A 118,818-nucleotide genomic window follows, 5' to 3' on the forward strand; every position below is an offset into this window, starting at 1 on the left:
CGCCCGCCCGTCCTCCCCGGTACCTCCTGAGCTGGAAAACTCCAATTGGCTTTGACAGAGGGGAGAGGCCACAGAGAAACCAGAGTTCAATGCAAGCTGCCAGCAGGGGAGACCCCCAGGGTGCCCCAAGAGAGGGGGGGTCAGTTCAGGGTTCCTGTGGCTGCACTGAGGAACAGGCACAGGATGAGGATGGGGCCTGTGGCTCACACAGGGGACACAGAGGGACACGAGGATGGGGAGCCCCGAGCTGCCTGATGGCTCCAAGGAGGTTCCAGCACACATTCCTAGAAAGCTGCACCCTGTTACCTTCCAGGCCAGGGAAGAAGCCTCAGGAACACAATTCCCCTCTCCAAACCCGCTGGAGATCCCTCCTTGGACGCCACGCTCACTCCCGCAGGGCACTCTGCAGCTCTGCTGTCAGCAGCAGGAGATGCAGGAGGGAAGCACAGCAGTCACTTCAGCTTAGTGCAGCCTCGTGCTTTGCTCACGCTCCAGTGTCCTCCTGGGGAGTGCTGGAGACCCGGGAGCAGCAGCTCTGCTGCGCATTTTCCTGCTGGATCGGGGCCTGAGCAGCGCGTGCCCGTTTCACAGAGGCGCCACCACGGAGCTGCCCTCAGGAACAGAGCACAGCGTGTCCTGTTGAATTCCCAGAGGCTGCTCTGCCCCGTTAGCCAGGGGACAAACGAGTGCCCTCCTGGCCCGTGAAGGAAGAGGGGATGTTCATTATCCAGTCGTGCAGCACGGCTCCCAGTGTGCTCTGCCTCCTGCCATGCTCTGGGTGCATCGTGCACAAAGCCCTCACATTATGTGCAGCTCACAGACACTGCTGCCCACGACAGCTCCTCTGGAGCCCTTCCAAAACGCGGTGTCAGATGATGAACTCAAGTGCCAGGGGACCCAGAGTAAAGACAGCAATCATGGCAGCGTGTGCTCCTCATGCCAAATCCACTCACAGCATCCACTGAAAAGTATTTTTCTGGGGAATGTAAATGTAGTCTCTCCCTTAAGTTTAAAAATCAGAATGCTCCCAGCACCAAGATCTCCTCTTGCCACCACTGGAGTGAATTTTTGTTCCTGCCTTCTCCTTCTGACAGGTCCATGTCAATTTTATATTCAGGTCAGTCTCTCATTTAGTACTAAGGTACATTTCCCTTCCTCCCTCTCAGCTGCCCCATCTAAAATCTGAATTGTTTTCACTACTGGAGAACGTATTCAAAAACATCAAAATGACAAACAATCTGTACAATAACAGAGTCACAGAGTAAACTAAACATGATGGATTAGCCTCATCTGGCAAAGCCTTGCATACAGAACCAAAGGAAAGAACACTTAGCACCAAAATCTTTCTCCCATTAAGGGGCAGATTTAATCATTGATTAAAAGTTAATCATGAGTCCATAAAAATTTTGGCTGGGAAGATGGAATCTTAATGCAGGTGACTGCTTTTCAGTAAATATTTGAAGGCCTGGATGTGCTCAGGCCCCAGCCTGATGGAGGAGCAGGGAGGTTACAGCAGGATGTCACTGACAGCTCCCAGCCAGGCTCCATCCCCCTGCCCTAACCCCATCCTCCCATCCCAACAATTTCCAGGAGCTGATGTGCATTTCCTGAAGCGATTCAGGGGCGTGCAGGTCCCCCAGCAGCACAGATCCGTGGGCACCCCAGAGCCATTCCCCCGCCCAGCCCTCGCAGTCACTCATCACCCGCCCGCCAGCAGCTCTGCAGTGCTGGAGCCGTGTGCTGGCTGTAAGTGGCAGTTCAGAAACCAGTCTAGCATCAAATTTAGTTGTTGTGGAACAAGTGCTTTCGCTGCTAGACTTGGGGAGAGAAGAGCAAATGACTGCAAATTGCAGAGCACTCCCGAATTCCGGCGTGCCCTGAGCTCGGGAGAGCCGGGTCAGAGCGAGCTCTGAGGCAGCACTGAGGCAAGCAGCTCTGCAGCACTGATCACAGCTCAGACTCCTGTGCTCTGCACTCTACCAGCAGAACAAATACATTTTTAGTCAATTAACTGTATCCCCTACAGCTAAAACAGGCTCCAGGTCAGGTCCAAATTCTGTTTGCGTGAATCCACCGGAGGCTACTGAAGCAAAAAACCCACTGCATGCACCATTTGTGGGATTTACACTACAGTACCCCTTTCACAGGTTCAGTAAATAAATGCATGAGGAGTGTGGAGCAAAGGAAAATTCCAGCAAGGCTGGAGCCAGCCAGTGCTTCAAGCTGTAGAGAAATTCTCTCTTGCAGAGGTATTTCTACCCCAGAGAAAGAATTACAATCACAGCACAACTGACTGGTTTGAGATCATAATTCCACTGCACCACAGTAAATATTTTACAGAGAACTGCTTTCCTTACCCCCAGCAGCCAGAGCAAGCCTGTTGGAAGTCCCTGGGTTTCCATCTGCCCAGCACACGGGATCAGACGCTCCCCACGTGCCCCAGAGAGGAGATGGGCACGGGAGGAGCATTTCCAGCTGGGCTGAGCGTGGCGCTCCTCACGTACAGAACCAGGGACGGATCTCACGGCTGGCCTGGAGCCTGCTCAGCCCCACATCACAGCACTGAAAGGCATTTGCTCCAAATGGACAGACAGAAAGTTGCACAGTGCAGGCAAAGGGACAGGGCTGACATCTTTTTCCTGCTGGCTGTAGAAAGGAGATGGTCAGAAATGACCAGTGATGGGATTCACAGCCCAGCTCAGCATGAGAGCTGCTCTGAGCTCTGCTTTTAGCAAACTGGTGATCACAGCCCAACCCAGGGCACCTGTGAGCTCCAGGAGAGCACCCAAACCCACACAGATGTACCAGAGGCAACCAGCACCAGGGCTGAGAGCTCTTCTGGAAGGGGTCAGGGCTGTGGCAAAAAAAAAAATAATTCAGGAGAACCTGCAGCATTACCCCAGCCCTGCCCCAAATATGGGCAGTTTTCTCACTGCAGTCATAAGAGTCAAAACCACACAAAGGGAGCTCAGCAACCACCACCAAGGGGCTTTCAGCAGAGGCTGAGCTCCTGATAACATTCCTGTCTCTTGCTAATTACCTTTTAGTGATAAACTGTCAAGATATCTGTGTTCCAAAGACTGATCCACCTGCTGATGTGCAGAGTGATGCAGGATAACTGTGTGAGCTGGTGCCTCCTTCCCCCAGGGGATGATTTTTGAGAGCAAATACATCTTTACAGCTGTGTTGGAAGAGGACAGGGGAGAGCCAGGTGAGGCAGGGAGAGGTGGAGATGGAAGGAAAAGCCAGGATGAAGAGAACTGCACAGTGAAACAAACAGGCTTTGGTATCATTAATCCAGAGGAAATGAACGCAGGTGTCAGACCCAAGGGGACAATCCCTGCCTGGATGTGACACATTCCCTCATTTGAAAGGGACAAAAGGCACTGCCAGGTTCAGGCACGATGCATTCCCACACCTCAGGCATGGAAATGTGCCTTTTGCACCCAAAAAAAGAGAAGAAAAATGAATAAACCTCTCCCTCTGTTCACATTTTTCTCACATCCCATGACTGAGCTGGAAGTATTTCATGCTGAACTTTCTGCTCTGCCTGGCTCCAGTGGTTGTCTTTAAGCACTGGTTGGTATAAAAATACTTGAAAGCAATGCTCCTCCCTGTCTCCCCCTGCTCCCCCACCTGTGAGACCCAGGAGTGCAGCAAGGAGCAGCCTGTTTGGCTCCATCCATCATCAGCAAAACTGTCAGCTCAGCTCCAGCAGCAAAATCTTTATTACTGGTTATGATGCAGAAGGCAGGAACCACACGGTCTGATTTCCTCAGATCTGAGGCTGAGTTTGCAGAGGCAGCAGTTAGAGGGGAAATAATTTTGACTTTTCCCTGAGCCAATTTGATCTGGAAATTGTTGAGAGCAAATAAATATGGAATCCCACCGTGGAATTTCTGCAGTCACTCTCCAGCTACAACCACTTCTCTTTTTTTTTTACCTGAGCATCAGTGATTTGTATTTGGCACATGTAAAAAATCAGCTAATCCCCAAAGCCATGCCTGACTGATCAATTACACAACTAATACCTTTTCCAGAGGTCATCTTAAGAGATGAATAATCCCTTCCAAAATTTCCCAACCTGCAGCATGGGGACATTTGTTATTTGGCTTCCTGCAGCTTTCCTGGAAAGGTCAGAGTGCCCCAGCCCTGGGCTGCCCACAGGAACACACAGCAGTGAGTCCCAGACTGTTCTCCAGGTGACCAACGACCTTTAGCAGCAAAAGCTGTGCAATACAGCTGCTCTCTTTTTTCATTTCCAAGAAAACAACTGTTAACTGACCCTGGGCTTGTTTGTAGAGGTGAAGGTACCTGCACACACACGTCAGCCCAGCAGATCCAGCCCAGCCTCACACTCTTTCCTCACTCTGCAAACAGCCCCAGTGCTCCTCACGCCCCAAAGGCTTTCCCAAACAGCAATAAAATGGGAGAGGCCACGGGGCTTTGCACTCTAAACTCTGGTTTTTAAGCAGGGAAGGTCTTGCAGGGCTACAGGAAAGCCATGGCACTGCCTCTGCTTTGGCTGCTCAGAGGTGGTGGGAAGGAATGGACACCAGCTCAGGATTCCTGGCTGGAATTCCTCACACTGGAGGGTCCTGGGGAAAACAGAAAGTTCCAGGCTCTAGGCTGGGCATCACCTCTGGGCATCTTTGGTCATGCACCAGTTTTTCCTCCTGGCTTTCATCTGGCAGGCAGGAGGGGGAAAAACATCCACAAATCCCATCCACACCCATCTTCCCCGTTACAGAGGTGCTGACCTGGGAGGATGGCCTGAGGGAAGGCAGAGAAAAGAACAGAACTCCCAGTGCAAGGACAGCTGGGGACTCTTTCTAGCAAGTTACAGGACTGAAAGTCCTGGAGGAAGGAGGGAAAAGCAACTCAGAGCAGCCAGCACAGCCACCACCTGCCCTGCTGGCATCTCACATCATGTGAGCAATATTTGCTAATCCAAAGGCTGTATCACCACTTCTTCCTTGCAATTCTTTTTTTGCTCCATCTGTTTCTTTTTATGCAGCATTTGTCTTCTAACCTTCCCAGTTTGTTCTCCTCTTGTCTTTTTGATTAACAAAAAGAGACACACCTTATCTCTTCCCCAGGCTGCACCACCCTCCCTTGTTTTGCATGTTCAGCCTCATATCTCAGCACCATATTTGTTTCTCACTCTCTGAATAAATAGAAGCGTAGGCACTTTTAAGAAATAAGGGCTCTGTTTGAAGAGTAATTAGCTGTCAGCATAAAACTAATATTTATGGATTCTCATCCTTGAAAACTCTAACTCTGCTACCCAGCACTGATTATGGCTGTTAGAAACAGATGGGGCTGAATCCATACAGCTTGAAATAATGCTATATTTAAAAAATAATTAACTCCAAATGAAGGGCTGAATGCCACTCGCTTCCCCTAAATTTGATTTTTCAATTTGATTTGTTTGCAGGGAGTGGAAGCTGGGTTGTTCCCGGGCGTGCTGTGCTCCCTGGCACACCTTGGAGGTGGGAATCTGCAGAGAGCCGGGCACTGGAACATTCCAAACACCCTGCAGCAGGAGAGGATGGCTGCATCCCTCCTGGGACCATCAAGGAACCCAGCACCCCTGGGTGTGCTGTGCCTGGCAGAGGAATTGGAATTCCACCAGCGGTGCAGCCTTTGTTTTAGTGCCTGACAAAGACAGCGGGAGGGCAGCTTTCAAAACTGTTTTCCAGATGCAGGTTGGAGAGGATGAAAGCCCTCGGTTTGTTATTCCCTGACTTGATTCTCTCTTCAATCCAGCGTCGTCGCTGGACGCCTGCACCTCTGCGAGAGCCACAGACCCAGGAAATTTACACTCTGCTTAATTAAACCTGTGCTTTTTAGTTATTGGCACCTCTTCCCAGAGCAGAATTCCCTCCAAGTCGGTTATCCATCAGGGCGAGGGATCCGACAGCCACGATGGAATCCCACACAAACCCGCTTAACTGGGTCACAGCTTGCTCCACGTATGTGTGCCAGGCTGGAGCACGAGCTGGAGGCACGGGGCCAAAGCCTCCCCTCGCCCTGGCGGCCCCCCCAGCTCCCAGGGGTGACAATTCCAGCGCCAGCCCCACAGGGACCTGCAGGGACAGAGCCTCCTGCTCCTCCCCGGGTCCTGCATCCCGTCCCTCCATCCCCCTGCACCAGCCAAGTCCTGTCATCTCCTGGTTTTTGTGCAAATCTGACCCCCAGGGATGGAGACTCTTGCACAAGCAAAGACATCTCCCACCAAGCAAGTTTCTTCCCCCCATAACCCTTTTTTCCCTGAATAACCAAACGGAAATTTACATTTCGTTCATTTCAGTGACACCGGGTGAATGGAGGGTGACAGGGACACTCCCCCAGAAAGGGACACTCCAATTCCTGCCACCCTGCTTGGGAAAAGGAGGGAGCAAAGGACCTTGTGTGTGAAATGGGGGTGAGGCCGGGAAAGTGAGGGGTGGGAGCAAGGAGGGGGGACATGGCTGTGAGGGGAGGTGACAGCTGACTGAGGGGGGACATGGCTGTGAGGGGAGGTGACAGCTGACTGAGGGGGGACCCAAACATGAGGGCTGAGGTGGACATGGCCCCGAAAACTGAGGGTGGTCATGGCTGTGAGAGGGGACAAGGGTTGCTGAGGGCAACGTGGCTGTGAGGGGGGCAAGGACTGAGTGAGGGGGAGATGCGGCCACTGATGGCAGGTGAGGACTGAGGGGACACACACCTGAGGGGAGGGGATGTCTGATGGGGACATGGCTGAGGGACACACACCTGAGGGGAGCTGGGATCTGAGGGGACATGGCTGAGGGACACCTGAGGGGAGGTGAGGTCTGAGGGGACGCACACCTGAGGGCAGCCGATGCTGTGAGGAGGTGAACCAAGGTGAAGGCCGCCTGAGGGGGCTGTGAGCACTGAGGTGAGGCTGCCTGAGGGGGCTATGGAGGGACTGAGGCAGCCCCGAGCAGGGACTCGGCCGGGAGCGCTGCCTGCGCTCCTCACCCACCTCTTTGATCTTCATCCTGCGGGCGCGGGTCTCGGGGTCCTCTCCGCTCCGCCCGCCCCGCACCGGGTGCCGGAGGCTCCGGCGGAACCGCTCGTAGTCGAAGCGGAACGGGGCCCGCGTCTCCCGGGCCGGGGGCGCGGCGCTGGCGGGCTGGGCTCGGCTCTCGCCGCCCTGCACCTGCTGCCGGGAGCCGGGCGCGGTGCGGGCCGGCGGCCCGGCCATGCGGGCGGCCGTGCGGAGCTTCTCCCGCAGGCGGCGCGGGGCCGCGGGGCTGGCGTGGCGGGGCTCGGCGGCGGCGGGGGGGCTGCGGGGCAGGTCGGTGTCGCGGGTGGAGGAGGAGGAGGCTGAGGACGAGGAGGCGGAGGATGAAGAGGAGGCGGAGGCGGTGGCCCGGCGGGGTAGGAAGAGGCGCTTGAAGCGGGAGGAATCGGGCAGGAGGAACAGGGCCCCGAAGCAGAGCGTGAGCAGGCCCGAGAGGAAGAGCAGGAACAGGAACTTCTGCGGCAGCCGCAGCCCCAGCGCCGCCGGCCAGCCCGGCATGCCCGGCAGCTTCCGCAGCACCACCATGGGGCACCGGATCGCGGCCGCCGGGCGGGACCCGCCGCCACGCCGGGGGCTGCCGCTGGCTCCTGCGGCCAAACGCTCAGCGGGGCCCGCCCTGGGCACCACCGGCCGCCTTCACTGGGGACCGCACGTGGGTGGCTCCGGGCCGGGCGGAGCGGCGGTTCAGCGTCCCCCCTGCCGGCATGAAGGCGGCGGCGAGCGCATCCCGCCGGGGCCGGGCGCTGCGGGGCTGGGCTGGGCTGGGCTGCTCCCGGTGCGGGCTCCCGGCCGGACGGTGCTCCGGGGCTGGCTCAGGCAGCGGCGCCGGGGCGGTGCGAGCCCGTCTCTCTAGGCGGCGGTGGGTTCATGCTGCAGCATTTCTGCGGGGCGGGGGGAGACAAGAGCGCAGTCACTCAGCACCGCCGAGGATGCGGCCGGCGAGACGAGCCTTTGTCCCCGGCCGGTCCCCCACCCTCCAGCGGCACTAGTTCGGTTCCCTCTCTCCGGACTTGGCATCAACTCTCCGGTCTGCGAGCAGCTCTGAGCTCTGCACCATCTCCCATCCAGCGCCGGGATGCCGGGCTGTGCTGGCGGGGCAGCCCGGGGGACAAGGGTGAGAACCCTGCGGGGAACGAGGTGCTCTGGGACACCCCAGGAGGGGCAGGGTGCCCTGGGACAGCGCACACAGACAGGGACGGGGCTGCTCCGCTCCTCTGCCAGGAGCTGCCTTCGCCCGCGCCGGGCTGGGGACGATGGGGCTGCAAATCAGCCATGCGGAAAGCTCGGCTCAGGCTGAGCTTCTCCAGGCAAAAAATAGTAATAAAGAAAATTAAATCTACGGGTTTTGTTTTGCCTAATAGATCCCGGTAAATTTCTCCCAAATCTCTGCCTGCTAGTTATCCATATCCCCCCACAAATCCTCTCCTTGCGGAAGAGCCAGAGCTCAACTTTCAGACCCCGCAAGCCGGCAGGACACGGCTTAAACCCCTACGTGCGATGCCCAAATCGCCCCTTCTCCTGCGGGCAGGGACAGCGCTGCCCCCGAGCGCCGTCACACCCGCTGGGGCGGACGCTCTCGCATCCCCAGCGCTGTTTACTCACCCCTCGGACAAATCCAAGCCTCTCTGGCTCCTACAGCAAGCAAAATCTTCTCAGTCCTGCCCGCTCATCCCAAAAGCGACAGCCCCTCGTTGCTGCCAGCGCTCACGGGTGTCCGCTCAAGTAGGAGAGGGAAGATGCTGCGCTCTCCAGGGGACAGCTCCTCTCCCTGCCCATGCGAGCGCGCACGAGGGAAGCGCCTCACTGCACCGAGCCCCTGGCCAGGCTGGGGTTTTGGCCGCTCCCGTGCCGGGCGCGGGGACCAGCGGGGCAGCGCTGCCCGGTGCCCGCCCGGAGCCCCGCCCGCGCCGCCGCTCACTGCGACAGCGCCCGGCCCCGCCCCCGCCGCGCCCCCTCCCGCCAACGGTCACTCCGCCGCCGCGCCAGCCAATCAGCGAGCAAGGCTCTGCCCGCCCTCGCGCGCTATTGGCTGGTTCTCCACTCCTGCCATCGCCCGTTGGCTGCTGCCCGCGACAGGGAAGCCGTGGGCCCCGCCCCCTTGTTTACCACAGTCGCCCGGCTCGAGCTCGGCGAGGGTTGGCCGCGCCCCTTTCCTCCAGCCACCGCCTCCCATTGGCTGCGAGGAACGCCCCGTCCGCGCTGCGATTGGCGGAGGGGGGGGCGCCGCTACTTTAAAAAGGGGCTGCGGGCACGCGGCGACTCCAGAGGCTGTGAGGGTTCGGCTGCATTGGGTGACGCTACTGTCACCAATTCCAATCCTCACGCACTGTAAGGGCTCTGAGAGACCGATTTACCCACAGATCCCCCACGAGGGGCTCCCTACCCTGCGGGTGCCACTGGGCACTGGGGGCACTGCCTCACTGCCTGGCACGAGGAGAGGAGCAGGAGTTTTGGAGAGGGGCTGGAGGTGCCTTGGGAACCCCTTTTCTGGTTTATATGAGCCCATGTTCAAGTGCCATGAAACGCTTCTTAATCCCAAATTGTTAAATCCGCACCTTAACCTTCAATTTCTCACCAGGTAAATTGAGTGACCCTGTGAGCTAATACTATACCAGAGGGGAAGATGGTAAATCAGAGTTTCAGCTCATAAATGTTACAAAAAACACCCTCAAACCTGCAGAATTAGCAATGAAAGGGAGAAAAGGGCATCATCTGCAGCCAGAGGCATCTGGAACCCCTCAGGAATAACTGGATGGGGGAAGGGGGCAGGATGAGGCTCCCGGGAAAGGATAAATGCAGCCACCAGAGAACGGCTGTGACTAAACTTGGAAGAGCTAAAAGGGAACATTTTGTAGGCTGGAAAGGAGCTGGAGCTGTGAGGAAAGGAAAGAAATCATCTGCTGTTTGTGTGTGCAGTGTGTGCCTCCTGCACAATAACCAGCACCGCAGGGGACAGATACCTGAGCTGATTGCTGCAAGGCCCACATCTCTGAGAGTCAGAGCCACACTAATATTGTCATTTTCCCATGAAAACAGCTTTAAGGGGCATAAAGCAGGCGGCACAACGGGACTGTGGAGCTGCCCTTGACCTCAGGCCAGCCATCCTCCCACTTCACCTTCCCGACAGCTCCACAGCTGCTGCAGATTCAGTCCAAATAAACCCAAACAATCGTGATGCTTTCAGCTCCAGTGGCTGGCCGGCGGACCTTGAAGGTGGCCACCCTCTGAAAAGGATTTGCATCTTGATGGTTTGGGTTTCAAATCGCTTCCCCCCCCCCCCCCCCCCCCCCTTCGGTTGGAGGCAGGGCCTGCTGAGGCGTGAAGCAGCTGTGGGCACCTCAGCCCACAGGGCACCACAGCCCACAGGGCACCACAGCCACCATGGTCACCACGGCCTACAGGGCATCATGGCCATCACGGCCCACAGGGCACCATGGCCCACAGGGCACCACGGCCACCACGGCCCACAGGGCACCATGACCCACAGGGCACCACGGCCACCATGGCCCACAGGGCACCTGGTCACCACGGCCCACAGAGCAGCATGGCCCACAGGGCACCATGGCCACCATGGTCACCACAGCCCACAGGGCACCATGGCCCACAGCCCATGGCCACCACGACCCACAGGGCACCATGGCCCACAGGGCACCACGGCCACCATGGTCACCACAGCCCACAGCCACCGCGGCCACCATGGTCACCACAGCCCACAGGGCACCATGATCACCACAGCCCACAGGGCACCACGGCCACCACAGGGCCCACATGGCCACCATGGCCCACAGGGCACCACGGCCACCACAACCCACAGGGTACCATGGCCACCACAGGGCCCACATAGCCACCATGGCCCAGAGCCGGCCATCCTCCCTGCTGGCCCCCAGGTGAGGCAGAGCCAGGTGGGAGCATGCAGGCCCCAGCCCAGCAGCAGGAGCTCTGTTCCCAGCAGCTGCAGCTGAGGCACAAATGGGGCTGTGGATGTCAGAGGCGCTCCAGGGAGATGGCTCCTTGTTCTGTCAGCCGAGCTTGTTCCCCGGCAGGGAGGGAGGGAGGGAGGGGATCCCTTCCTGTCACGGCTGGCAGCCCCAGCAGGGTTTGTTGTCACTGCCTGCACTTTGTAGTAGCTATCAGCAGAGATTCTGTGTCTGCTCTACACGCTGGGGCTGCCCTGTTCTGGGGACGTGTTCAGATCCCTTTGCACCACAGGGGAGCAAGGCTGCCTTGTTGGGTTGGTTTCCTTTTCCCCCCCCTTTCCTTCCTTTCATTCCCTTCCTTCCTCTGCCTTCTCCTTTCCCCTCTCCGCATTTGTCCCTCTCCATCCCTGGCTGTTGGGTTGGTTTCCTTTTTCCTTTTTCCTTCCTTCCTTCCTTCCTTCCTGGCTCTGCCCCTGAGCCTCTCTCCCTCTGCCTGCTCCATCCTTTCAGGGCTGTGATGCCCAAAGATCCCCAGCTGAGAGCCAGAGAGGCTTTCTGGATCCACGTTCCAGCCCTGGATTCACCCCACAGCCAGAACCAGAAATGTTTTCTGCTCTGAGAGAGGAATAAACACCGAGGATCTCTAAAACATAGTCTGGAGGCTCAAGGGCAATAATTGGGCCAAACTCCTTTGCCCTGGGTGTTATCTATCACTCTGTAGTTTGCTTCCTCACAGAAAGGTGGATATTAAATTCTATTTTTCTTATGCCCATTAAAAAAAAAAAAAAGTAATTTTCTTTAAATTATTTCTTCCAGAGCTGCTAAAAAATCAGGAATCATAATGCAGCAGGACCCCCATTTCCCCAGTAATTACACTCTGCCTCCTAACTCCTTCAGCAGCAATTTCTCAATTTATTTGGCTTCTGTCTGGAATTGCAGTCACGGGCAGAGCTGGGCTCTGTCTTATTATTGCACAGACAAAATTGTTTTTAAAATGTAATTAAACATTTACCTTGAAGACAATGCTTTGTCTTCTTTAAGAAGCATAATATCTTAATTTAACCTAATCTGGAGAACCTTCCAATTCCAAGCTTTTACCTTGAAGACAATGTTATGCCAAACACAAAAAAGCAAAACAAAAAGATTTCCTAATTTAACCTAATTAAAAGATAAGCCTCCAACTTTTCCAGAGCTGCTGCCTGGAATGAGGAGCGAGGCGTAGCCCTTTGCTTTGCTCACAACTGGCTGCTTTATCCTCCCTCTGCTTTGCTCTCTGCTGTTGATTTTTATTTATTATCCTCCTTGATGCCCCCAAATCCTCTTAGGAAGCAGAGCTGTCCAACCTTTCCCATCCTGGGGCCTTCCCTAAGAAGATCAAGGGACCACCACGGGAACAGAGGAGCTTTGCTTTGAGGGGTTGGTTTGGGGTTGTTGTTTTCAATAATGATGAGACAAAACACAGCCTCTCTGCTGGGTGAGGCTTCCCCAGGGAGAGGAGATTTAGGGAAGGTGAAGGATTATTTCTGTTCAGTCTGAGCTGAGCTGTGGGGAGCCCATGGAGCGATGCTCTCTGGCTGGTGCTGGTCCCCGGGGGCTGCCTGAGGTACAAAATGCCAAAATCCATCCATGCTCAGAGAAATGGAAGTGGCAGCTGGCTCACAGGGCTGTCCCTGTCCTGAGCAGGGCCAAACCTTCCTTTGGAGCTGCTGCCAGGGGCTGAGAGGAGCCTGGGCAGCATCTGCCAACCTGGCAAGGAGGAGCAGCCCCATCCCTCCCTCCCTCAGGGAGCCAAGCTGCACCAAGGGAAATACAGGCTGGACATTGGGAAAAAGGTTTTTATAGAAAGGGTGCTAAAGAACTGGAATGTTCTGCCCAGGAGGTGGTGGAGTCACCATCCCTGGCTGGGTTTATAAAAGGACTGGATGAGGCACTGGGGGCCAGGGTCATCATCTGCCTGCTTTGCTTTTCACTCCACATTCCTAGATACAAGATATTAATTATCTGAATTAAGAGTCACACTTCGGGATGCACAGGAGCCTTGCTGAGAATTCCAACAGCTCTGTGCAGGCAGGAGAGAGACATTTGCACGATGTAAACCCCAGCACCTCAGCCAGACTCGTGTTCCATCCCAGAGGAGGGGAAAAAACCCCATTCATATCTGAGATAAGAACCCAATCTGAGTCCCTCACCCCAGAATTGTGTAGGAACAAGCTCTCACAAGAGGAGGAATCTTGCTTAATTATGGTAAAGGTCTACATCTCAGCAATCTTCCCTCCTGTGTGCCAGGGAAAATATCAAAGACGCTGAAAAACAGCACAAAAGCAGAAACACAACATAAGGTGCATGGAGGAGAGAGCAGCAACATTCCCGGTTTATTACTTCCCTGTAACACCAGGTGACTGATGGAGCAGGCTGCAGCTTTTTTTTTTTTTCCCTGTTTTTCCATCAAAATCTGCATCATCAGAACTCCTGTGCTCCATTTTGCCCTGCTGGAATAAGGAGAGGGCCAGAGGAGTGCTGTGAATGTGGAGCACCAGCCCGTTTTAGACAGCTTCAGAAAGAAGATCCCAAGTGGGAAAGGTCTAAGAATAATTCTCAGCCAAAGACTTCACCTGGCAGAAAACGCAGCTCAGGCAAACCAGACCCAAAGATAAATCAGGGGGGAACTTGGTGAAAGCAAAACAGGCCCAGCTTTTCCCTGAGTGCCCAAACCCCCTTCAGCTGCTTCTGCTGAGCTGCAGCAGCTCCCTGGCCAGCCCTGAGACAAGGAGAGGGCTCTCTGCAGCCCAAAAGAACTTTGCAGTTCAAACTTCACCTTGAGGGTGAAGTCCGTGTGTCCCAACCTGAGGAACAGGTCACCCCAAGCTGCCTGGGATGAATCACTGTCTGCTCTATATTTAAACCCAGCCTGCGGAGGCCACCACCGAGCTGCTGTCACTGTGCCAGTCTGGTGCTCCTGGTGGCATCCTCAGGCAAAACACGTCCTGTGACACAGCCAGAGCCTGGAGGGGCCTCAGCACGGCTCTGAGAGCTCACCCTGCACGTTTCCAGTGCTCCCAGTAGCTGGTGATGGCCCTGAACTGGTGGCACTGTGCCAGCACAGCCCCTGCTGCTGCTGCTGGGAGAGGGGGGTTTGATCCTCTAGGTCCCTTCAGAAATGTCCTTTCAATTTTTCCTGGGTCAGGAGGAAATGAAATAGTTTTCATTTCATTGGTGTCAATGAAATGTTTTCCCTTCCTGGTGTCTCTGTGTGGCCCCAGCTCCGTCTCCTCATTCCCTGAGATCCTTTGGAATGACAAATCTCCCACAGACCCACTCAGATTTCATCTTTCCTTCTCCTCCTTGAAAACTGCACACAGGGCTATGCCTAATCCACATGAAAAAAAAACCAAAAATATCTTCTCCACAGGGCTATGCCTAATCCACACAAAAAACCCAAAAATATCTTCCTTGGAGCCTCAGCCAGGCTGAGCAGACCCTGCCCAGGGCAGTGCCTGTGCCCAGCCCGTGTTTGGTGAGCCCTGAGCACGTTTGAGAGCTGAGAGTGGCCTCGAAGGGCCCTGGTGGCTGCGGTGACACCCGAGCCGTGCGGGGACAGGCAGAGCAGATGCTGAGAGCGGCTCCCCCTGGTTCTGATTCTCACCACAGCCAGGAGCTCCTCTCCAGATATTTCGCTGTGTTATCACTCCTGCACCTCCCTGATAAAGCTCGAGCTCATCGGGGCAGGCAGCTTTAAACCAGCATTGAGAGGAGCCTTTTTCGGGCAGGAGGCACGGGCAGGTCGGGATGCTCAGCCCGGGCATTTCCCAGCTCCACGCCGGGCTCCGAGCGGGGTCAATCACTCGGAAGAGACACATTCGGTGCCATTGCACTGCGGCTGGCACTGCCAGCGCGGCAGCAGCGGTGCCAGTCCGAGGGCAGGGACTCACCTGCATCGCTGCGGGCCCCGGCGAGGGCACCGCGGGTAGGGTGGTGGCACGGCCGAGGTGACTGGGGACACACACGCAGCACCCTGGCGATGGTGAGGCCGCTCCCCACCCTGGCACAGAGCACAGCCTCTGCCCAGAGCATCCATCAGCGCTCGGAGCGTGCCCAGGGCTGCCCGGACTCAGAGGCCTCGCTCCGCTCCCGGCAGATGAAAAGCAGCGCTCCGAGGGCAGGGCAGCGGCGGTGATGCCCAGCCGAGCCTCTCCTGCCGGGGCTGGGAATGGCTCCGGGCTCCTGCCCGTGAATTACCGCACCAGGAGCGCTCCCACCTCTCCCACCGCATTCCGCAGCCGTGAGTCAGCCCAGCTCGAAATATCACCGGGACCACAGAGGAGCAGGTGACCCAGATTCTGCCAGACCTTCCCCAATTTAATCTTGATATACACCCCCAGCTGCCGGCTGGGTCACCGCGTTTAAGCAGCGTGAAAAAACAAAGTCCAGCCTCTGACATCTCCTGAAAGCAAAGCTCCTGCCCGCCCAGCACTGGCTCTTGCCACACAAAATCACATTTGGCCAAGCCACTGACCCCTAAACTCTCATTAGAACTCATTTGATGGATCTCAGGATCCATCAGAACCTCAAACATAAACATCAATGATCAAATCTGGCCCCACTCAAGAAGCAAATCCCCAGCAGAGCAGCACAGCCCCATCCCACAGCCACACCACGGGAGACAAATCCTCTCCAGAACCTGCAGCCCCGGCTCTGGGGTTTATTTGGCGCCTCTGAGGGGTGGGATTTGGGTGGATTTGGGGACGCTGTGGGCAGGGAGACCTGAGCTGATGTGGAGCAGCTGGGAGGGAGCTGAGCCAGTGCCAGCCCCAGCTCTGTAGGGCAGGGCTGGGAGTGATCCCTGCTCAGCAAAAATCCCTGACTCCAGCTGGACCTGAGCTCAAATAAAGCCCTGCCAGAGTCAGCTGGATCATCCTCTGGCTCATGCAGCAACCACGAAATTACAGGTTCCTGTTCCAGGCCCTGGATGAGCAGGTGATTTCACAGGAGCTGAGACTCCCAAAGCTGAGCTGGATCTGCAGGTCCAGCAGATTTTTTGCATCATTCTCATCCCTCTTCCACCACCCACCTTCTGTGCTCTGTTTTTAACTCACACCTGAAGCCAAGTTGGTCTGAGAGGTGCTGACAGGAGATGCACCTGGCTCCTGCCACTGCTCCCTGCTGTCACCCTGATCACCCCAAAAGCTGCAGCCCCTCCTTTCCATGGACGTGGAGCCTCCTCCAGCCCCCCTTACAAACAAACCCAATACCCAAGGAATTCTGACACCTTTTCCTGCTTTTTTAACATTTTCCTTTGGGCTGGCCAAGCCACAGCCACTTCTCTGCACACCAGCTCTTGTTCTAGACAGGTTAAATGATTTAAAATATTTCATGGATCTCCAGGCTGCCTCACTGCCCTGCAGTTTGCAGGTTCTCTGCAGACAGAGCTGCAGGAATTGCAGACATGCAGGACACGATGGGCTGGCAGTGCTCCACAGGGAACCAGGGGACAGCAAAGGCAAATCCCTGCAGCTCCTGGGCAGGATGGGATCTGCCTGGGCTCAGGACCCTGCTCCTGCACACAGGACCCCGATTAAAGCCCTGCTCTCCCCTGAGCTGTCCAGGGACACTGCAGGCACTGCTCCCTGTCACCATCTCCCTTGCAATAATACATGAGCTTACAGGAAGCCTCTCAGCTGCAGCTTTTTATATCTGAACTCTTTCTGGCTGAGCAATCTCAACCTACTATTGATCCACATGACGCATTTGATTCCTATAATTGAGATTGGAATGGAAAAAACCACATTTCTGTTCCTCCCAGCGAGTTTGTTTCTCACGTGTGACAGCTCAGAGCGTGCAGCACTCGAGTTTTGCTGTGATTAAAGTGAAGGAATCTTTTAAAAGTGGAAATCTGTGACTGCTCCAGCCCAAAATTCAGCGATGGTGGGAGCAAAATACCTGGGTGTTCTCTCCCCCGTCACCTTTCAAATGTCAAGCAGCTGCTGGAGTTGTTTTCTGGGTGTTATGGAATGGTTTGGGTGGGAAGGGACCTTAAAAATCGTCCCATTCCCAGGCCTGGGTGGGCAGGGACACCTCCCACCGCCCCAGGGTGCTCCAGCCTGGCCTGGGGCACTGCCAGGGATCCAGGGGCAAGGGATTTCTCCCTAAGATTTCATCTAATCCCACTGTCTTTGAGCTTTCACCCGTTCCCCTTTGTCCTGTCAGGCAGGAATTTGGAAAGAATAAAATAGAAATAAACCCCTGTCCAGCTGAGAATCAAACAAGAATGTTCCTGATCTTTATTGTATTTGCAGGGTGCCCCAATGAAGGGAGGAATGGCTGATTTATTATTTTAAGATACTATATTATATTAAAGAATACTAAACTAAACTATACTAAAGAATACAGAAAGGATAATTACAAAAGGCTAAAAAGATAATAATGAAAACTTGTGACTCTTTCCAGAGCCCTGACACAGCTTGGCCCCAATTGGCCAAAGAGTGCAAACAACTCACATGAAACCAATGGAGCAATCACCTGTGGGGAAACAATCTCCAAACACATTCCAAAGGAGCCAGACACAGGAGAAGCAAATCAGATAATTATTGTTTTCCTTTTAAAACACATTCCAAAGGAGCAAAACACAGGAGAAGCAAATGAGATAATTATTGTTTTCCTTTTTCTCTGAGGCTTCTCAGCTTCCCAGGAGAAAAATCCTGGGCAAAGGGATTTTTCCAGAAAATGTGAATGTGACAATCTCCCCTTGCTGGTTTCTCCTGGTCCAGGAGAATTTCCAGCAGCTGAAGGGGACAGAAATCCCCCAGTTCCCCCTGACTCAGAGGAGAAATCTCTGACTCAAGAGCAAGCCTGGAGCCCCTCCTGTCTGGGCAGCAAAGTGAGCTGACACTGATCCCTTTGGATCTCTCTGTAGGTATTGCACTGATGGAGAAGGTGCTGTGTATTCTCTTGTTTATTTGCAAAAAAGGAAAGGTTTAAAAAAAACCTCTATTAAAATGCTGCACCTCTGGGAGCGCCTGTGAAAGGAGTGAGATGTGACTCCAGCAGGGAAGTGATCAGCCTGCAATAATTTAGATGTTCCTGTTGCTATGGATACTTTCTTTAAGTGAAGCATACCATTATAATTTAAATTTCCAGTAACTCACCAAAAAAAAAAAAAGCACATTAAAAGTAATAAAAAATGCCAGAGACGCAACTGTTTTATTCCTTGCTGTCAGTTTTCCTGGTGCTGTGACAGCCCTGGAGAAGTGAGAAAATTGGCACTTGGGAGCAGATTTCAGTCTTTACTCATTTACTGCATTAATTACACCTGGGCTTGGTGGCTGTGATCGAGGCAGGGGATGGGACACTGGGATGGGACACTGGGATGGGACACTGGGAGTGAGGGTGTGACACTGGGAGTGACACTGGGAACTGGGATGGGATACTGGGAGAGGGAATGGGACACTGGGATTGGGGATGGGACACTGGGATTGACACTGGGATTGGGGATGTGACCCTGGGAGCAGGGCTGTCACACTGGGATGTCACCCCAGGATGTGCCACCTCTCAGCAGTGAATTCAGCAGTGAATTCCTCCTGCCCTCCCTTGCAGGAGAAGGGAAAGGATGCTGCAGGTTCCTTAGCTGGCAGCTAAAAGCAGGGAATGGATGCTGGGAGCTCCCAAAGTGGCGGCTATGAAAAGGTGACATCAGAGCTGAGGGCTCAGTGTGTTCCTCAGCAGGGCCATCAGTTCTGCATGAGGGCTCAGCACTGGGACAGCTCAGCCTGGAACAGGCAGATCCAGCTGCAAAATCAACTTCTGGTTATTTCTGGTTATTCTGTTTATTTCTGTTAGCACCAGAAATTAAAACTCTGTTCGCTTCCTGAGGTGGCTCTGCAGAACACCCCAGAGGGAGCAGGTCAGTGTGCCAGCACCCCAAAGGGATTGATGGGATTTATTTCACTCTCCAGGTGCTTCCCCCCAGGGTGGAGCACACAGGGCTCTGCTGGGCTCTCTTTAGCCACAATCAACTGCACAAACTCAGCTGAAGGAAAAGAGAAAAGCACTTTGTGACTCAGGGACTGCCACGGAGGAGATTTGGGGGTTGATGTTGCTCCTCGTGTGCAGGTGAGCCTGAGGCTTCCACCTCCCTTCCTCACAGCCTCACCTGGAGGCCAAAGCAGCCACACAGGGACAGGCCCTGTGTCCCTCTGTGCCACCTCTGTGTCCCCGTGTGTCACCTCCAGCCCCTGGGAGCAGAGTCCAGCTGAGCCCCCCTGGAATCACCCCAGGACCTGGAATCACCCCAGGACCTTTCTGATCCCGTCCTGCCACGCACCAGGGCCAGGCAGAACCCAGAGACACAAAAGCTGCCACAGGAACCACAGGGGAGATAAATAAAGGCACCCAGCACAGAGCCTCCAAAAAATGGCAGTTTTTATTCCCCTCAGTGCAGAATATTCTTTACAGCATCAGGTTTTCTTAAAAAACAAACAAAACAAACAAAACACTCTGGACACACATAGATAGTGTTGTGAACGTCAGGATCTGCTGCTCTGGGAAAGGACAGGGCAATCCTCACCCTCCATCCTGGGTTCCTGGGAGAGCAGGATGAGTTCCTCACACATCCCAGGCTCCTGGGAGAGCAGGGTGTGCTCCTCACACATGCCAGGAGAGCAGGATGAGTTCCTCACACATCCCAGGAGAGCAGGATGAGCTCCTCACCCTCCATCCCAGGTTCCTGGGGAGAGCAGCTCTCCCTGGGGCCAGGGCACAGCCCTGCCAGGACATGGAACTGCACCCTGAACAACCCACAGAGCACAGGTTCCATCAGAGAGACCCCCAACACCTTCTCACGCTCACACCTGGGGGGAAAAACATCTCCAATCTAAGGCAGAGTCACTCAGCTGCTTCCTGATGAACTCTTCCAGCTGACTGAGAGGGTTTTGCTTCCTTTCTGTGAGCAGTTCTGAGGGAGTTCTAAGGAGCTATCTGGGCAATGAATTAGTGCTTCAAACCCAAGTTACAAATCTATAAAACAGATTAGTACACTTCACATAAGGCCACAAACACTGTGAGGTGTCAGTGAGGCTACTGAGGATGGTTAAACCCAATCTTTAGTGAGCACAAGTTGTACCTCCATGGCTGATTTCAGTCCCAGGGGTAGATGGAGCTTCCTGAGCCCCCTGGGAGCTGTCAGGGAGAGGGGTGGGAGCACCACTGGGCACCAGGTATTGCTGCTGCCTGGCCCCATCCCATCCACTGGGCTGTGGGGCAGGAGCCAGTCCTGGCCAGGCAAACCTGCAGGAACGTGGATCTGAGCTCCTGCTGCTCCTCCCGAGCTGCCCTTCCCAGCAGAATTCAGCAGAACAAACCTTTCCTCCCTGCTGGTTTTGCTTTTAAAGCCAACTTTGGGACCTGGAGTCCCACCAGAGGTGATGAGGGTCAGCCTAGAGCAGAGCTGCAGCGCTGCCAGGGTGGCTCTTTTTGGGTGAAAAGCTTCTGAGGAGAGCTCCAGGCACTGCTCACCCTGGCAATCCGCAGCACTGCTTTCAGTCCAAGCGTTAAAGTGCAAAACTTCTTTGAGTTACAAAAGTCTTTGGGTTAAAAAGGAGCTGGGACCCGCTGGGGCGATGCCCAGACACTGGCACAAAGCAGCAGCTCTGCTCCCTCTGTGGCTCCACGCTGTCAGCAGCTGCTGCAAATCCTCCCTGGCCAGGCAGTGCTGTGCTGTCCCAGGCTGGATCAGTGACACCCAGAGCTGTGTCTGCGCCCACAGAGGGGCTGTGGTGCTGCCTGCAGGAGGAGCAGCCCCTGCAGATGCTCTCCACACCTCCCAGGAGCGTTTGTAAACTGTGAATAAATCTGTCCAAGAGCATCCTGTGGTTTGGGTAAAAAAGCAAGGTACAAAAATCCACGTCAGGCTTCTGAAGCTTTGGTCTGAGCTGGGCTGCGGCACCCTGGGAGGGTTCCCTGCCCACAGCGGGACCCAGGAGGGGCTCAGAGAGGGTTTCTGTGCCCTCAGAACATGAAGAGATCGTCCTGCTCAGCTGGGCTGGGCTCCAGCTGGCTCCAGTGCAGGGGGGACAGAGCCTCTGCAGCCTCCTGAGCCGACAGCCCCGTGTCCAGCTCCTGGGGATTGGTCCTGGACTGCGCCAGCCTGGGGCACAGACACACAGGGAAACAGAGAAACACTGAGAAAAGTACACACAGAGAGATGCACAGAGCAAAAGAAACACAGAGTGATGTGCAGAGGAAAATAAATACAGAGTGATGCACAGAGGAAAATAAATACAGAGTAATACAGAGAGGAAAATAAATACAGAGTGATACAGAGAGTAATGCACAGAGCAAAATAAATATAGAGTAATACAGAGAATAATGCACAGAGGAAAATAAATACAGAGTAATACAGAGAATAATGCACAGAGAAAAACAGAGGAAAGCACAGAGTAAAATAAACACAGAGTAATGCAGAGAGTAAAATAAATACAGCCTGGAAAAGCCTCAGCAAGGGGGAGCAGACCCAGGAACTGCTTGGGGAATGAAATTCCCCATCACACACAGCCTCACTCCCTCCATCCTGAAAAGGCTGTCAAAATATTTGGCCTCTCATGCAGCCCTAAAGCCTCCCCTTCAATCACCAGCTGAGGCACCGGGGGCAGGTCAGATCAGAGCCTGGTGAGATTCAGGAGCATCGTTAACATTATTAACAAACAGCCATTATTAACCAACAGCCATTATTAACCAACAGCCATTATTAACCAACAGCCATGGCCCTGGGGCTGCTCCCCTGCTGAACTCCAGGGAGGGCTGAGAGTTTGAGATTTACCTCGAGGGAGGGATGAGAGTTTGAGAATTACCTTGAGAACGCCTCGTCCAGGCCATCATCCATCTCCTTTGTGAAGGGATCAAAAGAGAGACAAGTAGTTGCTAAGAGAACTGCACAGAAGTGCATTTAGAGACCTGGCTCTGCACTCAGACAAAGAAATATCTCTGCCTGTTGGATCCTGAGTGCCTCAGCCACCTCCTCTGCAATCTGCCTCCTCTGCAGGGCAAAGGGGAACCCCGGGCTTTGGCCCTTCCTGCACCCCAAAGGGGCTGATCCTGCCCCAGCTCCATCCAGGAGAGCAGCAGGGATGGAAATCACCCCCAAAGGGGCTGAGCCCGCCCCAGCTCCACCCAGAACAGCAGCAGGGATGGAAATCACCCCCAAATCACCCCCAAAGGGGCTGATCCTGCCCCAGCTCCATCCAGGACAGCAGCAGGGATGGAAATCGCCCCCAAATCACCCCCAAAGGGGCTGAGCCCGCCCCAGCTCCATCCAGGAGAGCAGCAGGGATGGAAATCACCCCCAAATCACCCCCAAAGGGGCTGATCCTGCCCCAGCTCCATCCAGGAGAGCAGCAGGGATGGAAATCACCCCCAAATCACCCCCAAAGGGGCTGAGCCTGCCCCAGCTCCACCCAGGAGAGCAGCAGGGATGGAAATCACCCCCAGATCACCCCCAAATCCCTCCCCTGACCCTCCCAGCCCTGCAGGTCCTGCTGCCAGGAGGGACCCGACGCTCTGAGCTGTGGCCCCTCCCGGAGCAGCCCAGGCCCCCCAGAGCTCCCAGTTTGGCCCAGTTTGGCCCTGGGGCCCCCTGGCTGTCCCTTACCCACTCCAGGTTGTTGTTGACCGAGGGGCTGGGCCCAAAGCTGCTGTTGTCCAGCGCTGAGGGCTCGGTGCCGCTGCCCAGGGGGGACCTGCCCGGCTCCTCCAGGTCCAGCAGGTTCCCCAGGGCTGCTGCTGAGGGCAGAGCAGGGGGAATGAGGGGAGAGGAGCAGAGCAACAGAGGCACAGCCAAACCCCCTGCAGGAGTCACCTCCCTGCACCAAACCCCGGCAGGATGGACCCAGGTCTGAGCTCTGAGGGGCTGCACCCACCCCACCGGGGTCACAGGCATCGTTTATGGAAAACCCTTTCCTCAGGATTGCTCCTCCTGAGAGGCCTCAGGAACAAAATGTACCCAATGGTTATCTGCTGCTGTGGAATGCAAGAGGTGCATCTGGGATTGGGCTCGTGTGGTTGTTTCTAATTAATGGCCAATCACAGCCCAGCTGGCTCGGACTCTCTGAGCCACAAGCTTTTGTTATTCATTCTTTCCTATTCTATTCTTAGCCAGCCTTCTGATGAAATCCTTTCTTCTATTCTTTCAGTATAGTTTTAATATAATATATATCATAAAATAATAAATCAGCCTTCTGAAACATGGAGTCAGATCCTCTTCTCTTCCCTCATCCTCAGACCCCTGTGAACACGGTCACACTGGGGCTGTGGTTCAGCTCCTGAGGAGCTTTGGGAAGGCTCCTGGGTGCCCAGTGATGCTCAGGGTGAGCCCCAGGCCAGAGCAGCATCCTCAGCTCAGCCCAGACCATCCCACAGAGCTGCACCAGGGTTTTATGGGCTGAGCCCTGCCCTGGGTGCAGCTCAGAGCCTGCCCTGGGCTGGGGCAGGAGCACCCAGGGAGGTGCTGAGCTCATCCCCACAGCCCTGGCAGCCCCAGGTGCCACCCTTGGCAGAGGAGATTCTGCAGCCCTGGAATTCCTGCAACCACTGAAACCCCTGAAATAAATGAAATTCCTGAGATCAATCCCTGAAACCTGCAGCCCTCCCAGGCACGGGCAGGAGGTGCCAGCCTGGCAGGGAGTTTAAGCCCAGCCCAGTTTAAGGCTGTTTTTTCCACTGTGCCAAATCCTCTTATCTCATGGCCAGCATGGGGAGGGATGAGCCTCCTGTCCCACTTCTGCCTGCCCTGCACTGCACTGGGAGGGGGACATCCCCATCCCTCAGGGACACCCCTGTGCTGCTCAGGGACAGTCCCCATCCCTCAGGGACAATCCCATTCCCTGCTCAGGGACAGTCCCCATCCCTCAGGGACAATCCCATTCTCTGTCCAGTGACAATCCCCCCTCCTCAGGGACACCCCTGTGCTGTTCAGGGACACCCCCCACCCATCAGGGACATCCCTGCTCTGTTCAGGGACAGTCCTCATCCCTCGGGGACAATCCCATTCCCTGTTCAGGGACAATTCCCCACCCCTCAGGGACATTCCCCAGCCCAGGCTCTGCTCTGTGCCTCACTCACCTGTGCCAGGGTGGGCAGGAGCTCCTGAGCCGGGGCTGCTCGTCCCTTCTGCTGCCAGGATGGACCTTTCCCTCTTCTCCTTCTCTGCACAACAGGAGGAGAGGCCATCACTGCCTGCAGGGAGCAGGGACAGGGGGGACAGCGGGGCCAGGGCCACCCTGCTGCTCCTGCCAGCCCAGGGAAGGGGACAGCACCAACCCCAGGGGCTCTGAGGCACCCAGGCCCTGCAGGGCAGGAGTGGCACTGGGATATTTTCACATTCCTGCCAGGATTTCTTCTCCTGGGAAGCCTCAGCTGCTCCACGTTTTGCTCCTCTGGAATGTGATCTGGAGAACTGTTCACCCAGCATGGGAATTGCTCTTAATTAATGGCCAACCCCAGACAGCTGGGTGTCTGTCATGGCATTTTATCATCATTCTTTTCCAGCCTTCTGATGTCTCCTTTCTCTTTCTTTAGCATAGTTTTAACACAGCATTTTCTTTTAATATAATATATATCACAAAATGATAAATCAGCCTTCTGAAACATGGAGTCAAATTCTCATCTCTTCCCTTGCTGGGGTTGCCTGCAAGTTCCACCCAGGAGCACAGCCCAGACCTGCCTGGGTTTACAGCAAGGAAAGCTGGAAATGTGGGAGGCAGGGGAGGGAACAGCCTGGGCTGAGCAGGGCAGGGACACAAACTCCAACTCACCTTCCTTTGCTGCCTGCCAGAACTCAAAGGCCAGCCTGAAAGCCTGGGCCACGGTCAGGGTGACAGCCTGGGCCTGGGGACAGACAGCAGGACAGGCTGAGACCTCTGAGAGCACTGAGATCAATCACTGCAATTACTGAGATCAATGGCATCACTGAGATCAAACACTGAAACCTCTGAAATTACTGAAATCAATGAGATCAATCACTGATACCCCCGAAATAAATGAAATTACTGAGATCAATGGCATCACTGAGATCAATCACTGAAATTATTGAGATCTTGGAAATTACCGAAATCAATGAGATCAATGAAATTACTGAGATCAATCACTGAAACCTCTGAAATCACTGAAACCACTGAGACCCCTGAGATCAATCACTGATACCCCTGAAATAAATGAAATTACTGAAATCAATTACATCACTGAGATCAATCCCTGAGATCTCTGAAATCAATCACTGAAATAACTGAGATCACTGAAATTACTGAAATCAATGACATCACTGAGATCAATCCCTGAGCTCTCTGAAATCATTGAAACCACTGGCAGCCCCCAGGGACATGGGGGGGACACAAACAGGGCACAGCACCCCCAAAACCAGGCAGGGGGGACAGGGGGACCCCCAAAACCGGGCAGGGGGGACAGGGGGACCCCCAGAGGCAGCAGTGCCAGTTAAGGAGGGCTCATTGGGACGTTGGAGTTATTTACATCCTTGATGGGAGTGCAAATGCTTTATGGCAAAAAAAAAACCCTTAAATATGGTAATTAAGTATGAAACTCCTCACAGCTGTTTACAATTTAAGCTGTCACATCTGAATCAAGTTTAATAGGCCCAGCTACTGTTGAGAATTACCCAGGAACTAAAAATATGGGCTAATTACATGGCTGTGCCTGGGGGCTGTGGTGCAGCCAGAGCCCCTGCCCTGGCTCCAGGCTGGGAGCAGGGATCACCTCAGCAGCAGGATGTTCCTGCACCTTACAGAGCAGGAAAAAGGAAATTATTCCCAGTTTTTTTCGCCAAAAAAGGCTCTGGACAACTTTATTTGGAGGGGGATGCACTGAGCTGATGCAGCACTGAGATAATTCTTTTAGCAGCAGGAAGATTTAAATTTTAATTTGCAGAGCAAGGCTTATCTTGGCCGTGCCAGGATGGGAGTGCAGGAGGGACAACTTGTAGCTGCCATTATTGCCCCCAGGGGAAAGAAAGGAGCTGGGAGAGGCAGGGAATGTGAACAGAGCTCCAGGCACAGCAGGGAGGCTGCTGAGGATGGCCAGGAATGGCTGGGAATGGCACCAGGGGGGATCTGGGACACCCTGTCCCCATGCAGAGGCACCAGGGAGGGATGGCTGGGGGCAGAGGGGTCTGAGCTGCCCTTGCCCTGCCCTAAAGGCCCTCGGGTTTAGGGGAGGGGGCTCAGGGCTCCACCAGACACCCCAGGGCTCCCCTTGCCCCTCTCCTCCCTCGGGTCACCGGGTCCCTTCCCCTCCTGGAGCACTGAAACAGCAGGGAAAGGTCCAGGAGGGCTCTGAGCCCATCCCAGAGCCAGGCCTGTGCTCTGAGCCCCTCCCCAGCCCAGGTCAGGCTCTCCTGATGTCACAGACACATTTATGGAAAACCCTTTCCTGTGGATTGCTCCTCCTGAGAAGCTGAGAGGCCTCAGGAACAAAATGTAACCAATGGTTATCTGCTGCTGTGGGATGCAACAGGTGCATCTGGGATTGGGCTCATGTGGTTGTTTCTAATCAATGGCCAATCACAGCCCAGATGTCCAGACTGTCTCAGTCAGTCACAAACCTTTGTTATCATTATTTCTTTTGCTATTCTTAGCCAGCCTTCTGATGAAATCCTTCCTTCTATTCTTTTAGTATAGTTTTAATGTAATATATATGATAAAATAATAAATCAGCCTTCTGAACCATGGAGTCAGATCCTCCTCTCTTCCCTCATCCTCAGACCCCATGGACACGGCCCCAGCTGCAAAGATGTCCCTGAATGTGTGCAGGGAGCCCCAGCAGGGTCCCCTGGGCTCCCCCTGCCCCAATGCCCCTGCCCAGGGCCTCAGGGGCTGCAGCAGCACCGGGAGGCGCCCTCAGGGCAGGCTCAGCTCCTCACAGCCCCAGCCCGTCCCAGCTGGGATCAGCTCTGGGCAGTGCTGAGCCTTCCTCCCAGCCCTCCTCCTCCTGCTGCTGTCCCTGCCCTCACTGACCATCTTCCTCTTGGGGCACAGGAAGGCGTGGCACTCCAGGCTCTCGCTCTGCTGGCTCTGGGCGATGTAGGCAAACACTTTGTCATGGGCCTTGTCTGCTGTGCAGTACGAGATCCTGGAACACACCAACAGCCCGGGGTGGGCGCTGGGGCAGCCTCCAGAACCCCCTGGGGCTGCCACAGGAGCTGCCCAGCACGGGGTGGGCAGGGGGAGAAGCCAGGGTGGGGGCGTGGGTGAGACCCATGGGCTCCACAGGGAGAGGGCGGAGAAGAGAAGGGAGGAAAGAGAAGGGAACAGAAGGGAGGAAAGAGAAGGGAACAGAAGGGAGGAAAGAGAAGGGAACAGAAGGGAGGAAAGAGAAGGGAACAGAAGGGAGGAAAGAGAAGGGAACAGAAGGGAGGAAAGAGAAGGGAACAGAAGGGAGGAAAGAGAAGGGAACAGAAGGGAGGAAAGAGAAGGGAACAGAAGGGAGGAAAGAGAAGGGAACAGAAGGGAGGAAAGAGAAGGGAACAGAAGGGAGGAAAGAGAAGGGAACAGAAGGGAGGAAAGAGAAGGGAACAGGAGGGAGGAAAGAGAAGGGAACAGGAGGGAGGAAAGAGAAGGGAACAGGAGGGAGGAAAGAGAAGGGAACAGGAGGGAGGAAAGAGAAGGGAACAGGAGGGAGGAAAGAGAAGGGAACAGGAGGGAGGAAAGAGAAGGGAACAGGAGGGAGAAAAGAGAAGGGAACAGGAGGGAGAAAAGAGAAGGGAACAGGAGGGAGAAAAGAGAAGGGAACAGGAGGGAGAAAAGAGAAGGGAACAGGAGGGAGAAAAGAGAAGGGAACAGGAGGGAGGAAAGAGAAGGGAACAGGAGGGAGGAAAGACAGAAAAGAAGAGAAGAGGAAATGTCTTTTCCACACTGTGGGACAGGACAGGCTAGAGAAGGGGAAGCTTCCAGCAGAGCAGCTCCTCACAGTGCTCTGCCTCAGAAGGTTTTCCCTGGAGGGTGAGGAAGGAGAAAGGAGCTGAGCTCAGCCTGGGGTTTCACCCTGAGGCAGGGGCAGGAGGTGATGCAGGGTGCCCAGATCATCCCAGGCTGGGGTTTGCAGGTGCTCAGGATGCTCCCCGAGCTCAGGGGATGTGGGAGGAAGGCTCAGCTCCTCCCTGAGCCTCCCCACAGCTGTGCCCCAGGCAGGGGTGCTGAGCAGCAGCCCTGGGGCCCAGCAGAGCCCCTGCACCCACCTGTAAATGGAGATGTTCTCGATGAGCTCGCTGGTCCTGCTGTCCCTGAGCACAATCCCCCGCGGTGACACCTTCAGGGTCACCTTCTGCAGCTTCTTCCCGCTTGCCTTGGCCTTGGGGAGGGACAGAGGGAGGGGAAGGCCCAGGCTTGAACCCCGGCACCTCCAAAGGTGTGGGAGCAGCTGGGGATGCACTCTGCTCTCACAGTGTGCTCAACCCTTCCCTTCCCTTCCCTGTCAGCGGGCAGGAACACAGGAACACACCTCACCAGGCAGCACAGGCACTGCCAGCCATTATTAACATGTTACATGTCCCCAGGGCCACCAGCACGGCCACAGGAGCTGGCAGCAGGACAGGCCTGGCACGCCTGGGCTCCCGGGTGCTGCCAAACCCCGCTCCAGTGGCAAATGGACACGACATCAGCTTCCAACCAGACTTTGGCAGCCACTTTCCCTCCTTTACTGGCCTGGTGCTCTCAGCCTGCAGCTCACACCCAGCTGGAGCCAGGCTGGAATCCTCAGCCCCATTCCCTGGGGGATTCTGAGTCCCTTGGGTGCCTCAAAGCCCTGCCCAGAGCAGTCCTGCCCCAGCCCTGGCCTTTATTTAAGGGCTCCTCTCCCCCCATCCATCAGTGAAGGGCTCTGCAATTCCCTCCTGCCCTGGTCCAGCTCAGGAGAGGATCCAGCACTGCCCACCCCACTGAGCTTTATGGCTCTGCCTCAGTCACTTTTATAGGGGTTTAAAGAAGCCTTAATTTCACCCAGAGCCTGGTGAGCTGGGAGGCTCCGAGCTGGAGAGGGCTGGGAATTGGGGGATTCAGGAATTCCACCCCTCTGAGGTCCCCGTGGGACAGAGGCTGTGTTGGCTGGGACCTGTCCTGCTCCCTTCCCCTCTCTGCCCTCCAAATCCTGGAAGGAAAGCCCAGAGCAGCCCTGGCCACACTCCAAACCCTGCCCCAGCCCCGGGGCAGGCTGCCTGCAGCAGGTCAGAGCCTCCTCACACAGCCCAGCTTATCACAGCAGCCAGAGCTCAGCACGCTCCAGCCTGGCCCAGAGAGCCCCATCCCACAGCCTGGGCTGGTCCCAGGGGCTCCCAGAGCCTGGAACTGTCTGCAGTGCCCCCCACACCCCTGGAGGGGCTGCAGCTGCAACCCCAGCCCCACGAGCTGCAAATCCCAATTTCCCTGGAGCTGCAAATCCCAACTTCCCTGGAGCTGCAATTCTGACCCCATGAGCAGCAAATCCCAATCCTCCTGGAGCTGCAAATCCCAATTTCCCATGAGCTGCAATCCCAATTTCCCTGGAGTTGAAATCCTGACCCCCCTGGAGTTGCAATCCCAGCCCCATGGAGCTGCAAATCCCAATTTCCCCCAGCTGCAGCTCTGAAACTCCTCCCTGTGGGACCCCCCCCAAGGGCCAGCAGGGCCACCTGGTGACCCTTGGGGACACCTGGGGACACTCACGGTGGCCACGATCCTTTTGACAGCGGCTGCAGAGAGCTCCTCTCCCTTGGGCTGCTCCACCAGGGTCATGCCCAGGTACTTGAGGCTGAAGAGCATCCCCTCCAGCAGCGTCTCCCTCGTGTCTGTCCAGTTCTCAGGCAGCTCTGGGGACACACGGGAGGCTCTGGAGTCACAAACTCACAGGAGCAGCACTTCAGCCACCAGGTGCTCACCTGGGAGCCTCCCCTGCAGCTCTCCAAGGCACCAAAACAAACCCCAAAACGTTTCCCCACGAGCCACAACAAACCCCAAAATGTTTTCCACACCAAACCCTTCAGGAGCCCCCAGTTTACCTGGGAGCCACTTCGTGCCCTGACCCTGCAAAGCTTCACCTGCACAAGGAGGCTAAAATGGGATTTGCTGCTAATCCCGGGCAGCTGCTGGGAGCCAGGTGAGGGGAACGATCCCCCCCAGGCCTGAGGAGCCCCCCAGGAGCAGAGGGCTCTGCTCTCCCCTTGGAAACCAGCACTGAACGGTTCCCCAAAGTGCTGGGGGGGAAAGGAGGGTTCGAAATACAGGGACAGGTGTGGGGCCAAGGTGAAAATCAGGTGGGGGTTCCTAAACCTGAAATTCCACCCCGGAGCCAGCTGGGACGGGCAGCTCGAGGGCTTTGCCCCCACGGTGTCCCCAGGCCAGCCCGTTCGTGTTCCCCCGCTCCCGCTGTAACCCGGGCCGGGTCGGTCCCACGGGATCAGCGACAGCCGCGGGTTCGGTGCGGCCGGGGGGTGCGGGGTGGCCCCTCCGGGCCCGGTGCCCCCCCCGGCAGGGCCCGCTCGCCACGGGGCCATCGATCGGTGAGCGGGACGAGGTCACAGCGCGCCCGGCGGGCTCCGGCCCTTGGCCCGCGCTGGGGGACACGGGGATACAGGGACATGGAGACACAGGGACAGGGGGACACGGGGACAGGGGGACACGGGGACAGGGGACACGGGGATAGGGGGACACGGGGACAGGGGGACACGCGCACCCCCAGCCAGCCCCGCCGCCGCCGCCGGGGAAGGGGCGCAAGGAGCGCGGGGCGGAGCGAACAGCGCGGCGGAAAGTGGGGCTGAAAGTGAGAAAAGAGCGACGAGAAAGCGAAAGAGGAGGCAGAGAGAGAGCAGGGGGCTGGGGGAAGAGAGGGGACGGGGACAGAGCGGAGAGAGGGGAAGGGGCAAGGACCGGAGCAGCGGAGCGGGGCCCGGCCGGGACCCGGGGCAGGGAGCGGGACCCGGGGCAGGGAGCGGGGCCCGGAGCGGGGTGCGGGATGCGGGGCCCGGGCGAGATGCGGGGCAGGGAGCGGGGCCCGGGGCAGGAGCGGGGTGCGGGATGCGGGACCCGGAGCAGGGCTCGGGGCAGGGAGCGGGACCCGGAGCGGAGCGCGGGATGCGGGGCCCGGGACAGGAGAGCGGGGCCCGGGGCAGGGTGCGGGGCAGGGAGCGGGAGCCGGGCGGGATGCGGGGAGCGGGGCCCGAGGCAGGGATCGGGGCCCGGGGCAGGGAGCGGGGCTCGGCTCTCACTCTTGTGCCGCCCGCCGGCCCAGGACGGTTTGTGCACGCTGGGGCTCCTCAGCAGGGCCCGGCCCGCGGACTTGAGCGCGTCCATCCCGGCCCGGCCCCGCCGCAAACTTTTCCTGCGGCGCCAGCGCTGACCGCGTCCGGGGGCGGGGCTATGCAAATGAGCGCTGACGTCAGCGCACCACGCCCTGTGCCACGCCCACCCCCGCCCCGGGACCCGGAGCGCTGCGGGACCCCAAAAACTCTGCGGGGTCCTAAAAACTGTGCGGGGTTCCTAAAGTTGTGTAAGGTCCCAAAAACTCCGCGGGGACCCAAAAGTTCTGCGAGGTCCCAAAAAACTGTGCAGGGTCCCAAAAACTGTGCCGAGTCCCTAAAGTTGTGCAGGGTCCTAAAAACTCCGCGGGGACCCAAAGCTCCTCGGGGTCCCTAAAGCCGTGCAGGGTCCCTAAAGCACTGCGGGGTCCCCAAAACTCCACAGAGACCCAAAAGTTCTGCGGGGTCCCAAAAACTGTGCGAGGTCCCCAGAGCTCTTCAGGAACCCTAAAGCTCCTCGGGGTCCCTAAAGCTGTGGAGGGTCCCTAAAGCTCCTCGGGGTCCCTAAAGCTCCTCGGGGTCCCCAGGTCTGACAGCCCTGTGGGGACACCGTGACCCGGCCACTCCCAGGGCCTGTGGGTGCCCCCCAAAATCAGGAGTTGCTTCTCCGCACGGATCTCGCCCCAAATCCCTCCTCCACACAGCTGTGGGTGCAGCTCCGCAGGGATCCCCCCCTTCCCCACTCAAATTCAGGGCCAGGACCCCCCTCTGCTCGCTCCATGACCCCAACAAAGTTGTGTTGGCCCCAGGAGGGGTTTGGTGGCCCGGGCTGGGGTGGGATATCGGGATGTCCTGCCTGAGCAGCCACCCTGGCGTCACCAACGTGTCACCAACTGCTGAGCACGCCATGGAATGGGAGATCAAAGCCCTCGCAGGCTTTCCGAAATGAAAGGATAAAAAAGAGGAGGTGAAAGCCCAGAGGAAACAGGAGCAGCTTGGGAAAGGGGAGCTGAGCCCTGAGAGGGGCTCGTTCCTCCTGCAGCTCCTCCCAGCACGGGCTCAAACTGCCCTGGCAGCTGAGGGAAACTTGGCTGGAACGGTTCTGTGCTGGCTGGGATTTCCTCTCCCGGGGTCAGAAGAGAGGGACCAGGGGTTCAGTCACTTATTCGGGTTAATTCTGCTCTTTGTGACGAGGAATCCAGGCCTGTGTTAAACTGGATTAGTTTTACCGACAGTGCTGGAGCTCCCAGACTGACACCAGCACATCTCGTTATATAATGCAGCAAAGATAAAAATACAGCAGGGTAAAACATCAGCTGGGAGAGGAAATCACTGGAGCACCCCCACTTTTAATGCATCCTGGAAAATGGGGGGAGAAACCCCCGTGCTGGAGGGCTCAGGACATCTCCTGTCACAGCTCCTGTCCAAGCTCTGCACAAATCCTGATTTATTTCAGCCTTGTCACACTCTGCTCACAGCCAGGGCAGGAGCCTGGGGAGCACCAGCAGGCAGGGAAATGTTAAAATATTAAAAATGAAGAGCTGAGTTTTCCTGGGGAGACCCTGCAAGCCCCATCTCTTGGTTTTTGTGGATTTCCTGAGGAAAAGGTTTCGCTCTCCACTTTCCCCACCCTTCCTGTGCCCTCCTGTGCTGCTGGGGCAGCCCTGGGCAGGTTTCCCTGCCAGGCTGGGGCACAGGGGATTTTTGGGGGTGCCAGGGGAGCTCCCCTTGCCCCTGAGGTGCCCTGAGGTGCCCCCACCCCTCGATGCCAGCCAGAAAACCCTGGGGGCACCCAGCAGTGCCGCCCTCCCGCAGCTGTGATGGGATTTCCCTCCCTTCAAGCTGAGTTTTTGTCCCTTTTTCCCATTCTCTCCCCCAGCCCTGCATCCCCAGGGGCAGATTTGCTGCTGCTGGTGTCACTCCCAGCCAGGCTGTGCCAGAACACGGAGCCTGAGGTGCAGGCAGGAGCAAAAGCAGCTGTGAAGCAGCAGATGGGCAGCGCCCGGGCTGCTCTGCCAGGGCAGATTTGGGAGCTAATAATAATTGTAAACATCTCAGTGCAACCTGGTTAATCCTGATCATCCCCTGGGATTTGTGGGAGTTCTGTGTGCTGGGACATCCCTGAGTGTGGTGGCGTTTGAGGGTCCCAGGACGAGGGAAGAGATGAGAATGTTGGCTCCATGTCTCAGAAGGCTGATTTATTGTTTTATGACCTATATTATATTAAAAGAAAATGCTGTATTAAAACTATACTGAAGAATAGAAGAAAGGATTTCATCATAAGACTTGGAAGGAATGGAAAAGAATGAGAATAGAATCTTGTGAGTGACCAGACAGTCTGAGCCAGCTGACTGTGATTGGCCATTAATTAGAAACAACCACATGAGCCCAATCCCAGATGCATCTGTTGCATTCCACAGCAGCAGATAACCATTGGGTACATTTTGTTCCCGAGGCCTCTCAGCTTCTCAGGAGGAAAAAATCCTAAAAAAAATATTTTTCCTAAAATGTGTCTGTGAGACCTGAGTGTCTCCAGCCCCAGCTGGGATTCCTGCAGTGCCAGCCAAGTGAAAATAAAGAAAATAAAGGAAATAAAGGAAATAAAAGAAATAAAGGTGCCACTCTGAGCCCAGGTCCCATTTCAGCCCTGGATGTGCTTCCAGCCTGGGCTCAGCAGCTCTGGAGTCTCTCAGCCCCCAGTGATGTTTCCAACTCACAAATCCCCATTGAAACGCGAGGTTTGGGGATTTTTGTGGTTGGAAATATGAAAAGCACGAGTTCAAAAATGCACACGGCCAGCGGAGAAATGGGACTTTTAAATTTATTTATTTATTTTTTAATCTCTGGATCCGGGGGAGGAGCTGACTCTGGGGTTTGGAGCTTTTCATAGAAAAACTGGAATCTGCTCCCGAGGTGGAATCTGCTCCTGCTGGCCTGGGGACAGAGGGACACCAGAGGGACACCAGAGGGACACGGGGACAGAGGGACAGAGGGACACAGGGACAGGGGGACACAGGGACAGGGGGACAGGGGGACACAGGGACAGGGGGACACAGGGACAGGGGGACAGAGGGACACGGGGACAGAGGGACAGAGGGACACAGGGACAGGGGGACACAGGGACAGGGGGACAGGGGGACAGGGGGACACAGGGCTGGGCTCCTCAGCAGCTGCTGGGCAGGGGGGTTGCAGCTGGAAGGGGTAAAAACCACAAAAATCCTTTTTGAACTCATATAAATAGAAGATTTTTTTTTAATGGCAAAATAAAAACCCCCAAATCAACCCCAAACCTCAGCTCATTATTGTTTAAAATTCCCTCAGAAACATGGTGGGAAATGTGAGTTTTTTTCTGCTGGGGAGCCCCAGAGTTCCCACCTTGCCCAGAAGCAGAACCAAGGCTCAGTTTCACCTTCATTTTCCTGATTAAAATGCTTTTTTCCATCACTAACTCAATTTAAGGGCCCATTTTCCAAGCACACCGAGGGCTCAGCTCCCCTTGGAAGCCCAGGGGAGGTTTTAAGGCCAGTCAGGAATGTTGGAGTTGCCCTCTCCAGGTTTGGGTGCCACGACTCCCCTTTTGCTTGGGGCCACAGCTGATTTTCCCTTTGGATTCACCGGCGTGGCCACATCCCTAAAACCACAATTCCCAGGGCAAGGCAGGCCCCAGAATTCATTAAAATGCAAGGGTTCAAATGTCAGCTCCTGCCTGGCACAGGGGCTGGAAGGGGCAGGGAGAGCTCAGCTCCAGGAATTTATTACTGCAGCTCTCTGCTGATTTACATTTTTGCATTCATTAAAGCAGCATTTCCAATTCCCAGCCTTCCTGCTCTCCCATTCCGTGTCCCGGCCAGGATCTCAATTTATTCCAGACAAATAAATTTATTTATTCCAGACAAATCCTCTGAGGCAGCTTCCTGAGCTCCTCTTGGGTGTTGAACTCTCCTGCTGGCACCCCCAGGGCACAGAGGGGCTGCCCTGGGCATGGGGGAAGGAACATCCCCAAACCCCATCCCCATCCCTAATTCCATCCCCAATTCCATCCCCATCCCCATTCCCAATCCCAATCCCATCCCAATTCCCATCCCCATCCCTAATTCCATCCCCAATTCCATCCCAATTCCATCCCCATCCCCATTCCCAATCCCCATCCCCATCCCTAATTCCATCCCCAATTCCATCCCCATCCCCAAATCCCAATCCCCATCCCCATCCCTAATTCCATCCCAATTCCATCCCCATTCCCAATCCCAATCCCATCCCAAAATCCCATCCCCATCCCTAATTCCATCCCCAATTCCATCCCAATTCCATCCCCATTCCCAATCCCATCCCAAACCCCATCCCCATCCCTAATTCCATCCCCAATTCCATCCCAATTCCATCCCCATCCCCATTCCCAATCCCATCCCAATTCCCATCCCCATCCCTAATTCCATCCCCAATTCTATCCCCATTCCCAATCCCAAATCCCAATCCCATCCCAATTCCCATTCCTAATTCTATTCCCATCCCCAATTCCATCTCCATCCCCATTCCCAATCCCAAATCCCAATCCCATCCCAATTCTCATTCCCATCCCTAATTCCATCCCCAATCCCATCCCCATCTGTATTCCCATCCCCAATCCCATTCTCATCCCCATTCCCAAATGCCAAACCCATCCCAATTCCCATCCCCATCCCTAATTCCATCCCTAATTCCATCTCCATCCCCATCCCTAATTCCATTCCCCTTCCCATCCCAATCCCATCCCCATCCTCATTCCCATCCCCATCCCCAATCTCAAATCCCAATCCTATCCCCAATCCCAAACTCCAATCCCATCCCTAATTCCATTTCCAATCCCATCCCCATCTCATCTCCATCCCTAATCCCATCCCAATTCTATTCCCATCCCCATTCCCAATCCCCCATCCCCATTCCCATTCCCTCCCCAATCCCAGTCCTGGGCTGGCATCACCTGCGTCCCCCCTGTCCCCTCCAGGCAGGGATTTGGGGTCCCCCAGGTCTGTTCCACCCCCCCTCCCTCCCTGGGCTGTTTTTCCATCATTTATTCCAAAGGGAACGGGAATTGTTGGGAGCCTCTCCCACCGGGGTGGCACTGCCACCGCTGCCATGGCAACCTGCCTTTGTTTCTGGGCGCTGCTCTATCACAATTAATAACTAATTAATAAAAATCCTCCCCTGCACGTGGGCCCTGCCCCGGGCGCTGCCCCCGCTCCCTCGGGGCACGTGGAGAGAGCAAAGAACAGAAAAAAAAAAAATGGGAAAAAAAAAGAAATTTCTGGCCTGGTCGGGTCTGTGGGACAGGCAGGGCCACCTGGGGGTCTTTGTTGTTTTTACCCCTTGCACCTGGGGATTTTTGTGTTTGGTTTTTTCTCCATCCACCTGGGGATTTTTGTGGTTTTTACCCCTTGCACCTGGGGATTTTTGTGTTTTACCCCATCTACCTGGGGATTTTTGTGGTTTTTACCCCTTCCAGCTGCACCCCTCCTGCCCAGCAGCTGCTGAGGAGCCCGGCCCTGTGTGCCCCTGTCCCTGTGTCCCTGTGTCCCCCTGTCCTTGTGTCCCTCTGTCCCTGTGTACCCCTGTCCCCAGGCCAGCAGCAGCAGATTCCACCTCGGGAGCAGATTCCAGTTTTTCTATGAAAAGCTCCAAACCCCAGAGTCAGCTCCTCCCCTGGATCCAGAGATTTAAAAAACCAAAAAAGCCAATTTAAAAAGTCCCATTTCTCTGCTGGCCGTGTGCATTTTTGAACTCGTGCTCTTCATATTTCCAACCACAGAAATCCCCAAACCTCGCGTTTCAATGGGGATTTGCTGAGAGCCCCAGGAACCCAAAAATAATTAAAAATCCCCAATATCGGGGGGGGGGAGCTGGTGCTGAGAATCCAAAAATAATTAAAATTAAAAAATAATAATAAATAAATTAATAAAATAAAAGAATTAAAAACCTCAATATTGGGGGGGGGAGCTGGTGCTGAGAGCCCCAGGAACGCAAAAATGATTAAAAATCCCCAATATCGGGGGGGGGGGGGGGGGGCTGGTGCTGAGAATCCAAAAATAATTAAAATAAAATAATATAATAATAAAAAATAATAACATAATAATAACAAAATAAATAAAACCCCCAATATCAGGGGGGCCTGGTGCTGAGAGCCCCAGGAATCCGAAGATGATGGAGTCACGTTCAGATCTCACATTTAGGGGAAAATGGATTTTTCCCAGCCTGGGGAGAGCTCAGGATTTGTTCTCCGAGGCTCCTGGGCCCTCTCGTGGCTGCCGGGGACAGGACACGAAGGAATTTCCTGCAATTTCCTATCAAACACCCAGATCGTGCTACTGGACGGAGATTTCTGGGTTTGGAGTGCAGAAAATGCATCTGTTGCACATAAATGTCCTCAAAATAAAATGTTTGGAGCGGCTGCTGGGCACGGGAGTGGCAGGACATTATCAAATAATGATAATGATAAATAACAATGATATTGAATAATAAAAAATAATAAAAATAAAATAAAATTAAAAGTAAAAAAAATAAAATTAAAATAAAATTGAATAAAAATAAAATTAAAATTAATTAAACTAAAATAAATAAAAATAAAAAATAAAAGATAAAAATTTTAAAAATTAAATAAATAAATAAATACAATAAAATAAAATACAATAAAAATAAAATAAAATAAAATAAAATAAAATAAAATAAAATAAAATAAAATAATTGCTCAGGGAAGCCCTGGCAGTGCCTCCAGCCGGATCCTGGGAAAACCCAGGATATTCACCCCAAATCCAACTGCAGGATTCAAAAAAAAAAAAAGATTTTACAACCCAGAATGGGCAGAAAGAGAAACCAGGGAGAAGCTGCTCCTCCTGTGTGGCTGAAAAAGGACAAAGGCCAAATTTCCAGACTTCTGCAAGTCTCAATAAATTTAAATTTACCTGGTTTGGAGCCCCCAGGCAGGGGAAGCTGCTGATTTAACACAGGAACCCAAATCCAGCTGCTCTTCCTTTGCTTCACTGCTGCAAAAGGAAAACCTTACCTGGAATAACAAACCAAACTTATCCTTCGTGCTTCCACATCAGGACAGTTCAAAAAGGGAAAAAAATTAAAAATATTTCTTTTCATCTGCAAGAAAATGTTTCTTCTTTGTAAACCCCACAGAAGGAAAAAATAAAAAATAAAAAAAGGAAGCAGCCCAGACCAAGTGGGGAACAAAAAGGCAAAAAGGGGGAGCTGGAGATAAAAATCAGGGATAAATTCCATGTTGAGCACGGGATGGGAAAGCTCCAAGCAGCGCCCATGGGGGAGCAAAGCACCCACAGCAAATGCACCCCTGGAATTTGGGTTTCCCTGTGCCCCGAGGGCCCTGCTCCTTCTTGTTGTTGTTGTTCCATCATTAAAACAAAGAAATTATTTTCTTTTCAGAACCTCCAGAGTCCATTGTTTGTTTGTAAAGTCCCAAAGCTGGGGCTGGATTTTCTCTTGGCTTTGCCCCCTCCCAACTCCCCACCCTCCCACTCCGACCCACTGCAAAAATCCCTTTCTGTGGATGCAAACTCACATTTTAAATTTGTGTTAAATTCGAGTGTTTCATGCAATTTGAGGGTTTCCTTGAAAACTTCTTAATAAAAACCCCAAACTCACATTTTTAATTTGTGTTAAATTTGAGGGTTTCCTTGAAAACTTCTTAATAAAAACCCCAAACTCACATTTTCAATTTGTGTTAAATTCGAGTGTTTTGTGCAAGTTGAGGGTTTCCTTGAAAACTTCTTATAAAAAACCCCAAACTCACATTTTTAATTTGTTAAATTTGAGAGTTTCCTTGAAAACTTCTTATAAAAAACTCCAAACCCAAATTTTTAATTTGTGTTAAATTTGAGGGTTTCCTTGAAAACTTCTTAATGAAAACCCCAAACTCACATTTTTAATTTGTGAGTTTCCCTGAAAACTCCCCAATAAGAACCCCAAACCCACATTTTTAATTGGTGTGAAATTCAAGGGTTTCCTTGAAAACTCCTCAATGAACCTCCCCAATGAACCTCCCAGGGCTGGGACAGGAGGGGAGGCCGTGGGTCAATGAGAGGTGAATAAAATCAAATAAAAACCCCCAGAACTGCAGCTTTTATTGGGCAGCTTTCCAGTGTCTCGTGTACAGAACATTGCACAGCTCCACCTCCGCTGCCCCAGGGCAGGAGCACCCAGGACAGAACAAATGCAGAGTTTGGAAATGAAACCGAGGATGGAGCCCGGGCCCTGACCCAGCACGAGCAGCTCTGAGCGAGCCCTGATGCAGAAGCTGGATGACAGTGAAGGGGGCAAAATAAAATCAGTTTAAACCATCAAGTTTCCTCTTGAAATGTCTTTTCCCAAGGCACTGTGAACCAGACTGTTCAGCAATTCTCCATGACTGAAAAAACACCAATGGGGATAGAAATATTTCACACAACAACCACCGTCACATCATCAGCTATTCTTTATTCCTTCCCTTGAACAACGCCCCTGGAATTTGTTTGGTCCTTTGAGGGGGGGAAAATCAAATTATCTTCTGCAACATCCACGTGTTTGTATTGAACACATCTATAAATCAAAGCTTTGTTGGGTTGTTTAACCCTTCCGCTGGAAAACTGAGGGGTTTTCCTCACTGGATGAATCTGCAAATCCAATTTAATAATTAAATAAAAAAACTGAGGAGAAAGGGTTCAAAACCAAGCAAAGCCCTGTGGTTTTGTTTTGTTTTTTTGTTTTTTTTTTTTTCAAGAGGAAACCATGCAAGAGTACATAAAAAGGCAAAATTGGCTACTTGAAAACCAAGAATCGTTTTTAATGCGTTGGCCAAGGAAAATAAATCGCAAAGTTCTGTGAGGTTCCCTAAAAATTTACAAGAAAAACCAATGGGCAGTTCTAGCCAATGCTCTTTTCTCCTGCTGGAAATGACAACAAACACAGTCCCACACGAAACAATTTCATCTTGACTGCAAGAGACCCCTGGGGCACGGAGAACCTGGGCATTCCCTCATTTCTTCAGGGGCTGGTACACGGAGGCGTTGGGGTCGAGTCCAGAGGGGCTGGGCTCCACGAATTTGGAAGAATAATGTGGGGACACGGGGCTCAGAGTGCTGGTGGCTGCAGTGTAGGTGATGCTGGGCATCACTGCCATCACCTCTGCAATCTTCTGCTTCAGCTCCTTGATCTCCTGATCCTTCTGCAGGATCTGCCCTGCGAACGGCAAAGCACAGCGGCGCTCAGAGCCTGAAAGCATCAACCAGCAGCTCAGAGCCTGCTCTGAAATCAGCACCCAGCAGCTCAGAGCCTGCTCTGAAATCAGCACCCAGCAGCTCAGAGCCTGAAATCAGCACCCAGGGGCTCAGAGCCTGCTCTGAAATCAGCACCCAGCAGCTCAGAGCCTGAAATCAGCACCCAGGGGCTCAGAGCCTGCTCTGAAAGCACCAACCGGAGCTCAGAACCTGCCCTGAAACCACCACAGAGCAGCTCAGAACCTGAAATCACTACCCAGCAGCTCAGAGCCTGCTCTGAAACCACCACCCAGCAGCTCAGAACCTGAAATCTGCACCCAGGAGCTCAGAACCTGCCCTGAAATCATCACCCAGCAGCTCAGAGCCTGAAAGCTCCACAGAGCAGCTCAGAACCTGCTCTGAAATCACCAATCAGGAGTTCAGAGCCTGAAACCAGCACCCAAGAGCTCAGAGCCTGCCCTTAAATCACCAACCAGCAGCTCAGAACCTGGCAGCCCTGAAATCAGCACCCAGGAGCTCAGAACCTGCCCTTCCCCAGGCTGAGAGCCCTGAAATCATCACACAGCATCTCAGAGCCTGGCAGCCCTGAAATCATCATCCAGCAGCTCAGAGCTTCCTTTCCCTGCCTGACACTCCTGAAATCACCTCCAGCAGCTCAGAGCTTCCTTTCCTCAGCCTGAGAGCCCTGAAAGCACCACCCAGCATATCAGAGCCTGCCCTGAAATCAGCCCCTGTGCAGCTCAGAGCTTCCCTTCCCTGCCTGACACCCCTGAAATCAGCCCATGTACAGATCAGAGCCTGCCCTGAAATCACCCCCAGCAGCCCAGAGCCTGCCCTTCCCACACCTCTGAAATCAGCCCCTGTGCAGCTCCTGGTCTGTGCTCACAGCTGGATTTGGTTGTCTCCAATTGTTACAGAACAAATCTCAGCTGTCCCATTATAATTTTGCACTATTTGGATTCACAGCTGCACCACCCCTAAAGATTAATTCTATTTAATCTCAGTTTTCTGCCATTTTTTTTCTGCCTTTTTTTCATTCCCCTTCTCCAAACTCCTCACAAAAATCAAATATTTGGTCAACAAAGTTGTTAATTTTCCAAACTCTCCCATTTCCATCATTTCTCTCTGAGTTTCCACACCACCACCACCACAGCAATTCCTGCAACCAGGTGATGGAAAAAACCCATTGCTGAAACAAAACAAAACAATTTCTCCCTCTAATTAAATATTCCTGCAGTCAAAGAACCTTCTGCAGGGAAATGAAATGCAAAGTTATTGAGTTGCTCCATGGCTTGCAGAGCTGCAAAGCCTGGCCTGGGTTTGATGTTGGTTTTCTGCTCCCTCTGGTGGCACCACCAGCAGTGCCCACACTCCCCTCACCTGCTCAGGGTTGAAACACGTTGGATTCTCCTCAAATTTAAGTTTTATTTACTTGAGGAGTAATAAAATATTATTATTAGGATGACAGGAGAGCAGCTTAATAACAGGCTTAATTTAATTTATCTCTTTTAAAGAGAGAGTTCTTCCAGAGCTTTAAAAGATCTCCAGCTCCTTGTAATGGTTTATAAACTGCAGAAAATAACCATGAATTAATTAAAACACCAATTTTAACCTTCATTATCATGATGGGCTGGGAAGGTGAGCTCAGATGGCTCCAGCTCCGCATTCCCAAAGCTGGAAATGCCAAATTCCCTGTGAGAAACCGCAGGATTGCGTGGGATGGAAGCCCCCAGGTACCTTGGGCAATCTCCAGCTGCCTTTTGGCATCTCCCAGGGCAGAGAAAAGGTCCAGCTTGATCCTGGTCTCTGCACTCAGGCTGTTCTCCAGGTGCTGGGTCTTGTCCTGCATGGCCGAGAGCGCCGACATCAGCACCTCCGTGTCCTTCTCGTTCTCCTTGTACTTCCTCAGCTCCTGCAGGGAAAACTGGGGTCAGAACGGAGCAGTGCCAGCCTGGGGGCACAAATGGCATCCTAGGGGGGCAGAAATATCATCCTGGGGGCAGAAATATCATCCTGGGGGCAGAAATATCATCCTGGGGGCAAGAAAGCACTGACATCAGCACCTCGGTGTCCTTCCCGTTCTGCTTGTACTTCCTCAGCTCCTGCAGGGAAAACTGGGATCAGAATGGAGCAGTGCCAGCCTGGGGGCATAAATGGTATCCTAGGGGGGCAGAAATATCATCCTGGGGGCAGAAATATCATCCTGGGGGCAGAAATATCATCCTGGGGGCAAAAAAATGTCAGCTTATTGAGCAAAAAATGCCATCCTGGGGGGCAAAACAAACCCACCCCGAGGGGCAAAAAAATGTCAGCCTAGGGGCAAAAATGTGATCCTAGGGGGCAAAAAAGAGTCAGCCTCAGGGCAAAAAATGCCACCGTGGGGGAGTTCACAGAGCAGACAGAGCCAGGAGTGTTTCCCCTTCCCCAGCCTGGGCCTGGCATTAATTAAAGCGCTGGATAATTAAGGTTACCTCCACCCTGCAGGTGATTAAAAGTGTGATTAAGCACATTTGCTCTGGGCCTCAGCCCTCCACCCCAAATCCCTCTCCAAGAGGCAGCTGGGGCAGGCTGGGCTGTGGGAACATTTCCCTCAGGAAAAGGCTGGAATCACACAAGTGCTCCTGCTGGAAAAGGCCTCAGAGAGCATCAAATCCAACTAAAATGCATCCCCAAGTGCCACATCCTCGGCTTTGGGCATTCCAGGGATGTGGATTCCATCCCTGCTGCACAAAAACATGGAAAAACCTTCCCTAAAGGCCATTCCAAGAGGCTGAATAAAGGGATTGCTTGGATCTCACCTCAAACCTCACTGTGCTGCAATGCCAGGAATTAAGGGAAGGGAAAAGCAGGGAGCAATTATCCTGGCAAACTGTGGCTGGGGGGGAAAAAATACAGAAATATTCTACACCTTCAAATGGAGGGACAACAGTGCAAAGGGGAGAATATTAATGCCTGCAACAAAAAGCTTCCCTAACAGTTTGAAGATGCTCGTGAAATTAGAAAGCTTAATTAGAGCTGGGTTTAATTATCTGAGAGCCATGCTCAAACACTCCAGGGATAAGCCACACTTATTGTCAGGGGTTTGGTAAATCCAGGGACAAGGAGGCTGCACCTGTGATTGGGAAACAAGTCCACAGCAGCACCAGGTGGGCTTTGAAAGGGCATTAAAAATCCATTTTCATGCAGATTGTCAGTCTGAGCACATCTTTAGCACAGAAATAAGGGCACACATTTGAGCTCTTCAGCTGTAACAAACCCAACTCTACTTGCTGCACACCTGCCACAAAGTATTTTCAATATTCAGGCACTTTAACACCAAAACAATGGCCTGGCCAGTGCTCCAGACTGCCCTGAATCAGCAAGCTTTAGTGAAATTTATGGTTTATTATAATGAGAGTGTCACAGGCTCCTTGCATGAGGGGAAAAATGCTGCTGAGGGGATCCTACCCTCAGCCTACACAGACCAGGGGGTTTGGGGGCAAAAATCCCCATTTAACCAACAGAATGGTCTGGAAGGAGCCTCTGGGCCCTGCTGGATCCATGGAAAGGTCTGGAAGGAGCCTCTGGGCCCTGCTGGATCCATGGAAAGGTCTGGAAGGAGCCTCTGGGCCCTGCTGGCCTCACACTGCCCAGCCCAGGGCAGGAGCTGCAGGAGCTGCGCTCCCTGGGCATTGCTGTGCTGCAGGTTCAGGGATGTGGGAGGGCTGGGAGCTCTCCCTGGTGCTGCCCTGAGCCCCTGGAGCTGGGGCATTACCTGCACTTTGATTTCCAGCTCTCTGATCTGGTCCTCCTTCAGTTTGATGTCGATGCTGAGCTTCTTGCACTCGGTCTCCAGCTCGCGGATGCGGCTCCGCAGGGTCTCGGTGCACTCCCCTCTGCAGGGACACAGCACAGCTCAGCAGCTGGGACAGCAGAGCCCTCAGGGAGCAGAGCCAGCCTGCCCCAGGCCTCAGGGAGCACAGGCAGCCTGCCCCAGCCCTCAGGGAGCAGAGCCAGCCTGCCCCAGCCCTCAGGGAGCACAGGCAGCCTGCCCCAGGCCTCAGGGAGCAGAGCCAGCCTGCCCCAGGCCTCAGGGAGCACAGGCAGCCTGCCCCAGGCCTCAGCCTGCCCCTCCTCGGCTGCTCGCAGCACCAACAATTCAAATAAAATAAAATCTGAAGCTTGGAAAGAAGGAGCCAGCTTTGGTGTGCCCAGCAAAGCCATTGCCCTGCAGCAATGCAGTTACTGAGTGTCACACCTCAGCTGCTGGGAGGTTTGGAATATTGATCAAATATTCAATGTTCCAATTGATGAGAGATTCACTCCTTCCTGGGGTTAATAATTCCTTTCAGACATTTGGAGCCCTGCAGGTTACAGTGCCCCCAGCTTGTGCTGCTGTGGGAACACAGAACCCACAGGGAGCAGTGCCCCAGCAGAAACATTCCAGAATTATGGCCAATGTCACTGCACAAAGCCTTGATTCCCAGTTCCCTGGTGAAGGGAGATGCTCCTTTGAACAGGACACAACAGCTCTGAGAGCACAGTGCAGGAGGAGCAGGTAATTTAGAGCACACTCCTCCTGTACATGTGTAAATGTCATGGAGGCACTGAGGCTCAGCTGCAGGGGAGGCATCTCCCAGGCCTGCCTTGTTTTAACACAAATGAGCCTCTCAATGCAAATAAAGCTGCCTTTTTTTTAGTAAAAGATTTTTTAAAGTAAAAGATCAAACCCAGGCTCCTCCCTCCCACCCCAAAGGCTCCCAAGGGCAGAGCACCTGGTAGCAGCAGCAAAGGCCACAGCTCGTGCTGCAGTTGCTTCTTCCAACTTCTTCCTCTTCTTTTCTTCCATTAATTGTTTTTCTACAAAGGTTCGTGCCTCCTGCTCTGCCTTTAGCTTCTTCTCCAGCTGGCTGATCATTTGTTTGTCTTTTTGTTTCATCTGTACAGCGTTGTGCAATCTGCAGGGGGACAGGGATGGGAGTGAGCTTGAAATCTGCCTGGATTTGCCTCCCATTTTAGGATTATTTAACACAAAAATCAAACTGTTATTACTACTCCCATATCCTTGAAAACCCCTTAATTTCCAGCTTACAACAATTCCTAATAGTGAACTGTCATTCCTACTCCCATATCTCTGCCTGAGAACCCCATCATGTCCAGATTACAATTCCTAATAATGAGCTGTCATTCTTACTCCCATATCCTTGAGAACCCCTTAATTTCCAGATTACAACAATTCCTAATAATGAATTGTTATTCCTACTCCAATGTCCTTGAGAACCCCTTAATTTCCAGACTATAATCCTAATAACAAACTGCTATTCCTACTCCCGTATCCTTGAGAACCCCTTAATTTCCAGATTAAGGGAAATCTTGGATAATTCCAAATAAACTGTTACTCCTACTCCCACATCCCTGAGAACCCCATAATATCCAAATCACAATTCCTAATAATGACCTGTCATTCCCACTCCCATATCCCTGCCTGAGAACCCCGTAATGTCCAGATTACAACAACCCCTAATAACAAATTTATTCCTACTCTCGTATCCCCGAGACCCCTGCAATTTCCAGATTACAATTCCTAATAACAAACTGCTATCCCTATTCACATATCCTTGAGAACCCCTTAATGTCCAGATTACAACAATCCCTAATAACAGATTTACTCCTACTCTCGTATCCCCGAGACCCCCGCCATTTCCAGATTACAATTCCTAATAACAAACTGCTATTCCTATTCACATATCCTTGAAAACCCCTTAATGTCCAGATTAAGGGAAATATTGGATAATTCCAAATAAACTGTTATTCCTACTCCCATATCCCTGAGAACCCCATAATTTCCAGATTACAATTCCTAATAACAAACTGCTATTCCTATTCACATATCCTTGAAAACCCCATAATTTCCAGATTATAATTCCTAATAACAAACTGCTATTCCTACTCCCGTATCCTTGAGAACCCCTTAATTTCCAGATTACAACAATCCCTAATAACAAATTTACTCCTCCTCTCGTATCCCCGACACCCCGCAATTTCCAGATTACAATTCCCAATTCCCAATGACAATTCCATCCTCCCCAGTGCCCCATCCCCACCTGAGCACCCCAAACGCCCCATCCCAGTGGGGAGGGTGTTTCCCTGTGCCCATTTCCCCCTGGCACGTACTTGTTCTGCAGCAGCTCGTTCTCCTGGCGCAGCTGGCCGGTCTCCGCGCGCGCGCCGCGCTCGGCCGAGCTCAGCGAGCTCACCTGGCTGCGCAGCTCCTGCTCCACCTGCCTGCTGGCCTGCAGGTCAGCCTTCAGCTTCTTGATGTCCTGCTCCAACCTGGGGGCACAGGGACAGTGGCACCGCGTGGGGACGGGCTCCCAGGGACACAGGGGACACAAGGAGCCCCACAGGGGCAGCGCCATGCACCTGGCACCCGGGACCGCGTTCACGGGCTCTGAGCGTGAGGGAGAGAGGAGGACCTGACTCCCTGTTTCACAAGGTTTGTTATTCTATGATATCTATTATATTAAAACTATGCTAAAAGAATAGAAGAAAGGATTTTAGCTAAGAATGAAAAAGGAAAGAATCATAAAAAAAGCTTGTGGATCAGACTCTCTGTCCGAGCCAGCTCACTTTGATTGGCTATTAATTAGAAATAAATAACATAAGCCAATCCCAGATGCACCTGTTGCATTCCACAGCAGCAGGTAATTACTGTTTACACTTCGTTCTTGAGGCTTCTCAGCTTCTCAAAAGGAAAAATCCTAAGGAAAGGATTTTCCATAAAAGATGTCTGTGATAGACTCCATGTTCTCAAGGCTCATTTATTAATTTATTACACTGTATTATTTATTACTTTATTTGGGATAAATAAAGTAATTTTATTTCTATTTTATTTGGGATAATCTTTGGATTTATTACTTGATTTGGAACCCAGGGAACTCCTCTGGCTGCCCTGGAGGGCTCCAGCCCCTGCCCAGGGGGCTCAGAGACCTTGGCACAGAGCCCAGGATCCCTGTGCCTTTGATTTAGCCCTTAGAAAAAACAATTACCAACCTTTCTATGGAGAATTACAAGCCAAGAAAGTTTAAGTAGAATGACAGTGAATTTATCACAGGGTGAAAAATCGATTTTTGGGGTTTTTAGAATGGGGGTTCAAGGGGCAAGATGGAGGAATCTTGGCATGTCCAGTCTTTCTCCTTCTTGGCCTCCCCATCTTCTGGGTGATGTTGGCACTTTTGGATTGGTTTAGAGTAGAAGCTCAGTGTCTAACATAGGTGATGGGTATTGGGAAGGAATTGTAAATATTGTACCCGTATTGTCCTGCTCCAAAGCAGGACTGAGCCACTCACAGAGATTTAATTCTGTCCTCAAATGCTGATTTGGATTTGCCAGCCAGAGCTGTGAATTGTCACCTCAACATGTTGGAGTTTTCTTGCAGCACATGATGTGCATGCCGAGTAAGAGGATGTGTTAAGTCACCCCCAGCTCAGGAGTCAGTAAATTTAGTTTTAATTGCTCTTGAACAGAGACCATCTGCTCTACACTTGAAATTGTAGCTTTGGAAAGTTCTTGAAGATCTATGTAATCTTTTTAATTAAAATATTGTTAAATAAAACACACGTTTTGGAGGAGAGGCACTCAGCTCACTTTCACTTTCCCCCACAAATGAGGGTATTGATTCCTAGACTAAAAACACATCACAGGTGAATAATCAACCCCTTTGAACTCTGAAAGCAATACACCCCAGCCATTCTCACACAATCCTCCTCTGCTCTGCCAGCTATTGATTTGAGAGTTTTTAAGTGTCCATAAAGAAGATGAAGGTGGTTTCATTTCCTGGCCTTCCATTCTGAATTGGTGGCAGTGGGACATTAAGATGAGGAGAGCGCTCACAAAAGCCAAAAAGAGCTGCCCTTAGTGACACTCAGCAGTGCAGATGAATGGCTGGAGCCTTCTGATTTCTTAATGAAACATTTCTGGGCTTCAGGGCAGGGAAAACTCGGCCTAAAAGGCACTGAGAGATGAGCAGGGAGAAGATCCTGTGCCACTGAGGGCAGATGGGAACATCCTGTGCCACTGAGGGCAGGGAGAACAAACACCCTGTGCCACTGAGGGCAGGGGGGAAGCGTGGGATCCCCAGGGCTGAGGAAATCCAGAGAGGTGGGTCTGGAACACCAAACACACCCAGAGAGATGAGAGGGGCAATGAGGAGCCAGGAGCAGCCCCAGGGGAGCAGGGCTGGGCTGGGACCCCCCTCCTGCCCCAGCTGCCTCTCCAGGGCCATGGAAGTGCCCTCCCTCAAGATGAATTCCTTCAGTGCTCTATAAATGGTCAAAAGCACCCTCAGACAGAAAAAAAAAAAATAAAAATCAACTTACAGGCAAATAGTAACAGCACAAAGCAAATACCCACCTCACAGGGAAGTGCACAAGTCACTTGGTGCTCTGCTGAGGGCAACAATTTGCAAACCTGAGCAAATATTCCAACCTCAGCCCCAAAATGGGAACAGCAGCAGCTGCTTCAGGTGAGCGGTGCCACTCTGTGCAGTGTTAAATGATGGACAGGGCAGTTGTTGGGTGAATGAAACACTGTTTATATAAAAATTATCATTTTAAAGTGCCCACAGGGCTCTGAGCTGCTCTCCAAAAGCCCCAGCTCTGCCTGGCACCAGCAGCTCCTGCAGGGAAGCTGCTCCTTTGAGGGGGCCACTGTGGGACTGACAGGCTCTGCCTGCAGCTCCTGGGAGCAGCCTGCACTCCCAAAAAGAGCCAGGGATCCCCCCCAAAAACAGCCAGGGATCCCCCCCCAAAAACAGCCAGGGATCCCCCCCCAAAAAACAGCCAGGGATCCCCCCCCAAAAACAGCCAGGGATCCCCCCCCCAAAACCAGCCAGGGATCCCCCCCCAAAAAACAGCCAGGGATCCCCCCCCAAAAAACAGCCAGGGATCCCCCCCCCCCAAAAAACAGCCAGGGATCCCCCCCCCACAAAAAACAGCCAGGGATCCCCCCCCAAAAACAGCCAGGGATCCCCCCCCAAAAACAGCCAGGGATCCCCCCCCAAAAAACAGCCAGGGATCCCCCCCCCCACAAAAAACAGCCAGGGATCCCCCCCCAAAAACCAGCCAGGGATCCCCCCCCAAAAACCAGCCAGGGATCCCCCCCAAAAACCAGCCAGGGATCCCCCCCAAAAACCAGCCAGGGCCCTCCTGTCCCTGCTGCTGCCATTGCCAGGGCTGGAAATGCTCTGTCCTGAGCTCTCTGCTGCCTGGGGAAGGGGCTGCAGGAGGGATTGGCTCCCACACTCCTCACTTCCATTGCCAATCCTGATTTTGTGTTCTGTGCCTGCCTCCCTGGGGCAGGACACCTCGGCCACCACCCCCCTGCAGCTGCCACAGGAAACCTTGTGCTGCTTGAACCCAGGCAGGGGCTGAGCAGGAGGCACCAGCCCCTTCTGCCCATCAGTGATGCCACCAAATTGTACAGCATTAGCACCAAACGGCCACAAATTCACATTAAAAACCTCCCAGTCTGCCTCTGCAGGTAACACCATTTTAGGAAAAGTGAAATAAGCTGTGGCAGAGCAGCTTTTGCTTCCCCAAGAATTTTCCCAGTCCGAGTGCCAGAAGATGTCCTCGTTATCTGTGGGAATAATTAGTACATGAGACAGCTTGTTCACCACCCTGTGTGCCAAGGCAGGACCTCTGTGCATGCACACAGTCCTGCCAAGCTGCACTGCCTGGCTTTGTGTGCTTTCAGTGCAGGCATTCTAAGGGTGCTGAAAGGCAGAGGCAGGTCAGGGGTTTTGCAGTGTAATGTGCAATAAACAACAACAACAACAACAAAAAATTCTGCAGCAATTACAGCTTGGACTTGTTCCATACATTGAGGCTGTGAATCTGTTCCACCTCAGAAATGACAGGGAAATGGGAGAAGAGATGGGTTTGCTCTGCACCTCCTGACAAACAACAGAGTGCAAAGGGACCAGGCTGATCCCAAATGGATCCCTCCAGTGGCCCCATGGCCAGGGAGCTGGGAAAGAGGAACTCAGATCACAAATTCACTGATGAAGGGATTGATAAGATTCCAGCACCCTCAGGAGAGGCCTCAGAAAACCCCAGAGGTTCCTGAGCCCCTGGGACCCCTCAGCTCCAGCAAGGATGGGGCAATCCCCAGGGATGGGCATCAGGAAGTTCCTGTCCACAAAACTCAGGTTCTGACATTGCAGCAGACACAGCAAAAAGAAAAGCTCAGCTTCAAATAGGAGCATGTGTAAAATATATAATAAACCTTAACTTCAGGACCCCTCCACACAGATCACATCAAACATTTCAGAGTTAACAACCCTGTAAAACTCCTGGTCTCCAAAACCTCCTGATCCTGCCTGTCTCCAGCCCTGCTAATCCCAAGGCCCAGCAGCAGAAGGAACATTTCACATTTACAGAAGGAATATTTCACATTTGCAGAAGGAACATTCCACATTTGCTGCTGGTTACTCAGCCCAGGGCCATCATCTGTGGACACAAAAGGAAAGCAGCTCGGGTCTGCTGTCCTGCTGGACACCCAGTCAGAAAAAGCAGCTTTATTTGGAAGCTGAGCAGATCTGAGCTGAGTCTGAACAAATCAGGACTTCACTGAGCCCTTTCCAGGCTCCAGCAGACTGAAAGTTTAATAACAGGAATGAGTAACACTCCTGGAAGTGGAAAAAATGATGAACAAATGCCTGGAACTCCAGGGACGGGATAATTGACAAGGTTAAAATAAAAAAGCACCATGAATTTTTAAATTTAAGTGCATCCATCCCATCCAATTTGTCAGGTGAGTTTATGCTCCCACTGGTGTGGGAGTTGCCCAGCCAGGCTGGGCAGAAACAAGAGCAGGAGCTGGGTTTGGTGCTGCTGGGCTGCCTGCACAGGGACATCAGGGACAGGGAACAGCTCCAGGGATTTGTGGCACAACTCCACAGCCACACATCCCAAAACCACGTGCCTGAAGGAGTTCAAGTCCCTCTCAGGGCAGAGTAAGGCCCTCCCAGAGTCCAGCTGTGTTCTGTGTCCTTCCAGCAGCTGGAATTCCCTCAGGACAGGATCTGTTTTGTTGTAGGCTCATTTCTGTGATCCCAAACTCACCTTGGGCAACTGGAGAGCACCTGCTCTGATCTCCCACACAAGGATTTCAACAGGAAACTGTTGAACACAGCAGGTTTAACCCTCAGACCCTGTCCAAGCACACATCCTCAGGCTGGCAGCTCATTCCTCCCCTTCCCTCTGCTCAAAGCAACGTTTGGCACTGCAGCAAACTGAGCTGAGCCCTCTGTCCCTCAGAGAGGAGCAAACAGAGCTCATGAGGAGAGCAGGGCTGGCACTGAGGGTGGCAACAGCCAGGCAGGGCTGGCCAGGGCCTGGAGCAGCTCTGCTGAGGCAGAGCCACGTGCAGCCCATCCATCCTGCCACAGATCCCACTGTCTGAACCCACAGAGGTCCTATAGAGACATTAGGCATCAATTAGTATGGGTGTTTAATTGGCAGGATCCTGTCCCTCAATTAATCCAGGTGTTTAATTGGCAGGATCCTGTCACACATCTCACTGACTGGCTGCTTTCTGAACCCACACAGATCCTATACACACATTAGGTATCAATTAATCCAGTGTTTAATTGGACTAATCCTGTCACAGATCCCACTGACTGCTTTCTGAACCCCACACAGATCCTATACACACATTAGGTATCAATTAGTCCGGTGTTTAATTAGCAGGGGTATGTCAATCAGGGAGAGAGTGATTATCAGAAGGCAAGATAATATTTCCATTGAAGTAATTGTGTTCCCACAGCACAAATCCTCTGAGATAAAAGCCCAATTATCAAAGGTACCTGCATGGAAAACAAGCCTGATCTGCCAATTAAGCTGGCCACGTTGATGGAGTAAGGAATAAGAGACATGGGCAGGTGGGAAATGTGGAGCAGGGCAGAACTGTGGGACAGTTGTAGTTCCAGACATGTCCCCATGCACAGTCCCAGCCCTTTGCTCACTGCTGCTTCTCCTGGCAGCACAGGACAACACCTCTGACCTGACAGGTCCACGTCCCTGTGGACTCCCAGGAGCAGGCAAAGCTGGGATTTTCCATCAGACCCCAGAGCTGAGCTCAGCTCCACAGCAGCCCTGGCTCTCTGCACTCACTGCCTCCACGCTTGCAGCTGGAGATTGAAGCAAAAGCCAAACACTTCAAAGGAAAAACAAAAGCAAACCACCTGTTCAGGCAGCGAGGAAGCCCAGCAGCCTCCCTGGAGAGGCAAGGCAGGAGCTGGCAAGGACACTGGAGCTGATTTTCTCAGGTTTTGCTCCTGCCTTCCACCAGAGCATTTCTGGTGCCTCACATCAGAGCTGTGAGCCAGGGGAGCAGCAGGTCCTGAGCCAGAAATGAAGCAACCTGCTCCAGGCTGCAAAGAGAGGCCAGGAACACAGGAACACAGCTCTGCACATCTCCTGGAGATCCTGCCCCAGCACTGCACCATTCTGGCTTCTCTACGTGATCACAAATGACATTTTCCTGATCAAAATGAAACCCCCGAGTCCTGCTGGAGCAAGGGAGGATGAGACAAGGCTCAGGCCCAACTTACCTTACCAGTGCATCTGGTTTGCTTAGCTGGTTATTAGGAATACAGTTTTCCATTAAGTCCTTATGTGTGCTCGGGCTCTTGCTGGCACATTTCTGTTTTTTCTCATTTTTGGAGGATGAGGAGGGGATGCTCCCGTTGGTTGCACTGTGGCTGCGGGGTGAGGAGTTCACAACCCCACTGACATTTTTGTAATTTTTGGACGAGGCAGTGCATGAGTCCTCTTTTAAGAGGTTTTCTGTACTTCCTACAAGATCATTATTTAATCTTTTACTATTGATATGGTTTTCCATATATTCAATTTCTTGTATTTTAGAGTCTACAGGTTGCAAAATGTTGTTGTTTATTCCAAGGTTGTGTTTCTTTGCATCCTTGTCCTTTTCTTTCCCTTTTTCTCGATATTCCAGCTCTGGCAACGTTGCAGAGATTTTTTTGTTGGCTGGAATGCCTCCATTGTGCTGCAGGAGTATTGAGGAATCCATATCAGATAATCCTTTGGCTGCTGCAACACCAAAGTGGAAAAAAAAACAACTTAGTTCATTAAATCCATCAATACTGTGCCACAGAAAGAAAAAATCATTATGGACACATCCATCATTCCTGCAGGAAACAATCAGGATTGGAGGCTCTCTAGAAAAGAGAATCCAAAGTCACCTTTTTTAAGGCTTTTTGCCTCATTCCAGGCAGGAAAGAGAGATTTAAGAATAAATACTACAGCTACACACAGCACTGACTGACCAGACTGATGCTAATGAGGAGCTGAGCACAGGGGCCATCATTCCCTTTCTCTGTCACATCAACCCCTCCAAAGTGATTTCATTTCTGCCCCCCTGAGCTCACCACCCTCCCACCAAACGGAGCCAGGAGCATTTTATGAAAAATCCTTTTGCCAGGATCTTTTCTCCTGAGAAGCTTCAGCTTCTCCATGTTTTGCTGCTTTGGAATGTGATCTGGAGAATTGTTTACCCAGCATGTGAATTGTCTTTACTTGGTGACCAATGGCAGCCACCTGTGTCGAGGCTGTGACAGTCCCAGGATTTTATTATCATTCCTTTCCTTTCCTTGCCAGCCTTCTGATGAAATCCTTTCTTCTATTCTTTTAGTAGGCTTTTAATGTATCATTTTCCTTTAATATAATATATATAATAAAATAATAAATCAGCCTTCTGACACATGGAGTCAAGACTCCCCTCTCTCCCCTCACCCTCAAACACCCCCCAGCTCCTCCCCAGCGTGTCTGGGGTTTATTTTCCCTTGGAGCAGCACAGAACAGAGCACACAAGAAGGGATAACTTGCCTTCCTCTGCCTCCCTCTCTTGCCTTTGCAGCATCTGCTGCTCTGGGGGCAGAGCCTGCTGCAGGAGCTGCATGTAGAACTCATTCTCCTTCTGCACCTCCTTCTGCTTCCTCAGCCGCATCTTGTAGCTGACGTAACTTTTAAAGCCAAAGCCCAAAGTCACAACAGGGTAGCCAATGCTAAGGAGGGAAATAAAAAAAACAATATTAATCAAATATATACACAATTCATATACACATATTCATGTATGTATGAACAAGGCCCATAGAAACTGATTTATAAAGTGGTTTTTGCTGTTCCACGGGAGCTTTCAGGAAATGCTTGGAATATCCACAGTGCAAATTCCTCCCAGCACAGAAAGGTGGCACTGGGCCCTTGTTTACACACATTTCTCGTGGAATATTTCATGGCAGAATTGTGAGGGGAAAACTGGACAGCCAAGGCCTGAACCCAAATGAAAAGGCCTGCTTATTCATTTTCCTGGAGAAATAAAGGTTGCTAGGGAAAGGACAGAGAAGCACTCACCAGTGTGCTGCAAATGGACGACAAAGGTCCACGTGGAAGTTTTTTAAATCTTTAAATCTAATGGCTGCTTCAATATAAACAAAAAGTATCCACAGTGATACTGTTGGTAAGCACACACCTCTTTCTGTGGAGAGAAGGAAACAGAGACACTCAGGGACAAAGAACAGGCAGCAAGGAGTTGAGAGTTATTTTTACATTATTTCAGGAGTCTGAGGAAACAAACCTTAAAGATTTTGACAAAAAAAAAGGGAAAAAAAAGAGCAAGTTCCCATCAACTTGGATGAGCACTGAAAATGAGTAATTCCTGGGGTTGCTATGAATTAAAATATTCAATCAACTCAACAGCTACAGCTAAAACTGGCCCATCAGGTTATTCCTTCTAAGCATCAGCCCTGAACACCTTCAGATAAGGCTTGAACATATTAATACAGCTCCAAAACAGCCCCAGATCCTGCAGGTATTTGAAACTGGGCAGCAAGAGGCTCCCAGCCCCTGCCCTCAGCTCCCAGCCCGCTGTTATCAGGGCTGACACAACATCTTCCACAAGGCCCCACTCCCAACAATCTGGGCAGTGAAAAGTTACCCCAAATAATAATTTAAATTAAATTTGATTTATTCCTAAAATGTTTTGATTGAGGGAAGGAACTGGAGCACCTCCTCCAGCTCCATTTCCTCATCCAAACCCAGGGATTTGTGAGAACAAACTCAGGGAGAAAAGGGCAGCAGAGGGGGACAAGGATTCTCCATGGAAGCCTCAAACTGCCAGGGCAGCCTCTGGCACCACCAGCTCAGAAACTGGATCCAGCTTTGCTAACACAGAATTAACTCTGCTCACTGAAATAATCAATATTTGAACATTGTTAACTAAATTATCAGCACATCAACTGAGTGTGGAAGAACAGAACACTGCCACAGACTTGTGCTGCGTGCTCTGTAATCGTTGAATCACTGCAGGAGAGTTTTAAAGTCAGGAATTTCATTTTCTTTTAACTGCTCTGGAATTCCTGTTCATTCCCCTCCAGTTGCTGCTTACTGGAGATGCACCTCAAGTGCAAAACAAAAAACCAAACTAAAATTTTTAACTCTAAAAAAAAACTGCATTAAGTGAGGCAACAGCAGAGGAATTTTGTTCCTAAAAGATGGGAGATCCTTACTGAGCCCTGGAAGTTGTCAATAGAGAAAAGCTGGAAACAAAGAAGTTATAAATGAGTCAGGAAGTTGTAAATAAAGAATAATGCCCACCTGTGTGCCACACATACTGTACCCACACATAGGTGCTGGCAGCAAAGAACAGCCACTGGATTGGGATGAAGAGCAGACAGATGATGTTGGAGGTGAATGCTACACACACAAAAAATACTGAGAAGGCCTGAAAGAAAGGAGGGAGGGGGAAAAAGAAGAGAGTTTGGTTATTCCAACCCAAATATAGTGTTTTGTATACTTAAAAATACATATAATACATTTTACATAAAATATCTAACAGCTATATTTTTATAACTCACCAATATTTCTAATACTACATGTTTAATTTTAATATATAAAATTTTATATATACTAATATAAATATTTATATATAAATATATATTATATATGTATATATATTTATATAAATATATAAATAACAATATTTTATGACTATACACATATATTTTTAATATAGACATATATACAGACCTATATATAGATAGATAGCATATGTCTGTGTATATATATACAAAAATATTTTAAAAGTCTATATCAGAGGGTTTTCTTTAAAGTAATACAGAAATTCTTCCCTGTTTATACATATATAATGTTATATAAATTTCTGATTAATTCAAACTCAGCTCAGAAATTTAAACAATATAAGGTTATATATTATTCTGATTAACTCAAACCCAGCTCAGAAATTTAAACATTATTTCTCCGTGGTGAAATTTGGGTAAATCTTTATTTCATTTCCACTATCCATCAGAGAGAAGCCCTGGTGCTGTGAGGGGGCTCTCAGTGCCACTGTCACTGAGGAAAATGGGAATATTCCTGTGGAGATTCTGTGCCAGTGTCACTGTGGAAAATGGGAATATTCCTGTGGAGATTCTGTGCCACTGTCACTGAGGAAAATGGAATATTCCTGTGGAGATTCTGTGCCACTGTCACTGAGGAAAATGGGAATATTCCTGTGGATACTCTGTGCCACTGTCACTGAGGAAAATGGAATATTCTGTGCCACTGTCACTGAGGAAAATGGAATATTCTGTGCCACTCACCAAGCCCTGGTATCGGAAGGAATCGTAAACGCTCCTGATGAAGAGCCAGAAGGGCCACAGGTACTCAAACCTGAACTCCAGCACAAAATCTGCCAGCAGCACCAGGGCCCACACCACCAGGAACTTCAGGTACAGGAAGGTGCTGGGGGAAAGAAAAAGGAAATTTCAGGTCAGGATTTCCAACAGACAAACTGACTTTTTAATTTTTTTAAATTAAAATATTCCGAATTAAAACTAAGGACAACTGTATTACACAGAAGGAAACGTCAGCCAAAATAACTTTATAAAATAAGTTTAGGTTTGGGTTTTTTATTATCCCATTACAGCAGGCCTGGGCTAACAGAGCTCACACTGAAGTGCATTTATTTCCCCAATAATCAGCAGGGTCACTGCTCAGCAGCACCCACGTCCCTCTGCATTCTCACACAGATTCTCTCACTCATTCCTGCCACAGGTAACTTCTCCCAGCTGCAATGCTCCTTTTCCAGCCCTCTCCTGCCCCTGGTGCTCAGGAATTTTGTGTTCCCCTCCTCAGCAGGCTGCAGATGTTCCCTCATCTAACACAAACTGCAGCACCAATAAACTGAGATGTATTTTAAGCCTACAGCAATTTAAAGACAGTTTGGATACTGAGTTATCGGTGTTAGATTTGAAAACATTTCTATGAAGGCAAATGGATCCCTTAAACACAAACAAACAAACAAAACCCCAGAGAAATGGAAGCACAGGAGGCCTGAGACCAGGCTAACTTCTATTTTTAATGATTTCTGAGCCACATTCCCATGTTCTGAGTCTTGCATTTTGAACCACTGATGATCCTTCTTGGCAACAGAGCTTAAAAACACTCTGAGCTCATACCCAAGGAACACTTGAGGCATCAGCCCAATCCATTCTTCCAAAAAAGAAGCAAAACTCCTTTTTCCCCCAAACCCACCACCCCAGATACCTTGCTGCACTCTATTAGGTTACAACAACAACAACAACAAAAAAGGGGGGGGTTAAAATATTTTTTCTCACTTAAATCAAATGCAAATTGTCCTTTTAGTAACTTGTTTTCCCTCCTCTGCCACCCTGCCAGCACAACCAGCAGAACTTTGCCCTGGAATGTTCAGAGGGAGGTGCCAAGGGCTGGCACCTGTGCCAGGCAGGGTCGAGTTTCTGCCCTGCTCGGGGCTTTTTTAGGAACTGGCTCAGAGCTTTGGGGAAGAGACAAAAGCCCAAATTTCCAGGGAAAGAGCTGGGTACCAGCAGAGGTTGGGAAATGACCGAACTTGTGCAACTCTCACCCAAGTTCAGGTGCAATGCACGGGGCTGGGAACATTGCTGGGTTTCTTGGGAGTCAGAGGTGGATGGCAGGTGCCTGAGAGTGCCCTTATCAACTGAACTGGCTGGGAAAAAATACAGCAAAAGGCTCCAGGAAGCACTTCAGTGGAATGGAAACAAAATGAATGGCACACACTTGGAAAGTTCAGGAAGGGCTTTCAGTTGTGAGGGACCCAGCCCCAGTCACAAATCACTGCTAGAGAAGAATGGAACTGCAGTGAGTACTGCAAAACCCCTCCAACCCAACAAATATCCCACAGCAAACCCCTCCAATGGCCACACGGTCCTGGTGCTCCCCCAGGCTGCCTTTCCCTGCCTGTTCACAGTTCAGGTCCTCACCAGGAATCTGCAAAAAGCAGCTGCATTCAGGGAATGTTCGACACTAAAGGCGACATTTGGGTCCAGATCTGAGGAATTCCATAAAAGCACCACAGCCAGGATTCCCTGCTCAGTTCAGTTGTGCTGTGGAGCCTTTTCCTGGGTTACTCTCGTGGCTTTTGTTTATTTTCCTGCCACTGGAAGGCAGAGGAGACCCCATTTTCCCCAGCCAACGAGGGCTGTCAGGACTAATGCTGCTCAAGCCTGAAGTGCCACTCCAAGAGAAAGCATTTGCTGAACAAGAGTTCTGTACCACAGCCATTAAAGTGATTTCTGATATTAAATTCATATCAATCCAAGGGCCCCGCTGACACTTAGCACCTTCTAAAGTGGAATTGGAACAATGCAACACTTGTAAGGAGGCTTTGCCAGCAGCATTAAAGAGCCTATTCCTCATTGTCTGAAGGGCTCCAAAGCCACTCAGAATTCCAGCAGTTCAGGAGAGTCTCAAAGCCTCAGTCCTTGGGCTGGCCCCAGCAGGGAAGGGGCCCAAACCTCAGATCCTGCTGCCCCTGAGGTGCTGCACAGCCAGGTTTGTGTTCAGGCCAGCCCCAGCCCGGCTGAAACACATCCCCAGGAATTAAATCCCCCAGAAAACCTGTTTATTGAACAGGCTCGAGTGTATTCCACAAGGCAAACTGGAATTCTGAGGTGGTTCCAAGTACAGGGAAGATTCTTGCAGATAAATCCCTAAAATCTGGGTTATCCCATTTCCTGACACATGTCAGAAAATCTGCCCTGGGTGCCCTGGCAGAGGTTTAGGGCACAGCATATGGAGGGTGAGAAAGGAGGAAGGAAGGATGGACACATCCACGCCAGGAGAGGGCACAGGGCAGGGAGGAGCAGGGATTCCAGAGCTGCAGTTTCTCTGAAAGGTCAATTGATGGCTAATGTACACTGAATAGAAAGATTTATTCATAACCCTGCCGTGCCTCTGCTCCCCCTTTGAATTTGCAAATAAATAATTTTCCTCCTTATTCTTCCTCCCCCTGCCAGTGCCAGATGCCATTTCCTCCCCCCCCTTTTTCTTTTTCCCTCTCTTGTTCTTTGTTCTCCTTTTACTGCCCTGCAGGAGCAGATCCTCTGCCAGCTGTAAGGTAAAAACACAGCCAAAAATCCTTAGAAAAAGACCCAATCCTGCACCCCAAACCCAAACTGGGGGTGGATTAAGCCTTAATTCCATCCCACCATTATCAGCAAGGCCCCAAGGCTGGAAAGGCAATCCTGGCTTGTTCCAGCCTGACTCATCCAAGACAATGGAGTGGGAGGCATCCCCAGCCTGGCAGGGAGCCAAGGGCACAGGTGAGCTTTAAAAAGGTGAATTTGAGCATTTGGGTGAAATCACCAAATAATCCACGACCCCCCCAGCTCAGGGTTAGGCAGCAGCCACAACACCAGGGATGCTGAGTGGAGATCAGCAAATATCAAAGCTTTATCTAAAGAAACACACAAACAGATAGCTAAGATTGTTATCAGTGGGCAGGAGAAGGGAAACACAGCGAGTCTGAAAGGCAGAAAACATCACTGCTGGCACTGACCACATCAAACACCTGCCAGCTACAGGTCTGGAAAGGAACAGAAAGGTGAGGAAGGCCAGGAAAGCTCCCTGAGCCCTGGCAGGGCACAGAGGGCACCCAGCCCTGAGCTGGGCAGCAGGAAAGGGAAACAAGTCCCTGCAGGGGCACACAGTCAGCACCCAGCACCGTGGGGCTGGGACAGCAGCACTGCCAGCTCTGGGCTCAGCTGTGAACCCCAAATTTCCAAAATGCAGCCACAGGAGCCCCTTCAGCTGCAGGGAGCGAGAGCCAGGGCACAGCAGAGCACAGTAAATGTAGGATAAATGACACTGGAGCCTGCACTGGAGTTCAAGTCATAAAAGGCAGCGCTGCTGCTTTGTTCCAGACCTCCAGAAAATGCTTCACCCTCTATAGGAAGCTGGTAAAATAAATGAGCAGGGGGAATGATTATGGATTTTCAAGAAAGGCCTAAAAAAGGCCACATTCCTGGAGGTAGTGCTGATGTTTTCCTTCCAGCTTCTTTGGCTGTCAGAAACGCAGCCCTTGGAATTCAGCCCTGTCAGGATTTGGGTGGCAGGGGGAACCAGGAGCATTTATGGGGCTGTGGCACCCAGGGACCCTGTCCTGTGCCACCAGGGCCACCTGGAGACGAGCCAGCCTCCCCTGCAGGCACCCACCCGGCTGCCAGCCCACGGAGTGCCTGCCACAAAGGGCAATTTACATCCCAGCTAAAAAAAACCCTGCTCTGAAGGAACGTGGAGTATTTCAGGACCATTGTCAGGGAATCCACAGACAGCATCCATCAGCTGGTGTGACAGCACAACTTCAAGCAGGGAGGTGTGGAATTCATCTTGAAACTTGCCCAGCCAGGAAAGGGGGACCAAGCAGAACCACAAGCAGCAATAGCAGCAGTGCAGGTGGAGGATTTTAGCCAGATCAAAGATGGGGACTGGGGAGACTTAGGAACAAGCAGGAACAAATAAACTTTAATTGCTTAACTGATGACAAGCTGCAATGAATACTTGAATTAACAGTTAGGGGGTTAATGCATGCACACTGCCAAAGGTAGGAGATGTTAAATCACTTCAGCATTTTTAAACTGCTGCCATTGTTTTACACAGGAGAAGGCAGAATTTGGAATATAAAGTGTAGAAATAAGAGACCCTCCAATTCCTACCATGACTGTGGTGGGTTTGGAGGTTAGTTGAGAGCAGTTATTTTAAATTATACTAGAGCTCTTTCCACAGATCCTGCAACACTTCTAAAGAGCATAAGTCACTGCAAAAGTCAGCATTCACAGATCATCCACACCTTTCAGTGCAGCCCAGGATTTTATATTTCTAACTCTGCTCTGTTTTTCTATCACTTCTCATAATCTGCCTCAGTGTTACACGTGCAATGAACTCTGCCACCAGAGCTTCCCTGCAGGACAATTCCTTCCTTCCCTGCTCCAAAACTCCTCATTTTCCCAGCCCTCACTCACAGTGACAGCTCTGCCGTGCTCACATGCCAAGCTGGGCAGGAGGCTTAATTTAAAATCAGGCTTAATTTAAAAACCCAACAAAACAAAGAGTTAAGTATCCCAATGCTGCTGTTTGCTCAGCCTGGCTGCTCTGCCCATAAACCCAGGATGCTTCCTCCTGATAACTGCATTTACTGGGTCTGTGTAAGCTGATGGGGACAATTAAGATAAGCTGAATAAATAAGTGCAGTAATTACAAGAATTTAGACAACTGTAGTTCTGTGAGAAGTTACCTGTATGTGACCACTGAATTATGGAGACAGAAAAAATATTTTAAAAAAAGAGAAAGGTCCCAGATCCGTGTAGAAGAACCTCCCTCTGCTTAGATGGGAAAAGCCTTGTCACTATTTCTCCTTTTCTGTATGACAACACTCTGAGCACACTGCTTGTTTCTGTTTAGCAAAATGCCACGTGAAACAAAGGCTAAGGATCCATTCCTGAACCAAAGCATCCCAGGAGAAGCAAAGGCAGAGGCGCCTCAGCTGCTCAGAGACTCCAGCAGCTCTCCCTGCTGCACACCCAGCTCCTGGAGCTCCTCTGAGCTTTCCCTGATTTCCCCTCCTTCTCTCAACCCCACCTTCCCTCCAGTAACCTCAAAAGCAAAGCATTTGGAACGACTTTTGAAATCCAGTTATAAGCAATTCCTTGTATATTTGAATTATTCTTCACCTTGAATAATCATTTCTACACAAGGGATGCTTTTCTTTACCATTCCAGGCAGGGTTTTCCCAAAACCTGAAAGTCTGAAGCAAGAAGCTCTCTACTCTCACAGATCCACTACAAGTGGGATAAGCAGCACACTGGGACAATTTTATTCCTGTCACAGCTCCCCAGCAGCTGCTTCCCTCATGCAAAGTTAACATCTGAATTGTATGAGCTCGCTCAGGTTTCCAGGCAGTGCATTCATCAACCCCACTGAACTAGAAACAGAAATGGGACAGCAGCACATTTACTACAGCTCTCACCAGCTCCCGAGCCTCTCCTGACCCAAACTCCTGCTGACTGAGAAATGCACAATTCCTGCACGCCACAAAAACCTGCCACACTCGGGAGAGCGGAGCTGGAATCACTCCTTACACAGGCACCCACCAGCCCTGGGACACACACTTGTGAGCACCTGGAAAACACCAGTTTAGAACTGGAGCATCACATCCCTAGGACACAAACCAGCCCTGGGAGCACCTGGAAAAAACACAACCCACGTGCATCTCCCTTGAGCGCTGCCTGGCTCCGCGCCGCCGGGGTCAGGGCTGAGCCGGGCACCTGCCGTGTCCCCAGCACACCGGGCTGGGTCCACACCGGGCCATCCACCCCTGCTCCGGCAATTCCCAGCCAGCCTCCTGCTCCCGTGGCTCTTAGGGCTTCCCCACCAGCACGGCACGAACAACTCTGCGAGACCCCGAGTGAGCAGCCGGGCCGGGCAGTTCGGCACCGCCGCGAGCCTGAGCCTGGGAATGCCCAGCCGGGAAAGCCTCCCCGGGCAGACCCAGCTGAGGCGGCAGCGGCAGCTCGGAGCTCCGGCAGTGCCCAGCTGTGAGACCCGGCCGGGAAACCCTCCCCAGGCGAGGCTCGGAGCTCCGGCACCACCGGGACCCCGCCGGGGAACCCTCCCCGTGCAAGGCTCGGAGCTCCGGCACCGCCGGGGGTGACCCAGGGCGAAGGCCCCAGCGCTGGGCGCGCACCCCAGGGCCGGCTCCGGCCGCTCCCTCCCGGCAGCACCGGCAGCACCTTGGCCAGCAGCAGCCCCGGCCCCGCGGAGCCCCGGAGGGCCCGGGGCGGGGCAGCGCCTGAGGGGCGCCGGGGCGCCATGACGGTGACAGGGCCGGGGGGCGGCCGGGGGGCCCGGGGCCGCGAACCGCCCGCTCTCGGCGCCGCGGCGGCCGCTCGGTACCTGCCGTAGATGCCCTCGGTGATGCGGTTCCGCTTGAGCGGCCGCCGCAGTTTGCTGCAGTCCGCGCTCCGCCGCTTCATCCCGCCGGCCCGGCCCGGCCCGGCCCGCCCCGCTCACGGCAGCACCATCCGCCCCCGCGGGGGGTTCCCGAGCGCGGGGCTTTTTTTGGGGTTTATTTTCTTTTTTTCCCTTTTTTTCCTTTTTTTTTCCCCGGGAAACAAAGAAATAAAAATAATTCCTGGTCCGTCCCTCCCCGCCGTGTCCCCCCGCGCAGCCGCCGCGCAGCGCCCCGCCTCCCCGGCGATCGCCAATCAAACGGTTGATCCCACCTGAGTGACAGCATATCTGACCAATCAGCAGCGAGGAAAGGCAGAAAGACGGTAGAACGGACCAATCGCAGTGTCAGAAAGTTGAACCCGCCTCGTGCTGTCGCGTGGCACGCCCACCACTGTGAATGACGGCCCTACAACCCAGTCAGAGAGGATTATTTGTGATTGATGGCCTATCAACCAATCAGGATGCAGATTCTGGTCTCCTCCTGCCTACTGTGCTGCGGGCTGGTTCCCGCCCCTTGCGGTGACCGACAGCAAAATTGTCCAATGGAGGAGAAACAGAGAAATAAAAGGACAGCTCAGCCATCCACTCGGAAACGGAAGAAGGAGGGCTCTATTTCCTCTGTCACCGTAGCACCGAGGTGCCACCTCTCCCGCTTGATTGACAACCTCGCTGGCAAATGGGCAGTTGGGGAAGGGGACACCCCGTCTCAGGTGCAGAGCCAGGCAGTGACAGTTTGTGACGCCCGGTGCCTCCCCCACAGGGCGGCCTGCACTGCCGCTCACCGGAGAGCAAAATAACCCCCAACCTGACAGACAGGCCGCGCCAGCCAATAAATAGTGTTCCTATCTGAGTGACAAGACACCAGACCAATCACAATACAGGACGCGCGGCCCAAAGACGGCCGGTGCTTGAGATAAGCCAATCAGAGGCCAGGAGGAGCTGCGCTCGGCCAATGGGAGGGCAGTCCCTAAGGCCGGCCTGTGGGGGAGGGGGCGGGCATTCAGTGAGGGGCGGGACCGGGCGGGTCCCGCCGGCGCTGCCGCCGCCGGGGGCTGCCGAGTCACGGCCCGGCCCGGTGTTTTCCTTGTGGTGGAGTTATACTTTACAATTGGAGCATCGCGGATTTTTTTGGGCTGGAAGAGATCTTGAAGATCGCCTCATTCCATCCCCTGCCGTGGCAGGGACACCTTCCACTGTCCCAGGCTGCTCCAAGCCCTGTCCAACTTGGCCTTGGGCACTGCCAGGGATCCAGGGGCAGCCACAGCTGCTCTGGGCACCTGTGCCAGGGCCTCATCACCCTCGTGGGGAAGAACTTTTCCCTAATAAAAGTTACTTTGTGCTTCACCCTGTCAAAGATCACCAAGCTTTGGTCCCAGTTTGGAAACATAAGCTGTGAATCCGAGCATCACCTGTCCAATGTGCCATCCTGAGGGAAAACAGGTGAATTCCTCACCTTTGGAGTGTTCTCCCTGGATGTTAACACTGATGGGACTTAGTAGCACGTAGCAAAAAAGCCTCATTGTGCCAGCTAAATTAACTCCTAAATTGCTGCTTGAGCTGTTGCCCTGTTTGGAAAAAGTTCAACAGGTTTGGCTCTGTGGATTACCCGTGGGTTCATGGGATTGCCGGAAAAAGGACCTGGATGTGCCCATGGCTGTGCCCGTGGCTGTGGCTGTGACCACAGCTCTGGCTCTGGCTCTGGCTGTGTCCACAGACACTCTGAGCTCAGCCCATGTGAGCCGGACTCCGTTTGGCTCCTGCCACAGCCCAGATAAGGAGCTGCTCCCTGCTCACACCTCTCAGCCCTTTTATCTCTCACTGAGCTCCCATTGCTGGCCTCCACAGCTCCTCTGCTGCTGGTGTGAGGGCGCAGGGACAGTCCCACAGGGCACAGGGACAGTCCCACAGGGCGCAGGGACAGTCCCACAGGGCACAGGGACAGTCCCACAGGGCGCAGGGACCAGAGGAATCTCTCCTGAGCTGCTGCTCCATGTAGTGCACGATGCCTTCCCGCTACCTCAGCTTCCGCTGCAGCGTGCCCTGGCTGATCCTTCTGCTGCAGGCTCTGCTTCTCCTCCGCTCCTTCTTTGGCTTCCCAGGTGTCAGTGACACCTACTCCTTATCCAACTCCTACCCAGGTAAGCCTGGCACCCCCCTGGGGAACAGGGGGCACCCCTGTTCCCTGCACAGAAGGGTCTGGTGGTGAGGAGCAGAATGGTTTTATTGCTCTTTGAACTTTCCAGGAGTGCTGGGAGTTTCTTTATGTCACAGGTGTGATGGGGATCCAAGACTAAATTGTAATTTTGGTCAGTTTTCTGTTGGGGTTTTCACCTCTCAGCCCCCATCCTGATCCATTTGCACACGCTGATCCGTTCAGATCAGTGTGTAAAAATAAATTCAGCATTGAGGGTATTTTTTCTCTGATTATACATGGGGAAGAAAGCTCTGGAATTCTTTGCAAGCTCTAAACAATAGTGGCACCTAAATTCTTATCTGAAGGCTTCTTAGTTCGTTGTAATTTTTAATTGTTTTTTTTTTTTTTTTTTAAACCAGAAATCTGTATTAATAATTTCACCACTGTCTTGTTCTTTTCTGTCTTGCAGAATTCCAAGATGTCAACCACATGGTGATTTTTGGATTTGGCTTCTTCCTGATGGTTCTGAGAAGATATGGCTTTAGCAGCACCGGGTTCAACTTCCTGCTCGTTGTTCTTGGTGTCCAGTGCTCTGTGCTGGCAGAAGATTTATTAGTTTTCTTTAGGGGAGAGCAAAATGAACTTGGTTTGGAAAGGTAATGAGTTCATGTTAGAGCTGGGCTGGTGCAGAACTGCTGATTGCTCCCTGTGGGGCCCTGGTAGGGATGGGCAGAGTCACATTTGCAGGCCTTTTAGAGGGCTTTTGGTTTTTAAGTGCATTGCTCTGTGTAATTCCTTTTTATTGGCCCTGGTGTCACCCTGAGACTGAGCTGTTGTTCTTTCCTCTCTTTCTTGCAGTCTAGCGAGGGCTTTTGTGAGTGTGACTGCTGTGGTCATCTCCACTGGGGCTGTGCTGGGCAGGGCCAATCCTGTGCAGTTAATTGTGATGACCCTGGTGGAATTAACCTTCTTCTCTGTGAGCAGATACATCAACGAGGCATTCCTGGAGGTACCCTGGTGGGATTTGCAGAAACATGGGGGGAAATGTCGCTGGGGCTTTGGAGCAAAGGCTCTGTGGGCCTGGCTCAGCCCACGATAAGCTGTGGATGTTGTGTTGGGGCAGGTCCCAGAGCACCTCACTGGGCTGCACGTGTACCTCTTTGGAGCCTACTTTGGCCTGGCACTGGCCTCCTGCTTCCCTGAGCCTCCCCCAGGGCTGGACAAGAACAGGAGCACCCCGAAGTCAGAGCTGTTCTCAGTGCTGGGTGAGTCCTGCCTGCTATGCCCCAGCTGCACGAGGGTGGGCTTGGGGGGTTTAAATGCAAAATGCAGCTCTGCATGCAGCCAAGCACAGGAACTGCTGCTGCTTGTGACAGTGGCCCCTTTCCTGCCTGGCCCAGAGGCCACTCCTGCCACAGCTGGGGCTCAGTTTGCTTTGTCACCTCAGCATAAAGGCTGCTCCAGCTCTTTCTCCAGGTTCAGCACTCCCTTTCCTGGCCAGGTTGTCCCCTTGGCTTGTGGTGAGGGGCTGTGTGCCAGAGCTGAGCTCATAACTTGTGTTTCAGCAGGGCTCAGGCTGTTGGTCCAGGTGGTGCACAGAGATAGAAAAGGGCAGTCCCTGCTGGTAAGGGAAATAAGGAGATAAAGCCTGGTGAAGGGTGGGGAGTGTGATACAGGCAGGCCCACCAGAGAGGAGCTGGGGAGGGACAGGCTCAGTGCCTGGGACTTTCATTCCTTTTCTTAGGGGAGCAATTTGGTGTCTTCATTATCACAGTAGTGCAACTGCCACCAGCTGAGCCCAGAGCTTCCTGCAGGGGTCCACAGAGTCTCATTCTCAGTCAGTTTTTGCTCAGTTTGGGGAATACAAAATTTAAATGCTGCTCTTTTGTGTCCCTTGGGTTCTTGTTTGCTGTTTATTTCCAGAGCTGAGCAGATCCTCATGAGAATGCTGCAGAGGATTTTGTATCTGTATTTATGACTGACTGACTGCCTGATCAATGGGAATAGGATGAATCATCTCACAAGCCCTCAGTGCCACCTTAAGTTTAGAGTTGCTGAAAGGGCCTCTCCTGTCTGAGGCAGGGTTATCTGTGCCTTGGTGCACTGAAATCATGGATAGTAGCAATGGAAACTGGATGTGTGCCTCATAGTGACAATGCCTGTGTCACCTGTTAGGGGTCTTGGACAAGAGCACATCAAATGTCACTGTCAGGTGCATTGCACCAGGGTGTGGCACCTCTGAGGGGTGGGGAACACAGCATCGGTGATGGGAACAAAGCACAGCAGTGGGAATGCCAAAGGAGCTGAGCTTGTGTTTGTGCTGGAGTCTGTGCACAGCCAGGGCCACAGGGCCGGGTGGGACCAGCCCGAGGTGCTCTGAGGTCCCTGTGTCCGTGTGTCCCTGTGTCCGTCTGTCCCTCTGCCGGCTGGAATCGGGTGTGTGCAGCGCTGCCCCAGGCAGGTGAGGAGCGGTGCCTCCTGCCAGGCAGGGCCCTTGCTCCAGGAGCCTGGGCTGCCCAAACGCTGCCCATGAGGAGCAGAAGGAGCTGTTCGCATTCCTGCCAGAGGAGGTGTGACACTGCCAGCTCCTCCGGGAGCGACCTTAGAGCAGCTCTGCTTGGGAAAGGTTTGGGAATTACAGGGGATGCACACACTGTGGGCTGCAGCCCTCCAGAGACAGGCAGTGGTGGTGCCCTGTGCTTCAGAGCAGCTCTGAGGGGCTCTTTCCTTGTCCCCAAGGCACGGTGTTTGTCTGGGTGTTCTGGCCGAGCTTCAATTCTATCCTGCCTTCCTTCAAGATGCAAGCAGTGCTCAACACTTACTTGGCCCTCGCAGTGAGTGCTGTGGCTGCCTTCATGTTGTCTGCTCTGACCTCCAAGGATGGCAAATTCAGAATGGTAAGGATGAGGGAAAACCCTGCCTGGGGTTTTTCTCTTCAAAGAGACTTTGTGGTACTCTCAGGAAGTGAAACCTTGTCCAGGGTCTGACAGTCACAGACTCACTGAGGGGTTTGGATGGGAAGGGGCATCAAAGATCACCTCATCCCACCCCTGCCATGGCAGGGACACCTCCCACTGTCCCAGGCTGCTCCCAGCCCTGCCAACCTGGCCTTGGGCACTGCCAGGGACCCAGGGGCAGCCCCAGCTGCTCTGGGCACCTGTGCCAGGGCCTGCCCACCCTCCCAGGGAACAATTCCCTCCCAACCTTGCATCTGCACCTTCCCCTTTCAGTGCAGAGGCACTGCCCTCTGTTGTATCCCTGCCAGCCCTCTAAGGAGTCGCTGTGGTTGCTCTCCCAGGCTCAGATCCGCAGTGCAGTGCTGGCTGGAGGGGTCACTGTCAGCTACACCGCCGAGCGCATCCACCAGCCCTGGATTGCCATGCTGCTGGGGCTGCTGGCCAGTGCCACCGCCGTCCTGGGGTCCCACTGTGTCCAGGTAAGGCTCAGTCCCCTGAATGCTTCTTGGATAAGCTGTGGCAGGCTTTTCTGCAGTGCAGGATACCCCAAGGGAAGCCTCTTTTCCAAACTAGGAAACCTGAGGTGTTTTGAGCAGAGTGCAGCATTGCAGCTCCTGAGAGCAAATTCATCCTCTGGGTCTGCAACAGCTGATCTGCAATTACCAGCTTGTGTTTCTGGGTGTAATCAAACCTTTTCTTCTTCCCAGAGGTGCTTTAATCCTGCCTTGAAGCTTCAGGATACTTCTGGAGTTCATTTCACTTTTGGTTTGCCTGCTGTGCTTGGAGCTGTGGCCGCTGTTGTTCTCAGAGTTGTGGAAGATGGGATTGACACACGATGGAATGAATTATCCAGGTACATAAATTCTTGCATTAAATAATGAAGATAAATCATCCTCACTGCAGTGTGCCCTGAGAAGAGTTGTTGGACATCCAGAGAGCCTGAATGTCATCACAGATACATTGTTTTATATCAGGTAACCCCTGATAACCCTGAAGTCAAAAAACAAAACCAAAATAAGTCATTAAAAAGGAATATGAGATTTGAGCAGACTTTAGGTCCTGTTTTCTGTCTCCCTTTTTGCTTATGTTAAATACAGCAGGCACAGGAGATGAAGGCTGGGCATGTGCCTCCCTGCAAGGCTCACTTGAGGGTTTGGGATGTTTTGAGGAGCTCAGGAGGGAGGGAGAAATGAGGGCCTGACACTTCTCATCATGTTCTTAATGAAACATTTAAAGAAGTTTTAATACCAAAAGGATGGACAAAATAAATCTTCTGAAGTCTGCATTAGGCTTTGGTAGGTTCCTAAAACATCTCACTGCAGCTGCAGATTTGAGAATTACGGCTTCTGTGAGAGATTTTGATAGCTGCAGATTCATCCACACTGGTAATGTTAAATAAAAGGTGAAACACATTTTTTGCTTTTCAGACTGGGTTATGATGCCTTTGTTTATATTGGTGCCTTCTGCCAGACCATCTGCACTGCCTTGATAACAGGACTGATTACAGGTCAGTACTGAAACATCCCAGGATCCCTTCATTTCCTTGGAGCAGCTCTGGATGAGTCATCTGTGGGACAAGTGAGTGCCAGGGGCTCTCCCCAGCCACAGCTGTTTTGCACAGAAATAACCCAGCAGCACCATTCTTTCAGTGCTGAAATTCTATTTTAACCAAGGTTTAACAGCTGCCTTCAACTGCAGACAGGAGAGGTGAGAAGATGAAAATACTTCCACTTTTGGGTCTTGTCTTATTGACAGAAGATGCCCCAATCTGGGGCTTGTCACTTTTTAGGCCATTTGGAGCAAATGTGCAAAGTTTCAACAACGTCAGGAGCTGCCTCAGCCCAGCTGCAGCCCTTTGATCAACCTTGATTTGGGATTTTTGGGACTTTTTGCTGCTTTGGGAGCAGCAGCCCTCACGTGGCTCCCGTGGGATGCTCTGGTTTGTGGCAGCTGCTGCTTTTCCCCAGCCCCTCAGGGCAACAGAGAAATGGCCAGTGAAAATTGCTGGGAAACACAACCTACAGTGATTTTAGAGTGTTTTAATTTATTTAAACCTCACACCCTACAGTGATTTTGGGCTGTTTTAATTTATTTAAACCTCACACCCTACAGTGATTTTGGGCTGTTTTAATTTATTTAAACCTCACACCCTACAGTGATTTTTGGAGTGTTTTAATTTATTTAAACCTTTGCATTACTTTAAGTGTAATGAAGAAGGAGCAGATCTTTAGAAAACATCCAGCTGAAATGACCAAACTTTCAGTGTTTAACCAACTGTTCAAAAATCCAGAGGTTCCCACCAGAGATCCCAAAACAGCAGTGCTGATAAGGCAGATTGTGTTTAATACACAGGCACTCCTCATGCTAGAAACTCATCATCATTTTGATGTATTTTCATAATCTAGCAGCTGTTTAACGGGGCTTTACCTAAAGCAATTCATTTTTAGTATCCCTTGATCCTGACAAGCCTCTTTTTGTATTTAAGGCCAGCTTGAGTCAGGGGGGCTCTGCTGGAGGATTTAGGATCTGAATTTGTGTTTTGATTTGTTACATTGGGATAAATGTTGCCAAGAAACTCCTGTTCCACACAATCCTCCCCTTGCCCTGCTGTTTGTGTTTATTTTGGATCTCTCTCTTTTTACCAACAGGTTTGATCCTAAACATCAAACTGCTGAAAGCTGTGCATGTCTCCAAGTACTTTGATGACCAGTTTTACTGGGAGGTGAGTGTCAAAATGATTTCAGATTCTCTCTGGGGGTTATTTAGTTCATTCAGCACCTTGATGAAGAACTCCGGGTATTTTAATTAAAAATATGGGGAATAAAGAGTTATTCCTTTTCCCAGCACATTTTGATGCACAAACAGTCCTTGGGCACCCTTAGGTGCTGATGTGAGGCTGTATCTGAATTACAGGATTAACAAATGGGTGAAAATAAGCTTTTAATCAGCTCTTCCATTGGTTTTGGGGGTTTTCCTGTGATGATTTGATATGTTCTGATACAATAATGTTTGTGTTCACAGTTTCCCCACTTGTCTGTTGGATTTTGAGTGGAGGATCCCAGCTGACAGACAGGACCAAGATAAGATTTTCCTCTTTATCACCAGAAAAACTGAACAGCTGTGATGGGTTCAAAGAGCACTGAAATACCAATTCTCAGGCCCACAGAAACCACCCCAATGGACACTCAAAAATGCAACTGTTCCAGTTATTCTTGAAAGATACAGAGTGTGAATTCACAGATGCAAACTTGAGGTGCATTCAGCTTTTCTGCTTTGTTGGCCTTACCTTAAAACATTTTTGTAAGATATGATTCATGGCTTCTCAATCCAAATGCTTGGAACCATTAAACTATTTTTAACTCCCGAGTTTACCAGGCAGAATGATGGATTTGGAAGTGTCATTTCTCAAGGAGCACTTCTTACCTAGCAAAGCACTCAAGTCTTTGAGCTGAATTGATTCTGCTGAAGGCCTTGACAAGCCAGGATTGGATGAGTGAGCTGGAGCAGGGCCAGAACTCCTGGAAAAACCTGGATAGTGGGAGGTTCTGCTGGCCAAATTCAGCTGTGGGTGGTGTTCCTGAAAGCCCTGGGTGTAAAACACAGACAGAGCTCAGAGCAGCTCGGGGGGACAGCGCAGGGCAGGGGTCTCAGTGCTGCCAGCAGCCATTGTGGAGAGCAGGACTGTGGGGACAGGGCATCCTCTGCCAGCCAACCCTGCTTTGAAGTGCACTGGTGATTTAAGTGGATCCTCAGTGGTTCTTTCTCTCAGAAATAGCTGGTGTAGAAGATCTTTGAGCAGTGCTTACCTAATAAAGAGTGAAAATGAACTGTGGCTGTTTCCCTTCCTGCAGCAGCCTGGGAGCAGTGAGGGAGGGAGCTGGTGACAGGGGCTGAGCCCTTTGCTGGGGCTCCCTGCCTCATCCACTCCCTGCTGCCTCAGCAGATCCCTGGGAATGCTCCCAGGTCTCCTTGTTCCCAGCTCCCAGAGGGCCAGCAGGAGTTCAGCAGCTGCCCAAAGCTTCTACACACAGCTGGGAGCTGGTACTTCCCAGCCAGCTCCTCTTTATCACCACAGGATAAAGGGAACACTCAGGGATGGAGGGGAAAGAAAAATCCCAAAGCACCGCAGTTCTGAATGACACAAGAAAAGCCACACACCAGAAAGTTTTGAAATGGAAGAAATGGTTATATTGCCCAGATATAGGAAATATTTAATAAATATCTGTTAAAAGGTTGTTTAAATGCATTTTTAATAAGTCTAGGAGTGTAAATAACATCATAGAAAGAGCTGGTTAAATACATCCATATTCCACTCTCCTTTTATTTGTAACAAACATCATTTTAGAAAAGTGACTCCACTGTTGTTTGTAGGAATTTTACATTTCTCAAAAACACCACAACACTGAAGTGGACGTACAAGAGTAAAAAAAATAACCAGAGTAGAGCTGGATTTAGTGCTTTCAGCTTTCCTTGATTTCTCCTCAGCCACGATGGAAGGTTTTACAAAATGGTTTTACAAAACTTTGGGGGTGCAGGTAAAGCCCAGGGCACTCCAGGGGCTTCACTGCCACAGATCCTCTGTGCGCCCAAACTTGAACACCAGGCCCCTGTGGGAACACAAAGGGACACCACAAATCCAGCCCCTCCTGTTCAAAACACAAGGATTCAAGGGGGATTTGCTAATGCAGCTCCTGTGCAGGCACATCCCAGTTTATTCACACAGGTGTGCTTACAAAACAGGACTTGAGCACCAACCAGGTCACAGCAACTTTCAGGGGTTTATCATTAAAATTAAATGGGAAACAAATAAAAGAGGTCAGTCTTACCCAAAAAAGATGAATGCATTCTGGAAAAACACTGCTATTCCTGGATACACCACTGGTTTTTCTAAGAGGAAAACAAAAAATCTCCATAAATTTTTTTGAAGTAATTTTCAGGCATATCCCAATTCTGACATGTCATTTCCCTTGGGCTGATTCAGCAGAGAGGCTTTGGGAGCAATCTGCAGGAGCTCACTCAGTAATTTGTATTCTGGGAATAAGCCTTCACCCAGGGAATGATTCCCTTAAAACTGCAGCACTTTAATTATATCCATGGAGCTCCCAGCTGGGTTTGTAGAGGAAGTTTGTACTTAGATCAAATCCATCCCAATATCAGTAACAATATGGGAAAGGGGAGTGTAGGGCAAGATATTCAAACTGGGCCTGCCTAGAAACCCTCTGAACACCAGTTCTAAAAATCCAGAAATCATTTAAAACACCTTAAACTCCCCAAACCAGGCTCAGCTCTTACCTTTAACCACGTAGCCCCCAAAGAGGATCCACATGGAGGCAATGAGGGAGCCAAAAGCCATCATGAAGCCAATGAAGAGCCAGATGCGAGCCCCTGCAAGGGGATGGGGATGTGCTGTTATGTATAATGTATTGTACAAATTACATCACATAATATATATAATATAAATATAAATTGTAAAACAATTTTATAAATTATTTTCTATATTACATTTTAAAATGCTATATTAACACTATACTGAAAAATACAAAAAAATACACAAACAAAAAGCTAGAAGATATTAACAAAAACTCGTGGCTCTCTTTCCAGTCTGACACAGCTTAGCCCCTGATTAATAAAAACAATATAATAAATAATAAATATATAATAATATATATTATACATATAATATATATAATAAATCTATAATCATATATAATCAATATAACCCCTGATAAATAAAAACAATTTACAATAAAACAATCACCTGTTAAATTAACAATCTCCAAAACAACAAAACACGAGAAAACCAAATAAGATAATTATTGTTTTCATTTTTCTCTGAAGCTTCTCAGCTTCCCAGAAAAAAAAAATCCCCCCAAAAATAAATTTTTTTTTTCAGAAAATATAAAATGAACAGAATGAACAGGGACCCCCAGCCCTGGTACCTGTCTGGCCCAGGCAGCCCTCGCTGTAGCTGTCCCCCCGCACCTGCCCGTTGGACACGGCGTTGATCCTGGGCAAAAGGGGACAAAAGTGACATTAAAAATCTCCCTGTCACTCTCACTGCCCTGCTGGGGTGGGGCCTTGTGTGCAAAGTGCACATCACGAGGCTGTCACCCTGATTTTTGGAGATTTTCTAAGCCTTCTGATGTTTACATTCTTGGGATGAACTTTCTCACACACTTTATGTAAATAATTTATTGGTTTGCATTCTTTCTCAGAGAAGGAGAAATTTGATGGAGTGTTGGCTTGTCCAGTGTCATTGGAGAAAATAATTTATAAATATAATTTATAAATAATTTATAAATACGCTTTAAAAATTATTAAATATACTATTTAAATATACTATTAAAATAATTTATAAATATACTATTTTATGACTTTTAAAGTTTTACAACTTTTTCATGCTCACATGAGGAATGCAATGGTGGCTATCACCCCACAGGCATGGTAGGAATGGTTGAAGTCTTCCACCTGAGGGTATTTCACAGCAGCATCGATGATGATCCACCAGCCTGTGAAAAACTGGGGGGGAAAAGAGCTTAAAATGCAGACAAAGCTTCAAATACAGAGCTTAAAATGCAGATGGAGCTTCAAATACAGAGCTTAAAATGCAGATAGAGGTTCAAATATAGAGTTTAAAATGCAGATAGAGGTTCAAATACAGAGCTCAAAACACAGACACAGTCTTTGCTCAGCCTGTGAGATGGCTCTAGAAAAACATCAATATTTGAACAGCCTGACAGCCTCCAACCCAGACTAAACCGTGACACCATCGGTTTGGGATCAAGCCGTCTGCAAGGGCAGGGATTTGCCCACTCCAGCGGTTATTGTCACATCGTGAAAAATGTGAAAAACGGTGAAATTTCAAAAACGGACGGAGGAAACCAGGCTGGATTTAGTCAGTAACTCTGCTGCTACACACAGGGACAATGTATCCCTGTTCTTCCTTTCCCTGGAACCGCTAAGGCTGGAACAGCTTCTAAAATCATCGATTCCAACCCACCGTGGTTAAACCGTGTCCCCAAATGCCACATCCCGGTATTTTTTAACCATTCCCAGGGACAGCGACTCCAGCACTGGCCTGACCACCCTTCCGTGCAGAAATTTCCCCTTTTACCCAACTGGCACAACTCGAGGCCGTTCCCTCCCATCCTTCCGCTCGTAACGCGGGACAAGAGGCTCCCGAACCACTCCTGATTTTTATCTCGGGACAGAAACCCCCAAAGGAGCCCAAAGCAGGGCGGGGCCGTACCAGCACCCCCGCGGCCACCGAGGCGATGGTGTTGCGCTTCTCGCCCCAGTCCACGCACTCCGAGCAGCGCAGGCTCTCCAGGAATCCGGACATGGCTCCGCGACTGCGGGAGGAAACGGCGGCTCCGTCCGCGCAGGAACCGGGGCGCGGCACCCCCGAGCCCGGGGACCGCCCGAGCACCGGGCATCGCCACCGGCGGATCCCACCGGGGCACCCCCGATGCGCGCACCCCGCGCGGCCACGGGGCGCGCACCGCGCATCTCCCGCACCCCAATCCCTCCATCCCTCCCGCATCCTCCGCACCCCGGTCACTGCACCCCGCGCATCCCCCGCACCCCAATCCCTGCATTCCGCGCACCTCAATCCCCGCGCCCCGCGCATTCCCGTCCCTGCACCCCGCGCATCCCCGCATGCCCCGCACCCCAATCCCTACACTCCGCTCATCCCCCGCACCCCAATCCCTGCACCCCGCGCATCCCCCGCACTCCAATCCCTGCACCCCGCGCACCCCGGTCCCCGCACCCCGCGCGCTTCCCGCGCATCCCCCGCACCGTGCGCGCCCCCGGCCCCGCGCGCTCCCCGCGCATCCCTCGCTCACCGTCACGGGACGCGGCGGCGGCGGCCGCGCGCAGGCGCAGCGCGCGCGCGCAGGGGCGGCGAGGGGCGGGGCCGCCGCTCGTGGGGCGGGGCGCGGGGCGGGGCCGGCGCGTGCGCCGCGAGCGCGGTTGCGTAACGGGAGGGACGTTCTGGAAGGTTCTGGGGCCGCCTTCAGTCGCTGGCGGGCGGCGGCAACGGGCAGAGGCTGCTCCGGTTCTGTCGCTCCTCTGTCGCGCTTCTATCGCCGATCGCGGCTGGCGCAGCGGGCCCGGCGCTATGGGGGTGACTCACGAAGCGGGGCTCTCCCCTCAGGACCCGTGCGGGGGCAGCCCGGCGGGCTGGAGCCGGTGAGGCAGCAGGCCGGGGCACGGCCGGGGGCAGGAGGCGGGAGCGGCCGATCGCGGTGGCCGCTGCGGGGTGAGGGCTGTGGATCGCTCACGGGTGGATTTTTATGGGTTTTTATTTGTTTTATTCCAGGAGCGCGCAGGTGCCTCAGGGGAACCAGCGCGGGGCGTGCCCGGCAGCGCCCAGCGGTGAGTGCGGGACCGGGAGGGACCGGGAGGGCTCGGGGGGTCCGGACCGGGCGGGACACGGGACGGGACGGGGGGGTAGCGATGGCAGCCGGGGATTTCTCTTATTACCGTCCCGGCAGTGTGACCTTGGCCCTGGCCTAGAGGTGAAATAGTGAAACTTTACGTGGAGTAGTAGCGAGAGAAGTGCGTCTGACAGCTCTCCCGCAAGTTATATTTTAAATAGATTTCAGTGCGGGGGTTGGATTTGTTGCCTAACCTCGCTTTGCACCGAGCGCTAAATAGAAATTCCGTGTCAGAGCGAGCTTCCCTTAACTGTAAACTGGTTACGTAACTCTGGGCTTAAGTCTTGTGATAAGATCCTTACCCCGAGTAACCTTTGTAGCCATAAAATGGCTGCCACTCCAGGGACAGCCATTTTAATTATTAATATAAGAATTACTGCGTCCTGTGCGAGTCACGGCCACTGAATCATCACCCGGCTTTGCACGGAGCGTTTTTAACAGCAGCTTGTTGCGCACACTGCTGGGATGTGTGGGCCTGTGTGCCAGGAGCTTTAAAACAAAATACAGGCAAGATCTTAGCTGCTTTATACTTACAAGATAGTTTTATTTCCCCTCGTTGGAGTAAAAACCTGCGTGGAATTGTAGCTGAAAGCTCCTCACTTTGTAGTTAGCTGCAGGCAAATTGTTATTTTGTATCATAGATGTGTCATAGAGGGTGATGAAATAGCTTGAAAATCCTTTTCAAGAGTAGCAAGATTTTCCTCCTTTTTAAAGTAGAAAAGGTACTGCAAAAGGAATTACACTTAAAACCCACACAGACGTACTTTTCTCCAGAATTCCACACAGAACCAGCCACTCATGGTTTAAACTGAAGCCTTTCTTTTTTCACACAACTTCGCGTTTCAGTTTTGTGGCTGAGCGCAGGAGAGGGAAGTGCCGAGCTGAGCTGTCCCTGGAAGCCGGCCGGGGCTTGTTGTGGTGTTTAATCATCCCCGGTCTCTGCGTGTCGCCGCGTTTGTTGTTGCTGAGGAAGTGCCCTGGTGCCGCAACTGACCTTGCCTCTCTCCCTTCAGGAACAGAGACGGGGCACTGCCGAGCCGCAGCCAGGCCCGAGGCCGAGGCTGACAGCGCCCAGAAGGGCAGCGCGGGGCAGACGGCGGACATGGCGGAGTTCATGGACGACCTGAGGCTGGGCTCTCCCGAGCACCGGGGCTCTCCCGAGCACCGGGGCTCCCCGGGCCGCTCCCGGCGGAGCTGCTCCGCCTCCAGCCGCTCCTCCAGCCGCTCCTCGCGCAGCTCCAGCTCCAGCAGCTCCTCGGGCCGCTCCTCGCGCAGCTGGAGCCGCTCCCGCTCGCGTTCCCGTTCCCGGCGGCGCCGCTCCCGCCGCTCCCGGCGCCGCTCCCGCTCCTACTCGCGCAGCCGCTCGCGCTCCCGCGGCTCCCGGCGCTACCGCGGCCGCTACCGGCCCCGCCGCTACCGGCACCGCTACGGCCGGCGCCGCTCCCGCTCCTGGTCCCGCGGCAGGGCCTGCTACCGCCGCTCCTACTCGCGCAGCCGCTCCCGCTCCCGCGGCCGCCGCTACTACGGCTTCGGCAGAACCGTGTACCCCGAGGCCTACCGGGGCTGGAGGAGCCGCTCCCGCACGCGCTCCCGGAGCCACTCCCCGCTGCACCTGAGCGAGAAAGGTACCGGGGAGGGTCTGGGGCAGACACTGCCGGCAGGGGGTGTTGGGGCCACACAGATTGCCTGTCCTCTGCTTGCTTGGTTTGTAATGCCCGAGTGAAGGAAACCTCAGCGTGCTTGGACAAACGTGTTAAAAACTGCATTACAAATGCAATAAAAATTGTTCCTGAGAGGATTAATTGGCACAGGGGACAGGCTGTGATGGGATCAGGCCCAGCTGATGATTGCATGGATGTAAAACCTGCAGGATTTAGGCTTTAGGTACACGTGCATTTTAATGTGACACAAAGCACTTTTTTTTTTTTATTCCTCCCTCTTGTAGACAAGAGGGAACTCCTGGAAATTGCAAAAGCCAATGCTGCCAAAGCTCTGGGAACAGACAACATTGTCCTGCCAGCCAGCCTGAAGATCTCTGCTCCTGCCAAGGAGATCAAAAGTGAGAAGCAGGAGCGTGAGGAAGGCACGGAGTCAGCTGAGGTAAGTATGGAGTGTTCTCCCTGACAAGGTAAACACCTCTCAGACTTGTCTGCATGGCTGTGCTGTAGTTCACCCGTGGAGGTTGTGCTTATGAGCTCAAACTCTTGAACTAAGATTTCTCCAGAGGCCTCGAGGCTCTGCCTTAAGCTGGAAGCACAGAGAGCCCTCTCAGAGGTGCTTGATCCCTGAGTGTCCAGTAGGGACAGCTGGGGAAGAGGAGACTTGTTCCTTTGACTTGTTCTCCTCATGGGACAATTCCCATGAATTCCACTGGTTTATGCCTTTCTGACCTAAAACCAGGAGTCTCCTTGCCAAACCTAGTGAATAGCCTGAGGTTTTTGGGGTTTTTTTGTTTTTGTTTTTTTTTTTTTTTTTAAGGTTAAATCTTTCTGCATTTTTTAACTGTTAAAAGCTTTTCATGTGCAACAAACTGTTTCCCAGAAATTCCATACCCAAGCACACAATGCATTTTACATACTTTATTTCTGTCTTATAGAAATCATGACTATGGTTCCAGACATGAGGAAGAAAATCTGGTGGTAATTAAGGGACTTTGTGGGCTGTAGCTGCTGTGAATTGAAGGGAGGGAGAAACTGGAGCAGCTTAAAGTGAATTTTAGTTTGGTTCTGTCGTGGTGTGTTCCCCTGAGTCACAGTAAATACAAACCTGCAGCCACCGCCTGGCTCAGGTGCTGCTCTTGCAAAGGGAAGTGAATTTGCTGAGGGTTTGACACAAATGCTGCAGGCATCCCTTTCATAAACATATGCAATATATTCCAGATGTTGAGAGAGTACAGAAGAAGAGGCCTGCATCCCTTGCAGATAAGTTGGTTGTTGTTCTCCAGAGGATGGGTGTGCAGAGCTGCTGTCCCTGCTCTGCTGGGCCCTGAGCCCTCTCTGGGCTGAACGGGGCTGGAGCTGCCTCCATTGCCCCAGCAAGGGGCACAGCTGCACCCTGGGCTCAGCCCTGCTGTGCTGTAGCTTTACAGCCACTGTAGATGAGATATCAACCACTCCACAGAAAGCTCTGCTTGCCCTGGGTCAGGGATCCCCTCCTAAGCTGTGTCTGCTCTTCTTTAGCAACCTGGGAGTGCAGCTGAGGACGAGAGCAAGGCTGGCATGGAGAGAGCAACCATCCAGAGGAGCATTTCCTTCAGCCCTAATGTGAGTGATGCAGCCCCAGCTCGGGCTTCTCCCAAACAATCATAATTTATTGTCTGCTGATGATTTCCCTGCAGGAGTTGGTAGAGAACCCTGAATACACCTCAGTGGTGTGTGTTTGAAATGAGTGTTTACCCTCAACCCAAACAATTCAAAAGTAGAACTAGTTTAAACCACAGCTTATCTCAGGTTACATGTTCCAGTAATGCAAACACAGGATTCAGGGATTTCTCCTGTGTTAAGTGCATGTGATTGATACCAGTGTAGGCATCAGGAATTCCAGGGGCTGGAGAGAAAACATTGTATGATTTATAAGAGCAGCACAGATAAACCCCTTGGGTTTAGCACCTTTTCTTACAGGAAATCTCTTTTTTTCCCCCAGAACACAATGGCCAAGCCTGCCCTGCAGAAGCCAGTGAGCCACACTGTGGTTAAGGAGCCCATGGTTTCTCCAGCCAGGGAGGATGACAGGAAGGGAAGCCCCTATGGGCAGTGGGTTCCTGTCAAGAAGGAGGAGAAGAAAACATTCCTGAACTTCTCACCCAAAAGCTCCCTGTTCCGGGCACGCTGAGGGGAGCCCCTGCCTCTGCAGCACTTGGACCCTCAGCACTGGGGGACGCTCATGAGGGCTGGAAGACTTGTTAATACTGAGTATTTATTTTGAGGTCTTAATTTTTGGAATCTTAGGTTTCTCTTTCAGATAGAGAGCACACAGATCCAGAAGCCACAGATGGGCATCTTGTGTATATTTGTAAATATTTTATATTGCTTTATTGGACTAGAACTTGCAGGTGGGTAACTTTTTCTAAACCATAGTTGAGTAGCTGTCCTTTGCACACCTGGATTTACCTTGTGTAACTGTTTACTTCAAGTGAATAAAGTTTAGTTTTGCACTGGATGTGTCAGGTGTTAGGCCTGAGTTCATGTGGTTATTTCTGGGTTTCCTTTGCACTCCAGCTCCTCTCTCAAGGTGCATCACAGAAGAGCTGTTGCATCATTCCCAGAGTGGATCCTGCCTTGATCTTCCTTCCCTGGGTCCCCTCTGGAAGTGGGGATTGTGTAGGATTTTGGCTGCCTGCCACAGCAATGGCTCCAGTGCAGGCTTGTATTTATTTGGTTTAAGATCAGCCTCCCTGTGAGGCAGGCAGGGAAAGGGCAGGAGGGGTCCAGGCCTCTGCTCCAGGAGAAAGGAGTTCAGGAACACAAGGAGCTCTTGCATGGACTGGGAGTAACTGGTTAAACTTGGCTTTTGTATAAATAAATTATTAATAAAATAAACTGATTTGGACTGCTCATGTCTGAAAGCTTCTTTAATTAACCCTGGAATGGGTGGGAGGATTCTGTGTCTATCCTGTCCCTGTGGCTGAGGCTGCACAGCTGCACTGGCAAGGGAAATCCCACCCTGGAATTGCTGAGGGCCAGGGGAGCTGCCTTTCCCTGGGACTGTCACTGCTGCTCATCCTGCTGGCACACAAACCTGAGGAAATCAACTCCCACATTAGACCAAAGAGTTTATTTAGAGCATGAAAGGCAGAACCTGGCTACTCCTGCAGCCAAAGCTATTTACAGCTGAATTCTGCACATTGTTCAGCACAGCAAACTCCACTGAGCTGAGAGAGCAACAGCTACAATCGACTTTTGATACAATTGAAAATAGAAACGGCAACGGAGGAGCCAGGAGTGAGCTGGGCCTGGCTCACACAGGCCAGGCTCTGAGCTGAGCTGTGCCAGGCCAGGCTCACACAGGCCAGGCTCTGAGCTGAGCCAGGCCAGGCTCTGAGCTGAGCTGAGCCAGGCAGGCTCACACAGGCCAGGCTCTGAGCTGAGCTGTGCCAGGCAGGCTCACACAGGCCAGGCTCTGAGCTGAGCTGTGCCAGGCCAGGCTCACACAGGCCAGGCTCTGAGCTGAGCTGTGCCAGGCAGGCTCACACAGGCCAGGCTCTGAGCTGAGCTGAGCCAGGCCAGGCTCTGAGCTGAGCTGTGCCAGGCAGGCTCACACAGGCCAGGCTCTGAGCTGAGCTGAGCCAGGCCAGGCTCTGAGCTGAGCTGAGCCAGGCAGGCTCACACGGCCGTGCCCCTCTCCAGGTTCTGTTTGATCTCAGCTGTGTATTTCCCATAGAACCTCTCTGCCTTCTGGTTGAACTTGGCGTTCCTCTCGTTGATGTAGTCGATGTCAGCGTCATCGTTGTAGGGCCGCCTCCTGCTGTACTTCTCCCTCTTCTCGATCCTGTGGGGCACAGGGGCTGAGCCTGGGCCTGCAGCACCCCCTGCCCTGCCCTGCCCTGTCCCCCCCTGTACTCACTGCTTCTCCAGGTCTGCCACCATCCTGTCCACGCCCTCCTTGGAGGGCACGTGGGTGCCGTGCAGGAGGCTGTCCGAGGTGGGGTACAGGGCCTCCCCGCTGTGGGGAGCACAGTTACACACCTGGCACTGCTGAGGCTCCTGGAATCCCAGCAGGGACCTCACAGCCCAGCCAGTGCCCCCCTACATCCCAAACTGCTCCATGCCCTGTCCCACCTGGCCTTGGGCACTGCCAGGGATGCAGGGGCAGCCACAGCTCTCTGGGAAATCTCTACCAGGCCCTCAACACCTTCACAGGGAAGTCTCTTCCCAATATCCAACCTCAATCTCCCCTCTTTAACTCTGAACCCTCACCCTTCTCCTGTCCATGTCCTCGTGGCTTCCCTGCTTTTGCCCGAGCTCCCCTGTCACACCTCACTCAGCTGTAGCACTCCCAGACTCAGGTGACAAATGTCAGCATTAAACCCAACAGAGAGACCAGCAGGTGCCTCTGGAAGATACAGAACCCCCCAGAAATGCCAAATCTGTCTGAGCACAAACTGGGCAGGTCTCAGTCCTTAAAGCAAGCTTAAAAACCCCAAACCCTGCTCCAGGAAGTGCCTGATTACAAACTTGAACCCAGTGACCTCACTGGGTGAACAACTCCTCCAGCTCAGCAGTGCTCGGCTGGGAGAAATGAACCTCATTAATTACCCCACACCCCTCGTGAAGCAGGGGTGAGATTACAGAACAGGCAGGAGGGAGTTCAGGGTGTGCTGAGCCCTCAGAGATGCCACAGGGACTGACAGCAGGACTCACTGCTGCTCCTTGAGCTTCTCGTACTGCTCCAGGTCGGGCTTGATCTGCCGGGTCAGCCGCTGGTACTGGCGCAGCTGCGCCGCCGCGTAGTCTGGGTTAAAAAGGACAGAATTTGTTGGCTTTTACAGCAGTGTTTTACACATTTTATAGCATTTGTAATGTATTCTGTAGGTTTTTTTATATATATTATAGCATTTTTATGTATTTTATAGCATTATTGTATGCACTTTACACAATTTTAAATATATTTTATCCAAATTTTAATATATTTTATCACATTGGCTTTCACAAGTTATTACTGACCACAAAGATTCTGCTATAGAAAAATTTGTAATCTCTTTTACCTGCTTATTGTATAGTGTAATCTGTCATTTTATATATAAATAGCATTGTTTTATGTATTTTATAGCATTTTAAATATATTTTATACAATTTTCAATATCACCTGAGAAGCCCAGGTCGGGATTTTTCTTCTTCTTCTTCCTCTCCCACCTCTCGGCGTCCTCGGCGCTGACCTCCAGCAGCTTCACCCGCTCGTAGTCCTCACCCCTGGCTGCACATTCCTGAGAGAGCAGATTTGCTAATCCCAGCTCTGCACAGCCCAGTCCAGCCTTGCTAATCCCAGCTCTGCACAGCCCAGCCCAGCTTTGCTAATCCCAGCTCACACCCCGGGCTCTGGGGGAGTTCTTTACCTTCTTCTTCTCCTGCACCTGCAGCTCCCACTCCAGCCGAGCCTTTTTAGCTTCCCAGTTCGGGGGCAGCTTCAGCCTCTTGTCCTCCTCCACCACCTCCTGGCTGTTCAGCTTGCAGGCCTCGTACTGGAACCAAACAGGGCAAAACTCCAGCACACAGAGAGAGAGAACAAATCCGAGGGGAATAATCCCCAAACTGAACAACCCCGAACCCCGGGAGACCGAACCCACCCCGAACAACCTCAGAGCAATCAGGGCTGGAAGGGATGCCTGGAGATCGCCCAGCCCGACCCCCAGAGCCAGCCAGGCAGTGTTTGGGCCCGGTTCTGGTGCCGTACCCGCTTCATGTGGAGCTCCCGGAACCGGCGCAGCCGCTCCTCCCGCCTCTGCTCCGCCGCCGCCGCCGCGGCCGGGCCGGGCTCTGCCTGCTCCTCCTCCTCTTCCTCCTCGCTCTGCAACGAGCTGCACTCAGCCAGGAGCCCCGGGAAGAGCCGGGACCCCCGTCCCACCCGGTCCCGTCCCCGCCTCACCCCAACATCGGCCTCGGGCACCCCCAGGCTGCTGAGGGCCGACACCGCCGCCGCCATCGCGCCCCGCCGGCACTTCCGCCTTCCGCCGCTTCCGGTGCTCCCGGCACTTCCGGCTTCCGGCGCGTCCTGCAGGGCGCCCCCCAGCGGGCGGGAGGTGCTATCGCCGCTGCTGGATTCCGGAATTCTCCCAAAATGCGCAAAATCCCTCAGGAGACCCAAAACGGGGCAACGTTACAGGAAAAAAAAAAAAAAAAAAAGTTTTGTTGCAATTTCTGAGCGAAGCAAGTCCAGATTTCCGTGGAGCAGGGTTTGCAGCGGAGCCGTGGCCGCCCAGCAGAGGGAGACAAAGCCCCGGCCATGAGGCGGCCCTGCCTGGCCTGTGCCCCTCAGCTGCGCTTCCCTCCTCTGCCAAGGGATTAAAAACACCCCAGAACTCCTCTGCCCTCTTAGCTCTGCTTCCCTCCAATTAAAAACACCCCAGAACTCCTCTGCCCCCTCAGCTCTGCTCCTCTCCTCTTTTAGAGGGATTAAAATCACCCAGAACTCCTCTGCCCCCTCAGCTCCGCTTCCCTGGGTTTAAAAACACCCCAGGACAGCCCCACCCTTGGGGTCTCCCCCAAACAATTAACCCCGATATGAAAATGGGCCAAAACTTATGAAAAGTGAAAACTCTGACTCAGATCCATCTTGGGTGTAGCCATGGCCAGGCTCTTGCCCTGCCCCAGGTGCATCCTGCGAAGGATTCTTAATAAATACATTTAAATATTTTTAATAAACCCCTACTTTACTCCTTTAATTCTGTCCAGCCCCTGTCCCGGGTGTTCTCTCCAGTCATCACTGCTGAGGGTGCCCAGCCTGGCCTGGCCCAGCAGGGAATTGTCCCAGATTCCCAAATCCCAGAGCTCCTGCAGGGCTGGCAGCGAGCACAGGCAGGGCTGCTCTGGCTGGCACTGACATTTATTTTATTTTTAGATTTCAGAGTGTTTGTGTTTCTCACAGCTGCCTCCATTGTCTCCTCCAGCTCTGCCTCCCCTGCAGGGCCGAAATGAAATGAAAAATTCTAGTTCCATGTAGAACAGGGGCTGGAGCTCGGAGGAACTGACTCATCTCGGGTGGATTTGGGCCCCTCAAAGGGGAACATCCTGGCCAGGCTGGGGAGCAGCATCCCTTATCTGCCCCCGAGCTCTTATCAGGGATCTCAGGGTGCAGCAGGGGGAAAGGAGAGGCCTGGGAGGTTCCCGGAAAAATAATGGGAAAATAATGGAAAAATAATGGAAAAATAATGGAAAAATAATGGAAAAATAATGGAAAAATAATGGAAAAATAATGGAAAAGTAATGGTGACAGTGTGCCAGAGGTCATAGAGCCTGGGACCCCAGAATAGTGACCCCCCGCCCAGGGGACAGGGATATGGAGGGGCTGGGTGTGCAGTGCTGTGATTTAGGCGTGTAATTTCATGTTTTGGCTGTGCAGTTCCAGGGTTTGAGTGTGCAATTCCAATTTCATGGTTTGGGTGTGTAATTCCATATTTTGGGTGTGCAATTGCATGGTTTGGGTGTGCAATTCCATGGTTTGGGTGTGCAATTCCACGGTTTGGGTGTGCAATGCTACAGTCCAGACCTGCAGTGCCACAACTTGGACCTGCACCACAGTGGGTCACACTTGTGTCCCCACACTCTGTGATGGTCACTCTGGTGTCCCTGAGCTCTGGTGGTCACTCCCCTGTCCCCACAGCTCCGTGATGGTCACTCCCCTGTCCCCACACTCTGTGATGGTCACTCCCCTGTCCCCACAGCTCCATGATGGTCACTCCCGTGTCCCCACACTCTGTGATGGTCACTCCCGTGTCCCCACAGCTCCGTGATGGTCACTCCCGTGTCCCCGCAGGTCCCTCCTGCCCCGGTGCCCAGCCCAGCCCTTCCTGCCGCTGTCCCCTCCCGGTGTCCCCGGTGCCACCAGCCCGTGCCACGTGTCCCTCGCGTGTGAGCCCCGGCCCAGCCCCGCAGCTGCGGGAGCCGCCGGCGTTTCCTGCCCGAGCGAGCTCCGAGTGCTCCGCAGCTGCTGCCCCGGCCCGGGCGTGCTCCGAGCGCGGCGGCTGCGGAAGGAAGGAGCCCTGGCGAGCAGGGGATGCAGGCGGGGCTGCAGGCGGAGCTGCAGGGCTGCAGGGATGCAGGCAGGGATGCAGGGATGCAGGGAGGGATGCAGGGATGCAGGGAGAGGTGCAGGGATGCAGGGATGCAGGGAGAGGTGCAGGGATGCAGGCAGAGGTGCAGGGATGCAGGGAGAGCTGCAGGGATGCAGGGAGAGCTGCAGGGATGCAGGCATGCTCACCAGCCCTCATTAGCAGTGACAACAGGGCACCGATGTCCCCAGCCAGGTGGGGACCCTGCCACGCCTTGGGTGTTTTGGGGGCACTCCTCTCTTTTAGTTTAAAACTCCCCCCCTTTGGAACCCCCATTTCCCCCAGCTGGGGATCCAGACCTGGGGCAAATCTCCCTTGGGGCAGTGCCAGGGGTTCCCTCAGGGCTGGGGGCCCTGGGCTGGCTCCAGTGGGATACTGGGATCAGCCTCCCCAGACAGCCCTTGGCAAGCACCAGCACTGACCCGAGTCAAGAAAAATAAAACCGGGCCTGGAACTTGCACAGGACCCAATCAAACTTGTAATAATAACATTAATCCAGCAAAAGGGGGGATCTGGACTGTGGGGAAATTAATTAGGGACAGAACTTATTGTGTGGGGTCATTAAGCAGGGGGAAATTTGGAGAGAGTTTGGTTTTTAGGTAGAAGAGAAGCTGGGTCTGTGTCAGGCCGGTTCCTCTCCATCACAGGCTCCTGTTTGTGTCCTCTTGGGTTGCAATTACAATCTTTCAGATCAGACACAAAATCATTGGGCTGGAGAGCCAGAAGTACCTGGCTAATGGGATTAACAGAAATTAACCTGGTTACGTGGGGACTCCATCGAAAATGAGAAAGTGCTGATGGCCAAAATCAATTCCTCCCCAGCCAAATGACTGCAGGCCCGGCTTAGGGTTTCAGTTTAATGCTCAGCCCTCCAACAATGAGCAGGGTGGGATTGAATTAGGTCCTGATCGTGGAGTTCAAATGATGGCAGTGGTTTGTCTTTAATGCCAGCAGAGAGCCAGGGGGAAAAATGGGAAATCCTCCCTGCTTTCCCTGGAATCGCAGGGAGGGTCCTGCTGGGTGTCCCTGTGGTGGGCAAAGGGGGAAATCCTCCTTGTTTGCCCTCTGGAATCACAGGGAGGGTCCTGCTGGGTGTCCCTGGTGCTCTCAGGAGGAGCTGCCTTGCCCAAGGCCCCCCTGCCCATGCTCCAGCCCAGGATCAGAGCTGGAATTGGGGCAGTGGGCTGGGGACAGTGGGGTGGGATGGATTGGGATCCTCAGTGGGGTGGGGACAGTGGGGTGGGATGGATTGGGATCCTCAGTGGGGTGGGACAGTGGGGTGGGATGGATTGGGATCCAACAGTGGGCTGGGGGAATGGGGTGGTTTGGGATCCACAGCAGGCTGGGGGAGCAGGATGGCACAGTTTGGGATCCACAGTGGGCTGGGATGGTTTGGGATCCACAGCAGGATTGCAGTTTGGGATCCAAGCAGGATCCACAGCAGGATTGCACAGTTTGGGATCCAGAGCAGGATTGCACAGTTTGGGATCCACAGCAGGATGCACAGTTTGGGATCCACAGCAGGATTTCTCAGTTTGGGATCCAGAGCAGGATTTCTCAGTTTGGGACCCACAGCAGGATTGTCCGGTTTGGGGTCCAGAACAGGATTGCAGTTTGGGACCCAGAGCCCCTCGGGCCGATGAGCCCCAGCTCCCCAGGCAGGGCCGCTCCTTTGGGAGCCTCTCGGAGCCCGCGGCGGGGGCGGCTCCGGTCTCGTCCTTTCCCCTAAAAGCCGGAACCCGGCGGGGTTTCCTGGCTGAGAGCAGCGCGGTCGTTCCGGTGCATGGGAAATGAGGCAGATTTGGGGTTTTACCGCACGAACCTCCCCGTGCCCGTGTCCCCGCGGGGACACCCGGCCGATGTCCCCGTATGGGGAGGTGCCAGCCCGGCTGTGCCTCGCCCCGCTGGGATGGGGGAGCGCCCCAAACCTGCGGGGATGGAGAATCGGGCGTGGCCACGCGACAAGTGACAATTCATCAATGTCCCCAACGCGGGGAGGTGGCCCTGGGGTCCTGCCGGCGCTGCTGAGGGGAAGGAGGAGACCGGAGGGAGCTGGGAGAGGGACAGGGACAATCGCGGTGATGCTGGAAGGAATCCCAGCGCCTCGGGAGAGCCGGGAGGGTGCCCTGGGCGCTCAGGATTTGCTCAGGATTTGCTCAGGATTTGCTCCTGTCCCTGCCGTGGACACCCGGCGGGAGCACCCCCAGGACGGAGCCATCCCTGGAGGGCAGCAGCTCCTCCGGGGGCCCGGGGAGGGAGGATCACGTCACGTTTCCCCCGGATCAATGAAGATTTTGGTTCGGGAGTTATTAGCCCGGTGTCATAAACTATCTGAAAACCACAAAAGTAAAATAATAAATCTCCCTGTTTGCCTCCTGCGCGGGGTTTTTAAGTAGCCGAGTCCCTCCAGGCAGCGGTTCGATATCGCAGCGGACACAAATCACCGAGACAGAGCCGGATTTTGGGGAATAGCGGTCGGGCTTTGCTGTTTTCCAGCACTCGGCCATGGCCGGGGAAGCTCCCCCGGGCTCCTTGGGCAGGGCCGGGCGGGGGAAAAGGGGAAGGGGGCGCTGAGGGGGCTCCGGGATGTGTCCCTGACCCACAGCGGCGCAGTTTGGGTGCCGGGGATGTGTCCCTGACCCACAGCGGGGCAGTTTGGGTGCCGGGGATGTGTCCCTGACCCACAGCGGGGCAGTTTGGGTGCCGGGGATGTGTCCCTGACCCACAGCGGGGCAGTTTGGGTGCCAGGGATGTGTCCCTGACCCACAGCGGGGCAGTTTGGGTGCCAGGGATGTGTCCCTGACCCACAGCGGGGCAGTTTGGGTGCCGGGGATGTGTCCCTGACCCACAGCGGGGCAGTTCGGGGGGTGTCTGGCATGGGAAACACACCCCAGGCATCATTAAAGGATTAAAATGAGGCTGGTGCTGGTATGGGGTACAGGGGATCCATAGGGCAGGATCTATGGGGTACAGGAGATCCATCGGGCAGGATCTATGGGGTACAGGAGATCCATCGGGCAGGATCTATGGGGCAGAAAGGATCTATGGGGTACAGGGGATCCATAGGGCAGGATCTATGGGGCAGAAGGACTCTATGGGGCAGCATTTCAGGTTTTTCCCAGCCTGCCTCGGGCTCTCGTGGGTTGCCATCCCAGCGGGCTCCCCCTCGAAACCCACCAGAATCAACCTCTCAAAGGGAAAAATAACCCCGACAAAGCAAACCCCGATAAAATAACCCCGACCTAATAAACCCCGACCAAGGCGATTCCGGGCCGGGCGGGTTCCCTGTGCCGGGAACGGCTCCAGCAGCCGAGGGAACCTTCCCCGGGAGGGAACCGGGGCTCGGCGAGCCCGGCCGCGCCCCGGGGCTGCGGTAATTAGCGCCGGGCGTTAATGAGAGCGGCTCGCAGGGCAGGGACGGGGCTGCGCTGTCCCCTCTGCAGGGACACGGTGGCGCAGGGACCGTGGGGCGCATCCCGGCCCCGGGGAGGCTCCGACCCCTCGGGACGCCCCGAGCCCGCCCCACACGCGGCCCCTCTCTCTTGGCAGCGCCGGGAGCGGCGCTTCCCGTCCGGACACCTGGGACTGGGAACCCCCACGCTGTTCAAAGGGACGGAGCCTCCTCCCTGTCCCGCTCCCTCCGTGCCACCCCCGGCTCGGGGTTCACAGGCCGGGGAAGCGGGAGGAGGCTCCGGGAGCGCAGATCGCGCTCGCCATGCGCTCCCCAGCCGCCGGAGCAGGATGCTGGCCCCGGCTTCGTGCCTCACACACCATTCCCCAGCGCGGGGAGGGCTCTTTGTGGCTCTGCAGCGCGATGGAAACAGGTGCAGCTTCCTGGGTTTCTGCTGAGGCCCGATTTTGGCTCCTAAAGTGTTAAGTGAGTGCTAAGCCCCATAAAATTACCCTTTCAGCTACTATTTCTGCACAAAAGGCTCTCTGCGAAGAGATATGCCAAAGCATCTGATGAAGTAATATGTCTATTCTCATTTGTGACATTTATTATTAACAGGGAAAAGGAAAAAAAAAAAAAAACACGAAACCAACAAATCCCAGTCAGAAAGAACTCTTAATTGAAGCACCATTGTGCCGTGGTAACTGCTATTAAATTAATCTGCTGCATTCCTTTCCACCCACACACTTTAAAACTTCCTGGTTATAATTAGAACCATCTAAAACCAATTTGACACTCCTCGGATGATGCAGTTCAGCTGCTTAATATGGTGAGACTTTGGTGAAAGGAGCGGAGCAGGGCTGCGAGCAAGCTGGGGCTGCTGCTCCTGCCCGGGGATCTCAGTTCCAGGGGGAATTCGAGTTTAGCTCTGCTCCGAGGCTGCTCCGTCCCGCCCGTCCCACGGGAGACGCTCCTGCCCCGAGCCTCCCTCACCCAGAGCCCCCCCGGCTGCCGGGCAGGCGATTTTGGGAGGTTCGTGTTTTGTTTGGGGAGCCCCTCGAGCTCTGCCGTCCTTTGTGGCAGCTGGGGAAGGCACCGCAGGCAATAATTCCCCGATGGAGAAGCGTCGGTGCGGTCCGGTGTGGGGAAAAGGCACCGAGAGCGGGGCTGAGGGGGGATTTTTTGGGAATGGGGGAATTGAGAGGTGCGGGGATGCTGCCCAGCCCTGCACCAGCACTGCCAGCCTCGGGGTGAGGAAATCTTTGAGGATGCTCATCCAGGGCTGGGTTTGGGGGATGTGCTCTGGGACCTGAGGTGCGAAACCGCCGCGCTCGGCCGAGGAGCGGCGCGGGTGTCACTTCTGCAATCGCGTTCCCGCTCGCCGCCTTTATCTGTCATCCTCGGAACCACCTGGGTGCCATTTGATGCTATCGGGGCCGCGCCGCGCTCCCAGCACATCCCGGGCGGCCTCGGGCAGCGCCGGTTCCCCCGCAGGCCGGGAAGGTCCCGTTAGTCACGGTATCTCCGCTGTCACCTTCTGCTTCCTTCTGCATTTGGCTTTCGCTCCTGGCCCATGTGTTCACCAGGGCTCCGCAGCTTCCTCACCCTCCGCTGGGGCCGTTTCCTCCCGCCCGGGACCTCGGGCTGTCCCCGGGGCCGGGATGGCTCCAGGGACGCGGAGCTTTGGGTTCCATCCCCGCTTTGTCCCTCGAGCGTCCCCGTTCCCTCCGCTGCGCTTCCCGCTCGGCCCTCGGGATGTGAAACACAGAAAATGCAGAAATTCGGGGCTCCTGGATGTGTTTATTCACCCCTCGGCAGGGGCTGGGACAGCTCCCGGTGCTGCTCGGAGCTGTCACCAGCTCCAGCCGGTCCTGGGGCCCTCGAGCCGTTCCGAGCGGGCCATTTGTCCCTTTGTCCCTTTCGGGGCCAGCCTTGCCCTCCCTGCTCTCCCTCCTTTTCCGTCTCTGACCCCCCGAGCTCATCCCCGTGCCCGAGCTGGGCCCCGAGCGGTGCCAGGAGAAGGAAATCCAAACCTGTGGATTTTGCCCCAAACCAGGCCCCTGCTGTGGGACAGGACCCCGGCCGGGGAGCTGCAGCCGCCGGGTCCCTCCGCAGGGCCGGGCTGGCGTCACTGCCTGGGCACATTCTCCTTGTTTTGGTTGGGTTTTTTTGTTTATTAAATACACAAACTGCAGTTTTTTACATTTTGAGTTTTTTCCCCTTCTTTCGCCCTGGAGCACGATCAACCCCCCAGAGCCCAGAGGTTATTTATGCTTTTGTCTAATCTCCGTCTCTTGGCTTTGGGTTGGGCCGTTCTTTTTTTATTTTTTTTTTTTTACTTTATTTTACTTTATTTCATTTTATTTCCCCCCCCGCCTCTTGCTACTTCGTAACTTTTTCCCAACTTTGGAAGCGCAACTTTGGAGTGGCCAAAGGCAAAAAAACAAAACAAGGATATTTCTGCTACCCTGTTAACTTTGCAAAAATGCTGCGTGCCTGGAGCGCGGCGGGGCGGTAACGAGAACCAGGGGCTGCGAGCTCCGGCCAGAGCGGGTAAAATTAGCCCGGGGGGCGGAGAGGGGGAAACGGCTCCATCCTGGAGCCTCGCACCCAGATGGGCCCGGAGGCGGCGAGGGGGTTTGGGATTCACCCCTCTGCGCGCTCCCTTTGCCTCCTGCCCTGCACACCGAGCCCCGGGATTCGTCCTTTGCCTCCTCCCCGAGCCGGGACATTTCTGCTCCCCCAAAAGTGGAGGGCTCGGTCCCGTCCTGGGTGTCACAAAGGAGGGAGCGGCCTCTCGCTGTCCCGCACCCCGCCGGGGCAGTGATCCCAGAGCGATCCCAGAGTTTTATTCCAGAGCGATCCCAGAGTTTTATTCCAGTTTTATTCCAGAGTTTTATTCCAAGCGTGCCCCGGCAGGGAGGCGTCAGCTCGGCGCGGTGGCTCTGCCTGCGTTTGTCACCGTGGCCGGGCTTTGTCTCTGTCCCCGCGGCCAGGATTTGTCACCTGCGCCGTCCCTGCGTGTCCCCACGGCAGCCGCAGCAGAGCAGGGTTTTGTCACCTGCAGAATGCGCTGGTGCCACCCGGATTGGGGGCTGCAGGGATAAAAATGGGATTAAGGACGATCCAGGCTGTGGCGGGGTCCCGGTGTGGGGATTTGGCGCTTTCTGGGGGTTTTGGGTGTTTCTGAAACACCTCGGGCCGCGCTGTCATTTCTCCACAGAAATGTCCTTTAAATAGAGGTGGAGATGGGGCTGCGAGCGAATGGGATTCGGGAATCGCTGCTGGATCGGGGGTCCGGGTTGAGAATTCTGCTGGAAATGGTTTGGGCACCACAGACCGTAATTGAAGGGGATAATTAGCGCGACAATTTGCGTTAATTAACACCGGGACGGAGCGGGATGGGAGGCGATGATGATGAGGACGGGAGTGATGCGGACCTGGCCGTGGAGCACGGAGGGTTTGCCGGTCCTGCCGCTGGGGGGACAGAAAAATAAAAGCCCAACCAAAAAGGGAAGAAGATAAAAGAGCCAAGAGCGGCGATGGGAGCACGGAGGAGCCGCGGAAGGGCTGGCCCTGCTCCCGAGCTGCTGCCAGCACCACTGGGGAAGCCGCTGCTGCTCCCCGGGGCCGCTGCGATGCTGAAATGGCTCAAACACTGCCCAGATCCTCGTGGCACAGAGCCCTGGGAAAAGCAAAGCAGCAGAAAGGGGGAATTTGGGGGCTGGGGAGCGGGGCGGGATCGCGGGAGGCTCTGCAGCCCTGGCCCCGCCGGTCTTGGGGTGTCTGCACAGGTGGGGGAGCAGCAGCTGAGCTCACCTGGGGATCCCTGCACAGCCCTGGAGCTGCAGGAGAGGAAAAGCTGCCCTTGGGTGATCCCTTGGACCGGCTGGAGGCTTCTGGGCCAGGCTGCTGAGGGGCATTTCTGACCAAAAATTAAAGGTGAGAAAGCTCCGTCCCGAAACGCTGCTTTAAGAGCAAATTTAAATGGATTTTTTTTTGGTTGTTTTTAGAGCAAGATCTCGGGGAAAGGAGAGAGCCCTGCAGAGCCTTTGGGCGCCCCTGTGCAGCTCCTGCCCAGCACAGAATCACAGAATGATGAGGTTGGGAGAGACTTTTAAGATCATCGAGTCCAAGCTGTGCCCTCACACCTCAGCCAGACCACAGCACCATGTGCCACGTCCAGCCCTTTTCTAAACACATCCAGAGATGGTGATGCCACCACCTCCCTGGGAAGAGCATCCCAAACTTTGTTATTCTTCCAGCAAAAAATTTCTCCCTAATATCCAACCTCCACCTTCCCCGGCGCAGCTTGAGCCTGTGTCCCCTGGTTCTGCCCGGGCTGCCCTGAGCCCCGCCAGGGAAGCGTTTCTTTTGGATTGGCCATTTCTTTGTTGGGTCGGGGAGGGCCCCAGGGGGCTGGAGAGGCTTTGCCCCCAAAGCTGGCAGCTCCCAGAGGCTGTCACCCAGCGGGTGACACCGCAGCACTTAGCGGCCTCCCGGCAGCCCCAGATGGATTCCTTCTCCTGACTTTTCTTGAGTCGGATTCTCTCCATTTGCTCTATTGATTTGAATTTTAAAGTGAGGGGATAATGCTGGTTTTAATGCTGGTTTTAATGCTGTTTTCATTGTGGCGAGTGAGGAGCTGGTGGGGGCGCGGGCACTGCGGAATAAATGGAATTATTGCCGTGTTTTGGTGAACCTGAAGCTGCTGTGGCCGGGGCTGAAGGTGATTTGGGGGTTTCCTTGTGGCACTTTGGGGTGATGGGATGAGCTTGACCCTGGTGGGAACCCAGTCCGTGCTGGGTGTCCACAAACCCAACCCAACCAAGCCCTGCACACCTTGGGTGGCTCCCACATTAAATATAAATGGGGAGAAAATTACCTTAATCAAGTCTAAGCAGAATTGATTAATATTTTAGTAAAAACCTCACGCTGGAGTTTAACAGACTGGTTAAATCTCAGCTGGAAAAACCACTGTGGTTCCCCACCAGCTTTGGTTTTTTTTCTCTCCTTAAACCCAGCCTGGTTTCCACGGCCCCTCTTTGCCTGTGGGGCCTGCACTGGGGTTGCTGGGGAGCTCTTTGCCCTTTAGCTGAGCAAATTATCAGCGGTTGAAAAAGGCCCCTTCTGCCCCTCCCGGCTCCCTTTTATAGGTACAATAATCAGATAAAATATTTCTGGAAGACTATTTACAAAATCCCCCCATCCCCATCAATCTTACGGTTAAGAAGGAGCGGAGGAAGAAATCTTAACCTCAAGAAGCTGCTAATGCAACCGAGCTCTTTAATGGTGGGGTGGAGATCTTCTTTTTTTTCCTGCTGCCATTACTATGGAATACATAATAACATCAATAATTAAATATAAATTGGATTTAATATTTTATGCTGGCGACATGTAATTTACACTCTACCCGAGAAATCAAAAGGTCACGTCTGAAGTGAAGGCAAGGAGGGAACGGGAGAGGGGCTGGGCCCTGAGATGGGTCTGGTGTTGGGAGCAGGGAGGGCAGGGAGAGCTTTGTTTGGGGTGAAAAGCGCGGAGTTTGGGCTGTACTGCAGCTGGGGGGTATTCCTGCTCTGTCCAGCTGGTTCCTGCTCTGGGCTTGGTTTTAGGGGTGTGTGGGATCCCCATCCCTGCTGTCCGGGCCAGCAGAGCTCTCCTGCATCGATTGCTGGGCACCAGGGCAGCTCTGGGTGTCCTGCCAGCACAGCAGCTCCATTAACACCAGGTAATTCAGGAACTGCCCGGGCTATTTCTGGAATGGGCCCATTTTCAGTCTTTTGTTGCTCTCCCTCTTGGGTCATCGAAGATTTGGCTGATTTTCACATCCATACCCAGGATTTTGTGCCCAACGGCCCCAGCTCTCTTTGCCATGGGATTTACATCTTTAATTAATTCAAGCCAGGAGGACTCCAGCCTCTCCTGGGGGCTCTCCAGGCCTGGGTCTGTGTCCCCTGCCTGGGCTGGTGGCAGCAGGGACCCAACCTGGAGCCATGCCTGGCGTGGGGAGGGAGGATTCCTCCCCTCCGATGAGCTCTTGCTCATCAGGGCTGTGGGCAGGGAGGTTTGGGGCTCCTCAGGGCTGCCCAGCACAGGTTTCTCTGCAAGCGAGGCTTCTGCTTTTTTAAAGGTTGTGCAACACATCTGGGCAAAGCCATTCCTGATTCTTCTTCTCCTTCTCCCCCCCGAGCGGGTTCAGCTGGGGAAGTTGGGGGGAACCAGCCCTGGGGGTGGTTGGGTTTGGGGTCTCACCTGGCACGAACGTGGGTGGGGAGGCAGGTGGAGGGGCTGGGGCTGCTGGGGATGTGAAATTAATGTGGAATTCGGAGAGGGAATAAATCCTCTTTGTGCTCTGGGGAGGGGATCTGGCTCTCTGCTGGGGCTGGGTGGGGTTTGGCTGCCTGGGGAAGGGAGGGACGCCCTTTAGGGAGACTGGACAGGCCAGAAAAACCCCCGGGTGCACCCTTGGGTGGTCCTTGAGGGGGGACAAAGGGACAGCAGCACCCGCTGCCCTCGCTGGGCAGCCCGGCAGGCAGAGCTGGGAGGGCCTGGCTCTGATTTTGGGTCTGTTTTGCCCAGATTCAGTCACTGCCATCACATCCAGGAGGGTTTGCTGTCCGTGGCCAAGGTGGAAAATCCTCCCTGAGCCCGGGGTTAATTGAACGTTCGTTTGTTTGCTTTGGTCTCTGTGGCAAAGTCAAAACCCCACAGGAGCCGAGTTTCCACCCCTGCAGGGGCCATAAACCCCCTCAGATCCCTCAGGAGAGGGCAGAAAATGCCAGATTTTGTTTGGCAAAGCCACAGCTGGGGCAAAATCGGCTCTGTCTGGATCTTCTCGGAGCCCCTCAAGGGAACCCAGCCCTGGTGGAAGAATTTGGGAAAGGCTGGATGGGATGGGGCTGGGAGCAGCCTGGGATGGTGGGAGCTGTCCCTGCCGGGGTCTGGATGGGCTTGAAGGCCAAAAAAATCCCATAATTCTGTGAAAAGGAGCTGAGCCTGCCCCACACCCCGATCCCTGCTGGGATTAATCCTAATTTGGCTTTCAGCATCACCTTTTAGGGCGCAGCTCCTTTGGAACCCTCAGCATTTTGGTGTCTGGGCTGAGCTGCCCCCAAACCACCCAAGGCTGAGCTTTATGGAATCATTACCCTTTTTACAAGGCTTTGGAAGGCACTTGGACAAAAGAGCCACTTGTGTTTTGTTGGGATTTGACCGGTTTTGATCAAAAATGGGGCAGCTTTTTCCACCTCCTGCCCCTTGCCTTGATCAGCACCTGCCCCGGGAGGAGGAAGCATCTAATGAATTGCAAGAGGATGGGACTGGCCCTGCCCTCTCGGGGCTCCTTCCATGGATTTATTTCGTTTTTCCAAGTCAAGCATGGAAAATCTTCATAAACCCTGCGCCCTTGCAGCTTCTGGTGCCCCTGAAAGTGGAAACACCTGGTTTTCAAAGGGCACTCCTGACTCTGGCTTGCTCTTAATGGCATATTTTGATTTTATGGGTGGGATAATGTGACTGGGGGGGGCTGGCTTGCTTGGCAGAGGAAAAACTGGGATTTTCTGGGGCTTTGAAGCTTGGAGGAGGAAGATTTTGGGTGGGAGGGGAAGGGTCTCTGAGGAGGGTCAGGGCCCTCCTCTGCGTGCCCCTGACCCCTGTAGAGGCTTTTTGGGGACACAACAGCGACAATCTCACTGAGAACGAGCCAGGAGCCACCTCAGACCTTTCATTTTCCATTTTTTCTGCACCAGAAACCCAGAGGAACCCCACACCACTCCCGTCCCAAAGGGCTGAATGAGCCGTGCCAATTCCTCCAAGCTGAGCGCAGCAGCCCCGTCGATACCCGATTATTTTCCGTCTTTTTTATTTTCCATCTTTATCCATCCCCAGGTGCAGCAGGAATGGTCCCTCCAGGCCGTTCAGATGCTTTTAAGCCTTGAAGAGGCGCAGGCTGCGCTTTGCAAGGCGCTGTTTTATGGCCTGGGGGGAGGGAGAGGCTTCACTGGTGCTTTGCAGGGCTCCGGGTGAGTGATTGATGGCCAGGGATGGCACCGGGGGTGGCAATGTTTGAACCTTTTTAAAAGTTAAAATATAGCGGATGCAGTGGATATTTTAACCTTTTTAAAGGTGAAATATTTTAACCTTTAAAATATATTAAAATTAATATAATATAAATAATATAATATAATATAATATAATATAATATAATATAACGTAATGTAATACAATGTAATGTAATATAATATAATGTAATGTAATACAATGTAATGTAATATAATATAATATAATGTAATATAATATAATGTAATATAATGTAATGTAATATAATACAATGTAATGTAATATAATATAATGTAATATAATACAATGTAATATAATGTAATGTAATATAATAAAATGTAATGTAATATAATATAATGTAATGTAATGTAATATAATACAATGTAATATAATGTAATGTAATATAATACAATGTAATGTAATATAATATAATATAATATAATATAATATAATATAATATAATATAATATAATATAATATATACTTTAAATATGTTAAAATATTAATAATATTTTAACCTTTAAAAAGGTTGAGTCAAAACCAATTCACATGTTGGATAAATGACGTCCAAACCACGTTCCAAAGCAGCACAACACAGGAGAAGCAAATGAGATTTTATTGTTTTCCTTTTTTTTCCTCTGAGGCTTCTCAGCTTCCCAGGAGAAAACCCTGGGCAAGGGGATTTTTTGGGAAATGTGATGGTGACAATGCAGGAATTCTCCTCTCATCCAGGGGTGCTGCCAGAGCTCCTGCCCCGGGGAGCTGGGGAGGGCCCAGCTGCACCACTGGAATTTTGGGGTTAGGGTTAAAAATGCCAATGCCACGGAGTTCTGGGGTCCCAGAAGGGTTTGGGTTGGAAGGGACTTTAAAATCCATGCAGAGCCAGCCCTGCCATGGCAGGGACACCTTCCAGTGCCCCTGGGTGCCCCAGCCTGGCCTTGGGCACTGCCAGGATCCAGGGGCAGCCCCAGCTCCTCGCCCCTCTCTGGGTGATGAATTTTTCTCCCAATGTCCCACCTCAATTTCTCCTCCGTGCATTTATTACCACCCCCCTTGTCCTGTCGCTCTCTGCCCATCGAGATTCGCTTTCCCTGGTTTTTACAAAGCCTCCAAGGCCTGGAATGCTGCAGGGGAATCTCCTCAGATCCTTTTCTGCTCCAGTATCGAGGAAGCCTCGAGCCTTTCCCTTAGGGCGGCTCCAGGGAGAGGCAAGGGCGAGGTGCGAACCCTCCCAAAATCTGCCGCAGGAGGGGCTCCGTGCCCCCATTTCCATCCCCGAGATTTCCCGCCGGCCCCGAGCTCCTCTGAAGAGCTCCTGGCCGGGATCGCTCCCCACAGGGAACTGGAGCAGCTCTTTTGTTTCACCTTGTGCAGCACAAAGCGATTCCAGCTGCCAGGCTCTGCCTCCCAGGGCCGACCCGCCCTGTCACGTCCCATTAACTTCCAGTTCAGCCCTAATCCCTGCCCTGAAATGTATAATGAAAGACGTTCAAAATATATCAAAATGGCATCGGTATTGATTTATTAATGCTTGGGAATGCTGCCCTAATTGAATTTAGCTCCAGGAAGTCAGTTAATGCAGCTGACAGTGATACAGGAATTCAATCTCCCCTGTGCACTGAGTTAGGACTGTTTTCTTCTCTCTTTGTTGTCAGTTGGATAAATAACAAATCAATTTAAATTTCAACGAGGTTGCTAAAAACAAGGCAGGCTCTGCCGGGGCCAAGGGCTCACCCGGGGCTGGGGCTGCTGGGGAAGGTCAGAGCTGCTCAGGGAGCACCCCTGGGTGCTCTGGGGGTCCCTGGGGCCGGGGCTGGGTTTATTTTGGGCTCCAGAGGAGGGGCTGTGTCAGCAAATCCTGCTTTGGGCGTTTTCCCCCTGATCCTGACACGAAGGACTCGGAATCTTCTCCTCCCAGTCCCACCTGGGCTCGGAGCTGCAGCTCCTGGGGACAGCAGGTCCCTTCCCCAGGCTCTGGGGGTGCCTCCCTGCCTGACCTGCCCAGAAATTCCAATATTCCCTGGTTTTCTAGTGGGAAATCTCAGCAAAACACCCAGAGCTGCCCTTGGGTGCTGCCCCTCTCAGCATCCCCGTGGCTGCACCTTCACTTTTGGGTGCTGGACTCATCCATTAACTCCTGGTTCAAGCTTAGGCAACAAAAGTTTGTTCCTATTCGAGTTTAGGATTAAACAATCCTGCAATGGCAGAGCCCAGTCCTTGAGAATCATCATTTTGAATTTCTCAGCGCTTTTATTTTAAAGCTTAAGCTCAAACCCCTCACCCCCGACCTTAATCCTGCGTTTGCTCTCCAGCCCTGCTGGGGTTGGTATGGTCAAGGAGGCAGAGGAGCCTGAGTTAATTAAATCAACAGCTAACAGTGGAGGTTACCCACAAAAGTGAACCTTGGTGCCCCTAAAACCACTGACCAGAGAATGGCTGGAAAAAAACAAAACCACAGTTGGAGTGAAATGGAAAAAGAAATCTTCAGCTCTATATCACTTCAGCCAGCCACAGGTATCAGAATATTAATTGCTCTTTGACTTGATTTTGTTGTGGGATTAAGGGCACATTGTGGCTTATGAAGATATTCTAGGAGCCACAAGGATGGATGCAAAATCCATCTCTGCAGCGTTTCTGTGCCTGCTGGGATCCAGGACGCGGCTCCAGCTGGAGCCCAGCACTGCTCCTGCTCCCCCAGCCCGCGTGCTCCCCTCCACAGCCCCCAGCTCCCCGTCCCTGCAGGGAGAGCCAAAATAAAATAAATTCAATGAATGTGCCTCCCCCTCCCTGCGGTGACACCTGCGGGGCCGGGCTGGGGTCACCTGGGCTGGGATTGGGGGGACTGGGGACAGGCCAGCCCTGGGGTGGCACTGCTGGGACACGGCTGTGACCCCGGCAGGGCAGGGAGGCTGCCAGGACCCTGTCCCTGCTGCCCCTGTCCCCAAGGGGCTGTGCCAGGCGGGCACTCACTGTCCTGGGCTCGCCAGGACTGTGCTGAGGTCGCCCTTTGGCCGGCCCTGGTGGCTCCTCCTGGCCCTTCCTGGGCTGCCACGGGTTTTTAGGCACTGGTGTGGTGTGGCCGAGGCCCCGGGGGGCTCCTGAGCCCAGCCCAGCCCTCATTAAGGAGCTCATTAAGGAACCCCCCTTTGTTCATCTCAATCTCAGAATCTCCGAGGGCGCTCGCACGGGGCAGCAGAGCCCGGCCCTGTAATGGCTCAATAATGTGCTTCAAACCAAGAGACAAGAGACAAGTTCGCGTTGGCAGGGAGGAGGCTCAGAAATGCTTTTATGGCAGAATGACCAGGAGTGCCCTCGCGATTGCCTCCAGATTCCCAGCGAATGAATGAATCACGGACAGATAGGTGAATAATGGATATTTCAGTGGCATTGCCAGGCAGGAATAACCTGAGCCCGTGCCAGGATTGTGGTGTGAAGGACACACGGAAGGCGCAGCAGGGACGGGAGGGGTGGAAGGAGGGGCTGTGGCACCGCAGGTGACAAACCCGGGGTGCTGTGCCCACCTCGGAGGTGCCGGGCTCTGCTTGGACACCCTTGTCTGTGCCAGGACAGGACAGGACAGGGACTGGGACAGGACAGGACAGGACAGGGGCTGGGACACCGGGCTGGGACAGGACAGGGGCTGGGACAGGACAGGGGCTGGGACAGGACAGGACAGGACAGGACAGGACAGGACAGGGGCTGGGACACCGGGCTGGGACAGGACAGGGGCTGGGACAGGACAGGACAGGACAGGGGCTGGGACACTGGGCTGTGTCTGAGCTGCCCTGTCCAAGCTGCCCTGCCCGCGGGCTCTGGCCGTGTTTGGGGTGTCCAGTCTGGCACTGACCACTGCCCACGGGCTCCGGCCATGTTTGGGGTGCCCTGTCCGGCACTGACCACTGCCTGCGGGCTCTGGCCGTGTTTGGGGTGCCCTGTCCGGCACTGACCACTGCCCACGGGCTCTGGCCGTGTTTGGGGTGCCCTGTCCGGCACTGACCACTGCCCACGGGCTCTGGCCGTGTTTGGGGTGCCCTGTCCAGCACTGACCACTGCCCACGGGCTCTGGCCGTGTTTGGGGTGCCCTGTCCGGCACTGACCACTGCCCGCGGGCTCCGGCCGTGTCCGGGCTGCCCTGTCCGGCCCGGCCGCTGGCCGGAGGCTCCGGAGCTCCGTGCACTAGAGGGAGACAAAGCCCCACGCTGGGCCGGGGGTGCCCGGGGCACGGGGAGGGGTGCCCGGGGTGGGAACGGGATCCCCGTGGGATGGGAATGGGAACCGCAGGGAATGGGAGTGGGAATCTCACAGGATGGAAATGGAATCCCCATGGGATGGGAATGGGAACCCCAGGGATGGGAATCTCATAGGACAGGAATGGGATCTCCATGGAATGGGAACAGGAACCCTGGGGGATGGGAGCAGGAATCCCATGGGATGGGAACCCCAGGGAATGGGAATGGGAATTCTGCGGGATGGGAACCCCATGAGATGGGGACCCCATGAGAATGGGTGCCCCAGGGGATGGGAATGGGAACCCCAGGGAATGGGAATCTCATAGAATGGAATGGGATTCCTGTGGGATGGGAATGGGATCCCCGTGGGATGGGAATGGGAACCCCAGGGAATGAGAATCTCATAGAATGGAATGGGATCCCCGTGGGATGGGATTGGGATCCCCATGGAATGTGATGAAAACCCCCAGGGCTGGGTCTCTGCCCAGATCCTCTCCCAGGTTTTGTGCTGGGAGGACACAGAGCTCTGGGAGCCCCTTCCTTTGATCCCCGGGGGTTTTCCCAGTTGGAAAAGGCTCCTGGAGGGACAAGGGGTGTCTGCAAGGGGGGCTGGAGCTGCACCCCACGGAACTGGGGTCACAGCCCTGCTCCATGGGAGCTCTGGGGGGTTCAGGGCTCTGTTCCTGCTGGCAGTGCCCAGTTCCCACTGAGCCTGTCCTGTGCCTGGGTGCTCTTTTCCAGGGAGGTTTGTTGGTTTGTTTTCTTGCCTTTCACTCGGTTTCTGCTCTGCAGAAAATCCATTTCCTCTCCCCGAGGCCTCGCTGCCACCCTGCACACTGAGCCATGCAGGGTGGCCTGAAAGAAAAAAAGAAATCAGCCTGAAAAATAAAATAAATAAATTAAATAAAGGAAGCAAGCAGAGGCTGCTCTCCCTAACACAGCTGAGGCTTTTCCCTCCTTTCTCCCCCCTGCCTGGGCCACAGAAGCTGAAGCACTGTTGAGGTCTCGGGTGATGCCCTTTTTGGGGGCCTCAGGTCTCTTTTTGGGGTGACAGTGAAACCCCTCACCCAGAGCAGCCCCGGGTCAGCAGCTCAAACCTGGCCAAGCAATAATTAAAGCATCCATTGCACCCTCTGTGCCACGGCATCGGGGTGGGGACGAGCCTGGGCAAGATTTTGGGGAGGATTTGGGCTCTTTGGGGCCAGGTGTCAGACACTGGCTGTGCTGTCAGCCCAGAATATCCTCTGTGGTCGGGCTGAGGGCTGAGGGATGCAAACGAGCTCCTGCTTTATTTGTTTATTTTCTTTAGAGCCACCGTTTGTCTTTTTTTGGCTTCTCACCCGGCCTCCTCCGAGCAGCCTCATTTGTTTAGGCAGCTCCTCTGTCCCAGGGCTGAACAAAGAGTTTTTCTAGGACTTTTCTTGCCAGCCCTGAGATCACCCAGTGGAGCCAGAGCTCCTTGGGGCTGCGGTGGCTCCTCGGGGACCTGGTGGCAGCCGAGCTTTTGGGACACTCTGGGAAGCCACAGGAGGTGCCAGCACCAGTGACATCCTCAGGGGCCATCCCCAGGTTCCCTCCCCAGGTTCCATCCCCAGGTGCCATCCCCAAGTTCCCTCCCCAGGTGCCATCCCCAGGTTCCCTCCCCAGGTGCCATCCTCAGGTGCCATCCCCAGGTTCCATCCCCAGGTGCCATCCCCAGGTGCCATCCTCAGGTTCCCTCCCCAGGTGCCATCCCCAGGTTCCATCCCCAGGTTCCATCCTCAGGTGCCATCCCCAGGTTCCATCCCCAGGTTCCATCCCCAGGTGCCATCCCCAGGTTCCATCCTCAGGTGCCATCCTCAGGTTCCATCCCCAGGTTCCATCCCCAGGTGCCATCCCCAGGTTCCATCCCCAGGTGCCATCCCCAGGTTCCATCCCCAGGTTCCATCCCCAGGTGCCATCCCCAGGTTCCATCCCCAGGTGCCATCCCCAGGTGCCATCCCCAGGTTCCATCCTCAGGTTCCATCCCCAGGTGCCATCCCCAGGTTCCATCCCCAGGTGCCATCCTGGGGCCTTTCCCGTGGCTGGCAGCCTCAGGGAAGGGTTTGAAGCCCAGCTGGGTGAGTCCTGGTGCTGCTGCGTTTCCTTTGGGGCAGATCCCAGCCCCGGGTGGGAAACCCGAGGGGAGGAAGAGCCGCCCGTCCTCTCCCAGGAAATGGAATTTCTCCGGGAATTCTGCCCAGGGAATTCTGCCCGTTGCTGCACAAAGGGGGAAGGTGCAGCTGTGGGCTCGCTGCAGTGAATCACCCAGCGGCTGTCCTGGAGCTGCCGGGGCTAATGCTGCTTGTGCTAATGTAGGAAATCATTAAAGATCAATGAAGGGATCATTAGCAGCGCGACGCCCTCGCCCGACCGCCCGGGCTGCAGATCCCCCACTTAATCCGGCCATAAAAACGGCACCATGAGCTCATTTTAATGGGTGTCAGCAAGATGGATTGGCCGGGGGCAGAGGTTACAGCGGCAATTTGGGAGCAGCACCGCTAATGCACTTGTAACTCTGCTACACTTTAATGCGAGTTAAACAGAAAATGCCCTGAAACCGCAGCCAGGCCTCCCCTGCAGACGCTTTAAAAGACTCTCGATGTAATGCAGGATTTAGGAAGAGAAACGGCTCAGAGCAGCAGAGGGACGGGGCTTGGTTAAAGCAAAACCGGCTCCGTGGGGACGGCTCCCTGCAGCCCCTCACGGGGTTTGGGCTTCCAGAATTATTCCATCCCCTCTTTCCTGAGGGGCTTTTCCTGGTTCACGCGTGCTTTGGAGGGACCTCTTGGGCTGTTCAGTGTTTGCTTTTCTTCAGGAGCAGCCCCACTTTCTCCCTTTTTGCTGTGTTTTCGCTGTTTTTTGTGCTTTCCCAGGTGCAGGTCGCTCTGGGAGGTGACCTGGGGCCATTCCCCGCCCGTGCCTCAGTTTCCCCGGCTGTGGAATGGGCTCGGGGACCCCGAGGCTCTGCCACGGGGGGGTCTCCAAGTTCTCTGGGGGTCTGGGGCCGCGTCCAAGGCGTGTCCAGCATTCTGCCCAAATCCTGTCCCGAGAGGAAACCCTGGTGAGGCTGGCAGCGCCAGGGGGTTTTGTTCGGGTTTTGTTTGGGTTTTCTTTGGGTTTTGTTCGGGTTTTGTTCGGGTGTTTTGGGTTTTGTCCGGGCTGCAGGTGGGGTGGGGGTCCCTGGGAGCCCCTCCCTGCCCTCGGGGGGCTCCGGACCCTCCCCCAGGGCTGCTCCGGGAGCACCCGGGCAGTGCCTGGAGCCCCGCGGGGACAAACGGCGAGCTCAGCATCAGCTTGGGATGGACTCTGGCATGGGATGGACTCCATGGGATGGATTCTGGCATGGGATGGACTCCATGGGATGGATTCTGGCATGGGATGGACTCCATGGGATGGACTCCATGGGATGGACTCTGGCAAGGGATGGACTCCATGGGATGGATTCTGGCATGGGATGGACTCCATGGGATGGACTCTGGCAAGGGATGGACTCCAGCAAGGGATGGACTCCATGGGATGGACTCTGGCAAGGGATGGACTCCAGCAAGGGATGGACTCCATGGGATGGATTCTGGCATGGGATGGACTCCATGGGATGGACTCCATGGGATGGACTCCGGCAAGGGATGGACTCCATGGGATGGACTCTGCCATGGCATGGACTCCATGGGATGGATTCTGGCATGGGATGGACTCCATGGGATGGACTCTGCCATGGGATGGACTCTGCCATGGGATGGACTCTGCCATGGCACGGACTCCATCCTGGGATGGTTTCGTGCTGCGGCTCTGTCTGCTCGAGTTTTGGGGTGAAAAACGCCCTTTTGGGCCCCCTCCGGACCTCGCGATCCGAGCTGAGCCCTCCCCAGAGCGAACCCCGCTGGTTTTGGGGGTGCAAAGGCAGCTCCAAGCCGGGACACCCCGGGCGGATTTCACATCACTTATCTGGGTCACTGATAAGGGACAGGCCGCCCTCATCACCACAGAGGTGACACCGAGTTCCTGCCCAGCTCAGCAGCGCCGTGGCCGCGGGTTTTGGGTCCTTCCCAGCGCCTGCCCTGTCCCCGCTGTCCCCACTGTCCCCGCTGTCCCCGCTGTCCCCTTCCCCCCAGCACAAACCTCGCTGACATTTTTTTCTCCCTTTCTGATCTGCTTTTTAGGTTTGGATCCTTGATGGGCTCTCTCGCAGTTCCCAAAATCGCTCAGGAACTGGGAGAAGCCGGATTTGGGGTGGGTTTTTCCTCCCAGAGCTCTCTGCCCTGGCCCTGTCACCCGTTGCCACCACCATTGTCACCCGTGGCCCCAGCCTGCCCTGGTACCCCCAAAAATGAGTGGAACCTGGCCCTGGGAATTATTTTGAGGGATTTTTTTTTCCCCTCCCCAGCTTGAGTCCCCTGCAAACGGGGCCCTTCAAACGATTCAGAGCAAATGACGAGAATTCAACGTTTCAATCTCACGGCGGTTTGGTTTCAGTGGGAGCCCTGGGGGGAAGTGTGAGCAGCCAGAAATGGGCATTTTCACCCCAAAAACGCCACCCCGACAGCCCCAGTGTCTCTGCCTCAGCCTCGGGGAGGACCCTGCAGGCTGTGCCTCAGTTTCCCTCCGTGCTGGGTCCCTCTGCGGGGAAATGTGTGAATCCTGAAGGGGAAAGGGCTGTGGAAGGCCTGGGTGTGCATTTCCCTCTGCTCCGCTCCAGCCCATGGGGTCAGTTTTGCAGCCCCTCCGGGGGTGCAGACAAGAGCTTTGGGTTTGGGTTTTCTTGGAGGTTTTTGGGTTTTTTTTTTGTTTTTTACAGACAGGGGACATTTTTTTTTCTGTTTGAAGAGGAGAAAAAAAAAAAGCAAAAAAGAAGCAAAAAAAAAAAAGGGCAAAAAAAGCAAAAAAAGCAAAAAAAAAAAGGGAAAATAAGTCAAAAAAAGAAAAAAAAAATTAAAAAGCAAAAAAGGCAAAAAAAAAAGGTAAAAAAAAGCAAAAAAAAATTAAAAAAGCAAAAAAAGCCAAAAAAAGGCAAAAAAAGGCAAAAAAGGGAAAAAAATTTAAAAAAGAATAAAAGAGAAAAAAGCAAAAAAAAGCAAAAAAGCAAAAAAAAAGGCAAAAAAAAAAAAAGGCAAAAAAAAAGGCAAAAAAAAGCCGGTTTTGGAGCTTTATCCTGCGGGGCGCTTTTTTCTAAAAAAATTTTTACTTTTTACTTTTTACTTTTTACTTTTTACTTTTTAATTTTTACTTTTTAATTTTTAATTTTTAATTTTTAATTTTTAATTTTTTTTTTTTTTTTGGTCTGGTTTCTCTCTTTTTTTTTTTATTTTTTTTTGGTTTTTCTGTTTCCTCCCTCGCCTGGCCGTGCCTGTGACTCACCCTCGGCAGCGCCGACACGAGCGAGCCGCGGCCCGGGGGGGACACAAACCGCGCTGTCTGCAGGAGTTCCCACGCTCGGCCTCCCAAGGCGGCCGGCAGCGCTTCCTCTTCCTCTCCCCGGCCTCCTCTTCCTCCCCTGCGAAACAAACGCGTGTTTTGTGATTGGCTTTTCGCAAACATTCAAATGGACGCTGTGTGTGCTGTGTTAGAACTTCTCAGGGACCCCCCCACCCCATCCCCAGCCCTCCACAAGGACCTTCCGAGCTTTCTGGGCATCTCCAAAGCTCCCCAGGCCCTTTCTGGGGACCCCCTCGCCCTTCTCAGGGACCTTCATGGGGACATCCAGGACTTCAGAGGGACCCCCAGCCCTTTTTGGGGACCCCCAACCCTTTTTGGGGACCCTCGGCCCTTCCCTTGGGTGCCTGGCAGACAAAACCAGCCCCAGTTTTCAGGGGAAGGATGGAGGCGAAACGTTGCAGTTAAAAGTGAAAGAAATGGGTGGGAAAAATGAGGTTTTTGTGGAAAAAAGAAGCTGAATCTCAGCCAAGCTCCAGCTTAAGCTTTGTTGTTTTTTTTTCAAGAATGGGCAGTTTTAAGCTAAAGGTTTATGATGGGAAAAGATGTGAATCTTCTCGATTTGAGATGTGTGAGATGCTCTGTGAAGGGCAGGTAAGAATTCAATTGAAATAAAAGACAATTCAAAGAAATATATTGATATATACATGCCCATGCATGTGTGTATTTATATATTTAAGCACAATAGGAAGGCTCTGGGTCACTCAAGGTCTCCCTTCCACAATTCCATGGCAATAATAATAATAAAAATACAGGTTATAATACTTATTATTATTATTATCATCATTATAATTATTATTTTATTATCATTTTATATTATATTATTATTTAATGTATTTAATATATTTTTAATAAGAATTTAATTTTTTTTCCTGCTATTTTGTGAGCACACCCCAAAGATTTTCCCAGCTTTCTGATGTGGATTTTAAAATTGAGAAGGACAAGGAGCCCCATGGGTCAGACCCTTAAAGCAGGAGTGTGGGGTGAGAAATTCCTGGGTGGGAGGTGCAATCCCCACCTTTCCCCTGCCATCCAGGCTCATTATTTTTGTGTTTTACCCAACTCCTGCTCTCTGCAGGCAGTGCAGGGTGTGAGGGAGGGGTTTTGGCACCCCTGAGCTCTGATGTCTCTGAACTCATCCTGCCAAGGGCAATGGGCAGGATTCTTTTTCCTGCCTCACTTTTTCCCCCCTTTTTGGGGAATAATTGGGATTTTGACCTTCCTGACATGGCCAAGTTCAGCCCTGCCCTCCTGCCTGGCAGGTGCCCCTCGCGGTGCCACCACCAGGGACATCCCAGCTTCTGCAGGAAGCTCTGCTGGGCCCGTGCCCACTCCCAGACCTCAGCCCAGACACAGAAATTCCCTTTTCTGCCCTAAATTCTTGTTTGTTTTTGCTCGATAGCAGCGTCTGAGCTGGGGGGGCACGGCTGGACGGTCCCGGCGTGGTTCAGACGCCTTCAACCCCAAAAAGGGAAGCGAATTTCTGGTGCTCTGTGGCTGAATTGAGGTTTGGGGGATTTTCAGCTTTCCCTCCATGGGGCTGGAAGTGGCCTCAGCCCCATGGGCACCTCCTGGCCCTGCTTGGATGGGAAATGTCCCAAATCTGCCCAAGTGCGGGGGTACCGGGGCAGGAACGGCACCTTGGGACTCGGCAGTGCCCGTGGCTGTGGGGTCAGGCAGAGGGCAGGCAGTGACCCCTGTGCTGTCCTTCCTGCCCTCCCTGCCCGTGTGACTGCAGTGTGACCCAGCCTGGGGCTGAAACCTCCTGGCCTGGCCCTGACCCTCACCCCAGCCCAGCCTGGCTCTCCCCTCCTGGGGCAGATTTGGGGCACCCCTGGCCCCTCACAGCCCTGCAGGGCTCTGGCTGCTCCCAGGAGCTGCTCTGCTGCCATCCCGCCCTCCCCAGGGCTGGACCTTGCTCCTGCTCTGCCCACACCTCTGTCCCCAAAACCCCTCCAGGCTCTGGAGGTGTCCAAAGGTGCCACCGAGCTGCCTCAGATGCTTTGTCCTCTCCTAAATTTGGGGTTTTTAAGGTTTTTTTATCACTGCCAGGACCTCAGCACCAGTGCCCATGGAGGCACCCACAGCTCCCACAGCTCCCATCCCCTTTTCCCTGGGATGGGGGGGAAAACGGGGAGCTGGGATGGATGGAATGATGGATGGATGGATGGATGGATGGATGGATGGATGGATGGATGGATGATGGATGATGGATGGATGGATGATGGATGGATGGATGGATGGATGGATGATGGATGGATGGATGGATGGATGGATCCATGGATGGATGGATGATGGATGATGGATGGATGGATGGATGGATGGATGGATGATGGATGATAGATGGACGATGGATGGATCCATGGATGGACAGGTTGATGGACAGGTGACGGCTGGACAGAAGATGGATGGAGGATGGATGGATGGATGGATGGATGGATGGATGGATGGATGGATGGATGGACAGATGATGGATGGATGGATGGACAGGTTGATGGACAGGTGACGGCTGGACAGAAGATGGATGGATGATGGATGGACGATGGATGGATCCATGGATGATGGATGGATGGATGGATCCATGGATGGACAGGTTGATGGACAGGTGACGGCTGGACAGAGGATGGATGGATGATGGATGGATGGATGGATGGACAGGTTGATGGACAGGTGACGGCTGGACAGAGGATGGATGGAGGATGGATGGCGCAATCCCGTGGCCGCTCCCCGCTCCGGGCTCGGCGGGCAGGGGTCACAAGGCCGGCTTTGTGCCCGGCCCCGCGTTCCCAGAGCGGGCTGGCGCCGGCCGGGAGCGCTGGCAGGGGCTGGGACAGAGCCCGGGGCTGTTGCTGGGTGGTGAGCGCGGGCACGGGGATCACAGGGATCCCAGGATCACATGCCTGCTTTCCCATGGCTCCGGGCAGCCCGGCCGGCGCTGAGCTGGGATGTGGCTTTGTGGCCTCGTGCCTCGGGCACAGGGTCCTGCCCTGGGCTCAGCCCTGGCCTCTGTGTCCTTCTGAGATGGGTTTTGGTGTCATGACGCCACCTTTGCGTTTCCTTCAAGCGGGAGGTGATGGAGAGGCAGCAGGAGGAGCCAGGGATGTGAAGGGAGCAGAGAATCCTGGAGTGGTTTGGGCTGGAAGGGATTTAAAGCCCATCCAGTGCCGCTGTCCCGTGGCAGGGACACCTCCCACCACCCCAGGCTGCTCCAAGCCCTGTCCAGGGACATTCCAGGGGTGGGGAATGGGCTTGTGGATGGGACGGGGATGGGATAAGATGGGGGAAAGGGAAAATCCAGCCTGGCCTTCCCAAAGCCATCCCAGAGCACCATGTCCATGTCCCTGCTCGGAGCTGGTGGCACCACAGACGTGTCCTTTGTACTCCCTGCAGTTAATTAAAGGCAGTCCCGTGGCAAGGAAAGAAGAGAAGTTTATAAAAACCATTTGCAGGGCTCTTTTGAATCTCTCCTTCTCCCTCCCTGGGCCAGATGAAGAAACGTCGGGGTTGGAGCTGCTTGTTTAAAAATAAAAAGGCGGCGAGCAGCAGAGATCTCACGTCTCGCCTGCAATTTCCACACAAATAGGAACCCATAAAAGCAATAAACATCTTTGTCTCAGACATGGTTTTTTATTAAATGGGGTTGAATTAAATGATTGCACCAAGGCTGGAACGTGGCCAAATGGTGAAACATTTGTTTAGGATTAGGACAAGAAATCCTTGTTTTCTTTAAGGAGCTCAGTGTCTTCTCCTGCCCGGCTGGGTTCGGATCTGCCGCAAACCATCCCGGGATGCTCAGCCCAGCTCCTCGTGGCTTTGGGGGACACAACCACAGCCACAGTTTGGCTTTTCTGGGCACACCCAGGGGCATGGAGAGGTTTTCCATGGCAGCATCCCAGGGATGCAGCGGATCCTCCTCCCATGCAGGACATCAGCATCCTGCCTGGGATGAGGCCAAAAAGTCAGGATGCTGGTCTCCTTCCTGGCACAGCCTTTATCCTCCTCTTCCTCAGCTCTAAAAATGCTTAAAATTATTATTATTATTATTATTATTATTATTATTATTATTATTATACTATTCCTATTCCTAATTCCTATTCCTATTCCTATTCTATTATTACTATTATTAATGTTACTATTATTAGTCTTACTATTATTATTATTAATTTTAAGACAATGGAACAGCCGACACCTCTCTGATCCAGGGTTATTTTCCACAACATAAACGTATCAAAAGGAAAAGAAATTAAAATTAAAAAAAAAAAAAGAAGGAAAAAAAAAGAAAAGGGAAAATAAACAAGAAACAATGATTTTCCATTCCCACTGGAAGCAGCAAGCGCCTTTGGAACATGAGGAATGTATTACTCGGGCTATTGTAAAGTAAAATATAAAAACAACCAAAATAGGAGGAGAAGGGAGAGATTTCAAAAATAAAAAAAGGCCTGAATTGGGAAGGGAGGCACTGAAAATTGGGCTTTTATCCAGCAAACTCTGCAGTGCAGGAGAGCCTGGGATTGGTGAATCCTGGCTGGAGGGAGAGGAGGCTCCAGGGCTTGAATTTCCACGTGGGGAGGTGCAGGGATGCCTGTGATGCTGGAAGGGACCTCCTGCCACCCTGGATGGTCCCAATATCCCAGCGAGGAGCATCCCTGGGGGCTTCACATCCCTGGGGGCTTCACATCCCAGGGGGATTCACATCCCTGGGGGATTCACATCCCAGGGGGATTCACATTCCTGGGGGCTTCACATCCCTGGGGGCTTCACATCCCTGAGGGATTCACATCCCTGAGGGATTCACATCCCTGGGGGATTCACATCCCTGAGGGATTCACATCCCTGGGGGATTCACATCCCAGGGGGATTCACATCCCTGAGGGATTCATATCGCTGGGGGTTCATGTCCTTGAGGGATTCACACCCTCGTTAGGGCAGAGAAAGCAGCAGCCAGGGAACCCAAGGGTTAAATGAGATGTTTGCTGCTCCAAACCCCAGCCCTGGTCCTGAGCTCCCTCTTGCCACACCATGTTTTACTGGGCACTTTTGTGCCCAATTACCCTGAACCCTGTAATTGAACAGCTCTGTTTTATTAGCCCAGGGTCAGTTTGGAAAATGAGGGAGCTTTCCGTGGTTTTTTTCCACAGAATTTGGAGAACAGGCCAGGCTGGGAGGGGCAGCCCCAGCCCTGAGTCCCGGTCCTGGGGGAGGTGAGGGAGCTCAGAGCACCCTGGGCTGGTGGGAGGTGACTCCAACCCAAACCATCCCAGGATTCCTGATCTCCCCTGCCCTGCCAAGGCTCCAGAGCCAGCCTGGGGAAAACCACAAAGCCACTTCCCACCCCCAGCTTTGCAGGGTGGCAGGTGCTGCAGGCTGAGTCAGGGCAGGCAGAATTTGGGTTTCCCAGCCCAGATCCCCTCTCTGCCCGTGGGAGCCCCAGAGCTGCTCCTGCTCTGTCTGGGCAAGTTCTCCATTTCCCATCCCCAGCCCCAAAGTGCTCCAGAGCCTCTGTGACTTCCCAGGCCATGTCTGGGCTGGCTGGGGAGGCTCCCGTGGTGGCAGCCAGCTGACCCAGGCACCTCCTGCTTGCGTAGGAACTTTTATAAGAAACTTCTGCAAAAGCCCAGATGAGCTCACGATGAACGCTGGGGACGAGTTCCCTTTCCAAGCTGGTGGATGAGGAGCAAACAGTGACTGCACAGCAGCCCTAAATAACAGCGAGCTGGAGCTGTCTCAGTTCATAGCCAGGAACCAGAAAAGCACCTCCTGCCTCGTTTTTAGCCTGTGACTAATTCCCCCAAACTGGGGATTTGTCTGGGCCTGAGGGGAGGTGTAAATGTTGGGTGGATTTGCAGACTGAGCCCTCTCAGGGGATTTTTTTGGAGCTACTCTACAACCTCCAGGCTTATTGATGGGCCCTGTTGGGCAAAGGCACATCCATGAGAGCCTTCATGGAAAGGTGGATCTGAAATAAGTGTTTATGCAGGAAAAAGCAATCTGAGGAAGGAGCAAAAGCAGCACAACCAGAGCCCATCCAGTCAGAGCAGAAATCACATCCCCGGGGTTATTGCAGGAGTGAAAGTGGTGAATAATGGCAAAAAGCTGATTAACCTGGCAAAAATGGTGTGAGAGGCACAGGCTGAGCTTTGGGGAAGGGGGAGACTCCACCTGCAGCCAGGGGATGTTTCAGGAGGGGCTTTGGAAGGGGAGCCCAGGGGTTTCTCCAGTGCCCTGTGCTCAGTGCAGGGGGACAGCACAGCCCCGTTACCCCCACAGCAAGGGGCAGATGGGGCCCTGCACAGCTGGGGCTGCCCAGGGCCTGTCTGGGACCAGGGGGTGCCCTCAGGAGGACCAGTCTGGGTTCCTGTGGCCATTCTGGTGTCCCACAGAGGAGTTCAGCAGAACTGGCGAGCCTGTGAAGCTGCTTCTGCTGAGACGTGACCTCTGTGAGACCCGGGCCAAAAGGGAAACTGGAGTTCCCTGTCTGACAGCAGCAGCCAGGCCCGTCTCAGGCAGCTGCCAGGCCCTCCTGGCAGGGGGAACACGCTGTCCTGTCCCCAGAGAGAGGGACAGACAAGGACAGACCCACGGCCCTGGAGCAGGGAGGCCTTGGCTGAGGTTTGGTGGCGATGGGGCTGAGCTGTGGGATTGTGTTCCCCAGGGGTCACTTTCTCTCCTCACCTTGAGCTTCCCCAAAGGGAACTTTCCCCAGCAGAGCCCAGCTCAGCTCCCTCAGCCCCCCGGGCTCAGCACATCCCTGGCCACTGCTTGGTGTGTGGGTGCTGGCCCTGCCCAGGGATGCTGCAGCAGCACCAAGAGATGCTGCACCCACCTGCTCTGTGCCTGAATCACCCCAACATTTCGGGCCAGGCTGTGGGAGCAGCACTGAGGATGCTCCTTGGGCAGCACCACTGCCCCTCCAGCCAATGCACAGGGCTGGATTTTGGATTTTGGATTTTGGGTTTTGGATTTTGGATTTTGGGTTTTGGATTTTGGATTATTTCCCACCCCACCAGGACTGCAGCGAGTGCTGGGTCCAGCTTTACCAAAGCACCACAACTTTCCAAGGCAAGGAACAGCCCAGTGCAGCATTTTCCTGTGGCAGCAGAGCTTTGCTCAGCACGTGCAGGAGGATTTCCCTGTGCCTTGGAGCCCTGCCCGGGAGCCTTTCCGTGACAGCTCTGAGCTCCTGTCCCTGCAGTCAGGACTCAAACCCTGCTGTGCTGTGCCCCTTGTGCTTCTCTCGCCGTCATGTGCCTTTCAGTTCCTCTTTTCACCTTCCAGACGTTTCCCCTTTTTCTTTCCTTTGGAATTTTTTTAATTTCTCCCCCTGTCGCGTTCTGGGTTCGGAGGCTCTGTCCCTGCCGTGGGACAAGAGCCTGGGGCTCTGTCCCTTCCCCGGTGGGTCTGGCGGCGCTGGGCTCCAGGGAATTTCTCTCCAGGAGTTCCAGGAGTCCCGTGAAACGCCTCCCAAGGGGAATGGACGGGCAGGAGGAGTCTCCAGCAGGGAGAGCCCTCACTCCCTGCAGCACCCGGCACAGGCGGCCTCACCTCTCCCTGAAGCTCCTCCGAAACGCCCTGAGAGGGAGAAACTCCCGTGAACTCGAGCAGCTCCGAACAAAGCCCAGTGTTTCCAGTTGTGCTCTGCACCTTTGGGCATTTTTGGAGGAGAGGGGGTGTCCTTAGGTGCTCCATAACCTTTGCATGAATGGCTCCTTTTCTCTGCATAAGCACATTCTTGCAGGAGCGTTGGGCTTTCATTCTGCTCTGCCCCAACCCTCGGACTCCTCTGTTCACTTGTTTAAATCAAGCATAAATCTCTAACTGTTCTTTGAATATTTATGACCAGTTTTTATCTCATGCCATGCATACAAAACATACTTGATTCCTTTCCTAAAAGTTTTTTCAAGTGCAAAGTTTTAAAAACATGTGGCTTTTATTGCAGGCAGGAATGAATAACAGCATTCCACCCATAACCACATTAAATGGAACAGTAATATTCATATGCGTAAGGGCAAAAGCTGCCTTGTTTCCTATTCGCAGCCGAACTCTGAAATTAATTAAGAACTAAGAGGATCTGACAGTCATTAGGATCTTTTAAGAAGGAGTGGAAGTGGCAGATGGGACCCACGCTCCGGCAGCGCGGCCGCGCTATCAATAGCACGGAGGATGCGAGCCCCGAGCACGGCCCGGCCCCGAACAATGAAGAATCGGCGCTTTCGTGACTTCACAGCCGCAGCGCTCGCGTCAATCGCACTCGTGCTCCGGACCCGCTTCGCAGCTTTTGAAAGCCCCGGCTGCTCCCCGGGCGCTGCGCACGCCCGGCCGGTCCGTGCCGCGCCCGCTGCCGGGACAGCGCTCCCGGGTGTCCCCGGGAGGTGACAAATCCCCCGGGACAGCGGGATCGCTCCTGGATCCCTCGGGGCATCGGGATCGCTCCTGGATCCCCCGGGACAGCGGGATCGCTCCTGGATCCCTCGGGGGCATCGGGATCGCTCCTGGATCCCCCAGGGCATTGGGATCGCTCCCGGATCCCCCGGGACAGCGGGATCGCTCCTGGATCCCCCGGGACAGCGGGATCGCTCCTGGATCCCCCAGGGCATTGGGATCGCTCCCGGATCCCCCAGGGCATTGGGATCGCTCCTGGATCCCCCGGGGCATCGGGATCGCTCCTGGATCCCCCGGGGTATCGGGATCGCTCCTGGATCCCCCAGGGCATTGGGATCGCTCCTGGATCCCCCGGGACAGCGGGATCGCTCCTGGATCCCCCGGGACAGCGGGATCGCTCCTGGATCCCCCGGGGCAGCGGGATCGCTCCTGGATCCCCCGGGACAGCGGGATCGCTCCTGGATCCCCCAGGGTATCGGGATCGCTCCTGGATCCCCCAGGGGCATCGGGATCGCTCCTGGATCCCCCCAGGGCAGCGGGATCACTCCCGGATCGCCCAGGGTATCGGGATCGCTCCTGGATCCCTCGGGGGCATCGGGATCGCTCCTGGATCCCCCAGGGAATCGGGATCGCTCCTGGATGCCCTGGGCCAGCCCAGCCCGGGGTGCGGGGTGGCTCCGAGCTGCAGCGGGTGCGGGGTGGTCGCGGTGTCCCCCTGGGGTGCTGCTGAAGATGAGGGCTGGCACGAAACCTGCGGGACTCAGATGGGGACAAGTGGGAGCACAGGCAAGCCCCGGGCTGGCAGGGCTGTCACTGAGGGCGATTTCTCCAGCTTCTGTAGTCAGGTGCTGCCGAATGACGCCTGGGCCCGGCAGCCAGGTGGGAACCCCAGAGTGATTTTCCCTGCTGACAGCAGCTGAAACTCCGGCTGAAGCCTCGCTCCTGCTGCTGCCCCGGGCCAGGCTCCCAGCGCCAGCGCTGTGCCCGCACATGAGGGGGGATCCCGGGGATGTCCTGGCTCGGGATCCGACCTCAAGCAGCATCACTGGGACTGGGGCTGAGGGATCCCCGAGCCCAGGGCACAGCAGAGCCTGGGGCAGCCCCCGGAGCCGTCCTGGATCCGCTCTGGCAGCTGCTCCCTGCCCAGGAGATTTCCCTGATTTATGTCAGGGCAGCCGCTGCCCTTTCCTCCGCCGGTTTCCCCTCATTCCTGCCCCTGAGCCCCGCAGTTTCCTCCCGCAGGAGCCTCTGCCCCCAGCCCGGGGCTGCCCCATGGGAGCCCCTTCGGGCAGTGACACTCAGGGGTTAAAAACTGCCACCACCGTGCACCCCATCGGCCCCGGCATCTGCTGTTTGATTTATGAATGAATTGCACGCTCCCTCCCTGCGTGCTGCTCTCAGATCCCCTTCCCTGAGCTACAAAATAGATCCAGACACCCGCCCGGCCCTACTGAGTGCCGAGCTCCTGAGAGTTTGCGATGAATTTTTAATAGAAAGCTTCCTCTGAGCCTCTGCTCTCGCTGCTCTGCTGCCGAAACGAGCGGCTCTGCTGCTAAAAGAGCAGCTCAAACGAATTAAAAACTACAGAGGAGCCTGTAAGGGAAGTAATCCCAGCGAGGAATGATTTAAAGAGCTGCTGACCTCCCCGCGATGTGAACAGTAGCTTTTGAGTGTTTGTAAAGAGGCCCATGCAAATCCTGGGTCTGATACTCTATTAACCTCCTCGGGAGCGCGGGGAGGGCGGCGTTGGGATAATCCCCACGTGTCGACATCTCCTGGTTTGCGGAGGACCAGAGCAGCTGGATCCTGCTGTGTCGGAAAAGCAGAATTCAAACGAAAGCTCCTTCCTCCTCGGGTCCCCGAGCCCGGGGGTGGCTGTGCTTGGCTGGACACCTCTCACAGAAGCAGCCACGGGGTTGATTCGCTGGGCTCTGCACCTCGGGAGGTCCCCAGACACTTTTGGGGTTGCGGGCAGCCTGGTTTGTCGCAGCTCTGCGGTTTGGGTCTCATCTTCGCAGTGCTGCGAGTCAGCAGCTACGTGCAGGGCCCTGCTGTGGGTTTGGGGTGAGGCTGCACCCCGTCACCCGAGGGGAGAGCGGGGCGGGGAGGGAGGGCAGAGCGCGGGGAGAGGGGGGTTTGGGAGGGCAGCAGGACGCGGTACCCAGCACACCTGGGGCTGCAGCTGGGAGCGGCTCGGGAGGTG

At 53.3% G+C, this 118,818-nt stretch overlaps 7 protein-coding genes across 65 annotated transcripts in view; 2 read left to right on the plus strand and 5 right to left on the minus strand.

The window, feature by feature from the left end:
• Positions 1–8,964, minus strand: part of MAN1C1 (mannosidase alpha class 1C member 1) — a 54,628-nt gene extending 45,664 nt beyond the window's left edge. For all 50 annotated transcript variants that reach the window (XM_077189722.1, XM_077189724.1, XM_077189720.1 and 47 more), the window contains exons 1-2: positions 8,636–8,964; positions 6,992–7,914 (exon numbers count right to left, since the gene is read on the minus strand). In XM_077189722.1, coding sequence (XP_077045837.1) covers positions 6,992–7,558 — 567 coding nt within the window. In that variant the 5' untranslated portion in view covers positions 7,559–7,914; positions 8,636–8,964. The remainder of the gene's footprint in view (positions 1–6,991; positions 7,915–8,635) is intronic.
• A 10,383-nt stretch (positions 8,965–19,347) lies between these two features.
• On the minus strand, positions 19,348–31,312 carry LDLRAP1 (low density lipoprotein receptor adaptor protein 1). Of its 2 annotated transcripts, none has more exons than XM_077189658.1 (9): positions 31,181–31,312; positions 29,643–29,785; positions 28,181–28,293; positions 26,961–27,075; positions 24,750–24,822; positions 24,058–24,141; positions 22,589–22,716; positions 21,792–21,826; positions 19,348–21,088 (listed from the first exon to the last, which is right to left on the minus strand). In XM_077189658.1, exons 1-9 carry the CDS (start codon positions 31,263–31,265, stop codon positions 20,950–20,952), a joined length of 915 nt encoding a protein of 304 aa, XP_077045773.1. In that variant the 5' UTR covers positions 31,266–31,312; the 3' UTR covers positions 19,348–20,949. The 2 variants fall into 2 exon arrangements, with proteins under 2 accessions (XP_077045773.1, XP_054504310.2); XM_054648335.2 differs by having other exon boundaries at positions 22,589–22,719.
• An 8,350-nt stretch (positions 31,313–39,662) lies between these two features.
• MACO1 (macoilin 1) lies at positions 39,663–64,506 on the minus strand. Of its 3 annotated transcripts, none has more exons than XM_054648121.2 (11): positions 64,082–64,506; positions 57,122–57,263; positions 56,118–56,244; positions 54,876–54,999; positions 54,351–54,529; positions 53,057–53,555; positions 46,615–46,773; positions 45,216–45,398; positions 44,216–44,336; positions 42,199–42,373; positions 39,663–40,423 (listed from the first exon to the last, which is right to left on the minus strand). In XM_054648121.2, the coding sequence occupies exons 1-11, from the start codon at positions 64,093–64,095 to the stop codon at positions 40,221–40,223; spliced, it is 1,926 nt and encodes a 641-aa protein (XP_054504096.2). In that variant the 5' UTR covers positions 64,096–64,506; the 3' UTR covers positions 39,663–40,220. The 3 variants fall into 3 exon arrangements, with proteins under 3 accessions (XP_054504096.2, XP_054504095.2, XP_077045630.1); XM_054648120.2 differs by lacking the exon at positions 64,082–64,506 and adding an exon at positions 63,753–64,036; XM_077189515.1 differs by lacking the exons at positions 39,663–40,423; positions 42,199–42,373; positions 64,082–64,506 and adding exons at positions 42,435–42,563; positions 63,753–64,038.
• A 1,147-nt stretch (positions 64,507–65,653) lies between these two features.
• LOC129129976 (RH-like protein) lies at positions 65,654–72,727 on the plus strand. The gene is made up of 10 exons (XM_054648131.2): positions 65,654–65,947; positions 66,413–66,599; positions 66,802–66,952; positions 67,067–67,208; positions 68,683–68,840; positions 69,242–69,379; positions 69,608–69,753; positions 70,328–70,407; positions 71,549–71,622; positions 71,922–72,727. Exons 1-10 carry the CDS (start codon positions 65,812–65,814, stop codon positions 71,946–71,948), a joined length of 1,239 nt encoding a protein of 412 aa, XP_054504106.2. The 5' UTR covers positions 65,654–65,811; the 3' UTR covers positions 71,949–72,727.
• Positions 72,728–73,065: 338 nt separating this feature from the next.
• TMEM50A (transmembrane protein 50A) lies at positions 73,066–76,866 on the minus strand. Of its 4 annotated transcripts, none has more exons than XM_054648138.2 (7): positions 76,748–76,866; positions 76,150–76,252; positions 75,307–75,419; positions 74,840–74,907; positions 74,193–74,285; positions 73,727–73,787; positions 73,066–73,507 (listed from the first exon to the last, which is right to left on the minus strand). In XM_054648138.2, the coding sequence occupies exons 2-7, from the start codon at positions 76,240–76,242 to the stop codon at positions 73,462–73,464; spliced, it is 474 nt and encodes a 157-aa protein (XP_054504113.1). In that variant the 5' UTR covers positions 76,243–76,252; positions 76,748–76,866; the 3' UTR covers positions 73,066–73,461. The 4 variants fall into 4 exon arrangements, with proteins under 4 accessions (XP_054504113.1, XP_054504112.1, XP_077045634.1 ...); XM_054648137.2 differs by having other exon boundaries at positions 76,701–76,765; XM_077189519.1 differs by lacking the exon at positions 76,748–76,866 and adding an exon at positions 76,717–76,737.
• A 9-nt stretch (positions 76,867–76,875) lies between these two features.
• Positions 76,876–81,499, plus strand: RSRP1 (arginine and serine rich protein 1). 2 transcript variants are annotated; one of them, XM_054648132.2, is made up of 6 exons: positions 76,881–77,093; positions 77,224–77,279; positions 78,355–78,966; positions 79,287–79,441; positions 80,521–80,604; positions 80,984–81,499. In XM_054648132.2, the coding sequence occupies exons 1-6, from the start codon at positions 77,023–77,025 to the stop codon at positions 81,170–81,172; spliced, it is 1,167 nt and encodes a 388-aa protein (XP_054504107.2). In that variant the 5' UTR covers positions 76,881–77,022; the 3' UTR covers positions 81,173–81,499. The 2 variants fall into 2 exon arrangements, with proteins under 2 accessions (XP_054504109.2, XP_054504107.2); XM_054648134.2 differs by lacking the exon at positions 80,521–80,604 and having other exon boundaries at positions 76,876–77,093.
• A 600-nt stretch (positions 81,500–82,099) lies between these two features.
• Positions 82,100–85,047, minus strand: SYF2 (SYF2 pre-mRNA splicing factor). 3 transcript variants are annotated; one of them, XM_077189518.1, is made up of 8 exons: positions 84,923–85,047; positions 84,731–84,844; positions 84,393–84,518; positions 84,146–84,263; positions 83,701–83,791; positions 82,904–83,002; positions 82,638–82,828; positions 82,100–82,506 (listed from the first exon to the last, which is right to left on the minus strand). In XM_077189518.1, the coding sequence occupies exons 1-7, from the start codon at positions 84,977–84,979 to the stop codon at positions 82,663–82,665; spliced, it is 771 nt and encodes a 256-aa protein (XP_077045633.1). In that variant the 5' UTR covers positions 84,980–85,047; the 3' UTR covers positions 82,100–82,506; positions 82,638–82,662. The 3 variants fall into 3 exon arrangements, with proteins under 3 accessions (XP_077045633.1, XP_077045632.1, XP_054504111.1); XM_077189517.1 differs by having other exon boundaries at positions 82,100–82,493; positions 82,630–82,828; XM_054648136.2 differs by having other exon boundaries at positions 82,100–82,828.
• Between the last annotated feature and the right edge of the window lie 33,771 nt (positions 85,048–118,818).

The sequence above is a fragment of the Agelaius phoeniceus genome, chromosome 22 (genome assembly GCF_051311805.1).
Source record: "Agelaius phoeniceus isolate bAgePho1 chromosome 22, bAgePho1.hap1, whole genome shotgun sequence".
NCBI lineage: Eukaryota > Metazoa > Chordata > Aves > Passeriformes > Icteridae > Agelaius > Agelaius phoeniceus.

Excerpts from the sequence above, each read along its gene's own strand:
- SYF2 (XM_077189518.1), bottom strand. The coding sequence starts at position 84,979 with ATGGCGGCGGCGGTGTCGGCCCTCAGCAGCCTGGGGGTGCCCGAGGCC. Across the intron at positions 83,792-84,145 it reads TCCCGACCTGGGCTTCTCAG|ACTACGCGGCGGCGCAGCTG; the intron begins GTGATATTGAAA and ends TTTTTAACCCAG. Across the intron at positions 83,003-83,700 it reads GAGAAGCTCAAGGAGCAGCA|CGGGGAGGCCCTGTACCCCA; the intron begins GTGAGTCCTGCT and ends TGCTCCCCACAG.
- MACO1 (XM_054648120.2), bottom strand. The coding sequence starts at position 63,832 with ATGAAGCGGCGGAGCGCGGACTGCAGCAAACTGCGGCGGCCGCTCAAG. Across the intron at positions 45,399-46,614 it reads AACGAGCTGCTGCAGAACAA|ATTGCACAACGCTGTACAGA; the intron begins GTACGTGCCAGG and ends GTCCCCCTGCAG. Across the intron at positions 44,337-45,215 it reads GCCTTTGCTGCTGCTACCAG|AGGGGAGTGCACCGAGACCC; the intron begins GTGCTCTGCCCT and ends GTGTCCCTGCAG.
- RSRP1 (XM_054648132.2), top strand. The coding sequence starts at position 77,023 with ATGGGGGTGACTCACGAAGCGGGGCTCTCCCCTCAGGACCCGTGCGGG. Across the intron at positions 77,094-77,223 it reads AGCCCGGCGGGCTGGAGCCG|GAGCGCGCAGGTGCCTCAGG; the intron begins GTGAGGCAGCAG and ends GTTTTATTCCAG. Across the intron at positions 80,605-80,983 it reads GCATTTCCTTCAGCCCTAAT|AACACAATGGCCAAGCCTGC; the intron begins GTGAGTGATGCA and ends TTTTTCCCCCAG.
- LOC129129976 (XM_054648131.2), top strand. The coding sequence starts at position 65,812 with ATGCCTTCCCGCTACCTCAGCTTCCGCTGCAGCGTGCCCTGGCTGATC. Across the intron at positions 66,600-66,801 it reads AATGAACTTGGTTTGGAAAG|TCTAGCGAGGGCTTTTGTGA; the intron begins GTAATGAGTTCA and ends TCTTTCTTGCAG. Across the intron at positions 69,754-70,327 it reads CGATGGAATGAATTATCCAG|ACTGGGTTATGATGCCTTTG; the intron begins GTACATAAATTC and ends TTTGCTTTTCAG.
- TMEM50A (XM_077189519.1), bottom strand. The coding sequence starts at position 76,736 with ATGCGCGGGGAGCGCGCGGG. Across the intron at positions 73,788-74,192 it reads TGGGGGCTACGTGGTTAAAG|AAAAACCAGTGGTGTATCCA; the intron begins GTAAGAGCTGAG and ends TTTTCCTCTTAG. Across the intron at positions 73,508-73,726 it reads AATGCATTCATCTTTTTTGG|GGGCCTGGTGTTCAAGTTTG; the intron begins GTAAGACTGACC and ends GTGTTCCCACAG.
- LDLRAP1 (XM_054648335.2), bottom strand. The coding sequence starts at position 31,265 with ATGGACGCGCTCAAGTCCGCGGGCCGGGCCCTGCTGAGGAGCCCCAGC. Across the intron at positions 28,294-29,642 it reads TCAAAAGGATCGTGGCCACC|GCCAAGGCAAGCGGGAAGAA; the intron begins GTGAGTGTCCCC and ends TCCCTCCCCAAG. Across the intron at positions 27,076-28,180 it reads GAGAACATCTCCATTTACAG|GATCTCGTACTGCACAGCAG; the intron begins GTGGGTGCAGGG and ends GGTGTGTTCCAG.